The 143,829-nt window shown below is 47.8% G+C and overlaps 2 protein-coding genes across 3 annotated transcripts; one reads left to right on the forward strand and one right to left on the reverse strand.

Annotated features, from left to right (window-relative positions):
* Positions 1–15,113: 15,113 nt before the first annotated feature.
* ELF4 (E74 like ETS transcription factor 4) lies at positions 15,114–31,255 on the forward strand (the record flags this gene model as incomplete). The annotated part of the gene is made up of 8 exons (XM_080719321.1): positions 15,114–15,185; positions 24,587–24,758; positions 25,114–25,206; positions 26,556–26,747; positions 27,931–28,014; positions 28,113–28,305; positions 28,885–29,253; positions 30,451–31,255. 8 exons carry the CDS (start codon positions 15,114–15,116, stop codon positions 31,253–31,255), a joined length of 1,980 nt encoding a protein of 659 aa, XP_080575447.1.
* A 9,267-nt stretch (positions 31,256–40,522) lies between these two features.
* BCORL1 (BCL6 corepressor like 1) lies at positions 40,523–97,784 on the reverse strand (the record flags this gene model as incomplete). 2 transcript variants are annotated; one of them, XM_080718542.1, is made up of 13 exons in its annotated part: positions 40,523–40,805; positions 48,154–48,307; positions 49,350–49,427; positions 61,037–61,182; positions 62,661–62,827; positions 65,997–66,218; positions 71,754–71,977; positions 76,865–77,254; positions 79,941–80,021; positions 84,286–84,451; positions 87,867–91,139; positions 91,429–91,519; positions 97,699–97,784. In XM_080718542.1, 13 exons carry the CDS (start codon positions 97,782–97,784, stop codon positions 40,523–40,525), a joined length of 5,361 nt encoding a protein of 1,786 aa, XP_080574668.1. The 2 variants fall into 2 exon arrangements, with proteins under 2 accessions (XP_080574668.1, XP_080574669.1); XM_080718543.1 differs by lacking the exon at positions 65,997–66,218.
* Between the last annotated feature and the right edge of the window lie 46,045 nt (positions 97,785–143,829).

Consider the following 143,829-nt stretch of genomic DNA (forward strand, 5'->3'; position numbering starts at 1 on the left):
GAGGAGCGCCATGAAGCAAGCTCTGCACTATCAATCCCCACAGATGTTCTACAACATGAGCAGAGCGGAAAGCCAGAGACTTTGACGTCAAAGTCACACAAGCCTGAGTTTGAGTTCTGCCCTCCTTCTTGACTGGCAATATGACCTTCGCCATGTTGCCTAATCTCTTCTGAGCTTTTCTTTTGCTGTGTGTGTGTGTGTGTGGGGGGGTGGTACTGGGGATAGAACCCCAGGGCATTCTGCTTCTGAGCTACACTCTCGGCCCTTTTAAATTATTTATTTATTATTTATTTATTTATTTGGCGGTACTGGGGATGGAACCCAGGGGCTTCTAGGACTCCAAGCAACACTCCCAAACCTATTTTTTATTCTTTATTTTGAAACAGGGTCTCACTGAGTTGCAAAGGGCCTCACTGAGTAGTAGCTGAGGCTGCGCGAACCACGATTCTCCTGTCTCAACCTCCCGAATGCTGAAATTACAAGTGTGCGCTGCCACGCCCGGCTTTAATGTTTTATTTTGAAGCAGGGTCTTGCTAAATTGCTGAGCTGTCTTGATAAATTGTTGAGTCTGGCCTCAAACCTGTGATTCTTCTGTCTCCGCCTCCCAAGTGCTGAGATTATAGTGGTGAGCCACTATGCCTGGCCTCCTTCTGCTGTTCTTCTCTCCTCTCCTCTCCTCTCCTCTCCTCTCCTCTCCTCTCCTCTCCTCTCCTCTCCTCTCCTCTCCTCTTCTCTTCTTTCTCTTCTCTTTTCTGGTACTGGGGATTGAGCCCAAGACATTCTACCTACAAGTTATGCCCTAGCTCAATTTTATTTCTTTATTTGGAAACAAGATCTCACTAGGGTTCTGAGGGCCTCAGTAAGTTGCTGAAACTGGATTTGAACCTGCAATCCTCCTGTCTCAGCCTCCCAAGTCCTGGGATTACAAGCGTGCGCCACCACGCTCCTTCTGCTGTTTTTGTTTTTGTTTTTGTTTTTGTTTTTGTTTTGTTTTTTTTGGTGGTACTGGGGTTCCTGGAGGCCCTTCTACCTTTGGGCTACACTCCCAGACCTATTTCTGCATTTTTATTTGGAAACAGGGTCTCCTAAGCCAGCGCGCGGGGCTGGCTTCGAACCTGCGCGATCCTCCTGTCTCTGCCTCCCAAGCGCGGGGATTACAAGCGTGCGCCACCACGCCCGGCATTCCTTCTGCTGTTTTTAAAATGGAACGGTTTAAAACAAAATTATTTCCAAGCAAAACAAATTTTGCTGAAAACAAAGTTCAAAGAGTAGTCAGAAATAAATCTGGGTTCAAACCTCAGCTCTTCCACTTGCTAACTACTGTGTGAGAAGGAGAGGTGTGTCGGTACAGGGCCTAGCACAATACCAACCCTACAGCCCATACCCCCCAGAACCAGAAATCCCTGCTGCCTTTCCCACACGTCATTCTGTCACCCTATCCTTTTAACTCTTTGGGCCCCTTCCCCAAAAGCAGGGGGAGCAACTGGAAGTGCTATCAGAGGATGCAGGAGAAAATCCTGCCCACATTTAAACAAGCATCACTCCCCTCTACCCTCCATCCAGTAGGCCACGGCCACGGTGGCCACACCTACCACCTTGGGCCCACCATTTGCTCTGGTGCCAAGCCCACAAGTGGGTACCCTAAGCTGGCACTGACCTCAAGGGCTTCCACCCCTCCACCCAGGCTCGATGTGCTTTACAAACATGTGCCACCAGCTTTGAGTCAGCTCGTAACCAAACCCTGGGTTTGCACTGCAGATGTAGGGAGGGTCTGGCAAGAGCCCAGGTGCACATCCAGATGTTGTCTCTGAGGCTTCCTTGGTGTCCCTCAGGCCAGCTGCAAAACCATATTCATTCCACCTTGCGGGGGTGGAGAAGCAGGCCCTGCCCTCAGGGACAATGAGGCCCTATCTTGAGGGAACTGGTTCCTTTTGGTCCTGGGGTGGTGTGTGGAGAGGGAAAAGTAGGACCTTGATCTCTTGACTGGAGGCTGAATGGGGCTTTTGGCCAAAGGTGCTAGGAGCCAAGAGGGTAGCAAGATCTTCTCCTCATTATTGCTGGTCCATTCAGAACTATCACTTCTAGGGGAACCCTGAGCTTTTTCTCACTGCTACCATTTTTTTGTGGGGGGGGGGGTCTGGAGATTTAACTCAGAGACATTCTAACACAACACCCCCATCCTTTTTAGTTATTATTTTGAAACAAGGTCTCGCTAAGTTTTGGAGGGTCTCACCAAGTAGCTGAGGCTGGCCTCCAACCTGTGATCCTTCTGTCTCAGCCTCGCATGCGCCGCCACACCCACCTTCTCACTGCTACTTGCACCTCATGGAACATTATCACCATGGGGAACTAAGGCAGTGGTGTCTGTCCACTGCTAGACCCCCATCTCAGGACTCAAGGCTTTTCTAACCATCATCGTTGAGCTCTGGCTCAACGATCCCCAGGAGGACGAGGCTACTGGGCAGAGGTCCAGGACCTTGGGCTGCTACTGCTGTTCTGACCCATGGCCTTGGGAAGGTCTCTCTGAGTGTCACATGTCTGCAGGATCTCTCATTGACACCCAGCCCCTATTAGTAGTGGCCCCTCCTTGCTAGGGCACCTGGGAGATACTTAAGTGTAAGTCACCATGGCAAATTAGCAGCCGCTACAAACTCTAAGTGGCTACAAACTGCTTTTTCACCCAGAAAAGACAATGTCCCTTTATCCACATGTGAGATAATATTTTGCTCTCCCTAGTTGCCTGTGTACATCGGCACTAGGGACAAGTCCTCCTACAAAATTATGAAGTGACATTGATTTTAATGTCACCTGCCCTCCTAATCAACTGCTCATTCATTCTTTTTTTTTTGGGGGGGGGTTACTGGGGATTAAGCCCAGGGGCATTCTACCTCTGAGCCATACCCCAGTACCTATTTATTTATTTACTTGTTTTGAAACAGGATCTTCTTAAGTTGCTGGAAGTCTTGCTCTGCTGCTGAGGCTGTCCTCAAACCTGTGATCCTCTTGTCTTAGAAGGATCCCATGTAATACTGGAATTGCAGGCAGGCACCATCATGCCAGGCTCACTGGCTCTTTTTTTTTATATACTGGTGATTGAACCCAGCTACACCCCCAACCCCTTTTTTAATTATTATTTTTGTTTTGAAACGAGGTCTCACTGGGTAGCTGAGAGTCTCGCTACAATATTGAGGCTGGCCACAAACCTGTGATCCTACTGTCTCAACCTTCCAAGTACTGGAATTACAGGCACGTTCCACCATACCCAGGACAAGCGGTCATTCTTGCCCCGTGTTTCCCAGGCCCTCTCACTTCAACCTTTCCCTCCATCTGAAGCTACCTTGGGCTATTCCCTACTGGGCATTGGCCTCAGCACTTCCATTCTGGGTTTTTAGACAGTTCTTCAAGGCCAGGCCCACTCTGCTCATCCTTAAGACTATAGCTAGGTAAAGCGATGGATTCATTTCTGCCCATCCGGGGACAGGAGAGGGTTTGTGGAGCCAGCCCCCGCCCCCGCAGCGCTGCATCCTGCTTCCTTGCAGAAGCAGTGGTGGCGTTGCTTCTGGGGTGTCCTCTTGTGTAGGCAGCTGTCGCTCCACCCTTTCTGTGAGGGGTCCTCCCCTTGGCGCACTCTCTGACCTGTGCAGACAGGGCAGGCTGGGAGGGCCAGCAGGCCCTGAAGGGGAAACTGCTGAAACCCTTGGGGCAGGAAGTGGCAGAGAGGAGCTGCTTCCTCTGGCAAAGCAGGGGTGCGGTAAGAGCAGGCCCGTTCCCTGCCCCCTGCCCCCTGCCTGTCTGCCGAGGACAACAGAGGCTGGGGAGGGGTGACAGTCCCTTCCCTGTCTCCCTCCTCCACCAAAGTGGAGGCCTTCAGTCCTCCAGACTGGAGGGGAGTCTCTTTCAGAGGAGTCCAACTTTCTCTTACAAAGAGGAATTCAGACAGCAGGGCAAACAGGTCAGCGGAAGGGAAGGGCAGGGTGGAGCAGGTGAGTATGGCGCTGGGGAGGCCCACAGGGGCAGCAGCAGAAAATCACAGCTGGGCAAGACAGCCTTCTGTAGCTCTTGTTCTAAGAAGAAAGGCTCAGGGCCATGCCTGCTCAGGACCAGGCCGGTGGGAAACACGACAGATTTCTGACTTTCTAAATTGAAAGGCTGGAAAGGGCCTAAGACCATGGAGTCCTAAGACCATGGAGTCCAACCCCTCATTGTGCACAGAGCGGACAGAGCAGAAGTGACTTGATCCAGGTTACAGCCTGGGCAGAGCCAGGGCAGAGCTCAGGACTCCTAATCCTAAAATAGATTCCTTCCTTCCTTCCTTCCTTCCTTCCTTCCTTCCTTCCTTCCTTCCTTTCTCCTTCCCTTCCTATTTGAATCCAGAAATATTATACCTCCAAGATACACCCCCTTTCCTATTTTCTATTTTTTTTTTTTTGCAGTACTGGGGGTTGAACCGTTGAACCCAGAGGTGTTTTACCTCTGAGCTACATCTCCAGCCCTATTTTTTATTCTTTATTTTGAAACAGGGTCTCAGTAAGTTACAGAGGTCCTGGCCGCGAACCTGGATCCTCTTGTCTCAGCCTCCCGAGTGCTGGGATTACAAGTATGCACCACCATACCTGGCTTCTATTTTCTATTTTGAAACAGGTTCTTGTTAAGTTGCTGAGGGCCTCGCCAAGTTGCTGAGACTGGCCTCAAAACTGAGATCCTCTTGTGTCAGCCTCCCAAGTACTGGGATTATAGGGGTTCACCACTATACCCTGCTGACTGGGGCACCCTAGTGAAAATCAGAAATCTTTAGTGTGCCAGACATGTTGGTGCACACTTGTAATCCTAGTACCTGGGAGGCTGAGATAGGAGGAACGCAGGTTTGAAGCCAGCCTCAGCAACTTAACAAGACCTTGTTTCAAAACAAATAAAAAGGGCTGTATTCTAATTCAGAGTTAGAATGCCTCTGAGTTCCCTCCCTAGAATTAGAGAAAGAAAGGGAGGGAGAGGGAAAGAAAGAGAGGAAGATCTTTAGTACCCACACCTGCCCCAAGCACCTTCATCTCCCAGTTTCTCAGAAATGAACTTGATGAATTTATTCACAAGAGTGAAGCCTTTAGTCTAAAAGGATCAGTAAAGTTTTTGTAAAAGACCAGATGGCAAATGTTTTAGGTTTTGGGACCCATATGAACTGTTAGAACTATGTATGAGGGAAAAGCAGTCATATTACAATCATGAACAAATAAGCATAACTGTCAATATAACATTACTTTTTAATTCATACTGAGGATGAAACCCAAGGGCATTCTACCTCTGAGCTACACCCCCAGCCCTATGTATTTTATCTTTTTTATTTTGAAACAGGGTCCTACTAAGTTTTGAGGGCCTTACTAAGTAGCTGAGGCTGACTGAGAACCCTCAATCCTCCTGTCTCAGCCTCCCAAGTACTAGGATTACAGGTATGCACCACCACACCCAGCTTAATAAAACATTATATTTGGAAATGAGATTTTTTTTTTATTTTTGCCAAACTGGGGATTGAACCCAGGGGCATTCTACCTCCGAGCTACACCCCCAGCCCTATTTTATTTTTTTGTGGTACTAGGGGTGGAACCCAGAGGCTTTTTACCTCCGGGCTATACTCCCAGACCTTTTTTATATTTTATTTGGAAACAGGGTCTCGCTAAGTTGCTGAGAGCCTCACTAAGTAGCTGAGGCTGGCTTGGAACCCGTGCAATCCTCCTGTCTCAGCCTCCCAAGCGCGGGGATTACAAGCATGCGCTCTATTTTTTTTAATTCTTTATTTTTGCGTGTGTGTGTGTGTGTGTGTGTGTATGTATGTTTCTGAGGGTGGAACTCAGGGACTTTTCTACTTCCGGGCTATACTCCCAGACCTCTATTTTTTTTTTTTTGCAGGTCTGGGAATGGAACCCAGGGGCATTTGACTTTCGGGCTACACCCCCTGCCCTAGTTTTTATTCTTTATTTTGAAACTGAGTCTCACTGAGTTGAAGAGAGCCTCACTAAGTAGCTGAGGCTGTCCGTGAACCGCCATCCTTCTTGTCTCAGCCTCCCAAATACTGGGATTACAAGCATGTGCCATCATGCCCGGCCTCCCAGACCTATTTTATACTTTATTTGGAAACAGGGTCTAAGTTGCTGAGAGCCTCACTAAGTAGCTGAGGCTGGCTTCAAACCTGTGAGATCCTCTTGTCTCAGCCTCCCAAGTGCTGGGATTACAGCATGTGCCCCCACTCCTGGTTTATTCTTTATTTTTGAAACAGGGTCTCACTAAATTGCAGAGGGCCTCACTAAGTAGCTGAGGCTGGCTGCGAACCTGTGATCCTCCTGTCTTAGGCCTCTTTAGTATTGGAATTATAAGCATGTGCCACCACACCTGGCTGGGTATGAGAATTTGAGTTTTTTGGGGAGGGGGTACTAGAGATGGAACCCAGGGCCATTCTACTTCTGAGCTACACTCCCAGCCCAATTTTTATTCCTTTGTCTTTTTGCAGTACTGGGGATAGAACCCAGGGACATTCTACCTCTGAGCTACATCCCAGCCCCATTTTTTATTCTTTATTTTGAAACAGGGTCTCACTGAGTCACAAAGGGCCTCACCATGTAGCTGAGGCTGTTCGCAGACCCAGATCCTCCTGTTTCAGCCTCCCAAAAGCTCAGATTACAAGCATGTACCACCACACCCGGCTTTTATTCCTTATTTTTGAAACAGGGTCTCACTAAGTTGCAGAGGGTAGCTCGGAGGTAGAATGCCCCTGGGTTCCATTCCTAGTATGGCAGAATAATAAAAAATAAACATTCTTAGCCAATGGGTTTTTTTTTTAAACAGACAATATGCTAGATTTGGCAATTTTGCCTTTTGACTGCCCTTGCTTGGGGCTAAGAAGTCAAGCTAAATTGTCAGGAGGAGGAGAGAGGCTGGTACGAGGTGGGGAGGAAGAAGGTAAAGCTTTGAAAGGTCGCTTCAAATCTTGAATGATAGGTGGGAATTGGAACTATAGATATTGGGAAGATGTGTACTAGGCCGAGGGGACTGTGGGAACAAAGGCACACGCAGAGGTAGGAGTCACTGTGCAAGTCAAATGTGTTCTGCACATGTGTGGCCTCATTGTTATTTGCCAGCCCCTGATCTTTGGCTGCTCTCCCTTCTTGCCAGAGGAAAGGGTTGGCTTTGTTGAGGATTCCGGGAGACAATGAGGAGGAGGGGAAGAAGGGTCGCCTGGGAGTCCTGGCGACTAGCTATGTAACCTTGAACAAGTCACTTCCCTTCCCTAGGGAACTCAGGGCTCTGAAGTAGGATAAGAAGTGTGATGGAGCTGGATGCGGTGGCACAAGCCTGCAATCCTAGTACTTGGAAGGCTGAGACAGGAGTATCACAGGTTCGAGACCAGCCTCAGCAATTGAGCAAGACCCTGTTTCAAAATAAAGTAAAATGGACTGGGGGAGGGGCAGCGTAGCTCAGATATAGAACACCCCTGGGTTTAATCCCCAGTATCACACGGGGAACAAAAAGAAGAAGAGGGATGGATGCGTGATCTTTCAGTTCCTTTTTAACTTTGATGTCCTGGGACTCTGGCTCAAGGAGAGGTTTCCCTAGTGCTGCAGGAGAGAATGAAGAACCCCAGGCTGGGCTGGTGGGCTGGCTGCCTGTGACTTTCAGATCCGAAGCTGCCCTCTGAGTCTGGCTGGCCAGCCTCAGCAACTTAGAGATACCCTCAGCAATTTAGTGAGATACTATTTCAAAATAAAAGAATAAGCCAGTGTGGTAGCACACGCTTGTAATCCCAGTACTTAGGAGGCCAAGACCAGAGGATTCCAGGTTGGAGGACAGCCTCATGAACCTAGGGAGACCTTGTTTCAAAATAAAAATAAAATAGGGCTAGGGGTGTAACTCAGAGATAGAATGCCCCTGGGTTCAATCCTCAGTGCTCAGTGGCACACACACACACACACACACACACACACACACACACACACACTTGTAGAACTGCTTTTATACGCTCCTCTCTTGCTTAAGATTCAGCAGTGACTCCCATTTGCTCTCATATTAAGTTCAAATTCTACTCTCCGATGGATCTAGATCCTATCCACTTATCAGACTCACCAGTGCACCCAACTCTTCTCCATGGTCAATCTGGTTTCTCCTTTCCCCTTTCTTTCCCTCCAACTAGGTAAAGACATGCTGACTACTTAATGAGAAGAATGGCCAGGCCCCCCAAAGTCATAGATAAGACCAGAAAATTGAAACACACATCAGGGAAGGAATAGGGAGTGTTAGTTTACACTAACTCATTAGCCCTTTGCAAGGGCACCGTGAGCCAGGTAGGACATCCCTTTTTTGCAGAGGGTGAAAGCTGAGTGGTCCTGCTGGAAAGCCCTGGCTTTCAGGGTCTGCAGGGACTTCCAGGGACCCCCTCCAGGTCTGTAGCCAGCAACCCATCTGCATGGGATTTAGTAACTACCCGGACTTGACTTTGCCCATGGTGTGTGCTCACATTACTGACTGACTCAGCGACCCTCTGTCTCTCTCTAGTCCCCTGAAGTTCTCTAGTTGAGGATGTGACGGCCACAGGCACCTCCAGGGGGCTCTCCTTTGGCTCTCAGGGCTGCTGAGGAAGCAGGTTCCCTTTGTCAGTAACCCTCCCCCTCTCCTTCCTCTCCCCCCACCCCCATTGGGGCTTCTGTAGTGTTCTTGCTACATAACCGCAAGCCAAAAGTCTGGGTGGGGTGACATGGGGTGGGGGAGAGGACAAGGGATGCAGCACTCCACCCTGCAGGGCCCCCAACCCAGGCGAAGAGTCAGCCCCTTCTCAGCTGGCTGGAACCCCCCTCCCCATCTCTGTCCTGGAGCCAGTGGCCAGTGGGGGCATCCTGGGTGCAATGCTCCCACTCGTCGTCTCTGGACGGGCACCTGAAGCTCACCCACTGCTTAAGTGCTTTTTAACTTTCAAAGCTCTCCCCACCATCCTCTTCGTTTACCGGAGACTCCCTAGTGAGCACCCTCTGGGCTCAGCCCTCATCTACTCAGAAGATGACCTAAGCCACAGCCCAGAAAGATAGCCACTTTGCCAGGGTTGCACAGACTGTGGGGATGCCGCCTCCGCTCCCCCTTCTGGCGGCGCGCAGCAGCCTATGAGGCCCAGGGTCCCCTGGAGAAAGAGGAGAGAGGGAGCCTTTAGTATCTCCTGCAGCCTTAGTCGCCCCTTGCCCAGGGCCAGGTCCCCCTAAGGTAGGACCAAGAGGAGAGCAGAGGAAGCAGGAAGGGCGCAGGGGGACGAGCTCAGAGCCCACCTCCCCACTGGAGTTGTGACAAGCCCTACGTTGGAATCAGGCAGTGATGGGGCAAGGAAGGAAAATGGGTTTTCTTGTAAATAAGCACACAGAGAAGCCCCAACCAACAAAGCTTGCAACACCTTCATTTTTCCCTCCCTCTTCCTGATTTCATCTCAGATGCAGGGGCAATGAGCAGAAAGGAATAGAGGAGAGGGGCTGACAAAATAGCTGTGGCCAGCTGGGCCCCTTTGCTGGCCACTTGCTCAAGAAGGAGGCCTAGCTGGCTGATGAGCCCAGCCCTAACTGGGCCAGCAATGTGGCTCTGAGGCCTGTGGATGGCTTCTTTTGCCCGCACATCCAGGGCTGCAAACGGGACCTCTGATTCTGTCCGGCCCTCTGGCTCTTAAATCCACAGCACTGGTCACGAGCTGCAACCAGGGCATTCTCTGCTTAATAACTAGTAGCCAGAGGAGGGACTGTTTTTAAGGAGAGGGTACAGCTGTTGGGGGGGAGTTTCCATTTTGCCGTTGTGAGGGAGTGCTGTTGAGAGAGTGGGAAATAGCATGAAGGAAATTGTCACTTCCTTTCCAGACAATTCCAGAAAGGTTTCATGGAGGATGAAATATCTCAGGAGTAAGAGCTGGCTCCTGGGGCATGAGGAGCCGGGGAAGGAGAATTGGGATGTATGACCCAGCTGATCATCTGGCCCCCATGTTTCCTGGCATGTGAGAAAATGTCACGGGTGTTACCAGCAATTCTGTAAGTACCGCTGGCTCAGCCGATAGGTGTAGATTTGACCCAGTTCGCGGAGGCTGTGATCATGCCTTTCACAATGGGGCTGTTTCCTGTAGGGGAGGCCCAGAAGGGTGGGCGCTGGACACTGCTCGAAATGTTCCAGTGACAGCCCAGGGAAGGGTCTGTACCTCTGCAGGGGGCCCAGTTGTGGTGACACAGAAGTGGCTCAAAGCAGAAGCAGCTCAAACCATGTCTATTTTACTCAGAGCAGCTGCCAGGGGCCACATAGCTCCCCAAGAGGACAGACCTTGGGAGTGGACATTGACTAGAAACAGCTGTGTGCTGTGCAATGGCGAAGCAGGGTGGCAGGGACCCCCACCAGTTACGAAGTATTCCCTGATACCTCAATTCCCCGAGCCAGGTGTCTCTTTGTGCCCCCGAACCTCTACTTGGCCAGCAGGGCAGGGTCAGGGCTCTAGGCCACCAAGGCTGTGTCTCAGCCAAGTGGCTCTGGAAGGACCCTGGAGTGATGAGCCCCTGGTTGGGCCTCTCGGTGCCTCCAGCAGGGCGGGCCTTCGGTGGTTGTGACTTCTTTGGTTTCAGGTTCCTGGGAGAGGAAGGTTATTTTGAGGGACTGGGGGAGAGTGAGCGAACATGCAAATGAACCTCTCTCCTCCTCTTACTTTCAAATCCTCAAATATCTGAAGGGGGAGGGGGAAACTTTCTGGACTAGAAGATTTCATTCTTAGCCTTGGCCAAGACAGTGACAGCTACTCTCTCCCTCTATACCCCTTCACCTTGGCTTCAGGACTGAGACAGAACAAGATCACCAGGATTAACCCCACCACACGTCCTGAGATCTCACCAGCCTGGACCCATAGAACCTGCACCAATGAAGTCCCAAATTTAGATACTTAAACATGAGGGCACATTAAAGACCACTGTAATCATCTCTTTTACTTTTTTATTTTTTATTTTGGTGGTACTGGGGATTGAACCCAGGGGCATTCTACTTCTGAGCTACAACCCCAGCTTCCTCCCCTTTTATTTGAAAACAGGGTCTCACTAAGTTGCAGATAGTCTTACTAGGCCGCTGGTGAAGCTATCCTTGAACCTTTGATCCTCCTGTGTCAGCCTCCCAAGTACTGGGATTACAGGCTTGTACTACCACATCCATCTCTCTTTTACTTTATTTATTTATTTATTTATTTATTTATTTATTTATTTTTGGTGGTACTGGGGATGGAACCCAGGGGCCCTCTACCTCTGGGCTACACTCCCAGACCTATTTTATATTTTTTATTTGGAGACAGGGTCTCTTAAACCAGCTGAGGCTGGCTTCGAACCTGCACGATCCTCCTGTCTCAGCCTCCCAAGCGCAGGGATTACAAGCGTGCGCCACCACGCCCAGCTTATTTATTTATTTTTTAATATATTTTTGGTGGATTGTAGTCAAAGATCACAATGGATTACAAGACTTGTTAGGATATCCAAGTATACATCATCCAATCAACCTTTACCCAATCCCCATCCCGCTCCCTCCCCCTCCCTCAATCCCATGCTTGATTTGGTGTTTAACATTGATAAATTTATTTACGTACATCATGTGCTTTAAAGAGATTCCATCTTCCCCCATACCATCGCCTCTGATTGGTCACCTTAATTGCTCCTCCATAGGGCCCCTTCTTCCACTAGATTTCCTCCTATTACCCATTTCTTCCAAGTTTTGTGTATTAGGGAAGGCATCTGATTTTTTTATTCTCTGTGATATTTCTCTGTGTATGGCGCTGCAAGTTCCGACCCACTCTTGAGGGCCCTGGCACTGGCCTGGACACCCGGTAGACTCTGCTCCTGGCCTCGCTGGCTCCAGCACCGGCCTTGCCTCGTGGCAGGCTCCGATCCCATGTTGATGCTCAAGGTTTCCATTGGATCCAGTGTCCTGATTGCTCTCCCCTCCAGCAGAATGGACTGCATGGAAACCTTGGCCATCACTTCCTGGGAATCCCACATCGACAGCTGCCTTTTGGCCAGCAAGCAGAACCGCAGCCCTTCTCATGTCCCCACAGTCTCATTGAGTAGCTTTAGCTAGGCTTGTTATTGTCATAACTGCAGCTCAGGCTGAGCTCCTGTAGGAGGAAGAACCAACCAACCACTGAGCTTGTGGCTTTGCTGGCCAGACCAGGGCCCTTTGACACACAGAGGCTCTCATGCACAAGTCCCCACACTTGGGACACATGCACGCACCCTTGCATACGCATCTACCTGCAGTGTGTTTGCCTACCCACACCAAACACAATGCAGCTGTGTAACTAACAATGCAAAATATACCCATGGAACTTCAAATTTTGCACAGTTCTCCCATTTTCATGTAAGAAACAATACGTGACACATAGGGGTGCTCAGTGTATACTTGGTAACCCAGTTCAGATGCTGACTGACAGGTACTATTCATTCATTCATTCATTGATCAATCATTTTCTTTCTTTTGTTTCTTTGTGTATGTGTGTGTAGGGGGTATGATACTGGGGATTGAACCCAGGGAAATTTTACCTCTCAGCTACACTCCCACTCTATTTTATTTTTTATTTTGAAACAGGGTCTCCCTAAATTGCTGAGGCTGGCCTTAAACCTTTAATCCTGCTGTCTCAGCCTTCCAAGTACTGGGATTATAGTTGTGTACCACCACTCCCTGTTCCTATTTTATTTTTTATTTTGAAACAGGGTCTCCCTAATTATTGAGGACCTAGCTAAATTGCCAAGGCTGTCCTCAAACCTGTAATCCTCCTGTTTCAGTTTCCCAAGTACTGAGATTACAGGCATGCACCACCACATAACCCCCTTTTTGTGTGGTATTAGGGCTTGAATCTAGGGGCATTCTATCTCTGAGCTACAACCCCAGCCCTATTTTATTTTGAAACAGGGTCTAAGTTGTGGAGGGTTTTGCTATATAAATTGCTGAGGCTGGCTGCAAACCTGGGATCCCCCTGTCTCAGCCTCCCAAGTACTGGGATCACAGGCGTGTACTACCACACCGCTCCCTTTGATACTTCATTCGCGCGTTCTTCCACAAACATGAATTGAATGTCTGCTACTGGCCTGGTGCTGTGCAATATGCTAAGGTTTCACCCATGACTAACAAACAGCCATTTCTGCCCTCAAAGAAGCCACTGTCCAATAGGAGAGGGAAAGAAGGTGCTCTATAGAAGTTCCCTAGGCAGACAACACCGGCAATGAACTTGCAAAAATGAATTTCAATCTGTGAAGAGAAGAGAAGGGAGCAAACCTGGAAGGAAGGACCAACAGCAGAATGACCTGGGGGTGGGGGGAGTGGGTGCAAGGGTTTCATGTTTAGACAAAGTGGGATTAGGTGAAAGTGATCACCCTTCTTTTGATTAGTATGAGAATGTTTCCTGGGGGCAGACAGGCCTGTGGGAGGGCGGAGCTGAGGAATGCGGACCTTGGGGCGCCAAGGCTGGGGGAGACAGACCTTCCAAGCATAAATGGCCCTGAGAGGCCTTGCAGGCCACAGGAGCCAGGGGCACAGGAGGAGTTGTGGGGGCGGGGCTGGTGGGGGGGGCAGAAAGTGCCTAGGAGGGCCCTGCCTCATTGATCCAAAGGGTGGCCCCCACCTGGCAGTTGAAGCTAAGCTGAACCGGGCTCTAGGGCTTCTCTAGGCCTTCTGTTGGGGTGGATGGAAAGGTGAGGGGGTGAGGGTAAGGGTGGGGGTGGGACAGGGCGGGGCCAGCCCTGTGGGCTAACAGACAGGAAGTGGAAGAGGCCTGGGTGTCTCTTGTGGGGGGAGAGTGGTCATTGGGGAGGTCACCCATGGCCCCCTCCCCTTTACTCCTCTCTGGAGTTCCTCATTTCCATCTGGTCCAGGATAAGGTTTTGCTACCCTGGCACTAAGGAATGTCAAGGAGATGAGGTTGTGTCACTTGAGAATGGCGTGTGAACCCAATTCTTTGGGTGTTCCTGGGTGAATCAGACTATCCACAGACATTGTCACAATGAACACTGATCGCACACTGGAAAGGAACCCGAAGGGCGGAAGACTGGGACCTGGAAACCCAGGCGCTGGAATCTTGAAGGGAGGAGGAGTAGAGCTGGAGGGAGGTCGGGGAGGTGGAGGCAGGGGAGCAACTGTGAAGCCATGTGAGCATGGGGATCCTCAGGTGAGGAGAGCTGCATGTGGGCTGTGGCTGAAGAAGAGTTCCTGGAAAAGGGGCCTGAGCTGGCCATGAAGATGGGGAAGGATCCCAGTCCCTCCCCCCCACTCCTTGCAAGTTCCCGGGGTGCCCGCTCAGCCTGGAAACTAAAAGCAAAGCTGAACCAAGAACACTAACTCACACTCAGCACCCAGGCCACCCTCTGATGGGTGGAGACGGAGCGGGCAGGGGATGCTGGCCAGTGTGCTTGCCAGGCATGCCGCCCATCTGTCCTCTTGTCTCCTGGGAGTCCTGTCTCAAGCGCAGGGGCAGGCCCACACTGGCCGTAATGCTAGCATCACAGCCCCTCACAGTGAGATAGTTCTTCTGTAGACTCTGTCCCCAGAGCTAACTGGCCCCCACTTCCAAAGTAAATAACCTAAGACCACCTTGTGCACCCCCAAGTCCTCTCACACCTACCCCATGATGGTTCCCCAAGCCAAGGGAGTTATAGGGATTCCTGATATATTTATTTTCATGAAGTGGAGGTTCAGCCACTTCACGCTGGAAATAACTCAGTGGACTTCTTTTTTCCTTCTTTACCTGCCTTTTTCTCCATCCCCTTTTCCTCCCTTTTCAGCTGTCCCTATACTGGTGGCCTACCTTGGCATGGCAGGACCCCCCAGGTCTACCAGCTGCCCTGCCAACAGAGCTCAAGGAAAGTGACTTACTCATGGTCCTCCTTCTCTCCTTCTCCCTAGGTGGCTCCTGTAGTTGGCCCAGCCCAGCATGCAGCCTTGAGCTTGCCATAAGATTGAGCTGACTCCAGCTCTCTACATTACTGTGGCTCACAGGAGCCTCTAGACCCCAACTACCTGAACAGCATCTCTTCATCGAGACACCACTGCAGCTCCATAGAGCTCAGGGAGTCCCGCTGTCGACTCTCAAAGAAGACAGCATGGCTATTGCTTTGCAGCCCAGTGACCTGGTCTTTGAGTTTGCAAACAACGGAATGGATGATATTCACCAGGTATGGCCCTATAGAATAAAGCACAGTCAGCCAACGGGGACAGTCAGGTGGACACAGACAGGCAGGCAGTCAGCCAGCCAGCTAGAGGCTAGCCGGTCAGCAAATGCTGAGTAAGCACCTACTACATTCAGGACCCTGGGCCTGCTGGCCGACCAGTAGTCAGCGGCTGGTCATTTAGGAAGCCAGTTGCCTGCATGCCATTATGTGGCACATGCAATCATGAAGCCGGCTGGGCAGCTGCTAAGTAATTCAGCCCAACTGTCGATCAGTCAGCAACAGGGGCTGAATGCACAAGCTGGACACTGACCATCCTGTGGATTTTCAGCCACTTCCCTTTGCCTTGGGTGTCCCAGGAAGCTACTCGGACAACTGTGTAGTAAGACAGGCCACTGCCAGCTGGAACTGCAGGGTGGATTCCAAGCCACGGTGTCTTCAGACTCATGGCTCTAGCTCGGTTGGATGGGCTCATCTGTACCTGCCCTTGCAGCCTCAGCCTAAGGGTTCAGGATGAACCAGGAATGGGGTCTTTTGCTGGAAGGAAATTGGAAAATAGGATAGGAGCCTGACACTCGGGGTCCCAGTGCTCCAGACCTGTGCTACCCTGGTGTGAGGAGGGCATATTTCTTGTGCACTTAGATGGGGACATTGGCTGGTGTCTGGCACACTCATCACTACCTTCCTCTTTGCACAAAATGGAGAGTCAGCCAGGTATGAAAGGAAGAGCAGGAATCAGGAAACTAGGTTTAGATTCTCGTTTGGCCACAGTGTCACCTGGCCAAGACCTGTCCCCTACCCTAGTTGGCTGTCATCTCCCCATCTCTGTCCAGGGATGGATTATCTCTAGGGAATCCCAGCCTCACTCTGATGCTCTATCCTAAACCCTTGTGAGGATGGGAACTGTTCCATCCCTGGTGGCCTACCAGAGGCTGCCCTCTAGTGGGCTGTGAGCGCATATCATCCTCTGGTTCTTATCCCAAATTGCTCAATGTTACTGAACCCTCTAGTTTGCCTTGACTCCTTGGAAGGAGATAAGAAGGGAATAAAATCTCATCAGATGAGACGGGAAGATAAATCTACCTTTAGTCGGGCTTGGTGGTGTGCGTCTGTAATCCCAGTGCTTGAGAAACTGAGACAGGAGGATCGCAGGTTTGAGGCCAGCCTCAGCAACATAGCGAGACCCTGTTTCAAAAAAAAAAAAAAAAAAAAAATTAAGCCAGGCTTGGTGGCACATGCTTTTAATCCCAGTATTTGGGAGGAGGAGACAGGAGGATCACAGGTTCTAGGACAGCCTCAGCAAGTAGTGAGGCCCTCTGTGACTTAGACCCTGTTTCAAAACAAATAATAAAAAATAGGACTGGGGGTGTAGCTCAGAGGTAGAATGCCCCTCTGGGTTCAGACCCCAGTACACATAAATAAATTAATTAATTAATTAATAACTAAATAATAAGCTGGCCATGGTGGCACACACTTGCAATCCCAGTACTTGGAAGGCTGAGACAGAAGGTTCACAGGTTCGTGGCCAGCCTCAGCTACCTAGTGAGGCCCTCTGCAACTTAGTGAGAACCTATTTCAAAATAAAGAATAAAAAAGTGGGGCTGGAGATGTAGCTCTGTGGTAGAATGCCCCTGGGTTCAATCCTTAGTACCACAATAAATAAATTAAATAAATAAATAAATAAATAAATAAATAAATGTGAAAAAATTAAAATTGCTGGGAGTGTAGCCCAGAGGTAGGATGCTCCTGGGTGTAATCCCTAGTACCAAAAAAAAAAAAATCTAGCCTTACCTGGATTTCTTAGTACCACTAGACTGCTCAATGACATTTCTTTTCTTCATAGAGACTGTTCTTCCCTCCCTACCTACCCCTCCACCCTCAGCAAACAATCTCTCCTCCAATTCCCAGAGAAACTCAAAGCCAAGGATATCTTCAATTTCCCTCCCTTCTACAACATCCCCTATTCTCATTTCCTTCCCACTGTCCTGAGAAAAAGAAGCATCCTGCTTCCTTCTCAGGGTAACTCCTACCCTCATAATTAATGTTTTATCTCCTAACTTCTTCAAGACTGAAGTTTAAGAAACATTAATCATCTGGGCGTGGTGGCGCACGCTTGTAATCCCCGCGCTTGGGAGGCTGAGACAGGAGGATCGCACGGGTTCGAAGCCAGCCTCAGCTACTTAGTGAGGCTCTCGGCAACTTAGTGAGACCCTGTTTCCAAACAAAATATAAAATAGGTCTGGGAGTATAGCCCGGAGGTAGAAAAGCCCGTGGGTTCCACCTGCAGTACCACCAAAAAAAAAAAGAAACATTAATCACTTTCTCTCTCACTCATCTTTCAGACCTTTCAGATCCTTTTCTCTACTGCGAACATCTTCAAATCTTCTCAGCCTTTAAAGAAAACCTTCCTGAGCCAGATATGGTGGTGCACACCTGTAATCTCAGTACTTGGGAGGCTATGACAGGAGGATTACAGGTTTGAGGACATCCTCAGCAGCATAGTGACATTCTTAGCAACCTAGCAGGAGACCCTGTTTCATAACAAAAATAAAAAAGGCTGAAGGTATAGCAGTGCCCCTGGGTTCAATCCCTAGTACCAAGAAGAAATGAAAACCTCCCTCTTTTCTGTCCTCCTCTTTTAGAATACCACCTTCTTAGTTCCTTTCTCCCATACCGTCTTCTTCCTTCCTTCCTTCCTTCCTTCCTTCCTTCCTTCCTTCCTTCCTTCCTTCCTTTCTTTTTGGGTGGTTCTGGGGATGGAACCCTTCTCCCTCCGGGATACACTCCCAGACCTATTTTATTTGGAAACAGGGTCTCTTAAGTCATCTAGGCTGGCTTTGAACCTGTGCGATCCTTCTGTCTCCACCTCCCAAGCATGGGGATTACAAGCGTGCGCCACCCCGCCCGGCAGCTCAGGGGCATTCTACCTCCGAGGTACACCCCCAGCCTGATTTTTTATTCTTTATTTTGAAACAGGGCCTCACTGAGTTGCAAAGGGCCTGGCTAAGTAGCTGAGGCTGTCCGAGAACCACAATCCTCCTGTCTCAGCCTCCTAAATGCTGGGATTACAAGTGTGTGCCACCACGCCCGGCTTCAGCTCTGCTTATACTTTCTGGTTTTTTTGTTTGTTTGTTTTGTTTTGTTTTAGGTTGTACTGGGAATGGAACCCAGGGTCCTTGTACCTCTAAAAACCACCCCAGGGGTCATAAGTGCCCCAATTTTACAAATAAGGAAACTAATAAAGGTTAGGTAACCTTCCCAAGGCCACACTGCTAGTAAGTACCAGAGACATGTTTCAAATACAGTCAAGTTCTAGATCAGTACAATCCAATAGAATTTTGAGAATGCTGGAGATACTCTGAAATACTGTGTTATAAGGCTAGTAGTCACATGATGTGGCTACAGAGCACTTGCAATGTGGCTAGTGCAGTTGAAAAACTGAAGTTTTCATCTTTCTAAAATTTTATTTATTGCCGGGCGTGGTGGCGCACTCTTGTAATCCCCGCCCTTGGGAGGCGGAGACAGGAGGATCGCGCTGGTTCCAAGCCAGCCGAGCTGGCTTAAGAGACCCTGTTTCCAAATAAAAATATAAAAAATGGGTTAGGGAGTATAGCCCGGAGGTAGAAAGGTTTCCATGAACCCCAGTACCACCCAAAAAAAAATCATAAATAAAATTGTATGTATGTATGTATTTATTTATTTATTTATTGTGGCACTGGTGACTGAACTCAGGGGCATTCTGCCTCTGAGCTCTACCCCCTACCCTATTTTATTTTAATTTGAAACAGGGTCTCAATAGGTTGATGAGAGTCTCACTAGTTGCTGAGGCTTCCCTAGAACCTGAGGTCCTCCTGTTTCACCCTCTCGAGTACTGAAATTACAAGTGTACACCACCACACATGCTTTTCATTTCCATTTCGATTTAAGGTTGCCCGTGGGTACTTGAGAGGCTGAGACTAGAAGACCGTAGGTTGCAGACCCGCCTCAGCAACTTAGTGAGGCCATCCACAACCTAGTGAGCCTCTGCTTCCTAATACCAAATAAAGTGAGCCAGGCAGGGTGGCATACGCCTGTAGCCTAAGTACTTGAGAGTCTGAGACAAGAGGATCACAGGTCTACAGGCCAGCCTCGGCAACTTAGCAAGTCCCTGTTTCAAAAATAAAATAAAGTAGGGCAAGCCGGGCGTGGTGGCGCACGCTTGTAATCCCCGCGCTTGGGAGGCGGAAACAGGAGGATCGCGCAGGTTCGAAGCCAGCCACGCTGGCGTAAGAGAGACCCTGTTTCAAAAAAATATATAAAATAGGTCTGGGAGTGTAGCCTGGAGGTAGAAGGGCTTCCAGGAACCCCAGTACAACCAATAAGTAAATAAATAAATAAATAAATAAATAAATAAATAAATAAATAAAGTAGGGCTAGGGGTTTGGCTTGGAGGTAGAATGTTCCAGGGTTAAATCCCCAGCACCACAATAAGTAGATAAATTCAATTAAATAGGACTGGGGGTATAGTTTGGAGGTAAAACACCCCTGGCTTCAATCCCCAGTACCACAGGGGAAAAAAAGTTACCCATGGCCAGTGGCTGTCACCTTAGCACAGCTCTAGATACTGTGGCCTTAGCACTACACCAGATGCCTGCCTCGATCCATCCTCCCTGAGGTCCTTTGTGACTTGCCCTGGGACCCCAGCGCTGCCCTGAAACCTCTCCAGCTAGGGTAACTGCCCGGTGGCCAGACCCAAAGCCTCTGTAAAGTATTTCCTCTTCTGAATTCCTCAGAACATTAGACAGAGGGCTCTCTTCTCATTCCTTTTTTTTTTTTCATGAAGAAAGATGTAATATTCCCATGAAAGAAAAATTTTAAATGCAAAAATGTACAAAGATGGAAAAATTTTGCATGCCTATAATCCCAGTATTTGGGAGACCACAGCAAGTAGGAGGATGGCAGGTTTGAGTTCAGCCTCAGCAATGGATATGTTCCTGGGTTCAATCTCGAGGGAGGAAAGGAGAGAAAGAGAGAGAGAGAGAGAGAGAGAGAGAGAGAGAGAGAGAGAGAGAGAGAGAGAGAGAGAACTCATCCAAGTTTCTCTACATAGAATTTTAATTTTGGTACTGGGGATTGAACCCAAGGCCTTGTTGCATGCTAGACAAGCGCTCTTCCACTGAACTATACCCCCAGTTCTCTACATAGTTAAAAAAAAAAAAAAAAGCCAAACGTGGTAGGGCACAACTGTAATCCCAGTACCTTGGGAGGCTGAGACAAGAGGGTCACAGGCTCGAAGCCAGCCTCAGCAACTTAGTGAGGCTCTCAGCAACCTAGCAAGACCCTATTTCCAAATAAGAAATGTAATCGGAGCCGGGTGTAGTGGCGCACACTTGTAATCCCAGTGCTTGGGAGGCTGAGACAGGAGGATCGCACAGGTTCAAAGCCAGCCTCAGCTACTTAGTGAGATCCTGTTTCCAAATAAAATATAAAATAGAGACATCTGGGGGTGTAGCCTGGAGGTAGAAAAATCCCTGGGTTCCACCCCCAGTACTGGAGAGAAAGAAATAAAGAGAGAGAGAGAGAGAGAGAGAGAGAGAGAGAGAGAGAGAGAGAAGGAAAGAATATCGGGATGGGAGCATAGTTCAGAGGTAGAATGCCTCTGGGTTCATTCCTAGTAACACACACACACACACACACACACACACACACACACACACACAAAACAGGCCAGGTATGGTGGCTCACGCATTCAGGAGGCAGTGAGACCAAAAAATAAAAAGAGTTATTGGGCGTTGTGGCGCACGCTTATAATCCCAGCATTCAGGAGGCTGAGACCGGAGGATCGCCTTAGAGGACAGCCTCAGCTACTTAGTAAGGCCCTCTGCAACTAAGCGAGACCCTGTTTCCAAATAAAGAATAAAAAATAGGGCAGGAGGTGTAGCTCAGAGGTTGAATGCCCCTGGGTTCCATCCCCAGACATGCATACATAAATAAAAATAAAAAGACTAAAAAATAGGACCACGGTGTAGCTCGGAAGTAGAATGCCCTTGGGTTCCATCCCCAGTACCCAAAACAAAACAAAGCAAAACAAAAACAGTGCTAGATTCTAGTAATTCAGGAGTCTGAAGTAGGGGGGCCACAAGTTTAAGGCAACTTGTAAGATACTGTCTCAAAGGAAGAAAACAAAAAGGGCTGAAGATATAGTACAGTAGTAGAGTGACCCTGGGTTCAACCCCCAGTATTGAAATAAACAAATAGTCCAGGAGCAGGGGTGCACACCTGTAATCCTAATATTTGGGAGGCTGAGACAGGTAGAGTGCAGGTTCGAGGCCAGGAATAGCTCAGAGATAGAATACTCCTGGGTTGTTTATTTTTGGTGGTATTGGGGGTGGAACCCAGGGGCTTTCTACCTTCGGGCTATACTCCCAGACCTATTGTATATTTTATTTGGAAACAGGGTCTCACTAAGTTGCTGAGAGCCTCACTAAGTAGCTGAGGCTGGCTTCGAACCCGCGTGATCCTCCTGTCGAAGCCTCCCAAGCGCGGGGATTACAAGCATGCGCCACTACATCTGGCCTAAATGATTTATTTATTTTTTGGTGATACTGGGGTTCCTGGAAGCCCGTCTAACTCCGGGCTACACTCCCAGACCTATTTTATTTTTATTTGGAAACAGGGTCTCCTAAGCCAGCTCGGCTGGCTTCGAACCTGCGCGATCCTCCTGTCTCCGCCTCCCAAGCGCGGGGATTACAAGCGTGCGCCACCACACCTGGCTAAATGATACATTTAAAAATAGGCTAGGCACGATGGTGCACATCTGTGATCCTAGTATTCAGAGGCTGAGAAGGGTGGTTCACAAGTTCTAGACCAGCGTCAGAAGTCAAGCATGGTGGTACACACCTATAATCCCAGTACTTGGGAGGCTGAGACAGGAGGATCGCAGGTTCAAGGACAGCCTCAACAATTCATTGAGACCCTGTTTCAAAATAAAAAATAAAAAGAGTGAGGGGTGTAGCTCAGAGGTAGAATGCCCCTAGGTTTAATCTCCAGTACAAAATAATAACAATGATGATGATGATGATGATGATGATGATGAATTAAAAAATAGGCCAGGCATGGTGGCACATGCTTGTAATCCTAGTACTTGGGAGCCTGAGGCAGGAAGATTGTAGATTCATGGACAGCTTCAGCTGCTTAGTGAGGCTTTCAGCAACCTAGTAAGACCCTGTTTCAAAATAATAAAATAGCCAGGTGTGGTGGCGCATGCTTGTAATCCCAGCATTTGGGAGGCTGAGACAGGAGGATCGCGATTCTTGGACAGCCTCGGCTGCTACTTAGTGAGGCCCCAAAGTACCTCAAACTCACCATATCTAGATATAGTACCCCTTATCTTTTTCCGAAATCTGCTTTTCTAGCCAGGTGTGGTGGCGCACGCCTGCAATCGCAGCATTCGGGAGGCTGAGACAGGAGGACCGTGGTTTGAAGCCAGCCTTAACTACTTAGTGAGGATCACACAGGTTCAAAGACAGCCTTAGCTACTTAGTGAGGCCCTCGGTAACTTAGTGAGACCCTGTTTCCAAATAAAGAATAAAAAATAGGGCAGGAGGTGTAGCTAGGAGGTCGAATGCCCCTGAGTTCCATCCCCAGACCAATGGAAAAAAAAAACATAAATAAAATTTTTAAAAATCTGCTTTTCTTCCTCTTGGGTTCCTCCTGAACATAAGCAGTGTCCCCATGTACCCACTGAATCAAGCTAGAATTTGAAACCCTCTCTCCAGTCCAGGCAGTGACTGGACCCTGGCCTTTGTCCCTCCATGATGCTTCTGTCCTGTCTTGATTCCAAATGTCATTGGCACAGACTGATCCCTAAGATATCTGAGCCCCTAACTCTGGCTGTGATTTGAATTCCAACCTTGACTCTAGGCTGAGTCCCACATCTGACTACAGATTCCACCTCTCACACTTGCTATCAATGAATCCTTTCCCACTGGCCTAAGAAGGAGCCATAGTTTGAGTTCTAACCCTGGGCTATGGACTAACCCAATCAATTAAAACTGCTTGCCCAGGCTGGGGGTATAACATAGTGGTAGAGTGCATGCTTGGCATGCACAAGACCCTGGAATTGACCACAACACTACACACACTCGCGCGTGCGCATGCGTGCGCGCGCGCACACACACACACACACACACACACACACAACACTTGCTGCCAGGCACAGTATGCCTGTAATCCCAGTACTTGGGAAGCTGAGATAGGAGGATCCTAAATTTGAGGCAGCCTGGGAAACTTAGCAAGACCCTGTTTCAAAGTAAAAAAAATAAAGCCAGGCATGGTGGCGTGCACTTGTAATCCCAGTACTTGGGAGGCTGAGACAGGAGGATCGAAGGTTCATGGCCAGCCCCCAATTACTTGGTGAGGCCCTCCACAACTTAGTGAGACTCTGTTTCAAAACAAAGAATGAGGCCGGACATGGTGGCACACACTTGTAATCCTAGCACTTGGGAGGCTGAGACAGGAGGATCCCAGGTTCATGGCTAGCTTCAACTACTTAGTGAGGCCCTCTGCAACCTAGTGAGACCCTGTTTCAAAATAAAGAATAAAAAATACGACTGAGCCCGGCGTGGTGGCGCACGCTTGTAATCCCCGCGCTTGGGAGGCGGAGACAGGATGATCTCTCAGGTTCGTAGTCAGCCGCGCTGGCTTATGAGACCCTGTTTCCAAATAAATAAAAAGATAAAATAGGTCTGGGAATGTATCCTGGAGATAGAAGGGCTTCCAGGAACCCCAGTACCACCAAAAATAAAAATAAAAATACGGCTGAGCCGGGCATGGTGGCGCACGCTTGTAATCCCTGCACTTAGGAGGCAGAGACCAGAGAATCGCGCAGGTTCAAAGCCAGCCATGCTGGCTTAAGAGACCTGTTTCCAAATAAAAATATAAAAAATAGGTCTGGGAGTACATCCTGGAGGTAGAAGGGTTTCCAGGAACCCCAGTACCACACACACACACACACTCACACACACACACTCACACACACACACACACACAAATAGGGATGGGGGTGTAACTCGGAGGTAGAATGCCCCTGGATTCAATTCCCAGTACCACACACAAAAAAAGTAAAAAATAAAAGGGCTGGGGTGTAGCTCAGTGGTATGCCCCCCCTGGGTTCAATCCCCAGTAAAATTAAAAACTAAATAAAAGGTGTATCCTTGGCTGATTGAAGGTGGCACCGAGCTAAACCATATCTATTAATCAAAAACTCATCAAAAGCATCACCTACTGAGGCTGGACCCAAAGCAATGTCGTCCTGTGCCCCTGAGGGCTCCAAGAATTTGGAACTGCACAAAGGGCCACCATCCAGTAGGAAAGCCTTCCAGGAAGGGTTGAGTAGGCCTTGAACCAGATCTCTGTCTTCTCCATAGCTAGAAGACCCCTCGGTGTTCCCAGCTGTGATCGTGGAGCAAGTACCCTACCCCGAATTACTGCATCTGTACTCAGGACTGGAACTGGAAGACAGTCACAATGGCATCGTAACAGACGGGACTTTGTGCACGGCACAGGATCAGATCGTGGAGGGCAGTTTTTTGCTGACAGGTCTGTTTGCTTTCTGGGCAGGTTATAGGCATGGTGGAGAAAGGGGTTGTGTCTTTAGGAAACAACATCCCACAATGGCAGAAGGGGTGAGGCCTCCAACCAAAGGTGGTACCACTTCATACATAGAGCAGGAAGCACCCTGGCACATTCTGGAGCTCTGCAGATGAGGTGGGACAAACAGGGGTGGGAACAGGGCGGGGAGGTGCACCATTTCTTCCCAGCTATCCAGTAGGCTCGCCATGGCTCCTCTACTCACTAATCCATTGGCTTGGGCTGGGCCTGATTATTGCCGTGTGTCCTGAGGGAACTCTTCTCTCCCCCGCATGGAACCTGCCTGGAACCTGTCTGGAACCAGATGACAATGAGGCCACCTCACACAACTTGTCAACCACTGAGGTCTTACTCGATGCGGACTCTCCCAGCAACATCCTGGATGAGAAGCAGATCTGTAAGTTTGGACCCAACAAAACAATTCCCTTAGTCAGGCACTTGGAAGGCTGAGACAGGAGGATCACAGGTTCAGTTCAAGACCAGCCTCAGCAGCTTAGTGAGACCCTGTTTCAAAATGAACGATAAAAGACCTGGGGTATAGCTTGGAGGTAGAACACCCCTGAGTTTAATTCCCAGTGCCAAAGAACAAAACAACAACAACAAAAAACAGTTCCCTTTAAATTGTGGTAAAATACAGATCATCTAGCCGGGCGTGGTGGCGCACGCATGTAATCCCCGCGCTTGGGAGGCTGAGACAGGAGGATCGCATAGGTTCGAAGCCAGCCTCAGCTACTTAGTGAGGCTCTCAGCAACTTAGTGAGACCCTGTTTCCAAATAAAATATTTTAAAAAGGTCTGGGAGTATAGCCCGGAGGTAGAAAGCCCAGTACCACCACCAAAAAAAAAAAAAAAAAATACAGATCATCTAAAATATACCAACTTAATCATTTTAAATTATTTTTTGTGGCACTGGGAATGAAACCCAGGGGCATTCTACCTCTGAGCTACACTCCCAGTCCTAATTTTTTATTCTTTATTTTGAAACAGGGTCTCACCGAGTTGTAAAGGGCCTCACCGTGATCCTCAGGTCTCAGCCTCCCGAATGCTGGGATTACAAGCATGCGCCACCATGCCCCGCTCCAACTTAAATCATTTTAACTGTGCAGTTCAGCTGTATTAAGAACCTTCATGCTAGCCAGGCATGGTGGCACATGCTTTTAATACCAGTACTTGAGAAGCTGAGACAGGAGGTTTATCGCCAGCCTCAGCTACTTAGTGAAGCCCTCTACAACTTAGTGAGACCCTGTTTCAAAGTAAAGAATAAAAAAATAGGGCTGGGGGCATATCTCAGAGGTAGAATGCCTCTGGGTTCAATCCCTAGTACCACAAAAAAAATTTTTACTGAAAGCCTACACGTATCAGGCAGCACCTCAATGTATGACCTTTGGGCACGAGACTTGCCTTCTCTGGGTCTGTCTCAATTTCCTTGTCTGGAAAACAGAGAGATTGAGCTCAGTGATTTGAAAGCCCCTCCAAGTTGTCAAATGAGTATGTGACTCAGTCAAGGTGGCCCATTACCCTGGATGCTGCCTGAAACTTTCCCCCTACCAGTAGTACTATATATGTAGTGCTGTGATTTGAGCCAGCTCATGCTCACACCTCTGCAGATGTTTCTTCCTCTCGTGATATGACACCACTAAGATGTCTTCTCAGATGTATCCTGTGTCTGGGGTTATGGGGCCAGCACACCTGTCCTTCCCAGCTGCCTACACCGGGCCCCACCTAACTCAGACCTTTCTTCTTGCAGTCAACACCTCCGGAATGCTTTCAGACTTGGACTCATCTGCAGTTGTCACTCTGCCCAACTACATGGCTCCTGCCTCTGAACCCAGTGCCCTGAGTAGGGCTGGTGACACTGGTGACCAGGAGGAACATTCTCTGGAAGAGGGAGTTCTCAGGGAGGAAAGTGCTAAAAAGACTGGGAAATCAAAGAAGAGAAGTAAGGAGGGATGGGGCAGGGAGACCCTAAGAGCTGAATGGGCTGCGGCTCACAGACACTCTCTGGTCTGGCTGGGATGGACCCAGAGGCCTCCCTTGTTTAGAATCCGATCTCATTGGCTGGCCTTTCTGAAGCCTGACATTTCCCATGCTGCTCCTGTCTGCCAAGCCTATGGGAACTCCTGCAGAAATGCCAACCAGCCCAATGGGTCGAATCCCAGGCCAGGAGATTGGAAACCAGGCCTGGATTTCTGGCCAGTCCCTGGACCTTTGGGACCTCTGTCCATAAAAAAAATGAGTCATACCAGGCACAGTGGGTGGTACACACCTGTAATCCCAGTACTTGGGAGGCTGAGACAGGAGGATCACAAGTTTGAGACCAACCTGGGCAACTTAGCAAAATTCTGTCTTAAAATAGAATAAAAGAAAAGAAAAAGGGCTGAGCCAGGCATGGTGGCATATGCTTATAATCCCAGTACTTGGGAGGCTAAGACAAGAGAATCACAGTTTCAAAGCCAGTCTCAGCAACTTAGTGAGACCCTGTTTCCAAATAAAAAATAAAATCAGTCCAGGGGTGTAGCTCTGAGGTAGAATTCCCCTGGGTTCAATACACACACACACACACACACACACACACACACACACACACACACGGCTGGGAGTGTAGCGCAGAGGTAGAACGCACCTAGGTTCAATCTCTAGTACCACACATAAAAAAATGAGTCATGCGGTGCTCTTATCTCCTTTCTGCGGACCTTATGAATCCCAGGCCATATACAAGAGAGGACTTTGGGCCTTCCCAAGCTCCAGTGTTATTAATTTACTCAGGCGATGGCAGGTTGATACTGCCTTATCAGAGTGGCAACCAAAACCTCAGCACCACACTGACCTGTACAACAGTGGTACATTTGGGCTGTCTCTCCATTTGAAAACTCAGGTCAGGCCGATTCTGTTCTTACAGGAGAGCCTCATTTGCAAGCATTACATTCCCCACACCATCGCCTTGTTGCAGAGTTACGTTGGAGGCCTGAGTCAGGGTGCAGATAACATCCTCAGGTTGCAGCTGCAGCGAGTACTCAGCCTGCAGCCTGGGTGATCAGCTCCCCTAGTCAGCCCTGTCATACCCAACTTGGCCAGCTCTCCCACAGCCTCAGCCTCACCTTCCTCTCCCACTTTTCCTTCAGTCCGGAAGACAAAGGGCAACCGAAGTACCTCACCTGTCACTGCCCCTAGCATCCCCATCCGGAGGAAATCAAAGGATGGCAAAGGTATGGCTGGGAGTCAGGTGAGATGGGAGGGCATGCCCCTTAACCTGCTGCTAAGGGCACTCCTCACCACCCACCACCATTCCCCCCGACCACTGCAGGCAGCAACATCTATCTGTGGGAATTCCTCCTGGCACTTCTGCAAGACCGTAACACTTGCCCCAAGTATATCAAGTGGACCCAGCGGGAGAAAGGCATCTTCAAGCTGGTGGACTCCAAGGCCGTGTCCAAGCTGTGGGGGAAGCAGAAAAACAAGCCTGACATGAACTATGAGACCATGGGACGGGCGCTCAGGTAGGAGGTGCAGGGACCTGCACCCTGCCTTGCAGGGAGTGGCCAAGCCCTTCTGGCGTTGTCTCAGGATTGGCTCAGGTGTCTCTCCAGCTTCGATGGAGGCCTAATCACTCTATTAAAAGGAACTATGTCTCCTAATGTTCATTTGCTTGCCCCAGGAGGAGAAACCATCTTCCTCTTTCACCTCTGTCCTGGGAGAGCATTTTAGTCCAAAATGCATTTCCCCTCCAAAAAGAGCTTTCTTCCCATTCTGCAAGCCAGAGACTCATGGAGATGGCTGTGGGCGTTGCCCCAGAGTGTTGAACCCCCTGCCACCCGTGCCTGAAATCCATGAATCTTTCATTCACCATGCACCCTCAGCCCTGAAGCAGAATGGGCTGGACACTGGAACATCCTTTTTATACAGCCTAGGGGTGGGGAGGCGGTTATCTCAGAAATGTCATAAAAGCCTTCAGCATGTAAGGGTTGGCTCTATCCTTTCCCTTTCCCTTCAGGCCCCACCTCACCCCGCCAGCTCCAACCTCACAGAGAGGAAAGGCCTCCAGGCTAACTCCCTGCTCCCTGTCCCTTGTCCCTCAGGTATTACTACCAAAGAGGCATCCTAGCCAAAGTGGAGGGACAGAGGCTGGTGTACCAATTTAAGGAGATGCCCAAAGACCTGGTGGTGATCGAAGATGAGGATGAGAGCAGTGAGGCCCCAGCAGCACCCCCACAGGCCTCCTCGTCCTCCACCAGCAACCCCCGGAGAGCCAGCTCCAGGGTCTCTGCCAGAGCTGCCCCCTACAGCAAGGGCGGCCCTTCCTGGGAGAAGCCAAAGGTCCAGCATGTAGGCCTACAGCCATCTGCAAGTCTGGAATTGGGACTATGTTTGGATGAGGAGATCCCTACTACCTCCACCATGCTTGTCTCCCCACCTGAGAGGCAGGCCAAGCTCTCCAAAAGAGTGAGGTAAGGGCTCTCAAGCAATAAGTCTTCCCATAAATTCCTTGTGTTGGGGTCAGTTTTCAAGCTTTGGCGAAGCTCTGCCGTGTCTCCAGACTTGTGAAACCCTAGTCGTGCCAGTGGGGCAGTTGTCAGTCAAGAGAGGAGGGTCAACTTCCTTGAAATCACACACCAAAGTAACCCATCTAAAACTAGCACTCGAGCCGGGTATGGTGGCGCACACTTGTAATCCCCGCGCTTGGGAGGGTGAGAAAGGAGGATTGCACAGGTTCGAAGCCAGCCTCAGCTACTTAGTGAGACCCTATTTCCTAATAAATAAAATAGGCCGGGCATGGTGGCGCACGCTTGTAATCCCCCCACTTTGGAGGCTGAGACAGGAGGCTCGTACAGGTTTGAAGCTAGCCTCAGCTACTTAGTGAGGCTCTCAGCAACTTAGTGAGACCCTGTTTCCAAATAAAATATAAAAATAGGTCTGGGAGAATAGCCTGGAGGTAGAAAGCCTCTGGGTTTCACTCCCAGTACCACCAAAAAAGAATTAATTAATTAAAAAAATAAAACTAGCTTCTACTGCCAGCACAGGCTATTCTTGTTACGCTGGAGTGTGCCCCGAGTTGAACCGGGGCCTCTGCATCTAGGCCCATCCTGCTAAGCCTCCTGCATGCCCCGACAGAGAATGTGGCAGATATAACCTGTCTACTTTGAAGCCACCACCTCTTCCCGAAGTCCCTCACGAGTTTTCTTCCACGCTGAGGAGCCCCCAGTCTTTTCTGAAAACGCTGGACTTGGTTTGCCCTTCCAGCTCTTCTGGTCTGGGTCCTGGGGATGCTCTTTCGAGGTCGGGAGGTAGTGAAGTAGAATGGGGTGGGACACAAGCTTTGGGATCACAGGTTCTAGATCCAATTTCTGTTCTACTGCTTGCCGGCTATGTTGTCAAAGTTCCATAACCTCTCCGTGCCTCAGTTTCCTCAAGCTGTCAAATCAGAACATTGCAATTCCTCTCACAGACTGTTTTCAGGCTTGAGGGAAATGCCACACGTCAGTCACTTAGAATGATCTCTGACCTATATTCGGGGCTCAATAAATGTGCATTATTGGAGCAACGAATACTGAAAATGCCTGCAGCTCTGTTCCTCTTGTGTTCTCCTTCCTGGCCAGTTGGGGGCGCCTCTTACTTTAAAGGAACTCTTTTCTGTTTCTTCTCAGTACTCCAGTGCCCCGCAACATGCACCTAGGAGTGGCCTCCGTCGGGTCGGGTTCCGCTGTGACCCTGCAGACCATCCCGTTGACCACGATGCTGAGCAACGGGCCCCCCGCCAGTACTACTGCTTCCACTCAGCTGCTTCTCCAGAGCGTCCCGCCTGCATCGACGACCTTCAAGGATACCTTCACTCTGCAGACCTCCTTCCCCCTGAACGCCGGCTTCCCAGAGAACCAGGTGGCAGCACCCGGGTCCCCGCTGATTCTTAGTGGCCTCCCCCAATTTCTGGCTGGGGCCAGCTGTCCAGCCAACCCAGCACCACCCTCAGTTACAGGTGCTGGAGCAGCAGGGCCCAGCCCTCAGTCCCCTGGAACTGTCCTTGCAGCTTTCATCAGGACTTCTAACACCGCAGCAGCCCCTAGGGTCCAGGAGAGTCCACTGAGGTCCTCCTCGTATGTGCAGGGCATGGTGACTGGGGCCCCCATGGAGGGGCTGCTGGTTCCTGAAGGGACCCTGAGGGGCCTCCTGAGAGATCAGGCTCACCTTCAGCCACTCCCAACCCCGGTGGATTCCAGGGGTTCCCATAATTCGAGCCTTTCGGAGAACCAGACTTTCTCTCCCCCCAGCTGCCCCACTGTTGGGCTGACCCCGGTGGCTGAACTTGAGCTCTCCTCAGCCTCAGGGTCCCTGTTCATGGCAGAGCCTAGTATGACCACATCTGAGAACCTGCTGAGCAGATCCCCATCCCCAACTCCCTTCGCCCCATTCAACCCCGCCTCCCTCATTAAGATGGAGCCTCATGACATATAAACCAGAAGTGGGACCCACTGGGCAAAGCTGAGCAGCGTTGTCACACAGGCTGACTTAAGCAGCGCACTTGCCCTTACATTTCAGTGAGATTCAGTACACTCGACCCCTAGTCCACCAGCCCTGCCTGGCATCGCTCTAGCCAAACTATGTCCAGATTGAGCATCCCTGGCATCAGACCATGGCCTTCAGGAGCACTAGGGGATATGCTCTTGACAGGATAATGGGCTGACTTGGTGATTGAGGGAAACCCTCCTGAGCCAGGGAGAAGCTTATGGTCAGGGCTGGAGCAGGAGCTTTGTGAGGAATGTCCGGGCTGACTGCATCTCACCATCTTTATTCCCTCCACAGGGAATTTACTATCCCATATGTGAATATCTCTGTATTTGTGTGTACTTGTGGGTCTGTATCTTTGATTCTCTGGGGAGAATGGGGGTGTAGCCGTGAGGTCTTGTCTTTGGTTCACGAGTTGGGGTGTTCTTTAAGAGAAAGCATCTTTTATACAAGCCAAGATTCGGTTGCTCTGAGATTGTGGAATATAGGTTGGAGCCCTCCAAATCTGGAGAGATGTCATCAGAGCTGGAACAGGTCCGGTGGAAAAATTTCAGTGGGTGCATGTGTTTGAAGACACACTGCTAAGGAAAGGAAAGAGTTCAACCTAGATACAACCCCACAGCCGAGACCAAGGTCCTCTTCTTGGAGTTTGCCTCGTTGTCTGTCATGCTCACCACCATGGAAACTTGGCTGTCCTACAGTACTTTGCTAAAGGCTTGAGAGGCGAAGCACTCCTGTAGAGTCAGGCCCAGCCAGAGCCTTGGGTTAGGGCTGAGTGGGCTGTGTGTATGATGCCACCCCTACACTGGCACAGTACCCTGTGGGCCTGTCCTTGGTTCCTTCTGCCATACTTTTTTGCCCCTGAGATTGTCCAGCTGTCGGGCATTACTGGGACTGGTTGGGCAGGTGGCAACCTAGCTGGGGTCTGCCTCCATGCACGCCCATCCTGCCCGTTCCCCCAGGGAGGTGTGCTAGCCCATTCCCAAGATGGCTGCTGCAGACCTTCCTTGGGGGGGCGCTACTCCTCATCTCCAACCTCTGCACCTAACCCCAGTTCCTTCTTCACCAAGAAGACGGGCCCCAGCAGGCATGAGTTCCAAGTGTGCCTTTCCTGTCACTACATGGCTCCTTGCTCTCTCTTTCTCCTTCTGAGGGAAGGTCAACCTGTTCTCTTTTTTGTGATACTGGAGATTGAACCCCAGGATAAGGGATGTTCTACCTCTGAGCTCCACCCCCAGCCCTTTAAAAGTTTTTTCATTTTGAAACAGGGTCTCGCCAAGTTACCACATGCTGGCCTTGAACCCGTGGTCCTCCTATCTCAGCCTTCTATCTCACTACTGGGATTACAGGTGTGCGCCACCACCCGGCAACCTGCTCTCTCTTAAGCCCTCAGCTGAGGGCCCAGGTGCCCTCCCTTCTTTCCTCTTTGAATTTGCTTCGTGCTTCTCTCCTGCCAACTCCGAGGGCAAAGCTAAGTCATGTCGGGCTCAGAAGCAACTCTATTCTCTGGTGAATTTGGTTAATGTGAATCAGTGCCTAAGGTCCTTTGCTACATCCTTGGCTCAAAACCACCCACTTGACCTAACTACCTCCCCTGACTGCTGCTTCTCTCTTTTCTTTTTCTTTTTTTTTTTTTTTTTTGGTGGGACTGGGGGTGGAACCCAGGAGCTTTCTACCTCCGGGCTATACTCCCAGACCTATTTTATATTTTATTTGGAAACAGGGTCTCACTAGGTTGCTGAGAGCCTCTCTAAGTAGCTGAGGCTGGCTTCGAACCCGCGCGATCCTCCTGTCTCCGCCTCCCAAGCGCGGGGATGACAAGCGCGCACGCCCGGCCTTGCTTCTCTTTTTCTGATCATGATTCTCTCCCACTCACTACTTCTCTACTCCTTCCCTGAGCAAGAACCAAATATGGTATTGAGGTACCTTTTTCTAATAAAATCGGCTTATTATGACAATTTCCTGGTGGTTGGCAGTAAGCATCTTGAAAAAGGGCCACCATTGTTTTTTGAAATTTACACAAGGGCATACACTAAACAAACAAAGGGCTATCAGGACTCACCTATTGCTGTTATTGATGCCGCCATTTTCCTGGTCTCCTAACCTTAAACTTTCGGAGCTCTCTGACGGCTGTCTTTACGTTCCTCTGTCTCCTCCCCAATGTGGTTACGATGCCTCGAATTTGGCCTGCCTTCCACATTTCCGGAGCTTCCGCCTGGCTCCTTGGACCCAGAGCTTGCCCCACCCCGCGTCACTGCCCAGGTGACCTGTGTCACCACCTCTGGTCCATCTGGATACCAGGCCTATCTTTCCTCTGTTCAAAAACCTCCAGTGACTCCTCCAGGGCCACAGGTAGGGGAGATACTCAAATTACTTCCTGGATCCTTTCTAGAGGTCTGGCATTAACCTTTTAGTTGCTGGATCATGAGACAACCTGAGGGTCCTGCAGGGAGGCTGGAGGGGCACTTGGAGAGCTCAGAGCCTTAACTGCAGGAGTCTTTTAGCCTTTCACCGCCGGTCCTGTCTAACTTTCCCAGCCGACCGGTGTTGCTCTCCCCCCCCCCCCCGCCCCAGCGCACTGCTCCACACTGGTGGATTCGTTGGTCTTTCAACTGGACCCCATTCAGAACTTCTCACCTCTGCGCTCTTCCTTCACTTAGGTTCTGCTCAACCCGAACGTTCTTGTCTCCCCCCTAGTATCAACAAAATTGTGTTCTGTCTTCAAGACTCAGTTCGTAGAAGTTGCCTTTCCCAGACCAGCCTGTCTGTGAGTTCTTTAAAGTCATTTGCAATTGCTACCTGTTGGGCAGTTAAAACAGCCTGTGACCTCTATAATCACAAACTGTTACTTAAGCCTTCAATAACCTGTACCTTTTTAGGCTCCTCAGTCAGTGAATTTCCTGAGGGACCGAGGTAGTCGGGGGGGACTGTATCACCCATAGAACAGGGTACACTGCGAAGCAGATAAGCATCAATGAATGGTTACCGGTTGAGCTGGTGGGAAATGGGGACCTAGCTTTGAGGTAGGTGGCCTCTGACCTCCCGCTCTGCACGGGCACTCACCTCAGGCGCTCCACTGCCCAGGGCCTGCTCTCCCTGGCTCAGTACCCTCATGAACCCCCCCACCTCTACCCCATGTTAGCACCCAAGATTTGTTACTACTTTGAAACCCTCTGCCCCCTAAAGAAACTTCCCTGTCCAGTTTCTTTCCTACTCAAAGTGTTAAACTAGCTAATCTGATAAACTAACCTGTGCTGATCTAGTTATGGGAGCGTGGGAGCAGGCTAGAGAAGAGCTCCAGCCCCAGGATACAGTCCCAGGGGCAACAGCATCTCTGCCTTTGCTGATGCTTTAATGGAGGCAGGAGTCCAGCAGTGACTCTGGCCTCTCAGCGGCCCATGTGTCATAGAGGCTCCCACAGCACTCTGTGTATACCTCTTAGTAGCACATAGCACATTGTAGTTCCTGAATTATTTGTTTATGTATGTTCTCCTCCAATAGACTGTGAGCTCCTCAAGGACAGGAACTGTGTGTTAGTCACTGCTGTATCCCCAGCGCCTAGCACAGTGCCTGGCACACAGTAGGTGCTCAATAAATGTTTATTCAAAGGATGAATGAGTCCTGGTTCCAATTATGGTGACCTCAGCCCTATACTATGGCAGGTAAGAGGAGAGAGGAGAATCCATACAGCCATCATGGTTGGCTGAGCCCTCATATAACACCGCAGGCAGGTACTGCCTTTGCCCACATCTACACCTATCCTTAGACAACAGGGTCTACGGGAGCCCAGGGCTGTTTTCAGCTAGGCCTTTCCGTCACCAGGTGCTACTGGTGACTTCTGAACTTCTTCCTACACTTTGCCACTGTATCGCCACTATTTCCTAGTCCCTGGGTGGGGCTAAGTGGTGGAAATGTCAGCCCCAGTGGGTAAGGCGGGACAAGAACTTCTTGAGTTCTGACCCCATCACATATTTATTTATTTATTTATTTATATTTTTGCGGGTCTGGGGATGGAACCCAGGGCATTCAACCTCCGAGCTACACCCCTGCCCTATTTTTTATTCTTTTAAATTTGAAACAGGGTCTCACTAAGTTGCGGAGGGCCTAGGTAGCTGAGGCTGTCCGCGAACTGCGATCCCGAAAGCTGGGATTACAAGCAGGCGCCACCACACCCGGCTCCCATCACGTGCTTAAAAGGCAGTCGCCTCTGGGTCTGTGGTAGGTGAACTCTCCAGGACTGCACAGCCTCGCTGAGCCAGGGCCCAAGCGCCCGGACGTGGAGGCCAGTGTCCAGAAGGTGGCGCTGTGGAGCCGGCGAGGGCGGGCGGGCCGCCCAGCTGGAGCAGCAGCCAGGGCGGGGCCTGCGGCTCCTAGAGAGGCTCCAGCTAGCGTCTTCCCGTCGCTGGGCCGTGCCCCCTCACCCTGAACTGTCCCTGGGCAGCTCCAGCCTCGCCTCCCCGACGACCTCCATGGCTCGGGAACTGCTAATTTTCTCCTCGGCGTCCCCACCTCCACTTTCCAGGGGAAATTTAGCATTCTATTGAATGTCTCCTCCCCATTGGCCAGTCCTGTTCTAGCCCCGCCCCTTCCTCCTCCCCCAACCCCGCCGCCTGGCAGGTGAGCGCACAGCTCTGCGGCGTCCTGCGCCGGCCGCCCCGGGGCGCTGGAGTGAGTGGTCCGCGTTTAGCTACACTGACGCTTTCTACCTTGAAATCGGAGAAGGATCCGGGCGCCTGTGACATCGTTTGCCAGTGGAGTGCCCCGGCGGCCCGCGGCTCGAGCCCGCGCTCCTGGAGCGCTGGCGCAGAGTCGGGCCGACGCTGCACCAGCGACCCTCGAACACGACCCCTGGCCGCCCTTTGGCGCCAGTAGACTCAAGCGCTTCTCTTCACACCTCCCCCGGGTAGCGTTTCTGGACCCTTGCGGGCCGATCCCACATTCTCAAACAGGTCCAGAAGGGACACAACAAAATACTCCATAGACGTCAGCCGTGGTGGCCCACGCTTATTAATCCCGGTACTTGGGGGACTAAGACGGGAGGATCACGGGTTCCCGGCCAGCCTCAGCTACGTAGTGAGACCATCTGCGACTTAGACCGTTTCAAATAAAAATAAAGAATTAAAAAAAAGGACTAGGGGCATAGCTCTGACGAAGAATGCCACTGCGTTTAATCCCCACCACTGAGGTGGGGGGGGGTCCCCAAAGCCTTGTGGTTTACAACTCTCCCCTCCTCCACCCTACATCGTTTAGGGATCCGGAAATAGCCCTCTCTCCGGGAATATGGGGACTTCGGGGCCTTTTTCAACCCCAAAGAGGAACATTCTGGTAAGACAGTTGTAAACTGTAGGCTTGGCGACCTGAGCTAAGAGGAGGAACTAAGTCCAGCAAAACCGCCCTATTTGGGTCTCGGTGTGATTCTCTGGTTGGTAAATTGAGATAGAGCAAACAAGGGTCGGGTAGATTAGGTTCACCAAGGTGGGCCTAGGTAGGTAGTGCTGGAGACTGTTTAGGAAGAGGCCATCTGCCGGAATGCAGACTTAAGTTATCACAGGCCTGTCTTGATATTTACAACCTGGTGGAAGGACAGTGGGATGCCAGTAAGTAGTAGGTAAAAAAAAAAACAAAACCAAAAGGCATGGTGGTGTGTGCTTGTAATCCCAGTACTTGGGAGGTTGAGGCAAGGAGGATTGGGGGTTCAAGGTCAGCCTCAGCAATTTAGCCAGACCTTTAGCGCCCTGCTTAAAATAAAAAATAATAGGAAGAGCTGGGGGTGCCGCCCCGAGGTAGGATCCCCCAAAGGTTCAGTTTCCTGTATAAAAAAGAAGAAAAAAGACAAAAATCCAAAAGCAGCTAAGGGTGATGATACACACCTGTAATCCTGGTATTTGGGAGGCTGAAACAGGAGGACCACAGGTTGGAGTCCAGCCTCTGCAACTCAGACCTGTATCAAAATAAAGAGAAAGGGCCGGAGGTATAGCTCAGGGGTAGAATATCCTTAGGATTAATCCCAAATACCAAGAAAAAAAGAAAGAAAAGAAAAAATATGAAAGCACGAAAAGAACCCTGGTTTGCTTCTGCTTTTAACTCCAAGTTTGCCTCCCCTTCTAACTTTCTTCCCTACCTCCTCTAATGCCTGTTTCTACTAAAGCACCCACTAGGCATCACCTCTTCCAGGAAGTCTTCCCCAGCTCTCCCCCCATCCTGCCCGTCTCTTTGAGCTTCTATAGCATTCTGAGTCCAGTTGAATCCTTCCATTTGCCGCAGTGGCTTTCATGACCTACTGATATGACTGATTTCTTCAGTAAAAGTTCCAAACAGAGGATGGACCTGAAGTCAGAGCTACCATCGGGTTGTTTGGGGAAACCTTGGAATCCGAATGGAGAGGAAGGTCATGAGGAAGATTAATCCTGTGGTTCAAAATATGCCATGCCCCAAGTTTCTGGGCAGAAAGGCCCCTGTGAAACAAATTTCTCAGGCTGGAAGGCGAGCAGCTGTTTGCTCCTGGGGATGGCTGAGCTTCGGGCAGGCCAGAGATCCCTCACCTTACACTCAAGCCAGTGAGAGGCTGAAAAGCCTAGGACTCTCCGACCTTCCTCCCCCTCACGTTCTGGAGAATTCAGTGAGAAGAATCATGTTTTCTACTGCTGTTTTTTTCTTTTTCTTCTTTTTTTTTCTTTTTATTTTTTTGCAGGTCTGGGGATGGAACCCAGGTGCATTCGACCTCCCAGGTACACCCACCCCTTGCCCTATTTTTTATTCTTTATTTTGAAACAGGGTCTCACTAAGTTGCAGAGGGCCTCAGCCTCCCTAATGCTGGGATCACAAGCCTGCGCCACCTCGCCTGGCATACTGTTGTTTTTCAAAAGCGGGAAGAGAAACTGAAATGTAGCACGAGTGTCTTGCTATACAGTAGCTGGGTCTTTAAAAACCAGAACTGTGGGAGGCCAACACTGCGGGAGGGGTAGAGGAGCCACTGACCCCCCCCCCCAGCAGCTTAGCTAGGTGGGTGGTCCAGGGCAGGAAGGGCCACCAGCGGGCAGGTGATGTGCTGAGGGCGGAGCATTCCCGCGCCACAAAGAGCACTCTTCTCTCCCGCTCCTGTGCGGACTAGGAATGCTTGTGAACAGCCCCCAAAGGAAAGCAAGATAGGCCTCATAGTCAGCTTCCCCAAAGGAAAGCAAGATAGGCCTCATAGTCAGCTTCCCTGCCCGCCCGGCCCTGCAATCTGTTCCGGCCTTCCTTTTCAGGATGCCCATCTTAGCCCCCCAAAAGTCACAGAGGAGAGAAGAGTGAGGAGAGACAAGAGACAGAAGCCCTGACATGGGTTTTTCAGTATGTTTTTGACTTCACAGCCAGTTGCTTAAAATGAAACAGAGGGCAGCCAGAATACACACCCAAATGCAAAAAAAGTGAAGGCAAACACAGAATAAACCACAGAATACCATGAACCCCACCAAAACCAAAAAATGAAAATCCAAACCCCCTCAGCTTTATATATATACATACATACATACATACATACATATATGTATGTATGTATATATATATATATTTATATATTTTTTTTGTGTTTTTTTTTTAAAAAGGGCGAACAACTTCAAAACCAACTGGGCAGGATGCTGGGGCTGGGGAGCAGTCCTACAGAAGGGGGTCCAGAAATGCCCCCGGGAACAAAGAACAAACGCAATACAAAGAAAATAAACCACCAGTGCTCCCGAGTGGGTCAGGAGCCTCCAGAGAACAGATTGTCCCATCCTCAAACCGGCTTTTTTTTTTCTTTTTTTCTTTTTTTTTATTTTCTTCTTTTGTTGTTGTAGTTTAGCACCTGTACAATTAAACTATACCATCTCCAACCAGAGCCTGCCATGACAAGGCCCTCCTGCCTCTGGATGGTACATACTCTACAAGGATTGTTCGGAAAAATAGCAATCGATAGAAAAGTAAGAACAAGAGTAGGAAAGAGGGTGCCACAGAGGGGCAGGGACAGGGAAGCAGCCCCGCTCCTCTCTCCCTCTCCCCAACAGATAGATCCATCTAGGGGAGGCCTGGGCCCCCCGCCTCTCATCTCCAAGTCCAGTGGAGCGCAGGCTGGAAACCGGTCTCCTGCCCTCCTCTAGGAAGCAGCTGGATTTCGCGTCTGGCAGTCAGTCCCAGAGCCCTCCACGATTCCAAAGGAGAATAGGGAGGAAGAAGAGAAGAGAGAGAAAGGGAGTGCTGGGAGTCTGGGAAAGGCTAGAGATGGAAGGGGTGAGGGCTGGGAGGTCAGAGGCTCAATATCTTGAGAGGGGGAGGCCAGGATGGGGTGGGACGGGTGGAAGAGCCAAAACTCCATATTGTGCACTTGAGGGGAACAGTGAAAGAATGCGAGGGCACCCTCACCCCTCAGGCTCCTTCTCAACTCTCCTTTATTAGGGTATTTATGAACCACTCACCCCACAATTGTCCTCTCCCTAGTAAACACTAATCTCAGGATGGCGGGGCTGCTGCCAAGGGCAAGGAGGAGAAAAACCGGCAAGGGACAGGGGAGCACCAAAGCCTCAGGATTGACCCCCAGCCCTCCGGCTCTGGGCCAGTACAAGTTGATGTCTTCCACCCTGCCCCTCCCCAGGGGGGAGAAAACAACCCAAGGATAACTTCATCAGAGGAAGGGAGCAGCCCCAAAGCTTACCCAGAAAGAAAGAGAAAGGAGGTAAAGAAAGTCCCTCAATACAACAAGTTGTCTCAAATTATCACAGTGATACAGACTTCTCAGAAACCAATGAAACAATACAAATTAAATACTAATAAAATAAATACTATGGAAGACAGAAGAACACAGGGGGATGGAAGGGGACACTCAGATTTGGGCTTTTCTCATTTCTCCTCGGGACAGGCTGCAGCCACGCAGGCCCGCATTCTGCATTCCGTCTTGGTAACGCACAAGGGGCCATGACACCACTTCCCACCACCCCAGGACCTTCTGTCTTCAATGGCAGAGTCCAGCTTACCACCCCCCTCACCAACCACAAGAACGATGACGATGACAGGGAGAAGAGAACTAACGTAACCAAAAAATGCAACACAAATCCAGTCACTAATGCTGGCATTGATAAGGCGGCTTCTTGTTGGTCCGGATTATTGCCTCATTCTGCAGTCCGGTGCTCCATGGGGGAAGACATGGGAGGTGGGGGAGGGTGAGCTTGGAAGGAGAAAGAACCGGGAGGGGCTGTTTTTCCGTCAACTCTTCCAAGACTGGAATTCCACCTCAGACCCTAGGAGCCGGAGCAGCTCAGGCTCATACCGCACCAGCTCCACAGTCTCAGAGGAGCCTGGGGGAGATCTGTCGTCCAGGCCACCAGGCCTCTCGGCAGGGGTCAGCAGCTGACTCAGAGCCACCTGCCTGTAGAACTCGGCCTTGGGCAGGGTGGTGATTTCAAAGTGCGGAAACCGAGCCTGAAAGATCCTGGAGGAAAGCTTCAGCCGCTTCAGGACATCAGTAAAGAGGAACCAGTTGCAGGGCCTGAGAAGAAAAGGCTGGGGATTAGGCAAGGCTCCGTCCACCAAACACTGGAAGGCCCGGTGATCCCAGGGCCGAGCCTAACTCCTCCATCTCCTGGAGTTACCAGCTGCCTACTACTACCTGCTACTTCACGGGCACCTTGGGGAGGCCGAGACAAATGTTTTCTCCGGTCCCTGACGCCGCCTGGCCCAGCTTCAGCTGAGCATCAGTGAGCACTCAACCCATGAGCTAGCACCTTCCAAAAAGAGCAAGCAGGACGGAAGGGAAGGGGGCTCTCAGAACCAAAGCCGCTTAACCAGCACCCCTGTGGTCTGGGCTCTATCATGTGGCGGGCCGATCCTTCCTGCAGACCCCTGGCCTTGTTCTCTAGTATCTTCTCCAGCACAGGGAGAGCAGTGGAGAAAGGCCTAAACTGCGGGTAATCTAAAAGGCATTTCTCTTTGGCTCTGGAATGCATTAGACAAGTTTTTTCTCCAGGGGCAGCACCATCGGTTCTGCAGGCCCGGGGCTCCAGCTCACATTACAGCCAGTCTGCCTTTGCTGAGCACGCCCGACTGGGCAGCAGCTGGGAGGGGTGCTGGGGAGGCGGGACAAGGCCAAACTAGGAAGGCAGGCTGCATCCTCACGTTAGCGATCTGGATTTATAGGCCTTTCCCTTCTAGCCATCCTACTGTCCCCGTTCAACCCTCTGCTACCTCTGGCCCGGGCTATTACTCTTTGCCAAAGGTCACTTCTGCACATCCACCAGTTCTCACTGGATCTTGTTACAACTAAGTTTTGATCTTGTTTTTTGTTTTGTTTTTGCAATGCGGAGGATTGAACTCAGGAACATTGTATATCTAAGCTACAACCCTAGCCCTCTTTTTTAAGATGTTTAAGACAGGGTATCACTAAGTGTCTAGGCTGGATTTCAATTTGTGATCTTCCTGCCTCGGCCTCGGAGTCGCTGGGATTACAGGCAAGTGAAAAAACTGCAATATACAGAGATGATCTTCTACTCTTCTGTCTCAACAGCTTTCAAAGACTCCCCAGTGCCTTTACAAAAATACTTCCAATTCTTGGCGTAATATTACATAAGACCTTCCAAAGATGATACCATTGGATCTCTTCAGCCCAATCTCCACCCACATCCCCCCCCACCAAGCGGCAGCCACATGACACAGGCCTACCCTTGCTTTTGAACTTGTGGGCCTCAGTGCCATGCCCCATGTCCTACCCTTGTTCCTGGCCCACTCGGGATGCCAAAGCACCAGTAAAATCTTCCCAGGTATAGCGGGGTGCTCAGCCCACCTCTCATGGGGTGCTTGGTTCACACCCCTACTGTAAGACTTCCGACAGAGTCCACTTCAGATAGACCGGGAAAGCGCCGTTAACTATGGTCCTCTCTAGAGCCTAGGGCAGACTGGAACTTTTAATTCTCATTTGACACACTTTGGGAACTATTTAAGCTTTTTATAATAATAAATCTGCTTAGAACATTTGGTCTTTTATTAGTGTTAATTATACTTGTCTATCTACTGCACTAGACTGAGTTCTTTGAAGGCCAGAGCTGTGTTCTGGTCCTCAGGGTTTGACCTGGTGCAGCTGCTTAAGATATGTATTATGAAATTGAATGTTATGGACACTGCTTAAAATGTCTACTCAGACACATAATCCTTATCCCTAGAGTGCAAGTTTCTTCCAAATGATGGTGAACTCTGTCACCTCACAAGATTAAGGAATAATATCCTGGGTGAAGAGAAAGAGTAGCCAGGTGCAGTGATGCACGTCTGTAATGCCAGAATTTGGGAGTCCGAGACAGTAAGGTTGGAGGTTCAAAGATAGCCTCAGCAACTTAGTAAGGACCTCTGCACTTTAAATTTAGTGAGACCCAATTTCAGAATTAAAAATAAAGCCAGGCGTGGTGGTGCACACTTGTAAACACAGCATTTGGGAGGTGGAGACCGGAGGACCGCAGTTCACTGACAACCTCAGCTACTTAGTGAGGCCCTCCGCAACTTAGTGAGACCCTGTTTCAAAATAAAGAATAAAATATTAGGGCAGAGGGTATAGATGGGAGGTCGAATGCTCCTGGGTTCCGTCCCCAGACCTGGAAAAAAAAATAGGGCTGAGGATGTACCCATGAGGCAGAATGCCCCTGGGTTCAAACTCTAGTATGAGAGAGAGAGAGAGAGAGAGAGAGAGAGAGAGAGAGAGAGAGAGAGAGAAATCAACCATATACTTTGACCATCTCTATCCAAGAATAGGAGAAAAGATTCTTCAGAATATTCCTGCTGTGCTGGTCATCAGAATCTAGTTGTGTGTGTGTGTGTGTGTGTGTGTGTGTGTGTGTGTGTGTGTTATTGCTGATTGAATCCAGGAGTATTCTACCTCTGAGCTACATCTCCAGTTCTTTTTCTTTTTCTTTTTTTAGGTATTTACTGGGTATTAAGCCCAGGGCATTCAACCTCCTAGTTACATTCCCAGCTCTTTTGATGGTTTTGTTTGTGTGTGTGTGTGTGTGTATGGTACTGGGGGTGGAACCCAGGGGCTTTTTCTACCTACGGGCTATACTCCCAGTCCTATTTTATACTTTATTTGGAAACAGGGTCTCACTAAATTGCTGCGAGCCTCACTAAATAGTTGAGGCTGGCTTCGAACCTGTGCGATCCTTCTGTCTCAGCTTCCCAAGCGCTGGGATTACAAGCGTGCGCCACCATGCCTGGCTTTTATGTTTGGTTTTGAAACAGGGTCTTGGTAGATTCCTGAGCATCTCAATACATTGCTGAGGCTGGCTTCAAACCTGCAACCTCCCCGCCTCAGTCCCCCAAGTATAGGGATTATAGGTATATATCACCATGCTTTGCTCTTATTTTTTATCTTGAAATAGGGTCTTACTAGGTTGCTGAGGGTCTCGCTATATTGCTAAGGCTGGCTTCAAACCTGTGACCCTCCTGTTTCGGCCTCCAAGTACTAAGATTAAAGGTGTGCGCCAACATGCCCGGCTTCTACTTCTTAAAGACCCAAACTGTCCATGTTGTGCTATAGCTGTGGGGAAAGGAAGTTCCAGAAGAAGCACTAGAGGATACCATGTCAGGAAGGCAGCCTCACTGGTACCCAGCTCTGGGCTAACCGATGGAGTGGTGCATGGCCCTTGGTCACCCTTTTTCTGCCTGCACCTAAAGCAGACTACTTTGGTCCTTTTACTGCCTGCAGCCCAAGATCTTATTTCAGAGAAGGAGTGCTAAACACTTTGGAATTAATTCACGGTGCAATACTATATCCTAGAGACCCCACCCTGCCCTCAGGGATCAGCTTCTGCCAAGAAGAATAAGGACCCAAAGCACCTGAAACTTGATCCCTACTACTATCATCATATAGGCTATTTTTATTCTTATCAGGCCATGGGGGAAGGGATGCAAAGGTTCTAGTGAGCTTTGTAGATGGAAATGGAGGGGCCCACTTGATACATTCCTAATTCATCATCAACCCAGCTTCCTAGCCTATGCTTGTCACACTAGTTTGCTTTTTTTTTTTTTCTCTCGTGGTACTGGGGGTGGAACCCAAGGGCTTTTCTACCTCTGAGTTATACTCCCAGACCTATTTTTTATACTTTATTTGGAAACAGGGTCTTACTAATTTGCTCTATTTTTGAAACAGGGTCTCACTAAGTTGAAAAGGGCCTAAGTAGCTGAGGCTGGCTTTGAACCTGTGTGAGCCTCCTGTCTCAGCCTCCCAAGCGCTGGGATTACAAGCGTGCGTCGCCAAGCCCAGCTTACTTTGCTGTTTTTTAAAATATAGGGTCTGGCTGGGCAAGGCCAAGCACACCTATAATCCCAGTACAGGGGAGGCTAAGACAGGAAGATTGCAGGTTTGATGCCAGCTATGGCAATTTAACTAGGCTCTCAGCAATTTAGTGAGAATTTGTTTCAAAAATAAAAAATAAACTGGGTGTAATGGCACCCACTTGTAATCCCAGTACTTGGGAGGCTGAGACAGGAGGATCACAGGTTCGTGGCCAGCCTCAGCTACTTAGTGAGGCCCTTTTCAACTTAGTGAGACCCTGTTTCAAAATACAGAATAAAAAATAGGGCTGGTGGTATAGCTCAAAGGTAGAATGCTCCTGGGTTCCATTCCCAGTACCACCAAAAAAAAAAAATAATAATAAATGAAAAATAGGACTGGGGGTGTAGCTTGGAAGTAGAATGTCCCTGGGCTCAATCCCCAGTACCACAAAAATATTAAAAATAAGAAGCCAGGTGTGATGGTACACTAATGAGACTTTCAGCAGTCTAATGAGATCCTATTCCAAGACAAAATTACTTTATTTTTGTGGTACTGGGGATTGAACCCAGAGGCATTCTAACTCAGAACAACACTCCCCAGCTCCCTTCCTCCATTCCTTCCTCCCTTCCTTCCTTCCTTCCTTCCTTCCCTCCCTTCCTTCCTCCCTCCCTGGGGACTGAACCAAGGGGCATTCATTCTACCTCTGAATCACACCCCAGCTGCCCTATTTTTATTCTTTATTTTGAAACAAGTCTAAGTTGTGGAGGGCCTCACTAGCTCTTGCCACAAACCTGTGATTCTCCTGTCTCACCCTCTGTGCCTGGCTTTTACGTATTTTTTATTTATTTATTTATTTATTTATTTATTTATTTATTTATTTATTTATTTATTTTGCAGTACTGGGGATGGAACCCAGGGGCATTCTACCTCTGAGCTACACTCCCAGACCTATTTTTTATTCTTTCTTTTGAAACATGGTTGCACGATGTTGTGAGAACCTGCGATCCTCCTGTCTCAAATTCCCAAATACTGGGATTACAAGCATGCACCACCACACCTGGCTTACAAAATTTATTTTTAAAAAGTCTTGGGTAGCCAGGCATGGTAGTGCATACTTGTAATCTCAGTACTTGGGAGGCTGAGACAGAAATATTTCCGGTTCCAGGCCTGCTTCAGCAACTTAGCAGGGCCCTATTTCAAAATAAAAATTAAAAAGTGCTAGAGGAGCCAGGCGTGGTGGTGCACGCTTGTAATCCCAGCATTCGGGAGGCTAAGACTGGAGGATCACGGTTTGTGGACAGCCTCAGCTACTTAGTGAGGCCCTGGGTAACTTAGTGAGACCCTGTTTCAAAATAAGGAATAAAGCCAGGTTTAGTGGTGTGCGCTTGTAATCCCAGTGCTTGGGAGACTGAGACAAGAGGATCGCACAGGTTCAAAGCCAGCCTCAGCTACTTCATGAGGCTCTCAGCAACTTAGTGAGACCCTGTTTCCAAATAAATATAAAAATAGGTTTGGGAGTATAGCCCAGAGGTAGAAAAGTCCTTGGGTTCCACCCCCAGTACCACACACACACACACACACACACACACACACACACACACACGGAAGAAAGAAAGAAAGAAAGAAAGAAAGAAAGAAAGAAAGAAAGAAAGAAAGAAAGGAAGGAAAAGAAAAGAAAGTAGGGCAGGGGGTATCTTGGAGGTCAAATGCCCCTGGGTTCCATCCCCAGACCCTCAATAAAAAGTGCTAGAGGTAAAACACCCTTGAGTTCTATTCCTAGTACCAATAAAATACATAATATTTTTTTTTTTGAGGTACTGAGGGTGGAACCCAGGGGCATTTTACCTCTGAGCTATATCCTTAGCTCTATCTTATTGTTTATTTTATTTTATTTAATTTTTAAATTTTTATTTTTGGTGGTACTGGGCGTGGAACCCAGAGGCTTTCTACCTCCAGGCTATACTCCCAGACCTTTTTTATATTTTATTTGGAAACAGGATCTCACTAAGTTGCTGACAGCCTCACTAAGTAGCTGAGGCTGGCTTCGAACCTGTGCGATCCTCCTGTCTCAGCCTCCCAAGCGCGGGAATTACAAGCATGCACCACCATGCCCGGCTTATTGTTTATTTTAAAACAGGGTCTCACTAAATTGCAGAAGGCTTCACAAGTTGCTGAGGCTGACTGAGAACCTGGGATCCTCCTATCTGAACCTCCCAAGTACTGGGATTACTAAGCATGACCAGCCCAAGTTACACCATGTCCAGCTAGTCTAGTATTTTAAAAACAGATATCAAGCCAGGCGTGGTGGCACACGTTTGTAATCCCTGTGCTTGGGAGGCTGAGACAGGAGGATTGCATGGGTTCGAAGCCAGCCTCAGCTACTTAGTGAGGCTCTCAGCAACTTAGTGAGACCCTGTTTCCAAATAAAATATAAAAAAGGTCTGGGAGTATAGCCCGGAGGTAGAAAGGTGTGTGTGTGTGTGTGTGTGTGTGTGTGTGTGTGTGTTACTAGGGATCGCACCCAGGGGTGTTCTATCAGTGAGCTATATCCCCATCCCTTTTTATATTTTTTATTTTGGAACAGGGTCTGAAGCTGGCCTCAAACTCACAATCCTCCTGTCTTAGCCTCCAAAGTCCTGGAGTGGCAGGTGAACATCACTGTACCTCATTTCAGTTCTCTTTTGAATTATGAAATAAAGAGTCAATTTGGTTGAATGTAAAATTAAGTGTCAGATATTCTCTTGTCTCCATAAATGGGAGCTCCCCATATCAAATGCATAGTCATCTGAGCTGGTAGCGTGAACGCAATCACTTTGCCAATATCAAGGCTATGAGAAACTGGACGTGAATTGCCTAAGGACCCTAGTGGCTCCCCAGCTATGGCAACCATATGTCCCAGCTTTTCTTTCCTTTCTTTCTCTTCTTTTCCTTTCTTCTTTCTTTTCTTTTTTTTTTTTCTTTCGGTGGTACGTACCAGGGATGGAACCCAGAGGCATTGTACCTTTGAGCTACAACCCCAGCCCTAGGTTTTAGTTTTCTTAGTTTTGAAACAGGGCCTCACTGAGTTGTGAAGGGCCTGCTAAGTGGCTGAGGGTGTCCACAAACCCCGATCCTCTGGTCTCCACCCGCCAAATGCTGGGATTACAAGCGTGCGCCACCACGCCCAGCTATTATGTCCCAGCTTTTCTAAGAATCCTGATTGCAACTTTTCTGTCTGGCTGTCCCCAAAACTACAAAAATGTTCTAGAGATTCTAATAGTTCATCAGCCCAATATCTCCCACATTATCTCTCACACACAGAACAGTGCGCAAAGCCTTTGAAGAGTAAATCCAGATCTGGGGTTCAGGAGATATATACAGTCAATGAACATGGTATAGACCAGAGAGGTCCATGTATCTCTTGTTTGAACCTAAGTTATGCTCCATCTGGGATGCAGGGTCAGGCTGGCCCCTTTCACGCATTATCTTTCCTATGCTCCTTTGCCAGGCCTTCATTTCCTGGAGAGCTCCATCTTCCCTGGGAGGCAGGCCAAGGATTGCCAGGATCTGGTACTTAGTCCCTGAAGATCTCTCAGACACTTACCCATGGGACACTGACACTTGAAGGTTGTAGCAAGGGAGAAGAGGCTTGTCTGAGAGTTCGAACATGAAATCATCCTCTTCCACATCATCTCCTTCTTGATCAGCACTCCCAGGAGGATTATGCAGGAGGTCACAGGCAAACCCATCTTTTTCCTCTGTAAAGAGAATACACAGGGAATTAGGACTTCACTATAAACACAAAACCAAAGAAATGCTCCAACCAGAAAAAAGGGCCTAGGGGGGTTGCTTAGGAGATAAACGACAAGGACATAGGTCTCTGGCTGGGACTGAGGTTTGCTGAGCCTCAGGATACACCATGGCTCACAGCATGTGAACATTCTAGCCTGGAAGGAAGTATTCATTACATTCCTCTACCCTCTGATTGAAAAAAGCAAGGTGATGTGAAGGATGAGATGCCCAGATGGTGGAGATGGAAGCCTGAAGATACAATCAACAAAGACAAAGTAAAAACACCTGCCATTCTCTGGGCACAGCTTTCTCAAGTTGCCTTACTGCATGATTCTAAAGCTTCTGGACTCTGATGGTTCCACACTTTGGGTGTGACCTCCTGCATTTTATCCCAACCTTCTCCAGCCCCAGCTTCCCCCGAGCTTAGGAGGAATGGGTGCTTCCTTTGATCTTTAGCTCCTGGCCCCATGGGCAAGTGCTAGATGCCCACCACAAGTGGAGCTGGATCTTCCGAGAGGAAAAGCTTGAGCCAGAAGATGTTCAGGAAACAGTGGCTATAGCAAAACCCTGCCTTACCCAGTGCATGGTGGGGTAGGGTAAGGAGAGAATGACGGCTACCAGATGTGGGGTTGGCTCTCTCTCGGGTGTGGGAGATATCAGAAGAGGTGGTGGTGCTCATGGGGTCTTCGGGCAAGGTTAAGACAAAGCAAGGGAGGAGAAAAGGATCTGGAAAGAGAAAATTTTAAATGTATCTAGGGGTGGGGAGTGGCAGAGGGCTAAGGACAGAGGGCTTTGTCCAAATCAGCGCTGTATCTCTTGATTGAGGCAAATGACTTCAGGAAGTCAGGATTCAGGCTTGGGCTGAAAGGTCTGCAAGGTAACAGGTGAGAAAAGGATACCTGCACAGAGTGACTCCTATCTTTGGATTCTTCAAAGGGAAACCCACATTGACTCCCCTGCTTCCCTGAGCCACAGATAAGGGTGGGATTCTTCCCATGTAAAGCTTACCCAAGACGGAACTGCTGTAAAAGTCCCAGGATACACCAGGATCACCTTCTGCTCGACCCTGAAGATCCGAGAGGTGATCTGATGAAAGAAGAGAAGGTGGTGAGACAAGGATGGTAGGCTGGACAGGGAATTTCCAGGAATGTCCATTTGTATGGGGCAGGTAAAGCAGGAGGAGGGAAAAAGGGGCCACAGAAGGGCAGGAGTGACCAGGGAACCATCACCCAGGGAGCCCCTGACTGAGAACCAGCAGCCAGGAGCCTAATCCATTAATCCAGCCCACTGACTACCTGGGATTTGGCTCAGTGTCTAATAAAGGAAAAAAAAATTGCCTCTCATATCTTAAAACTAGGAGATTTCACATAAAAATTCAGATTTCCAGCTTCTTGTGAAAAAAAAAAAGAGAGAGAAGGAAGATCTGGCAACACTGCATCTGCATTCCTGCATGTCGACAGCTGGCCGGAGGGAGCTGTGACATGTTTAGGGCCCCAGTCCCCACCCAGCCCTTCCTCCTTTACACACACATCAGCCTGAAGGTATGTAGTTGTTTTTTTTTTTTTTTTTTTCAGTACTGAAGAAACAACCTAGGGGCATCCAAATTATACCTCCAGCCCTATTTTTTATCTTTATTTGGAAACAGAGTCTAACTAAGTTGTGGAGGGCCTGCCTTAGTTGCCGAGGCTGGCCAAGAACCTGTGATCCTCCTGTCTCAGCCTCCCAAGCACTGGGATTACAAGCCTGTGCCACCACACTCAGCTTAGGTATGTAGTTTTGGGACCCCTGATTCAAACAGCATAGAGAATTCTTCTGCAAGCAGAATCCTAGACCAAACTCAGGTAGTCCCAATGTTGATATATCTATCCAATCATGATGTCTCATGTTTTTTATTTTACTTTGTTTTGTATTGGGAATTGAATCCAGGGGCATTATACCTCTGAGCTATACCCCCATCCCTTTTTATTCTCATGTTGAAACTAATCTGCTGAGGCTGGTCTTGAATCTGTACTCTTCCAGTCTCAGCCCCCAAGTACTGGCCCCCCCAAGTACACAGGACTGATGTCTTTACTTTAAATAATGAAGACAAGCCGGGCGTGGTGGCGCACGCTTGCAATCCCCGCGCTTGGGAGGCCGAGACAGGAGGATCGCGCAGGTTCGAAGCCAGCCTCAGCTACTTAGTGAGGCTTTCAGCAAATTAGTGAGACCCTGTTTCCAAATAAAATATAAAAAAGGTCTGGGAGTATAGCCCGGAGGTAGAAAGTCCCTGGGTTCCACCCCCAGTACCACCAAAAAAAAAAATAATAATAATAAATAAATAAATAAATAAATAATGAAGCCAAGCTGGGCATGGTGGCGCACGCTTGTAATCCCAGCACTTGGGAGGCTGAGACAGGAGGATTACGCAGCCTCAGCTACTTAGTGAGGTCCTTTGCAACTCAGGGAGACTCTGTTTCAAAATAAAGAATAAAAAATAGGGCTGGAGGTGTTGCTCGAAGGTAGAATGCCCCTGGTTGCATCCCTAGTTCCGCCAAAAAAAAAAAAAAAAATAATAATAATAATAATAAATAAGTAAATAATGAAGCCAGCCTCAGCAATTTAGTAAGGCCCTCCACAACTTAGTGAGATCTTGTTTCAAAATACAAATTAAATAGGACTGGGGGTATACTTGGAGGTAAAATGCCTCTGGTTTCAAACTCCAACACAAGAAAAAATAAGATAAAGTAAAGCCAGGCATGGTGGCACACCCCTGTAATCCCAGTACTTGAGAGGCTAATAGGAAGACTGCAGGTTTGAGGACAGCCTCAACAATATAGTGAGACTCTCAACAATCTAGGAAACCCTGCTTCCAAACAAAAAATAAAACAGGGCTGAGGGTGTAGATCAGAGGTGTAACGCCCTGGGTTCGATCCTCAGTACCACAGAAAAAAAGTAAGAAAGTGGCCAGAAGCAGAGTTCGGTGGTTGAATGCATGCTAAGTGTGTTCAAGGTCCTAGGTTCCATCCCCAGCTCCAAAAACTAGTCATAAAAAATGCAGCAAGATGTCGGGCGTGGTGGCGCACACTTGTAATCCCCGCACTTGGGAGACTGAGACAGGAGGATCAAAGCCAGCCTTAGCTACTTAGTGAGGCTCTCAGCAACTTTGTGCAGGTTCGAAGTCAGCCCCAGCTGGCTTAAGAGACCCTGTTTCCAAATAAAATATAAAATAGGTCTGGGAGTGTAGCCCGGAGGTAGAAGGCCCCTGGTACCACCAATAAATAAATAAATAAATAAATAAGCAAACCCAGAGCTAAAAACTGGTGTTTAAACAAAAGCACATGCGTGAATGTTCACTGTAGCTGCTGCTATTCATAGTACAATAAGGTGGAACAGCCCAAATGGCCATCACTAGAAAAATGAATAAACAAAATTGGATACACATCCCTATAGTGGAATATTATTTAGCCACAAAAAGGAACGGTGTATGGACACATACTATGATAAGCAGAAGGTTTTATGATGTTAAGATAGAAGCCAGAAACCAAAAGCCACATGAAAGAACAAAGAACTCATACATGTCACAACATGAATGAACCTTAAAACATGATGCTAAGTGAAAAAGCCAGTCACAAAGGCTACATGTTATATGATTCCATTCATATGGCATTTCCAGAATAGATAAGTTCACAGAGACAGAAAGCAGACTGGTGGTTGCTGAGGTTAGGGGGAGGGGATTGGACACTTGACTGCTAATAGGGATGGGGTTTCTCTCTGGGATGATGAAAAAGTTCTGAAACCAGAGAGTGGTAACAATTGTACAATACTGTTTACTAACATGTATGTTGGAGGGGGTGGGATGTGGAGGGAAATACTTCATATATATATAGATATATATGTATATATATATATGTATATATGTGCATATATGTATTCATATACATATATACACATATAAAGTATATGAATATATCACTTACTCTCACTATGAGTATAATTACAATGAGTAAGAATTTAAATTTCTTCCCTCTGCAACTCAGTGAGACCCTGTTTTAAAATAAATAATAAAAAATAGGGCAGGGGGTGTAGCTCAGAGTTCAAATGCCCCTGGGTTCCATTCCCAGACTTGCAAAAATAAATAAATAAATAAAAATTTCCTTTATATAATCCAAAAAATAATAAAATGGCTAGAGTAAATTTCATGTTATGTGTATTTTCTCACATTAAAATAACTTCCTTTATTTACTTATTTACTTTGGGAAATGGGGATTGAACCCAGAAGCATTCTACTATACTCCCAGTCCTATTTATTTATTTATTTATTTATTTATTTATTTATTATTTTTAGCAGTACTGGGAATGGAACCCAGGGGCATCCTACCTGTGAGCTACACTCCCTGTCCTAGTTTTTAGTCTCTATTTTTTTTTTTTGGTGGTACTGGGGGTGGAACCCAGGGACTTTCTACCTCCGGGCTATACTCCCAGACCTATTTTATATTTTATTTGGAAACAGGGTCTCACTGAGTTGCCGAGAGCCTCAGTAAGTAGCTGAGGCTGGCTTCAAACCCATGTGATCCTCCTGTCTCAGCCTCCCAAGCACTGGGATTACAAGCGTGCGCCACCACGCCCGGCTATTAGTCTCTATTTTATAACAGGGGTTCACTGAGTTGCAAAGGGCCTCATTAAGTAGTTGAGGCTGTCCACGAACCACGATCCTCCTATCTTAGCCTCAAATGCTGGAATTATACTGGGATTACAGGCATATGCCACCATGCCTGGGCTCTAAAACAACCTTTTTTTTTTTTTTGCAATACTGGGGGTTGAGTCCAGGGGCACTCTACATCCAAGCTACCCCCAGCCCTATTTTTTATTTTCATTTTTAAACAGTGTCTCATTAGGTTGATGAGTCTCACTACTTTCTGAGGCTGGCTTTGAACCTGCGATCCTCCTGTCTCGGCCTCCCAAGTACTGGGATTACAAGCCTGCACCACCACACCCGGCTTACAGCTACTTTAAAAACCACCTTTTTGTTTCCTAGCTCCCAAGACAGACCCCAGGTCACCCTTCACCTCCTTGTTTCCTAACTAGGCATCATCTGGCGAAACTGTTCTCTTAGTCCTACCTAGACAAAAAAGCAGGCCCAGTGGCTTTCATGAGAAATTCGACTGTGCCATATATGGGCACATGGCCCAGAAGTTGCCAATGTGTCCCTTAGTACAACTGGCAGGCTGACTCTGCTGTGTGTGGTTCCACCAGCCCTCAAGTGACAGCTGGGCAACAGAATGCGACAGAGTCCAAAGGGCACAGGTAAGCTGAGGGTGTCACCTGCAAAGCAAATCCCAGGAGGAAGTTGGCAGCCATTCTTAAAGGAGTGGAGCTTGTTTCTCCCGATGCAAGCGCCATCACACCCAGTATGCCTTCCCTCTGGGGCATCCCAGCATCTGCTATGAGCTACTGAAACCATTCGTTTTAGCCATATTCTAGGAGATGAAGGGTTTCTCCCAGTAGGGAAAGGGAGCCAGAGAGAAGCTTTCAGAGCAATGGCTGGGCAACCAGAGAGGGAACTCTAGTCATGTACATGAAGTCTTTTGTGAGTTCCAGGATACTCTGAGGTCACACTGCCAACTTCTAGACTCTTTGTTACCCTGTGCCGCCTGAGAGCTGGAAGTAGCTTCTTCCGGCAGCATCTGGCAGGTAGGTAGGAGTCTACTCTGAGCCTAGCCCTATGCTTAGTGTCAAGGCAGATAAAGGCATGCAAGTGGAAGTTCCAAAGAACTTTCGCTCACTATTATCTCCCCTGCATCTAAGCCCAGTGGCCGGCACATAAGAGCCTAATAGAGAAGGTGAGGCAGGAGGGAAGAGGCAAATAAGGAGAGGATTACTACAAGGTGAAACTCTAAAGTGCTGGCTCGACCAGCAGGCAAAACAGACGCTCAAACAGGGTCTCTTCCCCCATGGGAGGTCACATAAAGGTTCCATCTGAGCAGCCCCAGCATTCCACACTCCCGGAGCTCTGCTCCTCTCTAGGGACTGCCGGCCTTCAGAGCTCCTGGTGCATTCTTGCAATTTCCCACATTGCCTGTAAGTCTTTGTCCTGTACAGATAAATCTGCCTTCCTGAGGCAGCCGAAAAAGTTAGCTAGCACAACCAAAGATGCCCCAACTGGAACAGGCCTGTGAGTGGCACATGGGAGGAGCCTCACTGGAGGCTGCTCATAGATAGATGTTCATTAAAATCAGGGTGAAGGACGCCCATCCTTTCCCCTCGTTCTCCCAATCCCCACTGCCGGCTGCAACTTTCAGTCCTTCACTCTTATTCTTGCCTTTAAAAAGTGCCCTTGATTGTGTGCATGTATTTTCTGACATTCTGTTCCCCAATATGACATAAAATTACAATGCACAAAATAAAAAAATTAAAGTGCCCTGGGCCTAGGAACCCTCCCCTAAAAGAACTGAAACCATATACACATACATGCATGATCACAGCAGCATTATTGACAATGGCCAAAAAGGCAGAAGCCCAAATGTCTATCTGTGGATGGGGGGGAACGCAATAGGGTATATACAAAATGAAACATTATGCAGTCATAAAAAGGAAGGAAGTACTGAATAATTTGAACACATGGATGAACGTTGAAATCGGTACACTATATGAAAGAAGTCAGACACAAAGCACCACATTGTAATGGTTCCATTTATATGAAATGTCTTGAAGAGATAAATCCATAGAGCTACACTGCAAATTGAAGTTTGCTAGAGGCAGCAAGGAAGGGGGAATAGGGAATAGCTGTACAATGGGAGTAATGAAACTATTTTAGAACTAGAGATGGTAATGCCACTGAACTGTTCTCTTTTTACTTTTTTTATCTTGTCGTACTGAGGATGGAACCCAGGGACACTCTACCTGAGTTACACCCCCCAGCCATATTTTATTTTATTTATTTATTTATTTATTTATTTATTTATTTATTTATTTTGCAGGTCTGGGGATGGAACCCAGGGGCATTTAACCTCTGAGCTATACCCCCTGCCCTATTTTTTATTCTTTTTTTTGTGTGTGTGGTACTGGGGGTGGAACCCAGAGGCTTTCTACCTCCGGGCTACACTCCCAGACCTATGTTTTTTATATTTCATTTGGAAACAGGGCCTCACTAAGTTGCTAAGAGCTTCACTAAGTAGCTGAGGCTGGCTTGGAACCTGCGCGATCCTCCTGCCTCAGCCTCCCAAGCGCGGGGATTACAAGCGTGTGCCACCACACCCTGCTTATTCTTTATTTTGAAACCGGGTCTCACTGAGTTGCAGAGGGCCTCACTAAGTAGCTGAGGCTGTCTGTGAACCGCGATCCTCCAGTCTCAGCCTCCCAAATGCTGGGATTACAAACGTGCGCCTCCACACCCAGTTTATTTTTTATTTTGAAACATGGTCTCACTAAGTTGTGGAGGGCCTTGCTAAGTTGCTGAGGCTGGCCACAAACCTGTGATTCTGCTGGTAGCTAGCCAGTGTTCTTTTTATTTATTTATTCATTTATTTTTTGTAGTGATGGGGATTGAACCCAGGGGCATTTTAACTCTGAGCTACACCCCCAGCTCATTTTATTTTTATTTTGAAATAGGGTCTCTCTAGGTTGCTGAGAGTCTTTATGTTGTTGAGGCTCGCCACAAACCTGCAATCCCCCTGTCTCAGCCTCCCAAATACAGGGATTATAGGCATGCACCACCAGGCTCAGTTTAACTGTTCACTTTTAAATTGTTAATTTTAAACCAGGCGTGGTGGCGCACACTTGTAATCCCAGCATTCGGGAAGCTGACACCGGAGGATCGTGGTTCACAGGCAGACTCAGCTACTTAGTGAAGCCCTCTGCAACTCAGTGAGACCTGGTTTCAAAATAAAGAATAAAAAATAGGGCAGGGGGTTTAGCTCGGAGGTCGAATGTCCCTGGGTTCCATCCCCAGACCCGCAAAAACAAAACAACAAAAAAAATAGTTAATTTTAGAGCTGGGTATGGTAGCGCACACTTGTAATCCCAGCATTTGGGAGGCTGAGCCAGGAGGATTGCAGTTTGTGGGCAGCCTCAGCTACTTAGTGAGGCCCTTTGCAACTCAGTGGGACCCTGTTTCTTTCTTTCTTTCTTTCTTTTTTTTTTTTTTTTTTTTTTTGGTGGTACTGGGGGTGGAACCCAGAGGCTTTCTACTTCCAGGCTATACTTCCAGACCGATTTTATATTTTTTTATTTGGAAACAGGGTCTCACTCAGTTGCTGAGAGCCTCACTAAGTAGCTGAGGCTGGCTTCGAACCTGCGCGATCCTCCTGTCTGAGCCTCCTAAGCGCAGGGATTACAAGTGTGCGCCACCATGCCTGGCTGAGACCCTGTTTCTAAATAAAGAATAAAAAAAAATAGGGCTGGGGTGTACCTCGGAGGTAGAATGCCCCTGGGTTCCATCACCAGTACCACACACACACAAAAAAAAAATAGTTCATTTTATGTTATACGAACCTCTTGTCACAATACAATTTTTTATTTTTTTCACAATACAACTTTTAAAAAGTACCCTGAGTGCCGGGCGTGGTGGCGCACCCTTGTAATCCCCGCCCTTGGGTGGCGGAGACAGGAGGATGGCGCAGGTTCGAAGCCAGCGTGCTGGCTTAAGAGACCCTGTTTCCAAAAAAAAGCATAAAATAGGTGTATTCATTTCGAGTCATCCCCCGTGCTATTTTGGCATGGAGCTATATTTCTATTTTCTGTATTTCTGTGTTTTTAATAAACTTCTTTAAATCTTAAAGAAAAGTATAAAATAGTTCTGGGAGTGTAGCCCAGAGGTAGAAGGGCTTCCAGGAACCCCAGTACCACCAAAAAAAAAAAAAGGGTACCCTCAGGCCTCATTCTAAAAACAGAGCCTTTCACCTTTATTCCTAGGATCCCATCAAACCCCTCCCCATCTCCTCCCGCTAAGTCACCAGCTGAGGGACATGAAAGGAAAGATAAAACAAAAAGCAAGCAGTCACCAACATGGGATCATTCAGAAGAGGTCTCTGACAGTAAAAACAAAACCCTGTGATTCAGTGACCTGGTGAGGCAACGCTTTTGTGAGCGGAAGGAAAAGCAGTCCTGGTACTGGTACTGCGTTGGATGCCCAACCAAACGGAGGCAACTCTCCCAATCCCCACACTCCTTCCCAAGGAGGAGAGAAAAAACCAGTCTAGTTTCCTTTTCTCACTCTTTTCTTCAAAGATTCAAAGGTAAATCCATCACAGTCCTGCCTGTAACTTGGGGGAATGCTTCCCAGTGGCCTCTAGGAGGTTTGGACGGATTGGCCAAGAACAAGGTAGAAATGGTTTACTGTCTGGCCTCCATAACCCAGCACAACACCCAAAATCAAATAGATACTCAATATATGGATGGACAGATGAACTCCCTGGGTTCCACCCCCTAGTACCACCCAAAAAAATCAGGTGAAGCTTAGTACAGTGGCATACTCTTATATTCCTAGTACTTGAGTGGCTGGGACAGGAGGATCACAGGTTCACGGCCAGCTTCAACAACTTAGTGAGGCTCTTAGTAACACTCCCAGCCCTATTTTTTTTTTAGTATAATTTATTTGGAAAATAAGGCTCACTGAGTTGCTGAGAACCTCACTAAGTAGCTTCAAACCTGTGTGATCCTCCTGTCTCGGCCTCCCAAGCGCTGGGATTACAAGTGTGTACCAACACACCTGGCTTTCACTTGGATTTTTTAAAAGGCCCCAGTGTGGTGGTACAGAACTGTAATCCCAGTACTTGAGAGGCTGAGACAGGTAGATACAGGTTCAAGGATAGCCTCAGCAATTTAGTGAGATTTTTGTTTCAAATTTTAAAAATAATAAAAAGGCCGGGGGCATAGCTCTGAGGTAGAACACACCTGGGTTCAATCCCCAGTACCACAAATATAAGGCTGACTAGGAATTGGGATGGGTTAAAAGAACAAAGAAGGGAAAAAGGAGGGCTGGGGGTGTAGCTCAGTGGTAGAGCATGATAGGCATACCATGCATGAAGCCTTGGGACTGAGCCCCAGTACTGCCACAACAGAAACAAATAACTAGAGAAGGTGCTCATTTTAAACTTTTAACCTACTTCAAAGAATGGTTTCAACATTTAAACTCCTTTAGGGTTTTAGAGAAGGAGCTGGGGAAGAAGAGAGTCCTGCTGCTTACTAAGGTAGTCAGCGACAGTGTTATTTCGACCCAGAGAGCTTCGAAGACACTCAGGAGGGCAGTTTCTAGCCCAAAGGGACCCCCTAGACTAGACTAGTTTATGAGAGACAGAGTATCGTGCAAGGCCTTTACCATACCAGGAGGTTCTGGATGTTTATCCCTGCCACATTTCCCTGGGAATCCAGTGGAGTGTAGACAACACGTGTGTGTCTAAGAGAGAGCACACATGTACACAGTACGTGGGAGGAGGCCACAAGGCGTGTCCTCCTGGCAATGACTCGGCTGATGGAACCACTAGGATAACTGGCACAGGACAAATGGCTGAATGAACATCCCGAAGCTGCTCTGTCCCTCAAGGACAGGCGCCTTGCAAATCAGAGCTGGGGGGCGGTGGTGGAAAAGGCAACCCTCCCGCCTCCCTGGCTGAAGATCAACAGGGTCGACTGCGACCTGAGTGGAGGCTAGCTGAGCAGAAATCCTCAAGCAGCCTTCCATCACCCTCTCCGCGCACCCCTCCCTGGCTTCAGTAGTATAAAGGTAGCACTCCCCACCTGTCTCCTTCCATCAGAACCTTCAGGTCAAGCTCCTCTTTCTCAATCATCTGCTGCTTTAGTTAATCTTTACACAATAAACAAGTAAACCCCTGATTGCAAGCCTGGAGTTGCATATTTGGTGGGCAGGGTTTCAGTACTAAGGAGGGCCAATGCCTCGATCAGAGAAGAGACGTCTTGGGCTAGTCGGCTCCTAGTCCAAGAGGGGTTCTGCTATGAACACTGAGGACTCTGAAGAGGCTCAGAGATCCAATTCCCAGCTGCTCTGTCACTCAGGCAATCTGAAGAAGTAACCACAAGGGCTAAGTTGACTCCACGATGAGGTAGCGGGGCTTTTATAGTCAGAGGTAGAGTCTGAGAAGATGCCTACTGAACATGCCCAAGCTGAACTTCTCTCTCCTTTTCTCCTCCCCTCCCCAACTCAGTAGAGCTATCTACCTGCAGACAAAATAAATACACATCGGCTGGATGTGGGGCACTTATAATCCCAAGACTTGGGAGGCTGAGATAGGAGGATCCTAGTTCGAGGCCAGCCTCAGCAACTTAGCAAAACTCTTATTTCAAAATGTGAAAAAAAAAAAAAAAAAAAAACCGGGCATGGTGGCGCATGCTTGTAATCCCAGCATTCGGGAGGCTGAGACCTGGAGGATCACGGTTCGCGGACAGTCTCAGCCACTTAGTGAGGCCCTCTGCAACTCAGTGAGACCCGGTTTCAAAATAAAGAATAAAAAGTAGGGCAGGGGGTGTGGCTCATAGGTCGAATGCCCCTGGGTTCCATTCCCAGACCAGCAAAAAAAAAAAAAAAAAAAAAAAAAAAAGTAAAAAAAAGCCAGGCGTGGTGGCGCACACTTGTAATCCCAGCACTTGGGAGGCTGAGACAGGAGGATCGCACAGGTTCAAAGCCAGCCTCGGCTACTTAGTGAGGGTCTCAGCAACTTAATGAGACTCTGTTTCCAAATAAAGTATAAAATAGGTCTGGGAGTATAGCCCAGAGGTAGAAAAACCTCTGGGTTCCACCCTAGTACCACAAAAAAAAAAAAAAAATCAAAATATAAAAAAAAAACATTTAAAAGAGCCAGGCATGGTAGTTCACATTTGTAATCCTAGTATTTGGGAGGCGGAGACAGGAAGATTCTAAGTTTTCAGCCAGCCTCAGCTACTTAGTGAGGACCTCCACAACTTAGTGAGATCCTATTTCAAAGTACAGAACAGAGCTAGAAATGTAACTCGGAGATAGACTGCCCCTGGGTTCAATCCCCAGTAACACACACACACACACACACACACACACACACACACACACACACATTTAAAAAGGACTAGCTCCAAGTTAGAATGCCCCTGGGTTCAATCCCCAGTACCACACACACACACACACACACACACACACACACACAAAGGACCATTGGTTTGTGGTCCCTGCCATGGGCCTGAAAACCAGACACTTTTCCAGAAGGGGCAGGTGAGGAAGAGACAAAAACAGAGAGAAGAAGGGCAAATGCAGAGGGAATTACAGTTACCATCAGCAAGAGCTTCGAGGAATCAAGCTTCAGGGAGGGTCCCAGGGGTTCTACTTTGATCACAAAGAGAAATTGCAAAAACAACAGCAAAATGCTAAGCATCACTTCTTTGCTATGGCATCTCATTCATAGCACAGATCAACACATTTTGCCCCCAACTCAATCGACTAGAGGGGGTTGCTGTCCCACAGGGAGCCCTACCCCAGACACCTAGCAGTGAAATGGGTCCCCATGGGCTATGATACCAGGGCCCTGAGGAGGATACAGTGTGGAGGCTCAGCAAGAGTCTTTTGATTTGAAAGTAGCTAGGAATTTCTGAGAGGCTGAAGGAGACACGTGAAAAGGGCAGATATTCCTCAGGGGAGATGTCTGGGATGGAGGGGAATGAAGAGGATCCCATGACAGGTTTAGGTGTCAGACACCAGCCTCGGGACGCCAGTTGCAAGTCCAAGCCATTCTTACCGCTGAGAAAGCGCTTCATGGTGTCGCTGCTGGCCAGCTTCATGGCCGTCTGACCCGAGTAGGTAGCCAATGTAGGATCAGCTCCATAGGATAGCAAGAGCCAGATGGTCTCCAGGTTGTCATTGACCACTGCATCATGAACTGGCCTGTAGAGGTGATACAGGATGAGGACAAGAAGGCCTAAGTGGGAACAACTCCAATGTAATGTGGGCTCCTCGCTAGGGGAAGGGAACCATTTCTGGCCTATAACTCCCCATACCACCTGCCCACCTGCTCCCCTCTGTACCTCTTTCCCTTCCTTTCCATTACACTCTCTCTCTAATGTTGTCTTCCCACTCCACGTCTTGGGACAGTCCTTGGGGCACAATGCAAATCCACAGGTAGCTTGGAGTTCACAAGAGAATGGGTCCCTGATGGAGCCTCTGTTATAGTGGATGCAGGGTAGGTAATAAGTGAAGGACCCAGGTGACAGCCCAGGAGCAGTGATGAGCAGAGCAGCTCCATGCACCAGGCAGTGGCCAAACAAAGCACACACCTATTTGGTCTGAGTCCCCTTGCTCAGGTGCAATTGTGCTAAGACACAGCAGGTATATTTTAAAAAGCATAGAAGAGCCGGGCGTGGTGGTGTACGCTTGTAATCCCCGTGCTTGGGAGGCTAAGACAGGAGGATCACAGAGGTTCGAAGCCAGCCTCAGCTACTGAGTGAGGGTCTCAGCAACTTAGTGAGACCTTGTTTCCAAATAAAATATAAAATACATCTGGGAGTATAGCCTGGAGGTAGAAAGCCCCTGGGTTCCACCCCTAGTACCACACAAAAATAAAATAAAATAAAAAGCATATAGAAGAGCCAGGCATGGATGGCACATGCTTGTAATCCCAGTACTTGGGAGGATGAGACAGGAGGATGCAGGTTCATGGTCAGCCTCCACTACTTAGTGAGGCCCTCCACGACTTAGACCCTTTTTCAAAATGAAAGCTTAGAGGTAGAATGCCCGTGGGTTCCATCCCCAGTACCACAAAAAAAAAAGCATACAGAAGCCGGGCATGGTAGAATTGAATACTGTAATCCCAGTACTTGGGAGGCCGAGACAGGAGGATTGTAGGTTCAAGGACAGCCTCAGCAATGTAGTGACTAATAACAACCTAGAAAGACCCTGTTTCAAAATAAAAAATAAAATAACGCTGGGGGTGTAGCTTAGAGGTAGAATGCCCCTGGGTTCAATCCCCAGTACAAAAATAAAAAACTGTATAGAGATCTAATTGGAAAAATCAAATCTAAAATGTTACCCTAAGATCAGCCTCCCCATTAGTTCCTAAGGCCCCAGACTCTGCCTGACATAGGTGCCCAACCAAGATGAGGCGAGGGAAGACTGAATGGTCTTCGTGGTGACAGCTGTGTGGGATGGGACGACACCTGGCCACCCTCAGGTTCCTTTTAGTAACCAACATAAACTGGTTACCCAGGAACACCTTGCCTCCTGCCTTGAACTCTTCCCTCCTTGGGTTACAGAAGGATTTCTGGGAAGGCCTCTCTGCAGCTCGCACTTGGCGTGCAGCAAAGGTCCAGGCTGGGGGAGTTCTGAGTGAGAGGCTGAGCTGAGGGGACAGGGAGCAGCTTTCTTGCCTCGTGCCATCCTGTGCGCTGCAGTTCACATTGGCACCATGCTCCAGCAGGATGTTCAGAATGTCCGTCCAGCCCCGGGAACAGGCCTCGTGCAGGGCCGTGTAACCAGCGTTATCACGGTGATTGACGTCCTCGCTGTCTTTTTGGAGGCAGTAGAGAACCACATCCTGTAGGGACAGAGACAGCTCCAGGAGCAAAGAAGTCTAATTCATGGAATCATCCCAGTTAGACTCAAAGCTCTCTAAATGTCTGAGGAATCACAGAGCCTGTTCCTTATACCAGACAGGCAAATGGCAAAATCTGTCAGTGACGTTAGCCCTGAATTACCGTCGCCAAGGCCCCAGCTCTGGATCATTTCCTTTGTAGTTGGGACACATTTTTTTAGCTACACCCCATCCCTATTTTATTTTATTTATTTATGTTTTTGCGGTACTGGAGATGAAACCCAGGGGCATTCTACCTCTGAATCACACCCCCAGCTCCATTTTTTATTCTTTATTTTGAGACTGGGTCTCACTAAGTTGCAAAGGACCTAAGTAGCGGAGGCTGTCTGCAAACCATGATCCTCCAGTCTCAGCCTCTCGAATGCTGGAGTTACTTTTGTTTTGAAATAGGTTCTCACTAGGTTGATGAGAGTCTCCTACTTGCTGAGACTCCTAGAACCTGAGATCCTCCTATCTCAGCCTCCCAAGTACTGGGATTACAGGTGTGTGCCACCACGCCCAGGTAGGGGCACAGTTCTTACGGCCCAAAACACATAGGTGGTGATCACTAGAGTAAGGTCCTCAGGCTCCCCTGGCTACCCAGGGCTCAAACACACACACCTGGATTCCCTTAGCTTTGCAAGCCAGTCCCAGGCCAGGGAAAAAAGGTGTGTGGTGGTGAGTACTACTTCTGGTGGTAATTCAAGAAAAAAGGAAGACTTGTTTTATTATTTTTTTTTAATTTTTTTTTTTTTTTTGGTGGTACTGGGGTTCCTGGAAGCCCTTCTATCTCCGGGCTACACTCCCAGACCTATTTTTACATTTTTATTTGGAAACAGGGTCTCCTAAGCCAGCGCGCGCGGCTGGCTTCGAACCTGCGCGATCCTCCTGTCTCTGCCTCCCAAGCGCGGGGATTACAAGCGTGCGCCACCACGCCCGGCAGGAAGACTTGTTTTAAGTGCTAGCCCTGGATGCTGGGTTAAGCAGAAACCATGTACATGCCAGGGTAGTCAGTTCCAGCCCTTCCCTCAAGTCAGGACTGTTCTAAGCATAATCCAGTTCAGTCATTCATCTACAGTTTAATGCTTAACTTCCCTGGGCTGAGCAAAAAGAACTAGAGGAGCAAGCCTGGTGGTTTGAAGCACCCTAGGTAGTTGGGATGAATGAGGCTGTGAATAAACTAGAAGGGCACTCTTGCAATCCCAGTACTTGGGAGGCTGAGACAGGAGAACCACAGGTTCGTGGCCAGCCTCGGCAATTTAGTGAGACTTTCAGCAACATAGTGAGATCCGGTTTCAAAACTTATAAAAGGAGGACCTGGGGGTTGCTGGGCATGGTGACACATACCTGTAACCTCAGTACTTGGGAGGCAAAGACAGGAAGATTCCAGGTTTGAATATAGCCTCAGCAACATAATGAGACTCTCAGTAAACTAGTGAGACCCAGTTTTCAAACAAAACGGGCTGGAAGTGTAGCTTGGGGGTAGAATGCCCCTAGGCCCAATACCCAGTAGTACAAGAGAGGGGGGCTGAGGGTGTAACTCAGAGGGAGAATGCCCCTGGGTTTAATACCCAAGACCCAAAACAAAACAGAGTAAGCTGCTGTGTGGGTGGGTGCTGATAGTATTACTATCGTCAGCCCTCTGTGGACCCCGGGACTCGGCCCTTCTACCTGACAACTCACAGTCTAGCTGGCGAGAGCAACTGCATGTGCGTTTGTGTTGCAGGAGCTGCTTACTATATTCAGAAACTGGCCTCCTACCCTCCTCACAAATGCAGATGTCCACCTTTTCCCCAAGCTCTAGACCACTCCTCCCTCCTCCCTGACAGGTGTCCTCTGCTCCAGCCCTGTCTCTCATAGGTGCCTTTTTGTTGGTTTTGCCCATGCTACAAGAAAATTAACCTGAGGGCAGGGATTAATCATTGGTCAACCTTGTCCTTCCAGGTATCCCTTGGCGGCCCTGCAAGCTCCCACACTAGGTGCTCAAGAAAAGGTGAACTGCTTGATGGAGTGACACTATCAAGTCAGTTCTGCACTGACCAACCTGGCTGGGAGCCACTTGTCTTCAAACGAGTCACTCCCCGGTATCGAAAGCTTTTAAAAGAAGTCACACTCTGTGACTCAGCAACTCCACCACTAGGAACAAGTCCTGAGAAAATCACCAGGGCAAAGATACATGGTCAAGGGAGCGTATATCACCACAAAATGGGAAATGACAGAGATGCGTGAACATAATTCAATCACGGCAAATCAGGAAGTCTTCTACCCCTACCCTGGTGTTTGGGAATCAAAGAACTAGGTTTAAAAGTTTCGGGGGGAACCGGGCGCGGTGGCGCACGCTTGTCATCCCCGCGCTTGGGAGGCGGAGACAGGAGGATTGTGCAGGTTTGAAGCCAGCCGCGCTGGCTTAAGAGACCCTGTTTCCAAATAAAAATATAAAATAGGCCTGGGAGTGTAGCCCGGAGGTAGAAGGGCTTCCAGGAACCCCAGTACCAGCAAAAAAAAGTTTTGGGGGGAGGAGTTTGGGTTTAGATGCATGTATCTTTACATCACTTAACATTGCTAAGCCTGATTTTTCTCATCTGTGAAGTGCAGATGAGAAATCTTATCTTCATAGGTGTACTGTATCCAAAGCTTTTAACATGACAAAAGTGATGCTCAATAAATGCCAGCTGCCTTTCCTGCCTTCCTTCTCAATGTATAAAGTAGTACACAGTAGGGCTAGCTCAGCTTTGGCCTCTCAAGCATGCTCCTGACCCCTCTACTGGAAGCCAAAATGAGGGGAAGCTGCAGAAGAAGGGTGAGCAGTGATCACTCCTTGGTCCTGAGTCGGGGGAGCCGCCACACAGAGAAATTCAAAGCAAAGCGAAAAGCCCCAAATCCCCATCCTTCCTAGGAATGTAGCGATATCGTGTTACCATTTCCATTGCATTTACCTCAAGTGGACATTCAAAGGAACGGGCATTCCCCCGCACTGAGATCAGACAAGGGACAAGGCAGCCCCTGGAAAGAACGCACACAGTAGAGGGAGGCCCACCTGAACTCAAGCCCCAGCCAGGCCAGCAGCCAGAAAGAAGCTCCTTCACCGAAACCCAGTACAACGTCACCCCGCAGCCCCCAGGAACTCGCTTACCTTATATCCCAGACGTGCTGCCCGCTGCAGGAGTGTCTCACCAGCATTTTTGTTCACTATGAGCCTCCGTGCCTCTGGGGGGATCTGCCGGGCTGTAGGTGACTCTGAGGCCTCCTCTGGGCCGGCACTTCGGGACTTAGAAGGTGTACATGGTTCTGTAGGCTTCACTGGGGGGGGAGATTTGGGAGAGCGTGTCTTCTGCTGGCTCCAACGACCTTTGCTCTGGAAAGCAGAGAAGCAGTTCTGGGTCAGGCCAGGCAACATAACTCATTCATCACACCATGCCACTCGGCTGCCAAGGCCATCTCACCTCCTCTGTGTTTGTGTGCTACTTTGCTAAGAGTACCCCAAGACTGCTGTCAGCTGTGAAGCTAGAGGCTGAGCAGGTCCCTAGCATTGTGAACTGTTCCTAGGATCAGCAGGGTTTTCCTGTACTTGTGACCTGGAAGGGAGGGAGAAGGATTGCAAAGTATCTCAGATCTTTAGTCCCCAAAAGAGCAGAACAATGAAGAGACTAGAAATCAACCAGGGAAGGGACACTGAAGCTTCTCTCAAGCTCCTCTATATGTCTTCTCTACTGTCTCAATCTCTAATCATTGTGGTTTGGATAAACCGTATCTTTAAGTAATGAGGACAAAGACAGAGAAAGTTGTCCTTAACTAGAGTCACAGTCTCTAATGCCTTTACTCCTTTTGTTGTTGTTGTTGTTGTGGTGGTGGTGGTGGTGGTGGTGGTTCTGGGAATTGAACCTCTGAGCTACATCTCCAGCCTGATTTTATTTCTTATTTGGAAACAGGGTCTCACTAAGTTGTGGAGGGCCTAGCTAAGTTGTCGAGGCTGACTTCGAACCTGCAATCCTCTGTCTCAGCCTCCCAAATACTACAAGTGCGCCACCACGACCGGCAGGCCTCACCAAGTTTCTGAAGCTGGTCAAGAACTATGTGTTCCTCCTATCTCAGCCTCCCAAATACTGGGATTTCAAGTGTACAACACTACATCCAGCTCTTAATGCCTTTACTCTTATTGCATAAACCTCCCCACAACATCCCATCTCACAGGCTTTTCCCTTCTTTCACGACATGGTGTCCCCAAATCATACTCAGGCCCACCTAGTTTGAGAGCTAATGCTCAAGAACCAAATAAGCCTCAGCTGAATTCTGCCATCTTAAACCTACAAGACCTGGGATCTGGCCCACCCCTCTAAGACATTCTCCCTTGCAAGGTCTTTGAGATACTGAGCTACCACCTTCAGAACAATAATAGGGCAGGTGCTCACAAAATGTTGACAATCTTGCCCTCATAAGTAACCCCTAAAAAATTCTCCATTTCCCCCATCCCATTTTGGACTGGAACATCTATGACTGAGTTCACATGCACACTCTACTGTGGCATACTGGGTTCATGGGGGCAGGTAACTTGTCTCTGTAATCCAGGGCCCTTCAGATCAAGAGGAACTATGCTCAAGTAGCTATACTCAAGGAATAAGATGGAAGGAGCCTCATCGACACTGGGACCTAAGTTAGATGATGAGATTCTAAACTTGGAGTCAGCTGGGCATGGTGGCACACACCTCTAATCCCAGTACTTGGGGGGTTGAGACAGGAGGATCACAGGTTCAAAGCCAGCTTTGGCAATTTAGCGAGTCTCTCAGCAACCTAATGAGACCTTGTTTCCAAATAAAATTGCTTAAAAAAATTGGCTGTGGGTATAGCTTGGAGGTATAATGCCTCTGGGTTCAATTCATAGCACCACATAAAAAGCAAAAGAAGAAAGCCTTGGAGCCAACGCCATAATCGGTGAGACTCTGGTGGGTAATGGGAAGGAAATGAATCATTGGAAACCAGTGAGTAGACAGAGCATTCAAGATAATTCCTGAGGGTCCTACCCCAATATTCATGGTCTTGTGTAGTCCCCTGTTAAAATGGACAGGGCTGACCTGTACAACAAATACAAGATTGTAGAAAATTACCATGTGTGTCTTCCAGGGCCTCATCCTAAAGGATATTGTGATTTCTGCCTTGTTCTCTTTGAGATCACTTCTTGTGTGATCTGTTCCATGTCATGAGGGAACTCAAGCAGCCCTTTGGGGAGACCCTTCAGGCAAGAAAGGGAGGCCTCTTACCAACAGCCAGCATCAGCTTGCCATCCATATAAGCAAGCTACCCCCAGAAATAGACCTTCAGTTCCGGTCAAGGCTTCAAATGGTTGTAACCCAGATTCATACCTGACTGCAACCTCACAAGAGACCTGAGCCAGGCCCAGACAGCTAGCTGCTCCTGAATTCCTAGGTCCCAGAAATCATGTGACACAATATATACTTATTGTCATGTTAAGTCACTACATTTTAGAGCAATTTGTTAACCTGCAATGGAACTAATATATTTACATATTGAAATCCCTCAGAAGATCAAGATCTCTCTTAAATCCTATGTTGTCTATGCTACTTTCCAACAATATGGTCCCCACTCTCTTTTTTCTCTGCATACCTGGAGCACCTACTCTGAATCACATAATCTGACGCCTGATGCCTCCTTTTCTTATTTCTTTCCAGTGTTTTACAGGTGAGTGTTGTTTGTTTTTGTTTTTGTTTTGTGGTATTGGGGATTGAACCCACGGCATTCTACCTCTGAGCTACACCCCCAGCCCTGTTTTTTTATTCTTTATTTTAAAATAGGGTCTCACCAAGTTGCAGAGGGCCTCACTAAGTAGCTGAGGTTGTCCACAAACCGCGATCCTCCTGTCTCGGCCTCCCAAATGCTGGGATTACAAGTGTGTGCCACCACGCCCAGCTCTAAGTCTTGTTTTTTGAGACAGGGTTTTACTCCATTGCCTAGGCTGGTCTCCAAGTCAGGTCCTAACCTCTTTAGTATGATTAGGGTTTATAATGTCACCTCGTTTGTTTCTTACAGCACTGGTCTTAGGTACATTATTACAAAAAAATAGGTATTGTGGCAACCTGAAAAGACACAGAATCAGGAAAGGAGCACTAGCAGGGAAGAGATGAGGGGCCAGAGAATTTGTTTTGCATTCTTTTTTGGTTTCTTTTTCCAGTACTGGGGATTGAACCTGGGAACATTCTACCTCTGGGCTATACTCCCAGCCCTATTTTATATTTTAGTTTGAAACAGGGTCTCCCTAAACTGCCATGGCTGTCCTCAAACTTGCCATCCTCCTGTCTCAACCTCCCAAAGTACGTGCCACCATGCCTGGCTGGCTAGGGTATTTGGTTCCTCTGATAGATCCCAAGATCATGAGACACCTCTATCAGTCTCTTTCCTAAAATAGCAGAGGTACGATCTCTAGCATGAAGGCACTAAGAGGGTAGAGCATTGCTCTATTGCTAGGAGGATGGGGCCTAGAATGGCAGAACTAGAGGATGCTGGGTAAAGTATCCAGATTTTCACTGAGTCAAGCCAAGAGCCAAAGGATGGCTCCTTATGGAGGCTAGAGCTGTCAGAGAGCTTGAGGGAGGCTGTATGAGAGGGAGAGAAATGAGAACAAGTAGGGGGACCCCTGACCCTCTCCCTTTCCTCCCTGGCTCTGAGCTCTGATGGGAAGAAGCCCTTGGCCAGTGCCCACTCTTAGAGTAGCAGGAGCATCCCCCACCACCTCCCCCGCTGCCTTGCTTCCCACTAGAGAGCCCGTGCCATGGGGCCAACTGGAGCAGGTGGTGGTGACTGGGAGAGAAAGAAAGGGGGCCCTGGAAGGGGCAAAACCCTCTCCAGGAGAGCATTTCAGCAGACACACTGCCAGGCAGAACCACCAGACAGAAGAACCAGAGTGAACTGCTGAGTGCCCAGTGGTTATCTTTGTGTGGGACGGGGCCATCTGAGGATCTGGAGTGGAATAGCAGGAAGGGGAGGGGGAGTCAGGAGACTGGGATGCCCACTTTTTGCCTGAGCTGCTCGGGGCTACAGTGTTCCACCCTCTCCCCCAGTGTCTCTGGGATACAGAGGGAAGTCTGAGGGGTACTGGGAACCACTGGAGTTCCGGATTTGTGTAGGCCATCTCTGATACTCTAGACCAATGAGCAACCTTGCACAAGTCTCCTGTCCTCCCTGAGCTTCAGTTTCCTCGCTGTAAAATGAAGATAATAAAGCGCCGACATCCAAGAGCCACTGGAGGCAGGAAAGCGACGATGCGAGCGGAGCACGCAGCACAGGCCGGGGGTTTCTTGCTCTGCGACTCTGGTGGGCAGACCTCATTCCTGCCTCAGCTTGGAGTAGAAGGACGAGCACCCACCCTCAGAGAGTACTTAAGGTTATCAAAGCCTGTCTCCAACACTGCCTCCTTTGCTTCCCCAAGCACCCTTGTGAGACACAAAGGGCATGAAGTATCAACTCCATTTTTAAAGATGAGCAAACAGACTCTAGTACCTTGTCTGAGTAGGAACAGAGTTCTAGTAGGGGGGAGTAGAGTAGGGGGGAGATAAGTACCCACACTTAGCTGGCACTATTCAGGTATACCCACTCAAGACTGGAGCAGGTATTAAGAATCATAACCGAGGCGGGTGTGGTGGCGCACGCTTGTAATCCCAGCATTTGGGAGGCTGAGACTGGAGGATGACGGTTCGCGGACAGCCTCAGCTACTTAGTGAGGCCCTCCGCAACTTAGTGAGACCCTGTTTCAAAATAAAGAATAAAAAATAGGGCAAGGGGTGTAGCTCGGAGATCGAATGCCCCTGAGTTCCATCTCCAGACCCAGAAAAAAAAAAAAAAGAATCACAACCACCAAAAGAAACCAAATATGGTCCTTTTCTTTTTGGTTGTCAATGACAAATACATATTATGGGTACACATTTTGCCTTGGACCGTCACTTCTTTCAAATGTAAACCTCACCCAGGAGAAGGATTACCTGATTTTTTTTTCTAATGGTACAATGTAGAATCCAATACCAATGCTGTAAACATTAGACCCAATAGAGATGTGGATTTGAAATGGGTGTCCGAGGAATGCTGGCCTGAAAGAACTGGTAAGGGTCCACTCATGCCAAGAAATGAGGAGTAGAGGTGGGGAAGGGCAGCTATAACCTGGCCCAAATGGAATTCCTTCAGCTCAACTCTCAAGCAACTTTTGTCTGGACATCAAAACCCTTGCTTCTACAAATTGTTTTCTACTCTGATTGACTTAGAAAGCTCCATGACTGGTTTCCAGTGAGTTAAGCACAGACAAAAGCTTCTTGATTGGATGCTGACAAGCTATTCAGGCTAACATCCTGCCATATTCTTTAACTCTTCCTTAACTTAAAGGTGATCCAAGGATTATAGAGGAAAAGTCATGATGGGTCAAACCCTAGAGTTAGCGACAACTTTAGTTCCCATTCTTCAAATGCACCCCAACCCTTCTAGAACTAGCTTAGAAACCTTTAACAAACATAGGCTAGCCAGGCGCAGTGGTGCGTGCCTGTAATCCCAGGACTTGGGAAGCTGAGACAGGAAGATCGCAGGTTTGAAGCCAGCCTCAACAACTTTAGCAAAGCTCTCAGCAACCTAGCAAAACCTTGTTTCCAAATAAGAAATAAAATTGGGCTGGGAGTGCAGCTTGGAGGTAGAATGCCCCTGGGTTCAATCCCTGGTACCACAGACAAAAATAAAATAGGATAAAATAAAATAAAATAAACATGGGTTAATAATTTGATCATCCCCATCTTCTCCTCCCTGTCCCCCCAAGAATTTTCCTGCAGCAGGAACTTGGTAGAATCCTGCCATCTCTCGCCCACTCCTGTCCTCTGCCTAGCTCCATTTAGTGGTCACCTACCTTTGTGTCTTCAGAGACGTTTGCCATGTGCTTGGTCTTGCACTTTCGTTTTCCTGATGGCTTTTCTGAATTGTCAAGGCAGGTTGGCTCCTCCAGGTTATTTGGGAGGAAACCATTTGGTGAATCTGAGATCCCCTGGGTTTTGCTGGGCAAGACAAGGTTCCTGTTCCTAAGGCGGTGCTCCAAACTTTGGGAGGAAGTCTTCTGCTTACGGGCCTTCAAATCTGAGCAAGAAACAGGAAAGAAAATACATCAGAAAAATGGAACACTCAAAAGCAACGCCAGCCTCTAAGATGAAACCGAGGACTTTGGGGATTCGAATCTCATTGTAAAGTTGTATAACTATCAGTTCTTGGTAGGCACTACAGTGATGGCTATTCTGCTAAATGCTTCTTTTTTTGTGGTGCTGGGTATGGAACCTAGGGGCATTCTACCTCTGAGTTACACCCCCGCCCTATTTTTTAAATTTTATATATATTTTTTTCTTTTTTGCAGGTCTAGGGATGGAACCCAGGGGCATTTGACCTCTGAGGTACACCCCCTGCCCTATTTTTTATTCTTTATTTTGAAACAGGGTCTCATTAAGTTTCAAAGGGCCTCACTATGTAGCTGAGGCTGGCTATGAACCTGGGATCCTTCTGTCTCAGCCTCCCAAGTACTGGGAGCACTGCCACCACAACTGGCTGATGAGAATAATGTTAAAGAATTTCCTCCTAGCTCAGAGCAAATCAGAATTTCTTCTCAGACCTTTCTCCATCCCTTTGTCTCCTCCAATCTGAAAGACAAATTTAGCTGCTCTGCTAAAGTTAAGTATCAAGTACACTGGGGTGGGGAGTACACAGTGGAAGCCTGCCTTTATGGCTGAAGCTCTCCCCAGCTGAATGCCCTGTTTGTCTCTGGCTGAAGACACAAAGATCAAAATATCAGAACCTCCCAAGACCAGAAGGTGCCATGGGCTTACTTAGCTGGTGGGCAATGGCAAAAATCTGCCACCTTCCCTAGTTGGACATCAAGTCCCTGTGTCACTGACATACACCAGGCACCATCTCTTAATTCTTACCACAACCCACTGAACAAAATACATTCTAAATTTCAAAAAGGCCCTGTGGGAACGCCATTAGTAAGAGCTTCATCCTCTTAAGGTGTACCCTAAACCCCATGTGTTGGAGTGATAGGCTCTGTTTACCCTTATTTCTCTCTCTTATTTTTTTTTCAGCACTGGGAAGGGAATCCAGGGGCATTCTACCTCCGAGCTACACCCCCAGCCCTATTATTTTATTCTTTTTTATTTTTTGCAGTACTGGGGATTGAACCCAGAGGCATTTTACCTCCAAGCTATACCCCAACCCTATTTTTTATTCTTTATTTTGAAACAGGATTTCACTGAGTTGCAAAGGGCCTCGCTAAATAGCTGAGGCTGTCAGTGAACTGTGATCCTCCTGTCTCAGCCTCCCAAATGCTGGGATTACAAGTGTGCACCACCACACCCAGATTACCTTTATCTCTTAACAGAAGTGTTGCATGGCTTGGCCACTGTGGAATTAGACAGAAGCAAGCCATAATCTCTCTGAGCCTGTTTCCATATGTGTAAATGGATAGAATATAATCCACATCCCAGGCATGGTGGAAGAATTAAATAATACATGCAAAATTATTTATAAAGCATTATATCAAGCTCTTTAGGTAGGGCTATACCAGTATGCTCTCTATCTTTCCTGTAGTATTGAACACTAAGTCAAACATATGACAAAAGATCAGTATGCCTGTAAAATAAATTAAGTGGCCAAAGTTTCTCTCTCTCTCTTTTTTTTCTTTTTGTGGTGCTATGGATTAAGCTCAGAGGCACTCTACCACTGAGCTACACACTAAATTATGGTACACTGGCCTAAATCCTCCTGTCTCAGCCTCCCAAATACTGGGGTTACAAATGTGCACCACCACACCTGGCTTGTCTTCTTTTTTTTTTTTTTTTTTTTTTTGGTACTGGGTGGAACCCAGAGGCTTTCTACCTCCAGGCTATACTCCATGACCTTTTTTCTATTTTATTTGGAAACAGGATCTCACTAAGTTGCTGAGAGCCTCACTCAGTAGCTGAGGCTGGCTTTGAACCCGTGCGATCCTCCTGTCTCCGCCTCCCAAGCGCGGGGATGACAAGCGTGCGCCACCACGCCCGGCTCACCTGGCTTCTAATTTATGAAGAGATTGAGATCCACAAGTTCTCACCTCCCCTTCTCCCCATAAGGACTCTTGTGTGTGATGTTGCCGAGGGCAGATCCAGACGTAGAAGTCATCATTTCATTATGAGGCACTAGCTGTAGCTCATGCACAGCTGTTAAGAGGCCAGGCATCACATCATCCCTTTCTCCCAACTAACTCCAACCCATTAGTGAGGTCCCCATGACCTGTCCAACAACTGTTGTGCTAGATGGTTTGTAGTGGCACTTCAAGCCTTGATATTCTAAAGTAGGGCCCTTTTTTTTGGGGGGGGGGGTACTAGGAATTGAACACAGGAGCATTCCACCTCTGAGCTACACGTACTACAGCCCTTTTTAAATTTTTTTGGGGGGTCTGGGGATAGAACTCAGAGGTATTTGACCTCTGAGCTACACCCCCTGCCTTACTTTTTTATTCTGTATTTTGAAACAGGGTCTCACTGAGTTGCAGAGGGCCTAAGTAGCTGAGGCTGTCCACGAACCACGATCCTCTGGTCTCAGCCTCCCAAATGCTGGGAATACAAGCGTACGCCACCATGCCTGGCTTTTTTTCAAATTTTTTTTTTTTATTTTGAAACAAGGTCCCACTAACTTGCTAAGGCTGTCCTCAAAACTGCAATCCTAGCCGGGCGCGGTGGCGCACGCTTGTCATCCCCGTGCTTGGGAGGCGGAGACAGGAGGATCGCGCAGGTTCGAAGCCAGCCGCGCTGGCGTAAGAGACCCTGTTTCAAAAATATAAAATAGGTCTGGGAGTGTAGCCCGGAGTAAGGAGGGCTTCCAGGAACCCCAGTACCACCAAAAAAAAAAAAAAACAAACAAACAAACAAAAAAACTGCAATCCTCTTGTCTCAGCCTCCCAAGCACTGGGATGACAAATATGTGCCACTATTCCCTGCTTAAAGCAGGTCTTTAAAAGCAAGTTTGGGCTCAGATAAAAGAGAAAGAAACAAAGCCAAACTATGTAAAGACCTCTGGAAGCATGGGAAGCCATATTCCAGCTTTCAATGCCACGAAAAAAGCAACAGCCCCCTCCCCACTTACCCAGGGCAGGGAAGGCTTTGGCATTTGTTCAGCTGCAGAGGAGCAAGGGCTTTATAGTAGCACACAAAAGAGTGGAGGTAACAGGTGTGGGAGTGGGAGTGGCCCTTCCCACCAAGCCCTCCGCAGGTCAAGAAGGGAGAGAGCCACACCCAGGATGAAAGGAAAAGTCACAATACTCAGGGGGGATTAGGGTGACCTGCCTAGTTTGGGCCACTGCCTGACTCTCTGATGTTGATCTGAAAAACAGGTGGTAGCAAGAAGGATTGGAGTTTTCTGATGAGAGGCGTGTGTGTCAGACAATTCCTGCCCATAGATGCCATCACCCAACTTGGAAAAAGGTGACCAAACCATATGCCAAAGCCAGCTGCCTCAACACAAAACCTTTTAACACATCCACAGAGGGAGGTGACCTACTTTGCAACAACTGGAGCTGTCCCCAAATCAAATAGGGAGCCTTCATCACTTGGGGTTCTCTCCATTACTGGAGGGACTCAAGCGAAGGCTAGCTAACTCCCTAGCACAAATGCAGCAGAGATCCCTATCTCTGCCCTGAGAGGCAAAGTGGACTCAAAGGTCCTTCTGGTTCTAAGAGCCAACAGCTCCGCAAAAAGCTTTCAAGCTAGAAAACCAGCCCTCATTAGAAATCAGGTGACACAAAGCTCCTCTTCATCTTAACACAAGTGCCGATGCCAATGGTTTGACAACTCATTCATGACCAATCCACTACAGTTCTGGTGAAAGAAAGGGAAAATTGCCCCCACTCACTCACACAGTTGGTGAAAATTATCTCAATTATTCTCTTGAGCATAGGGATAGGCATCATATATATTGCCACTTAAACAGAGCCGGAAATGAGGTTAGGTCTTCTTCGCATTATAGCGAACCCAGAATCAACCACCCACTCATTGTGAGGTTATTCCATTTTTAGATAATAACCTAACTGCAGATGTTTACCAGCAGCTCAGAATGAATACATTACAGGAGGGAGACAACCAATTGTTGCTTCAAGGGCAGAGATCAGAGACTGTAAGGAAGAGACAGAAGTGTTCTTGTGGAACCCAGAGGTGTGCTCTGAACCCAGAGATGTGCTTTTTACACAATTAAAAATCCACTATAGGAATGGGCCTATGTAGTACTTAGTAGAGCATACTGATAAATAAAAGCCTCTTGTGACAGTCTGTGCCTCTATGGTCAAATTTTACAGCATCTGACAAGGCCAAAGAATGCTTGAGTTTTTCCTTTGGACTGCCGGCCTTCCCAACTTAGGTCCAACAAAAAGGATGCCACCTTGGGTCACCTCAAAGCTCCACTCTGCCTCTGAATAATCCTTGTTGCTTTAATGGAGAAAGCTGTGCCTGCTTCTACTTGAAGTTCTTCAGTTGGTTTGAGGGAGCCATTGTATTTCTTTTTACTTTGGGGGTTGAAGGCATCCCAGGAAAGGCAGCTGATACCTTTTTCTTGAACCCAAGATTTTAGGAGAGAACCTGTCCTCCTCAAAGACTTAATTCCCTCAAGCCAACCAGAGAACTCACTATTATGGTATCGGCCAATGCTATGGATGCCACTGTGGCCTAGCCCACAGGTTCAGACATTTATGAGAAACTGGAGGGCTCAAGCCTTCACGTTCTCAGCTCACCTGTAGGTCAGTTCAAACTCATTCCATCTCAACCCAAAGCTAGAAGTTCTAGGCTGGAGTTGAGTGATCTCCTCTGGCAGCTGGAGATGACAGCACTGGGCTTCTATGGGTCCTGAGGCCTTTAGATGGTGCAGAGCAGGCTGAGGTACCAACACCACGATGCCCAAGGGATCCCAGAAGCCAACCTCACTGCAGGGACAGTGGCCCCTGGCCAGCCTTACCTGCTCTCCCTTTCCGCCGCTGCTCTTCTTCTTGCTCAGTCAGATACTCCCCGGTCTGGTATTTTCGGCTCTTCTGCCGTCTCCGTTTCTTCCTCTTGACCAGGCCCTCCTCCTCATCTTCCTCTTCCTCTTCATTGGTATCCCACATTTGCCGGGCAGCCTCTGTTCTCCAAGGCATCTCTCGGGCTCGCCACAGGTGCCTGCGGCCCTGGCTCAGCAGGGTCTTGTCCTGGGCATGATGGCTGCGATACTGGGTATCCCGCTGGCTCTTCCTCACCTTTCGACGCTTAGCTGGGGCAGGGGTCACCTCCTCTTCTTCTTCTGTGGGAAAGACTTCCTGGCTTCCCATGTCACTGTCTGCCATACCAGCAAAGGAGCTACAGATGCTTCCTGTGGACGGGACGTACATAGGACGGTCAAGCACCTCTTCAAAGGACTAAGTATGGTGTTGACACGAGGGCCCTGGATAAGTTTGAAGGTCTGGGCTCAAGTTCAGGCTCTGCCAGTTATTATCCATAGGCTTTGGGGAAAGTTCCCTCACTTCTGTTTCCTTGTCAATAAAACGGGGATACCATTCTCTCCTTGCTGACCCAATGGGCTGTTCTGGTGATACCTTTCACCCATGTTTTACAGAGTCCAAAGTATCATACAACTATCAAGTATTAAAAACACACACCTTTTCTCACCCACGGGGACATGTCACTTGACTGAATTTCACAAACTTGATTTGTATTTCTAAGGCACCAAGCACTGTGTGAAGGGCAGGAGACAGCCGCCAGTCCCCATTGTTTGGGAAATGAGGGCTGAATAGAAAAGTGAAGGAGCACAGACTGGAATCGCTCCCTAGTCCCTGCTCATTCTGTGGCCCCACCACTGTCACTGATAGAGCTAACGTGGGCAAGCACAATAATCACAAAAGAAGAGTCTCAGAAAAAGCAAAGCAAGGAGTCTTTTTCCTGTGGCAGGGCTGGCTCAGTCACACTTAAATGTGACACGGTGGCCGGGCGTGGTGGCGCACGCTTGTCATCCCAGCATTCAGGAGGCTGAGACCTGAGGATCGCGATTCGCAGACAGCCTCAGCTACCTAGGCCTTCTGCAACTCAGTGAGACCCGGTTTCAAAATAAAGAATAAAAAATAGGGCAGGGGCTGTAGCTCAGAGGTCGAATGCCCCTGGGTTCCACCCCCAGACCCACAAAAAAAAAAAAATGTGACACAGTGGGCCCTCTTCCCTTAAACTGACCCCACCTCCTACTGAGTGGCCAAGAGTTCATGGGTGGAGCTTTTTCCCTGGGCCCTCCCCACCCAGCTGCAGCTGTTTCTCACCACTGGGCCACCAGGGCCCCTCTCTGCTCCCAGCTACCCCAGAACAGATGGCACCTTCCGGGTCCTCCTGGGCTACCTTTCCAAGAGGCCATTTCCTCTCTCTGTTCCTTCCTTCAACCCTGCTAACAACAAAAGTACAACCATAAATTGGCCCGATTTCAAGCTAAAGGAGACTTGACACTTTCCTCAGAAGCAGCTGTGAGACACAACCATCTTTCTCCCAAGCTGGACTCAACAATCCCTGGACACCAGAGAGGTCGACAGAAGAAAGAAATAGTTAGAGGCAAACAGAGCTGCCCCTGACCAGAGATTCAAGTCAGGCCACTTCAAGACAGCAGCTGTCCAGTGAGCTTGCCATTATTTGGACCAGGAAGGAACAAAGTGTTCTGGTTAATCTAATATTCTAGTTAATACAGAATCACCTTCAAGTTCACACAGGAATCTCCAGTTTCTGAAGAATCAAATGCATACAATGTATTTAACACAAAAATGGGACCGGGAATAATATAATCATTCTATGATGATTCAGAGAACACTTCAGGACTTTGTGAGACCTCCAGGCCATCATTATGAACCTCAATTACTACCATGCTCGCCATGGGCTAAGGTGCCACTTAAGAAAATGGCACATCATTGAGTGTGCATTGTGCCCCGCTTCCCTACTCCCTCCAATTTGCAAGGAAGTCTGGGTGAAGCAGGGCAACCATCTCCAGTCCTATGTACCACCATGCAGCCAGCAAAAGAGAGCAGAGGCTAGAAAGAACTGTTTTAGGCCCTGAGAATTGACCAATACCAATCCAGGGAGTTGAAGGGAATTCTGAAGGCCCTGACAACACAATGGCATTTCCAATTTGATAATGCCCATCGCATAGAGCAAGAAGACTGAGGCCCAAACGTTGAATGTCTGTGCCTTAGACAGGCCCTAATCATCACAGGATGCCAAAGTTTAGAGGAGAAACAGCTTTCCTGAGTGGTACAGTCCTTTCCTTATTCTACATTTGGCTCCCAACAAGTGATATCAAATCCTGGCTGTAAAAAGCTAGAGCAATCTCACTTAACATAAATGCTAAGTGAGATTAGTCAGTCACAAAAAGTAAAAAATCGGATGCTCTCCCTAATATGTGGAAGCTAGGAAGAAAAAGGGTCTTCAGAGGAGCTCCAGACCAAATGAAGGAGAAACCAGAGATGAGCAAATTAAGGCGACCTAACCGAGGGGAATGATGGGGGAAGAGGGAAATTCCCTAATGTACATAATGTACATTCACAAATATATCAAAGTCAATCACTAAGCCGAAGATGAGGAGGAAAGGAGGAGGGGATGGAGTGGGAATTAAAAATGGCTAAATAAATAAGTGGTGTGTGCATGTATGCCTCTACCATCTTGTACTCCATTAAGATATATAACTACAATGCATAAAAAAAAGCACTGGACAGGGGGAGTGGTGAGTTGGCCCAGGCCACCCTACCCCCTCATGCCATTTTGGCATGGGGCTGTAACTATTTTCTGTATTTCTATTTTCTGTATTTCTATTTTCTGTATTTCTATCTTTTTAATAAACTTCTTTAAATCTTCAAAAAAAAAAAAAAGCACTGGACAAATAGTCCTAAAACCATGGGCAATCTCCCCACTCACCCGTTGCTCTCACCCAGGGCTCCTCACAGACACGAGACTGTTATCTTGGCCCAGCGAAGCAAATTCCCAACTCTGCACCTGGGCCAGCCCAGACAGCTCATGGTCTTAGTCTTACTCACCAGACTGACTGCGCGTCCGGGTGCTCAGAACCACTGGGATGAAGTCACGGAAACTGCTCTTTGCTTTCTTTTCCAAGGAACCTAGAGTAATGCGTGGTTGGGGGGAAGAAGGCAGAAATATCACAGTCAGAATGTAAAAACTAGAAACCCACCCGAGAGGCTCAGGTGGGAAAATAAAGGATGGTTTTGTTTTGCTTTGTGGTACCAGGGATAGAACTCAGGGGCATTATACCTCCGAGCTATCCCTCAGCCCTATCTAATTTTTAAATTTTGAAACAGAATTTCACCAAGTTGTGGAAGGCCTCACTAAATTGCTGAGGCTGGCTTCGAACTTTTAATCCTCCTGTCTCAACCTTCCAAGTACTAGTATTACAAGCATGTGCTATCATACCCGACCAAAGGTGGTTTTGAATACTGGGAGTTGGGGAGTTGGGTCATTTTTGCTGGTGTCGAAAAAGGCAGTACACAGAATCAATTTAACAGCATGCCAGACACGGCCCAGCTGCCTACGTGGAGGCTGCCATGCATCCACTAAATTCTGAGCTGGAGCATACCCCAGAGAAGGGCAACCTCAATGAATCTTATTTATTTATTTGTTTGTTTATTTATTTATTGCAGGTCTGGGGATGGAACCCAGGGGCATTCAATCTCCAAGCTACACTCCCTGTCCTATTTTTTATTCTTTATTTTAAAACAGGGTCTCACTGACTTGCAGAGGGCCTCACTAAGTAGCTGAGGCTGTCCACAAATTGCGATCCTCCAGTCTCAGCCACACCCGGCTTCAATGAATCTTAAAGGAATAAGTGAGGTAGGAAGATGAGAGCAGGGAATAGTGAACATAAGAAAAATGCTATATAAGAGCAGAAGAGGCAGGTCATGTCAGATAGACAAGACTGTGAACTGAGACTGCTACAGTCAGGAATGCCTGAGATTCTCTTCCTGATGAGGGCGCCCAGGGACCATCCACAGCAGAGCACACAATTCACATACACACACCCCCACCTCAAAATTTCTGCGTGTCCCTAAGTGATAACAGAGATTACATAGATTCCCAAAGTTTACAATACTGCCCTGGAGAGGATGCTGGACTGATCCAGGGGGTGGCAGGAGCTTTGGGTACAAGTGAAGGGTGGGCACATAAAATCAAAATAAAGGAGCAGTAGAAGTACTCAGGAGGATGCTGAGTAACTTTTTTTATTCAAAAAAGGGGCCACTATGCTAAGTATGGTGGTGTACGCCTATAATCTCTCCATGGGAGGCTAGGACAGGAGGATCGCATCTCTGAGGATAGCCTCAGCAATATAACAAGACTCAGAGCAACTTAGTGAGACCCAGTCTCAAAATAAAAAAAATAAAAGATGGGCGGCCAGCCTCAACTACTTAGTGAGATCTTTTGCAACTCAGTGAGACCCTGTTTCAAAATAAAGAATAAAGCCAGGCGTGGTGGCGCACGCTTGTAATCCCCGCGCTTGGGAGGCGGAGACAGGAGGATCGCGCAGGTTTAAAGCCAGCCACACTGGCTTAAGAGACCCTGTTTCCAAATAAAATATAAAAAAATAGGTCTGGGAGTGTAGCCTGGAGGTAGAAGGGCTTCCAGGAACCCCAGTACCACCAATAAATAAATAAAAATAAAAAGAATAAAGAATAAAAAACAGGGCCGGGGGTGTAGCATGGAGGTAGAATGCCCCTGGGTTCCATTCCTAGTACCACACACAAAAAAAATAAATAAATAATAAATAGCCGGTCGTGGTGGCGCACGCTTGTAATCCCTGCGCTTGGGAGGTGGAGATAGGAGGATCACGCAGGTTCAAAGCCAGCCTCACTGGCTTAAGAGACCCTGTTTCTAAATAAAATATATAAAATAGGTCTGGGAGTGTAGCCCGGAGGTAGAAGGGCTTCCAGGAACCCCAGTACCACCAAATAAATAAATAAATAAATAAATAAATAAATAGCGCCAGGCGTGGTGGCGCACGCTTGTAATCCCTGCACTTGGGAGGCGGAGACAGGAGGATCGCGCTGGTTCAGAGCCAGCCACGCTGGCTTAAGAGACCCTGTTTCCAAATAAAAAAGTAAAAAATAGGTCTGGGAGTGTAGCCCGTGGGAGTGTATCCCGGAGGTAGAAGGGCTTCCAGGAACCCCAGTGACAGGTTGGGTCCCATGGGACGGGACCTTAGAAAAGGAGGAGACTCTGCTAGGCGATATCCCGAGACAGGCGATATCGCGAGAGGGGCGATGTTTCCATGTGACATAAACTTTAAAAAGAAGGGCATTTCCCTTCCAGCGTCGGAGGAGCTGGAGGTCTTCAGGAGCGGTCTAGCTCCTATCCCTGGGGAGACCGCATTAAAATTCTTTTTCTTCTTGGCGCACTGGTCTTTCTCGCCTTTTTTATTGCGCCTAAAAACCTAACACCCAGTACCACCAAAAATAAATAAATAAATAAATAAATAAATAAATAAATAAATAAATAAATAAAAGATGGGCATAGTGGTGTATGCCTGTAATCCTAGTACTTGAAGGCTGAGACAGGAGGGTGGTAGGTTCAAGGACATTCTCAGCAAGTAGTGAGACTCTCATCAGAATAGTAAGACCTTGTTTCAAAATAAAAATAAAGTAGGATTGGGGTGTAGCTCAGAGGTAGAATGACCCTGTGTTCAACCCCCATCACAAAAAATAATTTAAAAGGGGCTAGAGGTATAGCTTGAAGGTAGAATGCACCTGAGTTCAATACCCACCACAAAAAATAAAAATAAAAAATAAAATAAGCCAGGTTTGGTAGCAAATACCTATAATCCAAGTACTTGAGAGGCTGATTCAGGAGGATCTCACAGTTTGAGGACAGCCCCAGCAACTTAGTAAGTGAGATTCTCAGCAACCTAGCAAGACCCTGTTTTAAGCAAAGAAAAAAATTGTGGTACTGGGGAGTGAACCCAGGGGCATTCTACCTCCAAGCTATACTCTCAGCTCTATTCTATTATTATTTTGAAACAGGTCACACTAGGTTCATAAAAACCTTGTTCCATCCTCCCAACTACTGGGATTACAAGCATGAGCCACCACACCTATCTTTAAAACAACAACAACAAAAAAATTTTTTTTTGCAGTACTGGGGATAGAACCCAGGGGCATTATACCTTCAAGCTACACCCCCAGCCCTATTTTTTAGTCTTATTTATTTATTTTGTTGTACTGGGGGTGGAACCCAGCGGCTTTTCTACCTCTGGGCTGCACTCCCAGACCTATTTTATACTTTATTCGGAAACAGGGTCTGTCTCAGCCTCCCAAGCACTGGGATTGCAAGTGTGCACCACCACGCCTGGCTATAGTCTTTTTATTTTTTGAAACAGGCTTTCACAGAGTTGCGAAGTAGCTGAGGCCCTTCACAAACCAAAAATTAAACAAAAAATTAAAAGATGAAACAAAATAAAAATTAAGTAAATAAATAAAATAAAATAGAGGGGGCACTAAGCTTATTAGGAAGCTATGCTTTAAGATGTCTCTAAACCCTTCTAACTAGCTAGGCAGTGATTTGTTTCTTTTTCTTTATTTATTTTTGCAGTACTGGGGATGGAACCCAGGGGGATCCTACCTCCAAGCTACATCCCCAGCCCTATTTTTTATTCTTAATTTTTCTGAAACAGGGTCTCACTAAGTTGTTGGGAGCCTCACTAAGTAGCTAAGGCTGTCCTCAAACCATGATCCTCCTGTCTCAGCCTCCCAAATGCTGGGATTACAAGTGTATGGCACCATGCCTGGCTGTTTCTATCTTTTTAGAATGAAAGTTTTTCAATATGCCCAAAGGTAGAAAAAACAGTATCATGAACCCCAAACTTTGTTTTTGCCTAAATCCTCCTATGCCTATTTCTCCTTTAAGCCCAGAACCACTAAAGGTTATAGGACTGCCAGCTGCAAATTACCCCTTCAGCCTGCAGAGTATGCTGTATTCTAGTGTGAGGGGCAGAATCTGTGGCCCTGTTCCCTCTTCTCTCATTTGGTTTTTGTTTGAGCTGGGGATTGAACCCACGGACGGGCCTTAGACCTCCGAGCTACACCCCCAGACCTTTTTATTTTTTATTTGGAAATAGTATCTGTGAGCCTCACTGAGTTGCTGAGACTGGCTTCAAACTTATGACCCTCTTGTCTCATCCTCTCAAGTACTGGGATTATGGATGTGCACCACCACATCCAGCTCCTCATATTTGACTTCAGCAGAGGTATTACTTATATCTCCCTTCCCTAATGAAGAAGGCTCTCTTTTCTAGTCAGTCTTTGATTCCCTCTTTCCCATCAAGTACCACAGGGATCACGCTGCAGCCCAGCCTGGAAGGCGGGCACCTCTGGGGCCTACCTTCCTCCTGGCCATCGGCTCGTTTTCCTGGAGACTGGGACTCCGGCTTTGTTGGTTTCCGGTGCTTGTGCTTTCCCCTGACTCCATTGTGCTCCTTTCCTGAATCTGAAACTCCCCTGGGGCTTTTCTTGGTGGGTTCCTGGGGGTCACTGGGTGGCTTCCAGCACTGTGGAGAAGTAGAGTTAAGTCTGAGGTCAGTTTTGCTTCTTAAGAAAGCCAAGTACCTGTTTCTAGCAAATGAACATGAGCTGCCCAGAAGGAAGCATGAGGAACAGGGCCCCCAGTGGGCTACAAAGGCTTTCCTGGGCTGAATCCAGTACCCTCACAGGGCCCCATAGGCATCCACACCCTATCAATTTAAAGAGGTCTATAGAATCTGCATTGACAAGTCACCGGACACCAAAAGTCTTTTTTTTTTTTTTTTTGGTGGTACTGGGGTTCCTGGAAGCCCTTCTACCTCCGGGCTATACTCCCAGACCTATTTTTACATTTTTATTTGGAAACAGGGTCTCCTAAGCCAGCGTGCGCGGCTGGCTTCAAACCTGCGCGATCCTCCTGTCTCCGCCTCCCAAGCACGGGGATTACAAGCGTGCGCCACCACGCCCGACCCAAAGTCATTTTTAAAGGGTGCAAAGTCAGGTCCCATACTCTCTGTACCCACAGACCGATAGAGAGACAGACACTAACAAAACTACTGCCTTTTCTGAGCAGGGCATGGTGGCACACGCCTTTAATCCCAGCACTTGGGGGGCTGAGATAAGATTGTAGGCGTAAACCAGCCCCTGGAACATCGTGAGTCCCTGAGCAACCTAAAGAGACCCAGTGCCAAAATAAAACATGAGCTGGGTGTGGTGGCGCATCGCCTATAATCCCATACTTGGGAAGCTGAGAAAGGAGATAGGCTTGATGACAGTCTCAACAAGTAGTGAGACTCTCATCAACCTGGTGAGACCCTGTTTCAAAATATTTTTGAATATCATTTGTAGCTGGCTCTTTCAAATATAGATCATTAACTTTTACTTCCTCAGATAGACAAAAACAAGTAAAACAGAACATCTAGAAAATATTTATGTGTATCTTCTGTGAGGTCAGCAGTGAAAGCAAAAATATATTGTGCACTCCCAAATTATGGGAAGAGTTGGGAGGGCAGTGAGGTCATGTAAGATGAATGTCCTGGTTAACAGAGTTTTGAAGTATTTTCCAAAGAACTGTCCAAAGAACGAGAAGATAGTGGAATACACTCAGCAGCAAATGAAGCACAACTCTCTTTACTGGGGATCCAGAAGGGCCCTCAGGATAGCAGGACACAAGCAACAGGAAAACTATTGTGATCCTAGGCCCTGCCCTGCAAGGGGATGTTTGGAATTACTCCCTAATCTTAGTTTGCTTATCAGTGGTTCATTTCTCAGAAAAATGAAACAAAAGTAACAAAAGAAAGATTGAAGTTATTTACTCTCCTGAAAATGGATCTTTGTTGTTTGGGGCTGCTTCCTGGCTGGCCCCCAATCATGTAACTTTATTCTCTGTCCTTCCTATGTGTCAGTGGGCCCAGCGAACTATTTGTTAATTGCATGCAGGATGGAGCAGTGTATGCCTGTCATTCATTGAGTCATGGGCAAGACATAAGCTTCATGAGGGCAGGAACCACATCTATTTTGTTTGTAATACTGAGCACTAACTATGTGCCAGGTGGATTTTTTTTTCAGTAGTATAATTAGAACCTAGAGTCTCATGCATGCTAGGCAGGTGCTCCCTCACTGAGCTATATCCCCAGCCCCTCAGTGTTTTAAGCCTTTGTATATCACCTCATCTAATCTTTTGTGTGTGTGTGTGTGTGGTACTGGGCGTGGAACCCAGGGGCTTTTCTACCTCCAGGGTATACTCCCAGACCTATTTGGAAACAGGGTCTCACTAAGTTGCTGAGAGCCTAAGTAGCTGAGGCTGGCTTCGAACCTGTGCAATCCTCCTGTCTCAGCCTCCCAAGCACTGAGATTACAAGCATGTGCCACCACGCCTGGCCTTCATCTAATCTTTTCTTTTCTTTTCTTTTCTTTTGCAGGTTTGGGGATGGAACCCAGGGGCATTGACCTCTGAGCTAAACCCTCTACCCTATTTTTTATTCTTTATTTTGAAACAGGGTCTCACTAAGTTGCGGAGGGCCTCACTAAGTAGCTCAGGCTAGCCACAAACCGCGATCCTCAGGTCTCAGTCTCCCGAATGCTGGGATTACAAGCGTGCGCCACCACGCCCAGCCATCTAATCTTTTCTTAAAGACCTTTTTATTGAGATATGCCATTCAATTCACATATTTAAGTATACAACTGAATTGTTTTCAGTATAGTCATAAGTTGTACATCTATCACCCCTTGCCTAGTTCTAAAACTTCCTCATCACCCTGAATGGAAACCCTGTACACATTGGTTACTCCCCAAATCCCCATCCTCGCCAGCCATAGACAACTGCAAATCCACTTTGTCATTATGGATTTGCCTATTCTGGACATTTAATCATTACAACAAACCAATAAATATTATTCTTGTCTCACTGCACAGATGAGGAAAACTGAGGGTCAGAGAGAGCATGTAGCTTAATCGATGTCATGTAGCTCAGAAGAGGTAGGGCCAACTTTCAAACCTGAGCTCTGTGCTTCACCGATCAACTATAGCAGCCTCATGAAGATGAATTCCTACTGGCTGAGGGGGACTGGCACGATATCTGTTCAACAAACACTTAAACATTCAGTGAAATGGTTGCAGATAAAGAGAAAGGAAAGACAGCAGGCTAGAACTAAAGAATGTCGACCTCGGAGCCAAAGAGACCAGTACTTGGAAGGATAAGGCAGGAGAATTGCAAGTTTGATGCCAGCCTGGGCAAATGGCATAGAACCTGTCTCAAAAGTAAAAACATAAAAATAAAAAGAACTAGGGGTATAGCTCACTGATAGAATGTCCCTTGATATAATCCCCAGTACCACAAAAAAAGGCCCTTTCTCTCCCCAGGCTGTAAGTTCTCAAGGCCAGTGGTCAGTCATCTTGTTACAGACAAGAGCCTTGTCATCAATGGATTTTCTTTACCAGTAGCTTCTCTTACTGTCCAACGTCATCTGGAACAATGGCTTCCCTAGGCCCTGGGATGGAATCATTTCATACATCCTACCAAATACAAGCTAGCCCCTCCCCAAGCAAAACACTTCTGCAGAGAATGTAACTTAGGAGATGGCAGGTCGTAATTCACAGTATTCCCATCACCACAGTTCACGGGAACACTTCGCCACAAGGCAGGAGTCAAAGGCAATTGAGACAGCAGAGTGCAGCCAACCAGCAGGGCCTCACCTGACTTTGTATGCGGTGTGGTGTGGTATGTGTGTGTAATTGGGGAACCCAGAGGCATTTCACCTGCAAGCTATACCCTCAGCCCTATTTTCTTATTCCTTATTTTGAAACAGGGTCGAAGTAGCTGAGGTTAGCCTCAAATCTGCGACCCTCCTGTCTCAGCCTCCCAAGTACGGGGATTACAAGCGTGTGCCACCACGCCCGGCTTCTTCGTCAGATTCTGACCTCAGCCCAAGAGCTGAAACTCACCTTGGATCCCTGGGAACTCCGGGCAATGGGCTTGGCTTGTGGCTGCTGCTGCTGCTCCTCACCTTCCGTCTCTTTGCCACACTTCATCTTCTTGGGTGGTAGAGATTCCGACATTTCATCTGGCTGCCATTTATTCTTGCAAGTGAAGACCCCAACACTTTCCCATTTCACTCGGGGCTGCCCAGTCTTAGCTCGGGCTTCTGCTTGGCCCCTCTGGGGAGTTGCTGGGAGGCTATCAGCCCGGAAGCAGGTGGCTAAATTAAAGACGACATCACCATCCACCTTCTCCATTTTCACCCGCCCCAGATCCACCTGGCTTCCAAGCTGCGAAAGCTCTGTGCTGGAGCCCCTCTTGCTGCTCGGAACCATGTCCAAGGTGAGTTCCTGGGGGTGGCTGTCATGAGGTAGCAAAGGCAGCTCGGGCATGTTGTGCAGGTTCTGTGGGGTGGCCAGAACCAGCTCGTGAGACATGTACGTAGCCAGCACTTGGTTCTTAGGCTTCGAGTCTCCTGCCAGTTTCAGGCCACAGGCTGCCTGAGGGCCTTCTATCTTAGGAGTGCTATCAGAGCAGAGATGGGTCTCTGATTCCTCGGGCCCCTGATTCACTCTAATGTCCCCGCTACTGGGCTGAACAGACAGTGCCAGGGTCCCTGTCTGAGGGCTGAGAGTCAGGAGGACGGGGCTGACTTGTTCTTCGTAAGGCTTGGCAGCAATCCGGCAAGTTTTGTTCTTTGTGACAGTGTCCTGTTCTGGCGCAAAGGGGCCGCCAGACCGTGGCTGCCCCTCGGGCAGTCCATGCACGGCTTCACTGGAGCTAAGAGCTGGCACACCAGAAAACTCAGAAACAACGCTGGTGGGCCTGATGGGCACCCCCTGACTGGGGGTGAGCTGCCCGGCACTGGAAATGCCAATGGAAAGCAGAGATGCCTGATGGTATGGTGACCAGCCAACAGGCAGGACCTGAGAACTGGCGGGTTTCCCATTGACTGAACACCGTGGATAAATATTTGCTGGCCCTGGAGATTTCCAGAGAGCGAGCTCCTTGGTTTGGCACCCCGGCATCCCTGGGGCAATGCGAGCTGGGGTATAACGTGTTTTGACTGTGCTTGGCTGTCCGTCAGCACCAGACTGGCTGCCTTTCTTGCCACACGTGGCACCAGTGCCCTTAGGCTCTCCCTGATCAATGATAGAGATGGGCTCCTGCTTGGGAAGATGGCGAGGATCGCGATTATGGCCCAGGTTTGTGTCTTTGTTGAGCAGCAAGGACGCAGGCACTGGGTTGGCCACTCCCACATAGGTGCCCGGAATGGTGCTGATCAGTGCGGTGGAGTTTTTCACCCAAGTACTCGGGTCCCCGTTCCTCACAATCTCGGGAAAGATGACAAAAGGTGAGGAAGTGGAGCCCAGGCAGGAAGTAACGTTGCTACCAGCAGCCTGGGTTGTGCGCTGAGACCTAGACAGGACCGTGGAGAGAAGGGCCTTGCTGCTGGTATGCACAGGGGTCAACACGGGCATGGGAGGTGTCTTGCGCTGGTTCGGCAATGGAAGCTTCTGGCGGTTGGACTTAGAGGAGAGATCAAGGGGCATCTCACTACACTCAGATGGAGAGGCCATCTCTCGCTCCAGCTGCGGAGGTGACTTGAGGGGAGAGAAGGTAACAGAAATCCCTTCTGTCTGCTGCTCCGTGCCACCTGGCATCTTGGCAGGGTGCGGTGGGGCTGAGCTCCCGCCGGGGGCTGGCAGCAAAGGCTGTGGAGTTGGAAGCACCTTGGCAGAGACAGTGGTGAGTGAGGTATCTGCCAAAGGCCTGGGGGCCCCATTAGGCGCAGGCTGGATGGTGGTACTACTGGATGGGGAAGTACAGGGTAGCCTGTTCACCTCCAGAGAGACCAGCTTGGAATCTGAAGTCAGAGGCCGAGCCACAGAAAATGCATATGGGTAAGACCGGAGCTCAGGGGAGGCCAGCATGCCTGGAAGACACCTGTCCTGCAGGTAGGATGGCAGAACAGGGAGTGTAAGAGTGGAGGAGACCCCCAGGGTGGTTGGCAGTGTGGCCACACTGAGTGGCTGCCCACAGCTCGGAGGTGGAATATATACCAGCGGCTGGCTCGGGGTTAGAACTGTCCCTGGCTGAAAGGACAGGGGTACTTTTTGCATAGCTGGTGCCTGAGCTGCAGGAAAACACACTCGACTCAGACTGAAGGAGGCTGGGATGGGTGCTGAGGTGGGAATGGCAGTTGGTGTGGCAGCCGGCATGGGCGTGGGGGCTGGAGTAAAGATTGGGGCTGGGGTGGGTGCAGGCACCGGTGTGGGAGCGAAGGCAGGAATAAGGGTGGGGGTAGAAGACGGGCCTGAGGATGGGGTTGGGGTAGGCATGGGCACAGATGGAGGGGCGGGAGCTGCTGGAGGTGTGGATGCTGGCATGGGTGCCAGAACTGGGGTGGGGACAGGAGCGAGGACCAAGGTAGGAGCTGAAGGAGGCACAGGCGCCTGGATCAGAGCCAAGGAAGGTGCGGAAGCTGAGACTGAGAGAGGAGTGGGAGCAGAAGCTGACAAAGGAACCGGACCTGAGGGAGTAGCAGACACTGGCACGGGCACCAAGACTGAGGCTGAGACTGAAACGGGAATGGCATTTGAATCAGAGATGAGAGTGGGCACTGAGGGTGGGGCTGGAGCCAGAGTTGGGACTGGTGCTAGGGGAGGGGAAGGAGCTGGAACCGAAGTGGCAACTTGAACTGGAACTAGCCCAGAATGGGGCACGGGGGCCGGGATAGAGAGGGGAACCTGGAAAGGATCTGGAACAGATGGGGGAACAGAGGCCGAACCAGGAGCAGGAGGACAGATGGGGGCCGGCATCGAACTAAAGTTAGTGGTAACCAGAGGCAGGGTCCCCTCCACCGGGACTCCAGTTCCCAGAGTTGCCAAAATGAAAGTGTTCTTGTCTGTAATTCCGTGCCGAGAGTCCAAAGCCTTTACCCCGGCCGGCGAACAGTCAACCTGTTTGCTCATTTGGGTGCTGAGGGGAGTCCAGGAGCAGTCAGCCCTGCTGTTGCCCACCTCAGTGCTGTCAGGTGTGGGCAGCTTGAGCCCGTCTTCCGGGCTGCTCAGTGGCACCAGAAGGCCCTCAGCCTCTGCTGCATTCCCAGCATAGTCCATTTTTGGCTGAAGCTCATCAGGCTGGTCTTCTGACTTGTGCCCAAGTTTTTCTGTTGCACTGCCATCTGGGTCTGCCCCCCGGGCATTGCCGCCACTTCCAACTGCTGTGAGCTCCACCTGCAAAGACAGAACAACATGTCCCATCTTAAAACAGCATGCTCCCTTGCGGCTGGTGCAAGTGTCCTGAGGCCCCTGAGAGGCAACTGCTGGTCCTCTCTGCAACCTGACCAACAGGGTCTTTGCAGAAGCAAAAGGCAGTGGGTCAATTTCCTCCCCACCCCTAGCAACTCCTGGGAGCGTCTTCTCCCTTCCTGTCTACTTCTTGGGATGGTGGGCTGGACATGTTGCCCAGGCAGCTCAGCTCCGTCCTTTAGCAGGCAGCATATGGCACCACATAGCCCCTTACCTTGGAAAAGCTACTGCTGACACAAAACTCCTGAGATCCAAAGTGCTGGCAGTCACCTGTCGTAGTCTCCTCATCAGAAAGAGGTGCTCTTCTGGCATGGGAGACAAAACCAGAGAAGAAACATGAGGCTCAGTCTTGAAGCCATTACCGCTTTCCCCCAGAAGTCCCATTGCCTGCCTGAGTTCCTGTGAAACGTTCCTATCTGGCTTCCTATAGTGGCTTGGAAAGATCACAAGGTACTAGGGATGAGGGAAATCCAGAATGCAAAGTATAATCTCCAACTCCAACTGCTGTGAGCAGTTGCTTGAGAAGCAGGAGCTTCCCAAATTCCTGCACAGGAGCCTGGTCTAACTAAATCCTTTCGTGTTCTCTAGGATTCTCGCCAATAGTGTGGAGTGTCCCTGGCACGTTCATCTTTTCCCTGGAGTTGACCAGACAAGGTGACCATCCAGGAGCTACAGGGCAGCACCCAAAGGGGAGAGAGATGCATGCCGTGGCAGGCCTCAAAAGGCATGCAAACTGTTTGTCTTTTAAGTGTGATCGTATTTCAGGACTATAAGGGAAGCTTGGTGGAAGGATCCATATGGATAATCCTTTCCCTTTTTTGTGTGTGTGTGGTGCTGGGGATAGAACCCAGGGACATTCTATCTCCGAGCTACACCCCCAGCACTATTTTTTTTGTCTTCTCATTTTTTTGAAACAGGGTCTCACTGAGTTGTGAAGGGCCTCACTAAGTAGCTTGCTAAGTAGCTGAGGCTGTCCACAAACTGTGATCCTCCTGTTTCAGCTTCCCAAGTATCGGGATCACAAGCGTGGCCACCATGCCCAGCTCTGGGTAATCCTCCTTCTAAAACAAATCACCACCCTCATTGTGTTTTCAGGTCTAGTCTGAATCTGAATCATCACCTATTCACCTGATGGGCCTGCCTAGAGCAGAAACATGTTTATCAGCATGTGAAAAGATACTGATTCAAGGCCACCATGTCACTGGGAGCTAAGAGGCACTTTAAACACACTACTTTTTGTTGTTGTTATGGTGCATTGTAGTCATACATCTTAATGGAGTATAAGATGGTACTTCTTTCCCTCCAAGGGACATTTCCTCCTTTTCTAGAGTTCTACCTGGCTCCAGCCAACACCCTCCCTTCTACCCTTGCCTACCCCCCAACCCCTGCCAGCCCTCCACTCTCCCTTCAGCCTCAGCACCACCACCTTCTCTCCCATCCCAAAGGGAGGCCCTAGAGGCCACAGACCCCAAATTCAGGTTGATATACCCCAGAGAGAAGGGCTCAAGGCCAGAGAGCTGGGTCCCAAAGGAGGAAAACTCAACTATACCCCCACCTGCTCAAAAAGTCTTCTCCAAATTTCAGGTAAGAATCTTAGAAAATGGTACATCCTGACGGGGAAAAAAAAAAGGATCAGACCGGGAAGTTGAAGTCAAAGAGAGGACAAACAACCACTCAAAGTTTGGTATTTTAAGAACAGCAAGAACATACTACCCCTACCCTAGGGAGGACACCATGGGGCAGAATCCTTGGTGGGGTTGGCCAAGGAGGAGGTTTGGGTCAAAGAATAAAGCCCAATAGCAATGTGGTGTCAGGTTTCTCGGTATGTAAAGCACAAAACTGCTCTGCACACCCCTGGGGAAATGCCCCGGTTTTCTGGAGATTCATCTGGGTTCCAAAACGGCCCTTAGGGGAGCCATCCCCTGCCTCACCAGCCACCTTAGCCAAAGGGTGGTCTGGGTGTTCTGCCTAAGCCAACCCCAAAGAGAAGTGGGAGTCCCCTGCTACTAAATCCCTTCCACCCACTGCAACAGGGACTCCCAATTGTACCTGGGGCAAGAAAGGCAACAAAGGCAAGGCCTCTCCCCATCTTTTCAGGGCTCCGGAAGGGCCTAATCAAGGGGGAAAGGCTTGTCCCCTTTAAAAGGCAGCTAGGCTGGCAGAAGTGGGAGGGTTCCACTGCTGGAAATGACTGTTGGTGACAAACAGAAATGAATGTAAGTCAAGGGCTTTAGAGGCAGTCAGAGGGGTCTTGAAGAAGGGGAGTCAGGAAGGGCCCCAGGGAAAGGGAAAACATACCTTCACATCAACCCGAGAGACCAGAAAAGCGGGACCCATACCCAGCCTTGGGCCAGGGGGAAGCATTTTCCAACTAGACTCACCAAGGATGATTTGGGGACAGGATGGGGGGGGGGCAGGCAGTCTCCCCTTCACCAACCCCACATGAAGTCACTATTTATATTCCTTCCCCTCCTGACCATACAAAGGGGAGCAAGCTATATGCCCACTCCCCCTTACCCTGCCTAAACTCACAGTGGAAAGCAAAAACCCTGCTCTCTCCAGAAGCCACCAGACAACCAGAGCCATGGCCAAGGAACTAGCATGGCAACAGGAGCAGCAGTCCTGGCTATTACAGCCATGTCCATGCCCGAGTGCCAGCCCCCAAGGCTCTATAGCCAGGGTTTTAATTCTTGGAGGAGGGGGATACAGAGCTGAGCAAACATTTAAATTGCTCCAGTGAAAGAAAAACCCTGGTCAGGAGTGGCTTGCAGGGGACTGGGACCTGGGAAGAGCTAGGTCAACTGAGCCAGTTTATGGGGGGTGAGTAACAAAGCAACCTTCAATCAGGACTGAGAATCAAGCCCGCTATTTCTTCTGACCAGAGGATGCTGGACTGGTACAGTCAGGACTCTGTTGAACTTAAGCCAGAAATGGCCATGAACTCTAAGGGTCACTTTCCTAATTATTAGGGGCTAGCACCCCTATCAGACCGGACCGTTATCCAGACCGGACCTTTATCCAGAAGTTCCTGATGAGCTTGGACTACTCAAAAGAGAAATACACCTCCCAGGAAGCATAAGACTGGTTATCTCCCAGCCCATGCACATTCCCTCCCTCCCTCCCTCCCTCCCTCTTCATTCCAATCAGAGCCTTCCCCAAACACTTTTTTTTTTTGGTACTGGAGATGGAACCCAGGGGCTTTCTACCTCCGGGTTACACTCCTAGACCTATTTTATATTTTTATTTGGAAACACGGTCTCGCTAAGTTGCTGAGAGCCTCACTAAGTAAGTAGCTGAGGTTGGCTTTGAACCTGCACGATCCTCCTGTCTCAGCCTCCCGAATGCTGGGATTACAAGCGTGCGCCACCACGCCCGGCACATCATCTTCTCTTACTGGCCCAGGGAAGCACCAACCCTCACCTCCAACTCCCACTCATCCCTCCAGCTGGGGCTCAGATGGCACTGCCTTCCCTTATTCCCAGGGAAGTTTGCCATTCCTGCATCTGAACCTGTCCATGCTAATATACAGCATTCACCATCAATGTACCATGGCTACCGGTTTGCTCTAATTGTATATAATAAATGTTTGTTGGATAAAGAAATAAGTTAATGGTAGAAAGTAAGCAAGCAAGCCAGGCATGGTGGTGCATGCTTGTAATCCCAGCATTTGGAAGGCTGAGACAGGAGGATCGTGGTTTGTGGACAGCCTCAACTACTACTGTAGTGAGGCCCTTTACAACTCAGTGAGACCCTGTTTCAAAATAAAGAACAAAAAATAGGACTGGGGGTGTAGCTTGGGAGTAGAATGGCCCTGGGTTCTATCCCCAGTAATACACACCAAAAAAAAGGAAAATAAGCAAGCAATCATGCAGAGTTAACAGATCTGACTACAGCTGACCACTCAAGGCCAGCAGAAAGCCCATGCCCCCTGTTCTGCAGCCTCCAACCAGAGCTGGTGATACCAGGCTACAGTATAACTTGAGGAGTTAACCCCCAAGTTCAGCTATATACCCCAAATTTCTAAGTTCTACAAGTTAAAAAGGGCGGAAGAAGATGGTTTTTAAATAAGGTGAGATCACATTTTAGAAATCAGCTGTAACACAGCCTAGAATGTGGCAAGAAGGTGACAATAAAGGGTAGATGAGATCAGAAGTGACAATGCTTAAAAGGCCATCTTAACCACAAGGCATATTTGGTAATTTAGTATCCCAAAAAAGGTCTGCAAAGAGAGAAAATCAAATTTTGAGCATACTTCCTTTTCCTTTCTTGGCAGGAATGTAGAGTACCAAGTGAACCAAGGTAACTTATCTACTGGGTTTTTGTTATTGTTGTTGTTTTTTGTTTGTTTGTTTGTTTTTTGGTGGTACTGGGGATGGAACCCTTCTACCTCCGGGTTACACTCCCAGACCTATTTTATATTTTATTTAGGAATGGGGTCTCTTCGAGGCTGGCTTCCAACCTGTGCGATCCTCCTGTCTCCACCTCCCAAGCGCGGGGATTACAAGCGTGCGCCACCACGCCTGGCATCTACTGGTTTTTTTTGAAGGCTCTGGTCTACATCTCTGCCTCAAAGTCTCAACTACTTAGAACTAGATCAACTAACATAACCAGTCAATGAATAATCACACAGATTAACACCACCACCCTTCCTTGCTATATAGATCATCTCTTACAGATTAAGAATGTGCCACATATGCAAATGGAAATACCTTTCTTCCACTGCCTCCCAGAATTCTGTCTTATTTTCCTTGATCTTGACTTTGGGGTTCTAAATTAAATTTCTTCTAAATCCTCCTCTAACTTGTTCCATAGTACAGAGAACATTAAGCTATAAAGCACTAATGGCTTAAAATAATCTATTCTGCTAATCTTAACATCAGACACATACACAACACTTCTTCAGTTAGGAACAGAAGGAAAAAAGTAAATAAAAACACAGGGCTGAGGGTGTAGCTCAAAGGCAGAACACCTATTTAACATTTGCAAAGCCTAGGTTCAATGCCTAGCACCATACATGCACACAGAAAGTAGATTAAAGACATTCATACCTTTCCCCTTCAAAATTACCAATTTTCCTTCCACTCTGAAACACAGGTACTTCTTAGTTTACCCAAGAAACGCCAAATCTTGAATTCCGGGAAAAGTCCTATCATTCTGTGTCCTACATGAATTATTTGATATATTTTTCTTTTTCTTTGTCTTTTTTTTTTGTATGTGGTACTGGGATTGAACCAGGGGCATACTACCTCTGAACTACACCCCCAGACCTATTTTTTAATCTTTATTTTGAAACAAGGTCTCACTAAATTGCAGAAGGCCTCTGCAATCCTCCTGCCTCAGCCTCCCAAATGCTGGAATTACAAGCATGCGCCACCATGCCTGGCTATTTTTTTTTTTTATCTTGAAACGGGGTCTCACTGACTTGCTGAGGCTTGGCTGGGAACCTGTGACCCTCCTGCCTCAGCCTCCAGAGCACTGGGATTACAAGGGTGTGCCCCCACTTCGGGGCTTATCTGATGTATTCCAATTTCAATAGTCAGTGATTTGAAATTCCAACAAGAATGGGGGATCTGTGCCTTCTTGTAAAATGGGAGAGGCATTGCAGCCATCACACACAGCTCTTTGGCCAAAGGTCAGGAAAGTCAAATGTAAAATCTGAAGGTCAGCTGGGTGTGGTGGCTCAGGTGTTGTAATCCCAGTACTTAGGAGGCTGAAAAAGCACGATAGCAATTCAAGGACAGCCTCAGGTACAACTTGGTGAGACCTTATTTCAAATTAAAGAATAAAAATAGGGATGGGGGTATAGCACGAAGGTAGAATGCCCCTGGGTTATATCTCCAGTATCACACATACACACACACAAAAAAAATCCGAAGGTCATTTTAGGTGCCCTTGGTATGGGATATGATCAGGAAATACCTATCTTGGTCAACCAAATATTCTGATGAATAAAAACTGAAAATACACACACAGATTCAGCAGGCATCGCCAACTCTCAATTTCTTCCTTTGATTCTTCATATCAGTCTCACTGCAAACCGTTGTTAGCCTCGTGAGGCAAGAAAGCAATGGCCACAGGAACACCTGCTACCAGTTCCCACTGTAAAACCACAGGATAAAACCACCTTTCGTCCAGGCCTAGGTCAAGGACTGAAAATATCTTACATATATCCTTGAGCACCGTATTCTGATGCAGAAAATAAAAATTGCAATCACCCAAGCTTCCCCTTACTGCCACAATCTGACAGTTCTTAAAGAGTAGATAAATAGTATCTGGCAAAGGTCATCCGCTGGCCTCCTCACCTTCATCTGAACAGGGACAGCATGGCAGAGCAGGTAACTCCACAGCCCTGGCCCCATCCCATCTCAGGAACATTAGAAACAACCAAGAGCTCCTCCCCAGGCTCTATTACATGTGGCTACTCTACTGTGAGCAGGTACCCCTCACTACAGGCTAGCAGCAGCCACATTCAAAACCTTCTCACCTGTCCTCGTTGATGCCACACATGCGAATCCGGTCAGAACTGGTCCAGTTGTGCACACTGCTGTAGAGTGGTGCTGTAGAGATCATGACAGCCACTCACCACCAGATAGGACCTGCTGTGGCCGCTCCCCCTGGGGAAAAAGAAGCCCAGAAAGTCTAAACTCTCAACAGATACAGCTGCTTTAACAACCTTTCACACAGAAATGTTTAAATGAAGGTAATTGTAGCATCGAAATGTGAAGGCAGTCGGGCCTGGCGTGGTGGTGCACACTTGTAATCCCAGCATTTGGTACAGAGACAGGAGGATTGCATTCAATGCCAGCCTCAGCTACTTAGTGAGGTCCTTTGCTGCAACTCAGTGAGACCCTGTTTCAAAATAAAGAATACAAAAATAGGGCTGGGGGTGTCGCTTGGAGGTTGAATGCCTCTGGGTTCCATCCCCAGTACTGCAAAAATAAATAAATAAATAAATAAATAAACAAACAAATAAATAAATAAACAAAAATGTGAACGCATGCCAGGCATGGTGGCACACGCTTGTAATCCCCACACTTGGGAGGCGGAGACAGAAGGATAGCGCAGGTTCGAAGCCAGCCATGCTGGCTTAAGAGACCCTGTTTCCAAATAAAGTATAAAAAATAGGTCTGGGAGTGTATCCCGGAGGTAGAAAGGTTTCCAGGAACCCCAGTACCACCAAAAAAAAAAAAAAAAATGTGAACGTGGTCTCTCTTGCAAGCCAGCCGACTATGGAAAATGAGGTCCAAATAGGGAAACAAGCGCACCAGCTTTCCAGGAATCTATACATTTCAAGTTGAAGATGAGGACACTGTTAATCACCTAGAGTGATTTTTAAATTATCTTCAAGCCAGGCGTGGTGGCACATGCTTGTAATCCCGTACTTGGGAGGCGGAGAGTGCTTGGGAGGCGGAGACAGAGCCATGCTGGCTTAAAGGACCCTGTTTCCAAATAAAAATATAAAATAGGTCTGGGAGTGTAGCCCGGAGGTAAAAGGGTTTCCAGGAACCCCAGTACCAAAACAAATAAATACATTATCTTCAAAAACATACATGCTTTAATATTCGAGGAAATTCAATCTATTGCAGACAAATGAGATGACAGTATATTTCTCTATACACATATAACCTAAGCAACTTCACTTAGAGGGTCAGACCCATGTACATGAGTAGCCTGGGGTCTTATTTTTTTTTGGTGGTGGTGGTACTGGGAGTATAACCCAGAGGCTTTTTAACTTTGGGCTATACTCCCAGACCTATTTTTATATTTTATTTGGAAACAGGATCTCACTAAGTTTCTGAGAGCCTCACTAAGTAACTGAGGCTGGCTTTGAACCTGAGTGATCCTCCTGTCTCAGCCTCCCAAGCGCGGGGATCACAAGCGTGCGCCACCACGCCTGGTAAGTCTTTTTCTTTTTAAACAATCATGTGTTTATTTTTTATTTATTTATTTATTTATTTTTAGTGGTACTGGGAATGGAACCCAGGAGCCTTCTACCTCTGGGCTACATTCCCAGACCTATTTTAGATTTTTATTTGGAAACAGGGTCTCTTAAGCCAGCTGAGGCTGGCTTCGAACCTGTGCGATCCTCCTGTCTCAGCCTCCCAAGCAGGGGATTACAAGCGCGTGCCACCACGCCCAGATGGCAAATCTTTTTCTTATCTGCTCTCTAATCCATGGGCACTGAAGGAATGATGTAGCCAAATTACGCTTTCCAGAAGACGCTCATGCTTTCTTTAGAAGTCCTTTAAAAGTACTCTTTCTTGCCTCCAAGTTAGGCATAATGCATCTATCTAACGCAGCAAAAAGCTCCCTCCGAAGCAGGTGTAATACCCCCGGTACTCTGACCACAAACAAGCAAACAAACAAGGTTCCATCAGGAACCATACATTTCTGTCCTTGTCTCTTCCTATTAGTCTGTCATCCCCATGACCTCTCACCCCCTTCACCAGCCAATGGCCAACTCTGGCTGTTAAAAATCACTGCACAGTCAATTCATATTCTAGAGACAAAGAGGAAGTCAGGCCTGGTGGCACAGGCTTGTAATCCCAGTACCTGGAAGGCTGAGACAGGAGAATCACAGGTTCAAAGACAGCCTCTCAGGTGCTTAGTAAGGACCTCCGCAACTTAGTGAGACCCTGTTTCCAAATAAAGAATAAAAAATAGGACTGGGGGATGTAGCTTGGTGGTAGAATGCCCCTGGGTTCAATCCCCATTATGGCAAAAAAAAAATAAAAAATAAAAATAAAAATAAATCCTTATTCACCAAAGTCCAACTAGCCCTACAGAATCTTCTGCTGTGTTCCACATTCCAAAGAAGTAAATCACAGTAAAGGACAGTCACATCGGGGATTTGTTTCATTTATCCTTTCTTGAATTTTCAGAGATTGTTCAGAATTAACATAATTTACTTATGTTTAGCAAATATCGACTAAATTCCATGTGCCAGCACTGTTCTAAGTACTGAGGACTCAACGATTAACAAACCAAAATCCTTGCCTGTAAGATGCTTACATTCTAGAGGAATTAGTCATAGAATCTAAAACCTAATAGTTTAAAAATGCTCAGTGCCCCCCCAGGGTACTTCTACTGCCTCTGTACATTTATTTACTCAATGCCCCTCATTGTACCCGAAGCTACTCCTGTCCCCCAAAACCATTTCATTTATTTATTTATTTATTTATTTATTTATTTATTTATTTATTTGTTATTTTTGTGGTACTGGGGGTTGAACACAAGTGCATTCTATCTCTGAGGTACGCCCTTAGCCCTATTTTATTTTTCAGTTTGAAACAGGGTCTCATTAAGTTGTGAAGGGTCTCACTAAATTGCTGAGACTGGTCTTAAACCTGCGATCCTCCTGTCTCAGCCTCTCAAGTACTGGTATTACAGGTATATGCCACCATGCCCAGCTCCCCTGGACTATTTCAGCACTCCCCAGGGGGCAGCATCAAAGAGAAGCCTGGGTATCCACTTAGGTCTGCCTCTGTCTCTCCTCACCTCTGCCACCTTCTCTCTTTTCTTTCCATCCCTCTTTTTTTAAAAAAAAAAAAAAACTGGGGGTTGAACTGAGAGGCGTTCTACCTCTGAGCTACACACACCCCTAACCCTTCCTTATTTATTATTATTATTTTTTATTCTTTGCGGTACTAGAGATGGAACCCAGGGGCATTCTACCGTCGAGCTATACCCCTAACCTTATTTTTTATTTTTATTCTTTATTTTTTATTTTCTTGGGGGGCAGTTGTGGGGATGGAACCCAGAGGGGTGTGACCTCTGAGCTACACCCCCTGCCCTATTTTTTATACTTTATTTTGAAACAGGGTCTCACTAAGTTCCAGAGAGCCTAAGTAGCTGAGGCTGACCGCGAACTGCGATCCTCCAGTCTCAGCCTCTCGAATGCTGGGATTATAAGCGTGTGCCACCACGCCCGGCTTTTTTATTCTTTATTTTGAAACAAGGTCTCACTACGTTGCAGAGGGCCTAAGGAGCTAAGGCTGGCCGTGAACCCAGATCCTCCTGTTTCAGCCTTCCAAGTACTGGAATTACAAGCTTGCTCCACCACAATTGGCTTTAAAAAAAATTTTTTTTTAAATTAAAAAACAGGGTCTCACTAAGTTGCTGAGGTCTTACTACATTGCTGAGGCTGTCCTCAAAGCTTCGGTCCTCCTGTATCAACCTCCCAAGTACGGGGATTACAGATGTTTGCCATTATGCCTGGCTTCATGTCCCTCTTTTCTAAGGCTCCTTCACTTCCTATCTCCTCCTCCCTTTCTCTTTCTCTCTCTTCCTTCTCCCTTCCCTCCCAATCTCTCTCCTGTTTCTATTCCTCCTATCATCTCCTCCTATTCCTCTAGCAACTCTTTCTCTTCACCTCTCTCCCGTTATTTTCTGAGCTGCTCTCCACTCCACTTTTCATGTCTCTCTCTGAGCAGTCCCCTCTCCTCCAACTTTTTCCCCCTTCCTATTTGTCTCTTGTGGACCTCTTCCTGGCTTTTGCTCTCCCCTCCCCCATTCCACTCAGTCTTTCCTTGCCTTCTCCCTCCCTTGATGCCTCCCCTCCACTCCACTGTATCCCCCTGCCTCTGTCTTCAGTCGTCTTCTCTGGTCTTTCTATGACTGTCTGTTTCTACCCCCTCACCCCTCTCTTGGACTTTCTTTGGTTTTCCCCCACCTTGTCTCTATCTGTCTGAGTCTGTTTCTTTCTCTCTCTCTCTCTCTCTCTCTCTCTCTCTCTCTCTCTCTCTGCCAGCCCCGCTCCTCCTCTCTCAGCTACCAGCTTCCACAGTTTCAAGTCACCCCTGGGTGTACTGATGACTCCCACACCTATCTCTAGTCCTGACCTCTCTCCATAGGCCCAGACCAGAATTCCCAGATGCCAGCAACTTACTGTTAATTGGATGCCCACTGAGCCCCTCAAACATAACAGGTCTCAAACCAGACTCATTATCTGCTCCCATAAATCTGCTCCCTGCCCAGTGTGCATCACATTTCCTATCTTAGTTAACAGCACTACTGTCCCCTTGCCTGGAGAGTTCTTCAACTCCTTCTCTCCCTCACCACCCAGATCCAATCAGGAGTTAAGGCTTGATAATACCATCCCTCGCCTTTCCCTCTACCCCTCTTGCCACTACCTCGGTGCAGGCCCTCATCATCTCTCCCCAGGAATATTACACTAGCCTCTCAACTGCTCCCTCGGCCTCCCATTTCCTGATTCTACAATCAATTCATCTTCTAACGTGCTCCCCTCCCTCATCAAAAGCCATCAGAATCAAGCCTGTATTCTTAGCACAACCTTGGGGGTCCTCAGGATCTGGCCTCAAACCTCTTCTCCACTCTCCTCCTTTGCTATATCCTGCCACTTCCCTACCCGTGCCACCCCAACTCCTGACCCTTCCCTACAAAGACCATCCAGTTTCAAGACTCTGCAGATTCCTCGCTCTCAAATAGACTCTCCCTGTGTCCCTTCTTCATCTGTCATTTTACCAGGCCAGGCATGGTGGCACATGCTTGTAATCCCAGTACCTGGTAAACTGGGATAGGAGGATTACAGGTTCAAGGCCAGCCACAGAAATTTAGTGAAACCCTCAGCAATACAGCAAGACCCCATTTCAAAATTTTAAAAAGGCTGAGGTATAGAGGTAGACCTTACCTTCAGTTCAATTCCCAGTACCACAGTATCACCCCACAAAAAATGAAAGATTTTTAACAAAGACCTCAATCCCTGAACATCCTGGTTAATTAAGTTTTAACTGTTTCCTAAAACTATCTTGGAATATCCCCAGATTAAGGAACAATAGTTCAACCTGTTGACAGATACACCAGGTGCCTTTTCATCTTATTTTTCTACAAAGCATAAGAGGAGACAGGCAATGGAAGGTCCATTCTTGCCATAAAATAAATTTTAATGGGAAGTACAAGTTTTAGTTAGTACCTAAATATCTGTAGGCAGTACATATGTCAGTGACCATTGATTTTTCACACAGGTTTATTTTTGTTCTATTTCGAAGAGATTAGATCTTGAACAGAAATCAGAGGGGGAATACCAGCATTTAGAAAGAGAACATCCATAACAACCCCTAGAAAGAGCTTTTAGGAGCCAGGTGTGGCGACACTCGCTAGTAATCCCAGCGTTTGGGATGCTGAGAAAGGAGAATCGAGGTTCGTGGACAGCCTCAGCTACTTAGTGAGGCCTTTTGCAAATCAGTGAGAACCTGTTTCAAAATAAAAAATAGGGCTGGGGGTATAGCTCAGAGGTAGAATGCCCCTGGATTCCATCCCCAGTACCGCGTAAAAAAAAAAAAAAAAAAAAAAAAGTTTTTTTTTTTTTGCAAAAGAGCTTTTAGACCAGATAAAAAATGGAAAACCAGATTAAAACCAAAGATACACATGATGCACATTTTATGACTACCCACAGAGCAAAATAAGATACTAGATACCCCCATTTCCACAAGATTCTCAAAATGGAGCATCCTCTTAAATCTCTGCCTCCCAAACTCATATGACTTTGTCAGAATAGCGCCTCTGCCCATCTGAAGCCCACTATTGCTAATTTAACAGTAGCCTCGGTTTGAAGATGAAGTTCAGTGGTAGAGTGCTTGCCTAGCATGTACTAGGCCCTGGGTTTCAAGGCCCAGCACCACAAAAAATAAAAATTAGCAGTAGCTTTTGCAGATGAGGGAAGGGGTGGAAACACAGGCAGGAGAATACTGACCTAAGTGGTCTACACAAGAAGGCAAGATCAGTCTGGCCAAAGAAAGTCAAGGGAACATCTAACAAGGCTATAGAGAACAGGTCGCCATTGGCAAAGACTCAGAGTCAGGATCATTAACTCACACATGGGTAGTCAATGTAAACCAGTGATCCCCAAGCCAGAACCACGAGGAGCTTGATCCAAATGGCACACGCTTGTAATCCCAGCATTCGGGAGGCTGAGACCTGGAGGATCGCGGTTCGCGGACAGCCTCAGCTTCTTAGTGAGGCCCTCTGCAACTCAGTGAGACCCGGTTTCAAAATAAAGAATAAAAAATAGGGCAGAGGGTGTAGCTCGGAGGTCAAATGCCCCTGGGTTCTATCCCCAGACCTGAAAAAAAAACAAAAACAAATGCAGATTCCTACATTCTTATTCAATAGGCCAAGGGGTTTTGTTTTGTTAAACGCGTCCAAGAAAGTTAGCAGTAACTCAACCGTCCACTACGTGGAGGTGAGAAGGAAGGAAAGCCTTACAGACATGCTACATGCTGCACTTGGTAGTTCTGCTAGGGCACACTTTCATATGTGCTTGCTTTAACGCGAAGCACTCACACTCATGTGCAGGTGTGTGCACAAGCTCAGGTGCTTGCTCGCTTTCTCTAATGGGAACCATCACAACAGAGGATGTTCTGTTTTGGGGGTTTTGAAGGTTTTTTTTGCAGGTCTGGGGATAGAACCCAGGGGCATTCTACCTCTGAGCTACACCCCCTGCCCTATTTTTTATTCTTTATTTTGAAACCAGGTCTCACTGAGTTGCAGAGGGCCTCACTAAACAGCTGAGGCTGTCCGCGAACTGCGATCCTCTGGTCTCAGCCTCCCAAATGCTGGGATAACAAGTGTGCACTCAGAGGATCTTCTGAAAAGGAACTTGGAAGAAACCTGGTCATCTCAAATGGCCCAGGAAGCACAGACACAAGGATATGAAATACCTCAAAGGATTTTCCCACATGTCACAACTATGTAATTGTTAAGAAATGAACAGCTGCGTGGCCCAAGACTCAAATGTTGGGCACTCCCTACAAAGCAGTGAGACTACTGAGAGCTACCCTCACTCTGGGGGGAAAAACTCAAAAGTCATCTCAATCATGGTGAGGACAAAGGACACCACCAAAGAAATAAGCTTGCCTGGAAAATAAATATAAATAAAACTTTCAATTTAGGAGGCATATGCATATAGAAGCAAAAGGACTGAGATCCAAGGAAATGAATCCAACAAGCAGGCAGCACAGAGCAGGTAGTCAGACATAATCACAAGGGAACAAGGGAAACCAAGAAGAGAATGGACTAATGGGCGAGCAATCACTGTAAAATGGTGAAAATAGCAGCTAAGCTGAGGGCGAGCAGGTAGTAAAAAAGAGAAGCCATAATGATGCAGAGATCTTAAAAAATATCCAAAAAGAAAAAAGAAACTGCCAGAAGACAAGATCAGGTAGAAAAAGCATAAAAGAGAAGCCCATGGCATACAACCACCAAAAAGGAAAAAAATGAAATAGGGGAACCTGAAATATTTCACCATCATGGGCCAAACTGAAACACTGTGGGGAAGCAGTGAAGACAGATATTTCAGAAAAGTTTAGATAGAATATGTTATCAAAAGTAAAAGCCCAACATCAAATTAGAGCCCAAGTCAGAGTTGAGGGCGTTATTGACAGGGGAAGGGCAGCATTCAAATCCAAAGATTTTATAGACGGGGTAGAATTTTTTGCTTTGTTTTGAAATGAAGATGCCAAAAGCAGCAGATTTCATAACAATTACAGGCAAAAGCATGGTCGTCATTGTGCATATGAGGAAGAGAAAGACATTAAAGGAGGTAACGGGGCATCTATCTGACAAGTATTTTATACTAAGGTAGACATTGTTTTGTTGTGTTTTATTTTGTTTGAAGTACTGGAGATTCAACCCGGGGCATTCCACCTCTGAGCTATACCCCTGGCTCTATTTTTTATTCTTTATTTATGAAACAGGGTCTCACTAAGTTGTGGAGTGTCTCATTAAGTAGCTGAGGCTGGCTGCAAGGCTATGATTCTCCTATCTTAGCTTCCCAAGTACTCCTAGTACTTACAAGATTACACCACCACACTCTGGCAATAGACATTATTTAAAAGTCTGTGTGGCCGGGCGTGGTGGCGCACGCTTGTAATCCCCGCGCTTGGGAGGCAGAGACAGGAGGATCGCGCAGGTTCGAAGCCAGCTGCGCGCGCTGGCTTAGGAGACCCTGCTTCCAAATAAATATGTAAAAATAGGTCTGGGAGTGTAGCCCGGAGGTAGAAGGGCTTCCAGGAACCCCAGTACCACCAAATAAATAAATAAATAAATAAATAAATAAATAAATAAATAAATAAATATCTCTTTGAAGCCAGCTGTGGTGCCACATGCTTGTAATCCTAGCGCTTAGGCGGCTGAGACAGAAGTATCACGCAGGTTCAAAGCCAGCTTCAGCTACTTAGTGAGGCTCTCAGCAACTTAGTGAGACCCTGTTTCCAAATAAAGCATAAAATAGGTCTGGGAGTATAGCCTGAATGAAGAAAAGCCCCTCAGTTCCACCCCCACTACCATAAAAAAGTGTGTGTGTGTGTGTGTGTGTGTGTGTGTGTGTGTGTGTGTGGTATTGGGGATGAAAACCAGGGGCATTCTGCCTCTGAATTACACCTCCAGCCCTATTTTATTCTTTTATTTTGAAATAGGGTTTCACTAAGTTGCTAAGGTTGGCCATGAACCTGTGATCCTTCTGTCTCAGCCTCCCAAGTACTGGGATTACAAGCATCCATCACACTTGGCTACTTTAAAAGTTTTTAACCCTGAAAAACAGCAGATCTGGTATTTATCCAGTTAACTGGTGTTCTGGAGTCATGTAGTACCTTCATGGCCAAAGAACCCTTAAGTACTGAACAAAACTGCCAATATATGGGATACGACCAGGGCCCTCCTCACATAAAATGAGTCCTGCCTGTTCCTTCATGGTTGGACTCTACTATAAAGACAGTAAATTAGAAATCCAAAACTAAGAAGGGCTTTTTTGTAACTAAATCTGCTAGCACTCTCCCAGGCTTCTTTTGGTTCATACTGCCTGGTGACCTGGAAGCAATTAGGACTTTAAAAAATGAAATAGCTGGAAAATATTCATCTTGAAGCCTGGCCCTGAATTTGTCCTCAAGAGGATAGGCGTGGCCAGTAGACAGTTTAAGAAGGAGGGTTGTGTCGGTGATGACTAATGAGCAAAGAAAACCAACTTTGGGACCTACTGCTCCAGTAGAAACCCAGAGCTCTTTGGAAAGCTGCCATAAGATTTCACAGAAGCAAAGAAGAGGACATCCCATCATCCTACTTTGGGAAGAGTAGCATCTAATATACCCTCCAGACCACCAGAGACCCAAGATAAAAAGGCCATGTCTAGAAGGGTGGTGCAGTGGCACTCAACTGGCATCCCCATACTCAGGAGGCTGACAGGAGGATTACAGGCTCAAGATCAGCCTCGGCAACTTAGTGAGACCCTGCTTCAAATTTTAAAAATATGGCGCACGCGTGTAATCCCAGCACTTGGGAGGCTGAGACAGGAGGATTACACAGGTCCAAAGCCAGCCTCAGCTACTTAGTGAGGCTCTCAGCAACTTAGTGAGACCCTGTTTCCAAACTAAATATAAAATAGGTCTGGGAGTGTAGTCCAGGGATAGAAAGCCCCTGGGTTCCATCCCTGGTACCACAAAAAGAAAAAAGAAAAACACTCAAAATTAAAAAATAAAAAGGAGCCAGGCATGGTGGCGCATGCTTGTAATCCCAGCATTTGGGAGGCTGAAACTGGAGGTTCACGGTTCGCAGACAGCCTCAGCTATTTAGTGAGACCCCCCACCCCGAAACTCAGTGAGACCCTATTTCAAAATAAAGAATAAAAAATAGGGCAGGGGGTGTAGCTCGGAGGTCAACGCCCCTGGGTTCCATCCCAGACCCGCAAAAAATAAAAAATAAATAAAAAATAAAAAGTGTGTAGGTCAGAAGAATGCTACTGGGTTCAAGAAAAGAAAAGGCCATGACTTCCTCCTAGTCACTGGAGGACCTTTAAGAGAAGTCAGAACTTGCCAGGCGTGGTGGTGCACGCTTGTAATCCCCGCACTTGGGAGGCTGAGATGGGAGGATCACAAGGCTCGCAGCCAGCCTCAGCTACTTAGTGAGGCTCTCAGCAACTTAATGAGGCTCTCAGCAACTTAATGAGACCCTGTTTCCAAATAAAATATAAAAAAGGTCTGGGAGTATAGCCCGGAGGTAGAAAGCCTCTGGGTTCCACCCCCAGTACCACCAAAAAAAAAAAAAAAAAAAAAAAAAAAAAAAAAAAAAAAAACTTAAAATCATTGTTTTCTTTCTTTTTTTTTTTTTTTTTTTTTTTTAGTATAGGGGATTGAACCCAGGGGCTTTCTACCTCCGAGCTATACCCTCAGCCCTACTTTTTATTCTTTATTTTGAAACAGGGTCTAAGTTGCAGAGGGCCTCACTAAGTAGCTGAAGCTAGCCACAAACCTGCGATCCTCCTGTCTCAGCCTCCCAAGTACGGGATTACAACTGTGCACCACCATTCCCAGCTCAAAATTATTGTTTTGTAAGGAAACGTGTACAGAAACCAAATCAAGGAGATTTTTACCTACATTTAGATACAGAACTCTTACTGTAGATCTTACCCTCCCCGTTGCTCTTCTCCCTTCCCTATGTATTCAGGAGAAGACTAATATTCCTTTATTCCTTACTTCATTACATAACACAACCCCTGCCCTCAAGGAGAAAGTTCTCCCAATTTAAACTGTTCTGTTTTAAAAGGGCGTTGCAGCACCCGCTTGTAATCCCAACATTTGGGAGGCTGAGACAGGAGGACTTCGGTTCGAGGACAGCCTCAGCTACTACTTAGTAAGGCCCTTTGCAACTCGGTGAGACCCTGTTTCAAAATAAAGAACAAAAATATAGGGCTGGGAGTGAGCTTGGTGGTAGAATGCCTCTGGGTTCCATTCTCAGTATCGCAAAAAAAATAAAATAAAATAAAATAAATTGTTCTGTTTTAGCTGGGCGTACAGGCTTGTAATCCCAGTACTTGGGAGGCTGAGACAGGAGGATCGCAGGATTGAGGACAGCCTCAGCAAGTAGTGAGACTCTCATCAACCTAGTGAGATCTTGTTTCAAACTAAACACAAAATAGAGGTAACAGTGTATCTCAGGGATAGAATGCCCCTGGGCTCAATCTCCAGTACCACACAATCACTCAGTCAATAAGGTTGGGGTGTGGCTCAGAAGTAGAATGTCCCTGAGTTCCATCCCCAGTACAATAAATAGTTGTTTTAATGCCTTCCCATAGAGGATTATTTTTATATTCTCTGATCCCTACCACCATAACTATATCCCCTCATTTTTCTCTACCATTAACCAGCTATCATTCCCTGAAATTCAGGAATCCCACATACATGCCCTGATCACTTTACTTTGAAAGCAGGTCCTTCTACCACTACACACAACTGCACAAAATTTGAAGTAATCTGCTAGTTAATTTACAGGAGTAAGAGTTCACCGTGCTGTTCATCCCAACATTTTTTTTTCCAGTACTGGGGATGGAACCCAGGGGCATTCTACCTCTGACTGACACCCCCAGCCCTATTTTTTATTCTTTATTTTGAAACAGAGTCGCACTGAGTTGCTGAGAGCCTCACTAAATAGCTGAGGCTGGATTTGAACCTGCGCGATCCTCCTGTCTCAGCCTCCCAAGTGCTGGGATTACAAGCGTGCGCCACCGCAGCCAGCTTCATCTCAATCTTCTGTCTGACTAAATCCATTCTAGCACTTTCTAGTTCTCCTGGGGTTTTTTTCCCCCTATTCAAATATTTCCATCAAAGCCGGGCGTGGTGGCGCACGCTTGTAATCCCCGTGCTTGGGAGGCTGAGACAGGAGGATCGCACGGGTTCGAAGCCAGCCTCAGCTACTGAGTGAGGCTCTCAGCAACTTAGTGAGACCCTGTTTCCAAATAAAATATAAAAAAAGGTCTGGGAGTATAGCCTGGAGGTAGAAAGCCTCTGGGTTCCACCCCCAGTACCACACACACACACACAAAAAAAATATTTGCATCAGTGTCTACCCCAAGGGATCAGACTTCTAAGGGACATTGTGTGTTGTTCCCAGATACATTCATTCATGTATTTTTCAAGAAGGCTACGTAGTTGCGTGCACATAGTTCAAGCATAAACACCTTCATAGATTCCTTGGGTGCCTCCATGTTTAAAAACCTTGCCAATAAGCCAAGCGTGGTGGCACATGCTGTAATCTTAGTACTTGGGAGGCTGAGACAGGAGGATGGTGCAGATTCAAAGCCAGCCTCAACTACTTACTTAGTGAGGCTCTCAGCAACTTAGTGAGACCCTGTTTCCAAATAAAATATAAAATAGGTCTGGGAGTGTAGCCCAGAAATAGAAAGCCCCTGGGTTCCATCCCCAGTACTACAATAAAAAAAAATGCCAAAAATGCCGGGCGTGGCGGCGCACGCTTGTAATCCCCGTGCTTGGGAGGTGGAGACAGGAGGATCGAGGTTCGGAGCCAGCCTTGCTGGCTTACGAGACCCTGTTCCCAAATAAAAATATAAAATAGGTCTGGGAGTGTAGCCCGGAGGTAGAAGGGCTTCCAGGAACCCCAGTACCACCAAAAAAAAAAAAAAAAAAAACATGGTGGTGCACATTTGTAATCTCAGTAACTTGGGAGGTTGAGACAGGAGAATCCAGGTCCGCAGCCAGCCTCAGCTACTTAATGAGGCCCTTTGCAACTCAGTGAGACCCTGTTTCCAAATAATAAAAAATCGGGCTGGGGGGTGTAGCTCGGAAGTAGAATGCCCCTGGGTTCCATCCCCAGCCAAAAACTTGCCAATAGACATTTATGGGAATGAATACAAAGGAATGTTAACCGTCTGTTAAACACATGAGAACTTACTCATTCAAATTAATGTAGTTACCTCCAACTTAGTCACCTTGGGAGGCTGGCCATTCATCCCAGTAATCGTGTGGTCAAGGCTTATAAGGCTGGGAGCATTACCAGTCAAAGCCATTCACAACCTTTCAACCTCCCCAGTACTGGTTCTGAGGCCCATCCTTTTCGGGGTGATTTACCATTTAGGAACATCCAATATCTACTCAGAGTCATCTAGTCAAACACCTTGAAGAGTGATACACACCGGAACCTGTGGCCTAAACTATTGCAGAACTTTGGAGAGTGCTTCCAGCCCCCACTTCTGAGCCACCTTAGACCACCTGTGTCTTCTCACAAGGACATCCACCAGATAAGCTAGTCCTTACGTAAAACTGAGCATAACATAAAGGCACTTAATAAAAGGATCAGAAGAAGCTGGGCACACGTCTGTAATTCCAGTACTTAGGAGGCTGAGCTAGGAGGACCCCGGGTTCAAGGAGAGCTTCGACAACACTATGAAACTCTCAGCAACCTAGTGAAACCCTATTTCAGCCGGGCGTGGTGGCGCACGCTTGTCATCCCCGCGCTTGGGAGGTGGAGACAGGAGGATCGCGCAGGTTCGAAGCCAGCCGCGCTGGCTTAAGAGACCCTGTTTCAAAAATATAAAATAGGTCTGGGAGTGTAGCCCGGAAGTAGAAGGGCTTCCAGGAACCCCAGTAACACCAAAAAAAAAAAAAAAAAACCCTATTTCAAAACAAAAAATAAAAAGGGCTGAAGTTTGAAGCCGAGCGTGGTGACACACGCTTGTAATCCCAGCATTTGGGAGGCTGAGATAGGAGGATTGCGGTTCGAGGACAGCCTCAGCTACTTAGGCCCTTTGCAACTCAGTGAGACCAAGTTTCAAAATAAACAATAAAAAAATAGGGCTGTAGATATAGCTCAGAGGTAGAACACCCCTGGGTTCCATCCCCAATACGTTGAAGAAAAAAAAAAAAAGGCTGAAGTATAGTTCAGAGGTGGAATGCCACTGTGTTCAATCCTTAGTACCACAAAAAGAAAAAAGAATCAGAGGTAATCTCTTCCAATGATGAAGCAGGCCAAAGTAAAAATTTATCATTTACTTATGTTTTCATGCCCTCAGAGTGTTCCAGCTTGACTACCCACTGCCATGATAGTTTTCCTATTATCAAAATGGTACTTATTCCATTTCCTGCTATAAGGAAGTTGTTCTTCTCCATTTAAGGAAAGTATCTCATCATAGTTTTATTTATTGGTACTAGAGAATGAACCCAGGGGCATTCTACCTCTGAGCTACATCCCCAGCCCTTTTAATTTTTAATTTTTAATTTATTTGCAGTGCTGGGTTTGGAACTTAGGGACATTCTACCTCTCAGCAATAACCCCAGCCCTATTTTTTATTCTATATTTTGAAACAGGGTCTCACTGAGTTGCAAAGGGCCTCGCTAAGTAGCTGAGGCTGTCTGTAAATCCGGGTCCTCCTGTCTCAGCCTCCTGAGTGCTGGGATTACAGGCATGTGCCAGCATGTCCACCTTTAATTTTTTAGTTTAAAAAAATGACTCACTAAATTGATTCTCCTGTCTCAGCCTCCCAAGTACTGAGATTACAGGAATGTACCACCACACCTGGCTCTCATCATTAACTATATCCTACACCTTGGTTCTAGCTACAAAACTTTGTACAACTTTTGGTTGTACAAAGACATCTAGGAAACCTAAGCAATCATTATGAAATTAATCAGGCCTTTTTTTTTTTGTGGTACTGGGGATGAAACCCAGGGGCATTCGACCTACGAGCTACACACTAAGTAGCTGAGGCTGTCCGTGAACCTCGATCCTCTGGTCTCAGCCTCCCAAATGCTGGGATTACAAGCGTGTGCAACCACAATGGCTTTTTATTCTTTTGTTTTTTTTTTTTTTTTTTGCGGGTCTGGGGATGGAAGCCAGGGACATTTGACTTCTGAGCTACACCCCCTTCCCTATTTATTCTTTATTTTGAAACAAGGTCTCACTGAGTTGCAAAGAACCTCACTAAGTAGCTGAGACTGTCCGCAAACCACAATCCTCCTGTCTCAGCCTCCCAAACGCTGAAATTATAAACATGCGTCACCACGCCCAGCCTAATCAGCCCTTTTCAAAATGTAAAGCCACCTAAACCATGTGTGGTGGCGCATGCTTGTAACCCCAGCATTTGGGAGGCTGAGACAGGAGGATCATCGCTCGCTGACAGCCTCAGCTACTTAGTGAGGCCATTTGCAACCCAGTGAAACCCTGTTTCAAAATAAAGAATAAAAAATAGGGCTGAGGGTATAGCTTGGAGATAGAATGCCCCTGGATTCCATCCCCAGTACAACAAAAAAACGTCATCCTAAATAACTAGAGTAAGCCGGGTGTGGTGACGCACGCTTGTAATCCCAGCATTTGGGAGGCTGAGACCTGGAGGATCGCGGTTCACGGACAGCCTCAGCTATTTAGTGAGGCCCTCTGCAACTCAGTGAGACCCTGTTTCAAAATAAAGAATAAAAAATTGGGCAGGGGGAGTAGCTCGGAGGTCAAATGCCTCTCTGGGTTCCATCCCCAAACCCACACACACACACACACACACACAAAAAAAAAAAAAAAAAAAAAAAAAAAAAAACCCAAAAAACTAAATAACTAGAGTAATTTTTTGAGCACTTCTAATTCCCACTGAACTAAAAATAAGAGTTGGCTTTCTTTAGTCTTAATCTTCAGAAGGACCATGTAAATATTTAGTATAAATCTTTTATACTCTAGAATTGAATCATTATGAGACTTGTATTCTTTTAGTGATGCTTCTGTATCCTCCTTACCATGGTCAGTGACAATGGCCCTCTAGTGTCTCCATTTCAGTATACCACATTCATGATATAGAATTTTTCATCTAAAGAGGATTTCTTCTCACCTAACTTTTTTTAAAAGTTTTTTTCATTTATTTATTTATTTATTTATTTATTTACTTATTTATTTTGGTGGTACTGGAGGTGGAACCCAGAGTCTTTCTAACTCCGGGCTATACTCCCAGACCTATTTTATATTCTATTTGGAAACCAGGCCTCACTAAGTAGCTGAGGCTGGCTGTGATCCTCCTGTCTCAGTCTCCCAAGCGCGGGGATTATAAGTGTGCACCCCCACGCCCGGCTCTCACCTAACTTTTGCTTTTATTTTATCTTATTTGTAGTGTAGGGACTGAACCAATGGTCTAGAGTACACTACCAGCCTACCACTTTCAACTGACCTGTGATCTGTGTCTCCTTGTATTGGCATAGCTAACAGAGAACTGGCTACTGGCCAGGTATGGTGGCACATGCCTGTAATCCCAGTACTTGGGAGGCTGAGACAGGAGGATTGCAGATTCGAGGACAACTTCAGCCACACAGCAAGACTCTCAACAACTTAGACCCTGTTTCAAAAACAAAAAAATAAAAGAGGTTGGGGGTATTGCTCAGTGACAGGATTCCCCTAAATTCAATCCCTACTACCACAAATAAAGGCAATCCACAGGCCACCAGTTTGCAGAAGCCAGGAGTGGTGGAGCACACTTATAATCCCAGTACTTGGGAGGCTGAAACAGGAGGATTGCAGGTTCTTGGCCAGTCTCAGTTCAGTGAATCCCTCTGCAACTTAATGAGACCCTGTTTCAAAAGAATAAAATAAGCTGGGTGTGCTGGCACAAGTTTTTGTAATCCCAGCATTTGGGAGGCTTAGACAGGAGAATTGTGGTTCGCAGACAGCCTCAGCTACTTAGTGAGGCCCTTTGTAACTCAGTGAGACCCTGTTTCAAAATAAAGAATAAGCCGGGCGTGGTGGCGCACGCTTGTAATCCCCACGCTTGGGAGGCTGAGACAGGAGGATCGCACGGGTTCGAAGCCAGCCTCAGCTACTTAGTGAGGCTCTCAGCAACTTAGTGAGACCCTGTTTCCAAATAAAATATAAAATACATCTGGGAGTATAGCCCAGAGGTAGAAAGCCTCTGGGTTCCACCCCCAGTACCACCCAAAAAAAAAAAAAAAATGTCAGTCACACATGTCCCAGAATGTCCCCGAAAGTTCTATCTGGATATATACTCTTCAGTTCCTGCCCTAAAATATTGAGCAGTGTCACAATAAAGCTGCTACTTCTACCTCAGAAGTAGATGCGTCGAGTGATGAGTGATGAGTCAAGCTATTTCTTCCTACCACACAGTAAATGCTGAATGTGTACTAATCTAACAGGAATATGAAGAAAGAGAACAGAATCAAGCTACTGGGGAGGTACTCAGGAGCACTCAAGAGCTAATGATAGTATTCACTGTCGCCACATTTACTATAGTGTAATGTAATATAAAAGGTAACATTCTTTTTTTTTTTTTTTGAGGTACTGGGGATGGAACCCAGGGGCATTTTACCTCTGAGCTACATCCCCAGCCCGATTTTTTATTTTTTTATTTTGAAACAGGGTCTCACTGAGTTGCAAAGGACCTCACTAAGTAGCTGAGGCTGTCTGCGAACTGTGTTCCTCCTGTCTCAGCCTCCCAAATGCTGGGATTACAAGCGTGCGCCACCACACCCGGCAAATGGTAACATCATAGGACATAACTGAGTAAGAAAAATGAGATTATAATATAACGACAGATCTTATTTAGTGGGCACCTACTATGGGCTTAGAACTATATACACTCAGCTTGTATATCCTCACCACCTTGCCAGATTGGTACTATCTCCATTGTATAGATGAGAATACTGAGGCTAAAAAAAGTTGAGTGACTTGCTTCTCGTCACACAGTCAGGCAGTTGATAATTACAGGCTCTGGCAGCTATATGTCTCCAGAGCCACAGGGATGCAGGCTAAAGTTTGAGAACCATCACATTATATTAATCTGGGTATAGGAAAACCAAGTTAAACTGAGTAAAACTCTGTCCACCATAAGAAGATACCTTCAAGCAGGCGTGATGGCACACACTTGTAAACCCTGCACTTGGGAGGCTGATACAGGAGGATACACAGGTTCAAAGCCAGCCTCAGCTACTTAGTGAGGCCCTCTACAACTTAGTGAGACCCTGTTTCAAAAAAATAATAAAGCTGGGCGTGGTGGTGCACGCTTGTAATCCCAGCATTTGGGAGGCTGAGACAGGAGGATCACTGTTCAAGGACAGCCTCAGCTACTTAGTGAGGCCCTTTGCAACTCAGTGAGACCCTGTTTCAAAATAAAGAATTTAGAAAAAACAGGGCTGGGGGTGTCGCTCAGAGGCAGAATGCCCCTGGGTTCCATCTCCAGCATCACAAATAATAATAATAATAATAATAATAATAATAATAATAAAATAATGATAATAATAATAGTAATAATAATAAAACAAATAGGGCTAGGAGTATAGTTTGGAGGTAGAATGTCCCTGTGTTCAACTCCTAGCACTGCAAAAATAAAAAGATAAGAAGATATCCTCATCATTTTGATCTTGAAATGTCCCCAAATCAGTCAGGTGTATTGCATACTTCACAGAACTTAGAAAACAAAAATATACTGTTCTCCTTGTCCCCAGATACCAGCATTACAACAAAACTCAACGTACCCTTAAATGGCACTAACACTAACATACCTTAGTAATGAGATAACCAAATTTTGTTTCTTTACTGACTGTCCATGAAGAAGCCTATAACATGAAACTCTGCTCCTTAGTGCCCTCATCTCTTCATGGACCCTTTGCATAGGGGCTGCTTAAACTCCAAATGAGGACACGTCCTGCCTCACATACTCTGATGGGTAAAGCAGAAAATTATCACATTTTACGAAGAAGTCATTTATCTTCAAATCCATCACAATTCATTGACCAGGGAAAATATGACCTTGAAATGCAGCCTACAGTTACTTTAAAAAAAAAAAATTATCCATTTCAGCTGGGCATGGCAGTGCTTGCTTGTAATCCCAGTATTTGAGAGGCTGAGACGGGAGCATCATAGGTTCAAAGCCAGCCTCAGCTACTTAATGAGGCCCTCCGCAATTTAGATTTATCTGGATATATACGCTTAGTGAGGCCCTCTATTTCAAAATAAAGACTAAAAATAGACTGAGGGTATAGCTCAGAGGTAGACCGCCCCTGGGTTCAATCTCTAGTCTCACACACACACACACACACACACACACACACACACACACACACACACGATCCATTTCTAAATGTTTTATGAGGAAAGAGTAGCTTCTGCTCTCCCCCAAAAAAACGTGGGAACTAGAACAAATTATTTGAATTATGGAAACAGCAATAGCTAAATTTTCCTCAACTACAATGCAACTTTAGTTCACCCAAGAAAGTTTTCTTCATCATAAAAGACTTAAGCTATGAATAGTAGGAAAGAGTATGATTAAGAAACAGAACAGAGCCAGGCACAGTGGCGCACGCTTGTAATCCCCGCGCTTGGGAGGCTGAGACAGAAGGATCGCACAGGTTCGAAGCCAGCCTCAGCTACTTAGTGAGGCTCTCAGCAACTTAGTGAGACCCTGTTTCCAAATAAAATAGAAAATAGGTCTGGGAGAGTAGCCCAGAGATAGAAAAGCCCCTGGGTTCCATCCCCAGTACCACACACACACACACACACACACACACACACACACACACACAGAAACAGAACAGTCTCTATGTCATTTTAAGGATGATCATTCAAAAACAACATTAATAAAGCCCAGTTCATGTAAATACATAAAATGCTTATCCTAGTGGCAGAAAAGATTACTTATTTCCTCCCTCTTTGGCTGTCCTGACACTAAACATTCTGGCAAGCATGGACTCACCCATTTTGAACTTGAAGATTAAGAAATCTCCCTTTTAGCCACGAATGGTGGCGCACACTTATAATCCCAGCATTTGGGAGGCTGAGACTGAAGGATGGCGGTTCGCGGACAGCCTCAGCTTCTTAGTGAGGCCCTCTGCAACTTAGTGAGACCCTGTTTCAGAATAAAGAATTTTTAAAAATGGGGCAGGGGGTGTAGCTCGGTGGTCGAATGCCCCTGGGTTTCATTCCCGGACCCACACACACAAAAAAAATCTCCCTTTTTTTTTTTTAAGTTTGGGGTTCCTGGAAGCCCTTCTACCTCCGGGCTATACTCCCAGACCTATTTTTACATTTTTATTTGGAAACAGGGTCTCTTAAGCCAGTGCACGCGGCTAGCTTCGAACCTGCGCGATCCTCCTGTCTCTGCCTCCCAAGCGTGGAGATTACAAGCGTGCGCCACCACGCTGGTCAAAAATCTCCCTTTTAAGCCAGGCGTGGTGGCACATGCCTGTAATCCCTATACTTGGGAGACTGACACAGGAAGATCACAGGTTCAAGGGCAGCCTCAGCAAATAGTGAGACTCTCATTAACCTAGAGACCCTGTTTCCAAATAAGAAATAAAATTGGGCTGAAGGTGTATCTTAAAGGTGGAATGACTCTGGCTTCAATCTCCAGTACCACCCATACACAGAAAAAAATAAATTTTCTTTTTTCTAAAAACTTGGTCTAAGCCAGGCATGGTGGTGCACGCTTGTAATCCTAGCATTTGGGAGGCTGAGACCAGAGGATCATGGTTCGCGGACAGCCTCAGCTACTTAGTGAGGCCCTTTGCAACTCAGTGAGACCCGGTTTCGAAATAAAGAATAAAAAAAAATAGGGCAGGGGGTGTAGCTCAGAGGTCGACTGCCCCTGGGTTCCATTCCCAGACCCGCAAAAAAAAAAAAAAAATTAAAAAATAAAAACTTGGTCTAGGGTCTTCTCTACCTGTCATCTGTGTCTTCTCTCTCCTTTGCTATTTTATTCTAACAATTTTCATTTTCCCTCTCCATTTCCCCTAGTGTTTATTTTCCCACCTAAACTCAACTGTGAATTCCTTCCTTGGAATCTCAGAGGCTGATTGGCCCTGGAAAAAGAGCTTTCTCTACTCCCTATGGTTATTCTTTTTTTTTTTTTTTTTTTTTTGCGGCACTGGGATTGTACCCAGGGACAGTCTACCTCTGAACTACACCCTCAGCCTTATTCTTTTTTATTCTTTATTTTGAAACAGGGTCTCACTAAGTAGCTGAGGCTGTCCAACGATCCTCCTGTAGTCCAGGCCTCCAAATGCTGGGATTACAAGTGTGCGCTACCACGCCTTGCCCCTATGGCCATTCTACTCCATCCCAAACTTAGCTCAGCCTAGAATCAATGAACCACTCACAAATATCATCTATTACAACCCCAGATTAGTACCTTTCCTCCGAGCCCCTATTCCATACTCTAATTTTGGCCATGGGCTCTCATGCCCCTCTTCTTTATCCTATTTTATTCTGGAATGTCTGTTGATCACCTCCTTATATCTAAGTTCCCTCCCACTTACAGATGGGAGAAACTGGTGTATTCCCACCTTTCCTCCTTTCAAGGCCACTCTATTTAAAACAGTAAATCCTTTCCCCCAATCAGTATCTTTACTAATTTTCTAGGTTTCCTAATGAAAGCTTATTAGATTTATAAGCCCTGGTCCTCTCTTTCCTGGGCCCTCCCAAAGCAATGGCCATCAAAGGCATGTTTTTTTAAGTTCCCCAAGATCAGCTCCAAATGACATCTGGATAAATGTCTTCCTTCTTTGGCTCTTTTTTTTTTCTTTTAAATTTTTTTATTGGTACATTCTATTCATACAACATATTGGGGTAAAAACCTTGTGTGTACAAACATGTACGCATCGCTGATTTAACCCCTACCCAATTCCCACCCCATTCCCTCCCCGTCCCTCCCTCCCTTGCTTGGCTTAGTGATTGACTTCGATATGTTTAAGTACATTGTGTCCTTCTTTGGCTCTTTATTTCTCTCTTTTTCTCTTATATTGTATATTTTTTAACCTGTATACTAAGTTCTCTATCCTCACTGTTGAACATATTTGTATTTATCTACATATTGCCAGTTTCTCCTCAAGCCTACTTTTACCCAAGATCTTGCACCAACCTTAGCACTAAAGTGTAAAACGCCCTAAGGGTTCTTCAAACCTTTCTTTGGAAACATCATTCTGGGGATTTCAGGGTGCTACTTTTCCCTTAGTTGGCCGTTACACGGGAACAGTGATGGTTACCTTTCCTTTTCCCTTCACTGCCCAACTAATCTTCCTGAGTTCTTCTTGCCTTCTTTTTTTGGTGGTATTCTGAATTTAACCCAGAGGCATTCTACCTCTGAGCTTGTATTTTATTTTTTTATTTTGAATTCGTGTCTCACTAAGTTGCTGAGGGCCTCACAAGGTTGCTAAGGCTGACTTTGACCCTGTAATCTTCCTGTCTCAGCCTCCCAAGTACTAGGATTACAGGTATGTGCCACTGCACCTGGCTTGCCTCCTTTTTTCTGGTGGCTGTTTTCTCCCATCATTCTATTTCTCTCAAAGAAGCCCCTCCCTAAACCCTAAAATCCAAACTATTTGTGCCAGAAGATTCTTCACCACCATTGCTTAGCATTTTTTCATTTTAATGAACTGTATCATGAATAAGGTACAAACCCCTCCCCCAGAAACCCTCTTTGCATTTGGAGAACATCTAGGCAATTGAGATACAAAAGGATCCTCCCTCTCCCCCTGCTCTTCCCTGGCAAGTCAAAATAGTCTATACATTATATATATATATATATATATATATATATATATATATATATATATATATATTCTTGAGCAGTAGCACACACACACTTGTAATAAAGTTTAAAGACAGCCTCAACAACCTAGGCAAGGCTTTCAGCAACCTAACAAGACTGTTTCCAAACAAACAACAAAAGGGCAGGGGGTGTAGATCAGAGGCAGAACGCCCCTGGGTGGTTCAATCACTCACACATACATACACACACACACACACACACACACACACACACACACACACACACACACACACTGAGCCACTTGAGTGCCCTCAACACAGACACCGTATCTTCCAGAACTTCTCCACCCTTCCCAGGACCTTAGCTTTCCTCTGTCCTATCCTAATGATTAGTCCTCCCTTCCTGTTCCAAACCACTAGTCCTCCTTAACCCAGACATTGGTGTACCTTCCCTTTCCTCCATCAGTGACACATCCAGTCCTCATGTTTCCAGAGCCAGAACAAATACTCTTACCCAGTCGGGTGTGGTGGTGCACGCTTGTAATCCCCACGCTTGGGAGGCTGAGACAGGAGGATCACACAGGTTCGAAGCCAACCTCAGCTACTTAGTGAGGCTCTCAGCAACTTAGTGAGATCCTGTTTCCAAGTAAAATATAAAATGGGTCTGGGAGTATAGCCCGGAGGTAGAAAGCCTCTGGGTTCCAACCCCAGTACCACCAAAAAAAAAAAAAAAAAACAAAAAAACAAATACTCTTACCCCAAAACTGCTAACAGACAGGGTCAGCTCTATTCAAGTCTATAGGATGACTATCTGTGCACCAAGGCGTGTCACTCTTATCTCCCACATCCATCCTTCGCAGTTGCCTCAGCTGCTCTATCAAAAAATGTCTGCCATGGCTGGACGTGGTGGTGCAGGTTTGTAATCCCAGCATTTGGCAGGCTGAGACAGAAGGATGGTGGTTCAGGGACAGCCTCAGCTACTTAGTGAGGCCCTTTGCAACTCATTGAGACCCTGTTTCAAAATAAAGAATAAAAAAAAGGGATAGGGTGTAGGTAGGAGGTAGAATGCCCCTGGGTTCCATCCCCAGTACCATAAAAAAAAGTCTGACAACTAGGTGTGGTAGCGCATGCTTATAATCCCAGCATTTGGGAGGCTGAGATGGTGATCATGGTTCGTGGGTAGCCTCGGCTACTACTTAGTAAGGCCCTCTGCAACTCAGTGAGACTGTTTCAAAATAAAGAATAAAGCTGGGCGTGGTGACACACATTTGTAATCCCAGTGCTTGGGAGGCTGAGACAGGAGAATTGCACAGGTTCCAAGCCAGCCTCAGCTACTTAGTGAGGCTCTCAGTAACTTAGTGAGACACTGTTTCCAAATAAAATTTAAAATAGGTCTGGAAGTGTAGCCCAGATATAGAAGGCCTTGGGTTCCATTCCCAGTACCACATACAAAAAAAAATGATTAAAAAATAGGGCTGGGGGTGGAGCTCAAAGGTAGAATGCCCCTGGCTTCCATCCTCAGTACTGCAAAAGTTTAAAAAAAAAATGTCTGCCAGAGCTGGGGCATGGTGGCGGACACTTGTAATCCTTGAACTTGGGAGACTGAGAAAGGAGGATCGTATGTTCATGGACAGCCTCAGCTACTTAGTGAGGCCCTCCATAACTTAGTTAAGTCTCTGTTTCAAAGTAAAGAATAAAAAATAGGGCTAGGGCTATAGCTCAGAGGTAGAAAGCCTCTGATTTCAATCCCCAGTACCACCCAGCTGGGTGTGGTGGAGCACACTTGTAATCCCAGTATTCCGGAGGTATAGACCAGAGGATCATGGTTCGCGGACAGCCTCAGCTACTTAGTGAGGCCCTTTGCAACTCAGTGAGACTCTGTTTCAAAAATAAAAGACTAAAAAATAGGGCTGAGGGTGTAGCTGGGAGATAGAATGCTCCTGGGTTCCATCCCCAGTACCATACACACACAAAAAAAGCCTGCCTAGCAATATCCCCATGCCTTACTCAAAAAGGCTATATCAGCCGGGCATGGTAGCACACCCTTAGAATCCCAGCATTTGGGAGGCTGAGAATACAGAATCGAGGTTCACAGTCTCAGCGACTTAGTGAGGCCCTCTGTAGCTTAGTGAGACCCTGTTTCAAAATAAAGAATAAAAAATAGAGCAGGAGGTGTAGCTTGGGGGTAGAATGCCCCTGGGTTCCATCCCTATACCCCCCCTATAAAAAAGGCTATATCCCTCCTAAATTCTGTCACCAACCTTAGGATTCTCAACTCACCAAGTTTTCTAGCTCTGTCAGTCTTTCCTACTAACCTTGCTTCTCCATCAAAATGGTACAGGTTCCTCCTCAATCTTTCACTTCTATTTGGAGCCCCTGAGTGATTGTAGATTATCCCATTTTAGCCTAAGGCGAACCACCCCACAAAATTTTTTTGTGTGTGTGGTACTGGGGATGGAACCCAGGAGCATTCTACTGTCGAGATACACCCTCAGCCCTATTTCTTATTCTTTATTGTTGAAACAGGGTGTCACTGAGTTGCACAAGGGCTTCACTAAGTAGCTGAAGCTGTCGTCTTCAAACAGAGATCCTCCTGTCTCAGCCTCCCAAATGCTGGGATTACAAGTGTGGGGCCACTAGGCCCAGCTCCAAATTTTCCTACAAAACTTCTTCAGTACTACATAATGACATCATCATGCAATCTGAGTACCCCTAAACTCTGCTAACATCCTCCATTGTGCCACCTACCATCACCCCCACAGAAAAAGCCCCTCAATCCCAACATTCAAGGACGAGGCAAACAGAGAACTAGATGACCTTTAAAAGTTCTCTTCCACCCTTGGAATTTTATTATCAGCCTAATCCACTCCTAACTCCAAATGTACCCCCATTTATTTCCCCATAAGACACATTTCATTAGAGTGATTTTGAGAACTAGCCTTCTAAGTTTAAAGAACCATGGCGCTAACCGGCATAACCTACAAGTGCACCCCCAAAGTCTCTCACCAAAGCTTTTTGCAACCGGGCTCCACCTCTATGGCTCCAGGGAGGACCTCAAATCGTCTCCAGAGTATTCAGCTATAGCATGAAGTTACAGTCCCCTTTCTCACACTCTTGCAAAGAGCCCCTAAACCCTGAGCTAGATGTGCACTTGCCAAGAGATGCCTGTCTTTACCAAGACAAGAATGAAATAGATATCACCAGGTCGACAGTTTTAATCAGCCAACACTGGAAATTACAAAACAATAAAACAAAAATATAGTGCTTCTACTGGGGGAGGGACACGGTGCAAGCAAAATAGAAGGGCATCCCCACTGGCCTGTGCTACTGGCCTTCTGGGTTTGCAGTCTGCTTCCCTCCCGCCTTTCCCCTCGATCACATCTTTCCCTACAACCATCTCCCGCACCTCCATAACGCGAAATTTCGAGCCAAACCAGCAGCGGTGCGGCCGGCTCCTTCCTGCCTCACCCCGGGACGCCTCTCTGGCCCAGCCTTCCTCTCGGCGGGACACCGACGAGGAGGGCCCCCTCCACCGTCCAGTCCATCTCCCTATCCTTTATCGGGCCTCCAGGCGTCCCTGCAAGACTCTGTCCCGAAGCTGAACCTCGAGGAGCCGAGCCCACGAGGCCCGTCGCGGGACCCACCTCCCCTTCCTTCTCCCGGCACCTCGTCCTCCAAGCACCCGGCCCCCGGGGCGTCTCGTCGTCGTCGTCCCGGCTCGTACCGCCCCCCGTCGGGGGCTCCACCCCCGCCTGCCCCCGCCCCCAGGACGGTCCCCTCCCCACCTCTGGTCTCCAGCGCCCTCAGCCCCGGCACGGGACTCTCTTTGGCCTCCGTTCCCCGCCCAAAAGCGGCGGCCGCGGCGGCGGCAACGGCTGCGGCGGCCCCAGCAGGAGCAGCGGCGGCGGTGGCGGCAGCGGCGGTGGCGGCAGCAGCGCCGCTCCGGCCCCGCCCCGCCGCCCGCCGGAGCCCCACGCCCCGCCCGCTCGCCCCGCCGCCGGACTGCTCCCCCCCAAGCCCACCACTAAGCCCCCCTACTCCCCGGCCGCGATCTGCTCGAATCCAGCTCCGCTGGGCCTGCTGTCCGTTCCTCACGCCCCTCAGAACCCGGAGTGGAGGAGCCCTGGGGTTCGCGGCCATCCCTCTCCTTCCTTTTCCTAGGGCTGGGGGATAGCCCCTGATCCCGAAATCCGGCCCCGTAACTCGAGCCTCCTTCCTTCCAGCCCTCGGCTACGCTCTCAGACCCCTTGCCTCCAGGCCTGGCGCGAAGCGGGTGAAGGGTTTGCACGCCGGATCTCCCCATACCCCGGCTTGCCGGGGCTAGTGTGAATTGCCCCCATCTCATCCTCTTTCAATTTAAGCCCCCTCCCCGCTGCGCCTGGCCCGGCGGCCCCCGCCCCTGGAGCGAGGGCAACGAAGCCAGGGCGCTCCGAAGTCATCCCCCGCCTTTTTTCCAGGGACTCGGATAATTGCCCCTGCCCCCATCACAGCACTCCCACTCCGGAACCCAGGCCCCGCCGCCACCTAGGGGTACCCCTTACCCTACGGTCCCCGCACCCCTGCACTGAGGAGAAAACGGCCCTGAAAGAGCACCCGTCGCACCTCTCCTCAGAGATTGGAGGGTATTTTCTCCTGGTCTCTTCAAGACTTCATCACGGACCCCCCCCTCAAAAAAAAACCAGCCTTTTCTCGCCTTGCCCTACTGGCCGGCCTCCCTTTTGATCGTCGGATCCCTGGATCAGGGGTTTGGGGCCAGGTAGTTACCAAGACCATAGCTTCCACCTCCCTTTCGGAGGAGTGGGGTAATTCCTATGGTTTCTCCCCCAGAATCAACCGACCCCCGTTTCCATGGAGACCCCCGCCCAGCCAAGAGGAAGACTCAGATCGTGGCGAACAAGTCTCACCTGGCTAAGAGAGAAGGGAGCCGAAGAGGGGGTAGGGCAGGGCAGGGACGGGGTACGAAGGTGGGAAGTGAAGGGGAGCTGTCCCGAAGGGAGGGGCGAGGACCGAGAGAGCTCAAGGGAGCGCTACGTCCGGGGACACGAAGAGGACGGCGCCCCCGGGGGGCAAGTAGAGCGGCCGCGGGGCGAAGAAGGGACAGGGCTGGGGGAAGGCTTAAGATAGAAAGAAGCGGGTGGGAGAATACGAAAAAGCCGGGGAGTCAAAAGGGGTGGAGGGATTGGGGGGAGAGAAAAAAAGACGCACCTGTTCCCGGGTCGGCTCCGCGGGAGGCTCAGGCCGCCACCCGGGCTCCCTCTTACCCCCTCAGAACCGCCACCCGCCTAATACTGCCCCGATCTGACGCCCCCCTCCGCCCCTGATCGCCACCGACCTCCTTCTCCTCTCTCCCGGCGGCGGCGGCGGTCGGACTCTAGGAACTGAGAGGAAGAAGGGAGGGCTCAGTAAAGCGGAGGAGAGACAGAGCCACACACTGGCAGCAGCCGCGGCGAGCGAAAGAGTGAGGGGGAGAGCGGTGTGTGTGTGTGTCTGTGTGTGCGAGCGAAGCCGGAGGAGTGGGTGCCGGTCGCAGGGCTCGACGGGAAGTGGAGTCCGGCCGGATCTGCGGGCGGCGCCAGCCCGCGCTACAAAACTACAACTCCCAGAATGCCGCCTACGTGGGGGGGGTGAACGGGGAGGAGGCAGCGAAGGGAGGGAGGGCGCAAAAGAGGGAGGGATGAAAGCAGGGAGCAAGCGGCGGCGAAGGGGGCAGAGCCAAGCAGCCCCGGTGACACTGGGAGGGGAGGGGAGGAGGAGGGGATCGCTGCGAGAACCGAGCAGATTCCGTAGAGGGAGGCTGCAGTGGCTTGCAACAAGCCGGGCAAAAAGCTAGACTCCTGGGAGAGGCAGAGGCACTCGAATCCGCTGGGCTGCTAGAGCCCCCACGCTCTCCCCACTCCGACGCCCCTCAAGGGGCGGTTGAGGAAGGGAGATCATCAGTGCGCTGTGGCCAGGGGTTTCTCTCCCTTTCTTCCAAAGCTCTCTGCCCAATGCCCCGACCTGACTTTCTCGGGCCACTGGTGCCAGACCCAGTGTGCAAATTCCGAGACCCCCCAGATCTCCCCTACCAGTAGCAGATGAATTCAGTCTCCTTCTCCCAAGGGCCTGAGAGAGGCTCCCCTTGTAAGCAGGGCGTGACTCTCCCATTCTTCCCGCCCCCCTCATCGTCGCCACCCCCATCTCTCTCCCCGGAACCCCTCCCCCGAAGCCCGGGCTCGCCTCTCTCTCCCAGCCAAGGAAGAGTAACTCTAGGGTCTACTATTCACCCCCTCCCTCATACTGGGTTCCTATCCACCCGTAACCCCTAAGCGTTGCCCCCCTCACCGAAGTAATAGTGGGGCGACCCGAGATGGGCTGGTGGCTACTTGCCCTCTGAAACTGGCTGTCCTTTGCCACGCCGACCCTGCGTAGAGAGATAAGAGAAGCACATTAATACTCTCGCCCCCCCCCTTCCAGGTTCAGATCCCCATGGAAGCGGATCACAGACGAGAGGTTGGTAGTGGAAGTGAGCTGAGGGTGAATTTCAACCCTTGAACCCCATCTCAGGGATGAAAATCCAGGGATTTTCCCAAAAGCCATCAAATAGCTTAGGGGGTTAAATTATCTAAACCCCAATGTCCACACGACTCTGAGAGACTCTACCTTGTAGGAATATGATACGAAGTAGGCTGCCCTCACGGAAGGGAAAGTATAACCCCCCCATCGCCGTCCACTCCCCAAACACATACCCTTAGGAGAGTCAGATGGCCGAGGAAGCGGAGCAGGCGGTGGAAGTGCTGGAGAGTGAAAGGATCGTGGCGCGGAGGGTCCGTGGCCCCCAGAGAGCAGAATCCAGATACTACGGGGTGGGTGGGGGGTGCAGCATAATTGCAGTCGGTGTCTTTCCTCGCTTTTCCTGGAATCGCCACCGAATACCGTCTAACACTAGGAGTTGCTTCCCCGTCGATCCCCTAGCCCCATTTTTGCGCGTGAGGCGGCCGGAGCCCGGCCGGGAAGCCCGGGCACAAACTCCGCGGAAGCTGGCCTTCGCGGCCGCCGCGCTACCGCGAGCCTCCCTCCCTCGGCTCGCCGCCCCGCCGATCCACCTTCGCCCCCGGCTGAGGCCAGACCCCGCTTGCAACTCCACGCCCCTACTCCACCCCCGGCTCCCCCTCCCCTCGCCCTCTCCCCGCGGGTCCGGCCCGGCCCCTAGCGCCGCCCCGCCCTACCGCTCGGTCCAGAGCCCAGCAAGTGCCCCGAACTCGCCCCCCGCCCCCACGCCCAGGCCAGTCCGGCGGGGCCTGGTTTCCCCCTCCCGCCGCGCCCCGCCCCCGAATCCACGTCCTACTTCGCCACCCAACTCGGCCCGCTTGGGGTTCGGCCCGCGCCCACGCCACCCAAGACCCCGGTTCGGTCCGGTGTACGGCCACCCACCCCGCCCTTGCCTGGGCGCCGGCCTGGCCCGCTGCCTTGCGCCCGCCGGGCCGGCCCAAGAGCGCGATCGCGGTCCAGGTCCAGGTCCCGGTGCCGGCCTCGGTCCAGGCGGCGCTGCCGCGTCCCTCCACGAGGGCTCGGTTCACGCAAGATCCGAACCCGCGCGAGGTGGGGGCCGCGGAAAGCAAGTTTCTTTATCCTCCCCCCTCCCCCGCCGCAGGGCCACGCCGTCCCCACCCCCGTCACAGCGCCCCCTTCACCTGGGCAGAGCCCCCTGGCTGCTGTCGCAACTTTGCTCTTCTTCAAGCCGCCGGGGAAACGGGCGAAGCTGGAGGAGGAGGGAGGTGGCGGGGGGTGCTGGGATCAGGCCGCTGGGCTCCGGGAGGACACGTGGGGGAGGAGGGGAAGGAGGAGGAGGAAGGGGGGCGGGCCTGCAGTTCTCGGGGCTCCCCCTGTCAGTCCTGGGGAAGTCGGAACCTCGCCCGGCAGCCGCAGACCCCGCACTGGCCACGGGGAAAGAACGGAGCCACCTTCACCGGCCAGCCCCCGGCTCCGGAAGGGGGGGTGCGAGCGTTTTCGCTCGTGCTTTCTGTGTGACTCTCCCAGTTTTGCCTCAGTCTCTGAAGGAGGGCGGGGGTCTTGTCTGACGGGTGCACGCCCCCACCGACGCCCCGCCCCTCCTCTGGCCCACTGCTTCCCCACCCTGGCGTCCTCGGTGCGTGGTTCTGGAGCTCCAGTACTAAGGCCGCCTGTGGGCGCAGCCCCAGCACCGGCGCCGAAGTGGGACAGGTGCTGGGGACGGAAAAGGCAGGGGCTCGCCGCCTCGCCTCGGGAGTCCGGGGCGGCCCACCCTTCATGGCAACCTCCCGGGCTGCAAATCGCTTGCTTGGGCCACCCTCGGTGTGCAGCCCTCGTCTAGGCGTGGAGGCATGGAAGGGGGGAGCGAGAAACACGAGGGAGGAAGGAGGAGGAGTGGGACCAAAGGTCTGTAGAGGGGAAAACTTGTGCGACTTGCAGAATAAAACCCTACTCGAAAAGGTCTGGGCTTCTGCCCGCTTTCCCGAACTTCAGCCACCAATATGAGCCCCTTGACCCCTTACCCTTTACACTAAGGACACCCCGCTTAGCCAAAGGAATAAATCGTCGTGTGTGTTTACATCCCAGGCCATCCCTAGGACTGAAGGGCTGAGATCTTGCGGTCCACATTCGAACTCTAATGACTTCACTTTAACTCCGGGGAGAGCAGCTTGCGAAGGAGCCGAAGATGCTGGCACACTTGCTTTCAGACTTGGTGTTTCTTAGCAGCTCCAACTCTGAGCCCGTGGTAAGGACTTCAAAGCCATCGACTCAGCCTAGATGGTATTAGGGGAGATGCCCAGCAGTTTCTGGAGGATTCATTGCTTTATAAATGGAATGTGAAATTAATAGAAGGAATTTTAAAAACTTTATGTGCAGATATATTGATATTGTTATATATTAGCATATATATGCTAAGGAAGCCAGAGGATCATGTGGAAGAGAAGGGAGCTCTACAGAATTACTGTCTTCCTCCTCCTACTCCCTACCCCACCCCACACCTCCTAGGCCCAGAGGCTCCAATTCTATGCTGGGGGGGGGGCTTTTCTACATTGGAAGAACTTACAGATGACAGTTGAGACTTTAAGGCTCACCTGGTTTATCTCCCTCACCTGGTGTGAGGGATGTGTATAAGCATCAAAGCAAGCTAACTAAAGCTGTGCTGTCGCCTCAGGCCTGATGTTCTATGACTCCTCTTACTTGTCCTCACCAACCTTAAAATCTGTTGCCAGCCTGGACATAGCCCTGGCTATGGGAACTTTTTGCTTTGGGAACTGCTTCCCTAGCTGACCACTCATACCCTCCCACCCCAGCCCCCATACACACAGACACACAGGGTTTATTTTATTTCATTCGATCTTATTTTATTTTTTGCAGCTCTGGGGATGGAACCCAAGGGGCATTTGACCTCTGAGCTACACCCCCAGCCCTGTATTTTGTTCTTTATTTTGAAACCGGGTCTCACTGAGTTGCAAAGGGCCTCATTAAGTAGCTGAGGCTGTCCACGAACCATGATCCTCAGGTCTCAGCCTCCCAAACGCTGCGGTTACAAGCGTGCGCCACCACGCCTGGCTGACACACAGGGTTTAGAGTGTGTTTGGCCTACGTTGTGCCAAAGGAAAGTGAAAATTTGGAAATGATATGTTTAAGCTAATTAACATGAACTCAAAATACATTACTAAGGGGAGAATCACCTCTCCGGGGCCTGATAATTCAGACCCTACCAACTCTGCTTTAAGTTATCTTATCTTTACGGATTTCAATTAATCTAGTAGTTATTAATTCTCCACTTCTTTTAAGGTCCTTCCTTGGTTTGGGGCTACAGTGGATTCTGGACACCCGAGTTTATGGTATTCTCTGTCTCACCATCCGGCTGCATCATTTTTCTGGTGAAATAAAGGTTGGGGTAAGATGATTGTTTCCTGGCTGAGAGTCTAGCTTCTCTGAGCCCTTTCCTGTTGGGAGCCAGGCTTCCTGCCCTACAGGCGACAGTGGGAAACCAAGGACCGAAGTAAAAAGAGCTGTAGGAAAACTTATAAAGACAGTAGATACTAATGATTATTATATTTGAGCTTAGAACCACAACATAGCCATAAATAAGAATATCTGAGATCTGAGTGTGATGGTGCTTGACTGTAATCCTAATACTTGGAAGGCTGACACAGGAGGATCACGGGTTAATAACCAGTTCCAGCAATGTAGTGAGGCCCTCAGCGACTTTATTTATTTATTTATTTATTTGTTTATTTGTTTATTTATTTATTTGCGGGTCTGGGGATGGAACCCAGGGGCATTCAATCTCCAAGCTACACCCCCTGCCCTATTTTTTATTCTTAATTTGAAACCGGGTCTCGCTAAATTACAGAGGGCCTCACTAAGTAGCTGAGGCTGTCCGCGAACCACGATCCTCTGGGTCTCAGCCTCCCAAATGCTGGGATTACAAGCATATACCACCATGTCTGGCCCTCAGCAATTTTAAAAGACTTTATTTTAAAATAAAAAATAAAGCTGGGCATGGTGGCACACGCTTGTAATCCCAGCATTTGGGAAGCTGAGACCCAGAGGATCAGGTTCGTGGACAGCCTCAGCTACTTAGTGAGGCCCTCTGCAACTCAGTGAGACCAGGTTTCAAAATAAAGAATAAAAATAGGACAAGGGGTGTAGCTCAGAGGCCGAATGCCCCTGGGTTCCAACCCCAGTCATGCAAAAATAAATAAATAAATAAATAAATAATAAACCAGAGCCGGGCGTGGTGGCGCATGCTTGTAATCCCAGCACTTGGAAGGCTGAGACAGGAAGATAGCACAGGTTCAAAGCCAGCCTCAGCTACTTAGTGAGGCTTTCAGCAACTTAGTGAGACCCTGTTTCCAAATAAAATAGAAAATTGGTCTGGGAGTATAGCCCGGAGGTAGAAAGCCTCTGGGTTCCACCTCCAGGACCACAAAAAAAAAAAATAATAATAATAATAATAAGCCAGGCATGATGGCACACGCTTGTAACCCCAGCATTTGGGAGGCTGAGACAGGAAGATCGCTGTTTCAAAATAAAGAATTAAAAAATTAGGGCTGAGGATGTAGCTCGGAAGTAGAATGCCCCTGGGTTCCATCCCCAGTAACAATAAATAAATAAATAAATAAATAAATAAATAAATAATAGGGCTGGGTATTTAGCTCAGAGATAGAATGCACCTGGGTTGAGTCCCCCAGTACCACACACACATACACACACACATGCGCGTGTAATATTTAACCTTTATTCAACATCCAAGTATTTACAAAGCCCTTTCACTGGTGTTATTGCATTTGTTTCTCACTACAACTCTTGATTTTGTAATTTAGGAAAGTAAAACTCAGCATCTCTGAGTGGCTTGCTCAAGGTCATATGGGTAGTGAGTTCCTAAACCAGGACCAGTCGTCCTTTTTCTGTATCCAGAGTTCTTCAATATGCCACAGCACCTCCATCATTTGCCCAAATAGTCTTTTTCAGACAGATCATTGTTATTGTTGTTGTTGTTGTTGTTGTTATTTTGCAGTTCTGTGGATGTTCGAACCCAGGGATATTCTACCTCTGAATTATACCCTCAGCCCTATTTTTTATTCTTTATTTTGAAACAGGGTCTCACTGAGTTGCGAAGTAGCTGGAGGCTGGCTGCGAACCTGCAATCCTCCTGTCTCAGCCTCCTGATTGCTGGGATTACAAGCGTGCACCACCATGCCCATCTAGTTTGTTTGTTTGTTTGATTATTTATTTATTTATTTATTTGAATTACTGGGGATGGAACCCAGGGCCATTCGACCTCCAAGCTACACTCCCTGTCCTATTTTTTTTATTCTTTATTTTGCAACAGGGTCTCACTAAGTTGCAGAGGGCCTCACTAAGTAGCTGAGGCTGTCCACGAACCGCGATCCTCCTGTCTCAGCCTCCCAAATGCTGGGATTACAAAGGTGCACCACCAAGCCCAGCTCAGGTCTTTTATTTTTGAAACAGGTCATACTGAGTTGTGAAGGGCCTCGCTAAGTAGCTAAGGCTGTCCTCGAACCACAATCCTCTGGTCTCAGCCTCCAGAATGCTGGGATTACAAACGTGCGTCACCACACCCAGCTGACAGATTGTTTTTCATAATTATTTCTCCTATTTCCAGGCATGGTGACTCACGCTTGAAATCCAAATTAAAAGGGAGGCTGAAACAGGAGGATAATAGCCCTCTGCAACTTAGTGAGACCCTGTTTCAAAATAAAAAATAAAAATAGGGCTGAAGTTGTAACTCAGAGGTAGAATGCCCCTGGGTTCAATTCCCAGTACTGCCAAAAAAAAAATTATTTCTCCATCAGATCCTATTTCCAAATAAATATAAAATGGGTCTGGGAGTGTAGCCGGGAGATAGAGGGCCCCTGGGTTCCATCCCCAGTAACACACACACACATACACACACACACACACACACACACACACAAAATAATAATAATAATAATAATAATAATAATAATAATAATAAATAATAAAAAATAAGCCGGGCTTGGTGATGCATGCTTGTAATCCCTGTGATTGGGAGGCAGAGACAGGAGGATCGCACAGGTTCAAAGCTAGCCTCTCTGGCTTAAGAGATCCTGTTTTCAAATAAAAAAAATATAAAATAGGTCTGGGAGTGTAGCCTGGAGGCAGAAAGGTTCCATCCCCAGTACCGCCAAATAAATAAATTAATTAATTAAATAAAGGATAAACTGGGCATGGTGGCGCATGCTTGTAATCCCAGCATTTGGGAGGCTGAGACCAGAGGATTGTGGTTTGAGGACAGCCTCAGCTACTTAGCAAGGCCCTTCATAACTCAGTAAGACCTGTTTCAAAAATAAAAAGATTAAAAAAATAGGACTGGGAGTTTAGCTCAGAGGTAGAAGGCCCCTGGGTTACATCCCCAGTACCACACACACACACACAAAAATCTACTGATCCAAGCTGGGACACTCAGAAAAACAACTTGAGCAATTGAAAGATTATTTGGGGGAGTTCTGAGAACCAGATCTCATCTGGGTGTGGTAGTACGTGCTTGTAATTCCAATACTTGGGAGACTGAGACAGGAGGATTGCAGGTTGAAGGCTAGCCTCAGCAACTAAGAATCAGATCCTGGCCAGGTGTGATGGCACATGCCTGTAATCCCAGCTACTCAGGAAACTATGGTAGAAGGATCAAAAGTTTTAGGATAGTCTGGATAACTTGGTAAGATCTTGTCTCAAAATTAAAAATAAATAAATAAAACAAGCCTGGCGTGGTGGCGTATGCTTATAATCCCAGCATTTGTGTGGCTGAGACAAGAGGATCGAGGTTTGAGGACAGCCTTAGCTACTTAGTGAAGCCCTTTGCAACTAAGTGAGACCCTGTTTCCAGATAAAGAATAAAAAATAGGGTTGGGGGGTGTGGCTCGGAGGTAGAATGCCCCTGGGTTCCATCCCCACTACCCCCCCACAATAATCATCATCATCATCATCATCATCATAGCCAGCCTCAGCAGCTTAGTGAGGCCCTCAGCAACTTAGTGAGACCCTGTTTTCAAATAAAATAGAAAATAGGTCTGGGGGTGTAGCCCGGAGATAAAGGGCCCCTGGATTCCATCCCCAGTAACACAAAAATAAGAAAAATTAAATTAAATTAAATTAAAAATTAGCCGGGCATGGTGGCACACACTTGTAATCTCAGCATTTAAGAGGCTGAGACCGGAGGACTGTGCAGGTTCGAAGCCAGCCTCAGCTGGTTTAAGAGACCCTGTTTCCAAATAAAATATAAAATAGGTCTGGGAGTGTAGCCTGGAGGTAGAAGCCCCCTGGGTTCCATCCCCAGTACCACCAAAAAATAAAAACTAAAAACTAAAAAATAAATAAATATAAAAAAACTAAAAAATATGTTTGGGAGTGTAGCTCTGAGGTAGAAGGCCCCTGGGTTCCATCCCCAGTACTGTAAAATAAAAATAATAAATAAAATAAAATAAATAAAAAGGGCTGGGATGCTACCTTTGGGGTAGCATGCCCTGGATTTGATCCCCAGTACCACAAAAAATGTAGATTTTTCTTTTTTGGGTACAGGGACTGAACCTAGGGGCATTCTACCTCTGAGCTACACCCCCAGTTCTATTTTAAGTTTTCATGGGTTTTGTTTTGTTTTGTTTTTGCAGTACTAGGGATGGAACCCAGGGGCATTCTACCTCAGAGCTATACCCCCAGCCCTGTTTTTTATTCTTTCCTTTGAAACAAGGTCTCACTAAGTCACAGAAGGCCTCACGAAGTAGCTAAGGCTGGCCGCGAACCTGCGATCCTCCTATCTCAGCCTCCCAAGTACTGGAATTAAGAGCATACATCACCACGCCCGGCTCGATTATAATTACTTTGAAACAGGGTCTTGATAAGTTCCTGTGGGTCTTGCTAAATTCCTGAAGCTGGCCTTGAGCCTGTGATCTTCCTATCTCAGCCTCCCGCGTGCTGGGATCACAGGCATGGGCCACCATGCCCCTGTTTTGTTGTTGTTGTTTGTTTGTTTGTTTGTTTATTCATTTGTGGGATTTTTTTTGCAGTACTAGAGATGGACCCCTGGGACATTCTACACTCGAGCCACATTCCCAGCCATATTTTTTTTCTTTATTTTGAAACAGGGTCTCACTGAGTTGCAAAGGGCCACACCAAGTAGCTGCGGCTATCCAAGAACCGAGATCCTCCTGTCTCAGCCTCCCAAAGTCCTGGGATTACAAGCGTGCGCCACCACATCCAGCTTGCCCTGTTTTTTAATAAAAAGAAAGGAAATGAACCAACTCTTGATCCTGTCTTGTCCATTGCTAGCAGTGGGCCCTTGAGCAAGCCCTAACATTTGACTGAATATTAGTGCCAGCCTGATGTCAGGTACTGGGCTTTGAGTCTTCCCCCTCCATTCCTCAAAATGTGGAAATCAGTGTACCTCCCCTACTTTTCCTCACAGGGGCACCCCATGAGCATCAAATGAGGTATAGAATAGAAGGAGTTTGGCACACTGGGCGCATGAAATAGTTATTATTATCAGTGTCTGTATCAAAGCCTTCCTAAGTGTAGCATAGAGACCTAAGGTAACACTGGCCCAAGCCCTGCTCTCTTGAAACTTATCAGAGAAAGCAGGGAGTTTGGGGGTCCTAGAAGTAATTTAGGCTCCAAACCAACCTCTGACTTATAATCCACAGGAAAATTACTTTAATTCTCTGCTTTGTTCTGCGATCAGAAACCTCACTAGTAAAACAGCATAGTCCTATCACAACACACACACACACACACACACACACACACACACACACCCCAAAAACTTTGTAACCAACCAAGAGTCTTTCAGGATTTAATAGCCAAACCTGGAGAAAGGAGGAAGGGGACTAGGGGACTAAAATGATCCAGAGGCCTCATCGGTCAAGCTCCTCACCTTCCCGGCAGTTCCCCTCTTCCCTAAGACTCATGGCAGAGGTTTTAGTCAAACATAGAGTGTTAGAGGTGGAAGGGACACTAAGAAAGGATCTGCTCTCCAGAAAAATGGTTAGTGGCTGCTCACTGCTGTTAACTCAGGTCCCTGAGCCTTCACCTCACTTCCAGGGCCCTCTCTACTCTGTTTCCAGCCTCCTTTCCTTTGCAGTCTCTTATAAGCCCTCTGTTCTGACCAACCCAGCCCTCTCACCATTCCTGGGATAAGACATGCAGTGTGTGTGTGTGTGTGTGTGTGTGTGTGTGTGTGTGTGTGTGTGTGTGTGTGTTTTCTATCTCTAAGCTACACCTCTAGCCCTTTTCATTTTTTTTTTTTTTTTTTTTTTGGTGGTACTGGGGGTGGAACCCAGAGGTTTTCTACCTCCGGGCTATACTCCCAGACCCATTTTTTAAAATATTTTATTTGGAAACAGGGTCTCACTAAGTTGCTGAGAGCCTCACTAAGTAGCTGAGGCTGGCTTCGAACCCGTGCGATCCTCCTGTCTCAGCCTCCCAAGCGCGGGGTTTACAAGCGTGCGCCACCACGCCTGGCAGCCCTTTTCATTTTTATTTTGAAATAGAGTCTCCCTAAATTGCTGAGGGTAGCCTTGAACCTAGTATCCTTCTGTCTCGGCCTCCCAAGTAATAGGATTACAGGCCTGGCTAATGTGCACTTTTTTGGATTATTGAAATCTCACTCAATACCCAAGGAAATCTTCTTTCAAGCTGATTTGCACTTCCACTCCGTTCATCTGTTTGTCCAAGTTGATCTTAAATTCTTTTTTTGTGTGTGTGTGTGTGGTACTAGAGGTGGAACCCAGAGGCTTTCTACCTCTGGGCTATACTCCCAGACCTTTTTTATATTTTATTTGGAAACAGGGTCTCACTAAGTTGCTGAGAGCCTCACTAAGTAGCTGAGGCTGGCTTCGAACCTGCGCGATCCTCCTGTCTCAGCCTCCCAAGCGCGGGGATTACAAGCGTGCGCCACCATGCCCGGCAATATTAAATTCTTTCAATTAAAGGACTCAGTATTTCTCATCCGTGTATCAGTCAGTCTCCTTTCTGTCCCTCCATATAGCCACCACCTTGACAGAGAGTAGGGACCTCTACAAACGCTGGTTAAGTGAATGTCGATCCAATCTATTCCTCTTATATTATAGTGGGAAGCCTGAGGTTCAGATCTGGCTTCCCTTTTTGCTAAAGACTCATTCTAAGTCTTCGTCCTTTGTGGGGCGTAGTGGCGCACGCTTGTAATCCCAGCGCTTGGGAGGCTGAGACAGGAGGGTCGCACAGGTTCGAAGCCAGCCTCAGCTACTTAGTGAAACCCTGTTTCCAAATAAAATATAAAATAGGCCTGGGAGTGTAGCCCGGAGGTAGAAAGCCTCTGGGTTCCACCCTCAGTACCACCAAAAAAAAAAAAAAAGTCTTGGTCTCTTAGTCTTTCTCTTTCCATTTAGTGATTATGCACACGTGCACACGATCTCTGAAGTAAACAGACATGATTTGAATGCTAGCTCTGCCACTTCCTGGCAATAACACTTTGGACAGCTAACTTTGCTTTGAGCCTCAGTTTCCTCATTTGTAAAATGGGAGCTAAAAGCCGGATGTGGTGGCGCACGCTTATAATCCCCGCGCTTGGGAGGCTGAGACAGGAGGACCACACAGGTTCTAAGCCAGCCTCAGCTACTTAGTGAGGCTCTCAGCAATTTAGTGAGACCCTGTTTCCAAATAAAATATAAAATAGGTCTGGGAGGACAGCCAGAGGTAGAAAGCCCCTGGGTTCCACGCCCAGAAACACCACTAAATAAATAAAGAAAGAAAACGGGAGCTAAAAAGTTCCTCCTGAAAATGCTACAAGGATCAAATGATTTATTTTTTATTTTTTATTTTTTTGGCTGGTGTGGAGATGGAACCCAGGCGCATTCGACCTCCGAGCTACAGCCCCTGCCCTATTTTTTTTTTATTATTCTTTAATTTGAAACCGGGTCTCACTGAATTGCAGAGGGCCTCAATAAATAGCTGAGGCTGTCCGCGAACCACGATCCTCGGGTCTCAGCCTCCGGAATGCTGGGATTACAAGCTTGCGCCACCATGCCCAGGTTGATTATTGTATGTTAAGCACTTTCAACATTGCCTGGCACCTAGTAGACAATACACAGTACTTTTTTGTTTATTTTTGTATGTGTGTGGTACTGGGGATTGAACCCAGGAGCATTCTATATTTATTTTATTTTTTGCAGGTCTGGGGATGGAACCCAGGGGTATTCGACCTCCGAACTACACCCCTTGGCCTATTTTTTATTTTTTCTTTTGAAACCAGGTCTCACTGAGTTGCAGAGGGCCTCACTAAGTAGCTGAGGCTGTCAGCAAACCACAATCCTGTTAAAGAATATTGAAAATAGCACCCAGGTCAGGAGCCCACGTTAGTGGATGCTTAAAGAATTCCACTAAAATGGTGACCATTTAAAAGTCACATTCCTCTTATCATGGCTATGGTTCTGTATACACATAGGGTTCTTCTTTATAGGCTTAGAACTGAGGTGTCCTAGTGAACCCACATATACTATCCTTTGTATAAGAGGGGTACTAGAGATTGAACCCACAGGTGTGGTACCACTTAGCTACTCCCCTGGCCCTTTATTATTATTTACTATTTATTTATTTTGATGCTGAAGATTGAACCGAGGGGCATCCTACCTCTGAGCTATACCCCCAGCCCTATTTTATTTATTTATTTGTATTTGGAAACAGGGTCTCCCTAATTTGCTGACAGCTTCATTAAGTTTCTGAGGCTCACTTTGAACCTACCATCCTCCCCTTTCAGCCTCCCAAGTACTGAGATTACTGTCATGAGCCACCACACTCAGCTTATTTTTTCTTTTGAAACAGTGTCTTCATTACCACACTGACTTCAAACTTGTGATCCTCCTGTCTCAGCCTCTCAATTACTGGGAAATTACTGGGATTAGAGCTGTGTGCCACTATGCCCAGTTAACCTCTGTGTGTGTGTGTGTGTGTGTGTGTGTGTGTGTGTGTGTGTGTGTGTGTTACTGGGAATTGAATTGAGAGGCATTCTACCTCCAAGCTATCCCCCAGTTCTTTTCTTATTTTTTCTTTTGAAATAGGACCTTGCTAGGTAGCTGACAGTCTCACCAAGTAGCTGAAGCTGGCCACATACCTGTGATCCTCCTCTCTCAGCCTCCCAAGCACTGGAATCACAGGCATGTGCCACTAGGCCCAGCTCCATACTTTTTTTTTAAACTTTTTTTGGGGGGAGGTACTGGGGATTGAACCTAGAGGCGTTCTACCTCCAAGTCATAACCCCAGCCTTATTTTCTTTTTCTTTTCTTCTTCTTTTTTTTTTTTTTTTTTTTTGGTGGTAATGAGGGTGGAACCCAGGGGCTTTTCTACCTCCGGGCTACACTCCCAGAACTATTTTATATTTTATTTGGAAAGAGTCTCACTAAGTTGCTGAGAGCCTAAGTAGCTGAGGCTGGCTTCAAACCTGTGCGATCCTCCTGTCTCAGCCTCCCAAGTGAGGGGATTACAAGCCTGCGCCACCATGCCCGGCCTATTTTATTTTTTATTAGGAAATAGGGTCTCACTAAGTTTCTGAGGCTGGCTTCAAAAGGCCATTCTTATTTTCCTATTTTTTCATTATATTTTCTTTTCTTTCTTATATTTCTATTCTTATTTTTTAAGCTTATAACATCTAGTATTCCCACATACACCATTCTTGTTTTTTCTTTTGTTTTCTTTTGCGATACTAGGAAATAAAACTAGGGTGTTCTGTCACTGAGCTACACCCCTGGGTCCTTTTATTTATTTTGTTTTTTGGCACTGCTGGGGATTAAACCCAGGGCCTCAAGCATACTAGGTAAATGCGCTGCACTGATCTACATCGCCAGCCCCCAGCTCTGGCTCTTTTAATTTTTATTTTATTTATTTATATATTTATTTATTTATTTTTGCGGATCTGGGGATGGGACCCAGGGGCATTCTACCTCCGAGCTACACCCCCTGCCCTATTTTTTATTATTTATCTTGAAACCGGGTCTCACTGAGCTGCAGAGGGCCTCACTAAGTAGCTGAGGCTGTCCGCGAACCGCGATCCTCCAGGTCTCAGCCTCCCGAATGCTGGGATTACAAGCGTGCGCCACCACGCCCGGCTCTTTTAATTTTTAGGGACAGGGTCTCACTATATTGTCCAGCTGACCTTGAACTTTCTACCTTTCTGCCTCAGTGTCCCGAGTAGTTAGAATGACAGGAGTTGGCCACCATGCCTGGCTGGCTCTTAAATTTCCAAGTATTAGCCGGGCGTGGCGCTTGTAATCCAAGTACTTGGGAGGCTGAAACAGGAGGATTTCAGGTTCAAGGACAGCCTCAGCAACTTAGTGAGACTCTCAGCAACCTAGCAAGACCCCGTTTAAAAATAAAAATAAAATAGAGCTGGGGAAGTAGCTCAGAGGTCCCCAGTGCCACAGGGGGGAAAAAAAGAAAAAAAATTTCCAAGTATCTGGATTACAAAGACCATGTTTTACTGTTCTCCACATGGCCCAGCCTAGAGCTTCCAACATTAAAAGCATTGGGTAAGCAGATAGTTTTGTTACTATAGATAACTCAGCAAAGATATAATTCTTATGTTTGTGTGTGCTTATATGTATTCTCATGTGTCTGCTCTTGCTCATTAAATTACAAGGGATTCTAGGGGACAAATTGTCCCATTTTGTGAAGGAAACCAGATGATTAAAACAAGTTAAGCTGAAGCCGGGCGTGGTGGCGCACGCTTGTAATCCCAGCATTCGGGAGGCTGAGACCTGGAGGATCGCGGTTCGCGGACAGCCTCAGCTACTTAGTGAGGCCCTCTGCAACTCAGTGAGACCCGGTTTCAAAATAAAGAATAAAAAACAGGGCAGGGGGTGTAGCTCGGAGGTCAAATGCCCCTGGGTTCCATCCCCAGACCCGCAAAAAAAAAAAAATAAAAAATAAAAATAAATAAATAAATAAAACAAGTTAAGCTGAATGCGGTAGCCTACACCTATAATCCCAACTACTCAGGACAGTGAAGCAGAAGGATTACCAGAAGGGGCATTTCACTGAGACCTGGTCCCAGAACAAAATATATAAAGGCTTGGGGGTAGAGTTCAATGGTACAGTGATTGCCTAGTATGTATAAGGCCCTGGGTTAAACCACCACTTCTGCACAAGAAAGCAAAACGAAATGAAACAAAGCACACAAATGTTATAACATGGGATTTGGATTTTTTCTAATCCCAGAGAATGAATATTCTACCTACAGTACACGTTCAGTCTATATTCTTGCATGACATTTTCTCAAACCTCTATATACATCAGAATCATCAGGGGTAGGGGATTCCTGTTGGAATTCAGACCCAAGGCTGGGAGATATGTTCATTAGTAGAGAGCATGCTTAACATGTGCAAGACCAAGGGTTTGATCCCCAGCATTGATAGACAAATAAATTAATCACATTCCTTCCCTCAGTATTTCATTGAATAGTTATGCGGTGGGGTATCCTGTTTTGCATCTCTAACAAGTGGTACTGGGGATGGACCCCAGGAGCATTCTACCTGCAAGCAACACCCCCAGCCATTTATTTATTTATTTATTTATTTATTTATTTATTTATTTTTGTGGTACTGGGGGTGGAACCCAGGGGCTTTTCTATCTCTGGGCTATATTCCCAGACTTATTTTTTTTTATTGTAAACAGGGTCTCACTAAGTTGCTGAGAGCCTCACTAAGTAGCCGAGGCTGGCTTCGAACCTGTGCGATCCTCCTGTCTCAGCCTCCCAAGTGCTGGGCATATTTTTTATTCTTAATTTTGAAACAGGGTCTCACTGAGTTGCAAAGGGCCTCACTAAGTAGTAGCTAAGGAGACCCTTAATCCTCCTGTCTTAGCCTCCCAAAGGCTGGAATTACAAGCATGCGCCACTACGGCCAGTTTTGTTTGTTTGTATGTTTTTGTCTTTGTTTTTGCAGTACTTGGGATGGTACCTCTGAGCTACATTCCCCAGCCCTACCTATTTTTTATTCTTTATTTTGAAATAGGTTCTCAATGAGTTACAAAGGGTCTCACTAAGTAGTATCTGAGGCCGTTGGCAAACTATCATCCTCCTGTCTCAGCCTCCCAAATGCTGGAATTATGACCGTGCGCCACCACGCCTGGCTTCATTTTCATTTTCATTTTATTTTTGCAGGTCTGGGGATGGAACCCAGGGGCATTCAACCTCCGAGCTACACCCCCTGCCCTATTTTTTTATTCTTTATTTTGAAACCAGGTCTCACTGAGTTGCAAAGGGCCTCACTAAGTAGCTGAGGCTGTCCGCGAACTGCGATCCTCTGGGTCTCAGCCTCCCAAATGCTGGGATTACAAGCGTGCGCCACCATGCCCGGCTTTTTTTTTTTTTTTCCCCTTTGTATAGAAAAAGATATTGAGGTACAGAGAGGTTCAGTGATTTGTCTGAGGTAAACCAGATAACAAGTTATTTTTAATTAGAGCCAAATCCATATAATACAAAATTAGCCATGTGTTTTTGTGGTTCTGGTGGTGGAACCCAGGAGCATTCTATCTCTGAACCAAACCCCAGCCCACCACGCCTGCTTCGTATTTTTTAAATTTTTTATTTTTTATTTATTTTGCGGGTCTGAGGATGGAACCCAGGGGCATTCGACCTCCGAGCTACACCCTTTGCCCTATTTTTTATTCTTTATTTTGAAACCGGGTCTCACTGAGTTGCAGAGGGCCTAAGTAGCTGAGGCTGTCCGCGAACCACAGACCTCCTGTCTTAGCCTCCTAAATGCTGGGATTACAAGCGTGCATTTACAAAATAAAGCGTGCGTTTTGAAAAATAAAACACCAGGCTTTATTTTTTATTTTGAAACAGGGTCTTAATAAATTTCCGAGAGCTGGCCTCAAACCTGCAATCCTCCTGTTTTTTAGCCTCCCAAGTACTGGGATTACATGTATGTGTCCCAAACCCAGCTAAAAGTAGCCTTTTATTATTTATTTATTTATTTATTTATTTATTTATTTATTTATTTATTTTTGTATGGCACCGGGGATTGACCCAGGGGCATTGTACATTGTATCTCTGATCTATATCCCCAGGCTTTTTTTTTCTTTTCTTTTCTTTTTTGCAGGTCTGGGGATGGAACCCAGGAGCATTCGACCTCCAAGCTACACCCCTGCCCTAATTTTTATTCTTTATTTTGAAACCGGGTCTCACTGAGTTGCAGAGGGCCTCACTAAGTAGTTGAGACTGTCCATGAACCACGATTCTCTGGTCTTAGCTTCAGGAATGCTGGGATTACAAGCATGCACCACCAGGCCCAGCTCAGCCCATTTTTTTCCCCCCAGGTCTGCCTTTTTAATTTTATTTTTTGAAACAGGATCTTCCTCCAGCCCCTGGGTGTAGTGTCACACGCTTGTGATCCCAGTACTTGGGAGGCTGAGACTTGAGGATCCAGGTTTGCAGCCAGCCTCAGCTACTTAGTGAGGCCCTTTGTAACTCAGTAAGACCCTGTTTCAAAATAAAGAATAAAAAATGGGCTGGAGTTGTAGCTCAGAGGTAGAGTGCACCTGGGTTCTATCCCCAGTACTGCAATCAATCAATCAATCAATGAAGCAGGATCTTCCGCCCTCACTAGATTTCTGAGAGTCTAAATTGCTGAAGCTGTTCTTTTTTTCTTTTTTTTTTTTTTTCCGGGTCTGGGGATGGAACCCAGGGGCATTCGACCTCTCAGCTATACCCCTTGCCCTATTTTTTATTCTTTATTTTGAAACTAGGTCTCACTGAGTTGCAGAGGGCCTCACTAAGTAGCTGAGACTGTCCGAGAACCATGATCCTCCGGTCTCAGCCTCCCAAATGTTGGGTTACAAG

Source organism: Muscardinus avellanarius (assembly GCF_963383645.1).
Source record: "Muscardinus avellanarius genome assembly, chromosome: X".
NCBI lineage: Eukaryota > Metazoa > Chordata > Mammalia > Rodentia > Gliridae > Muscardinus > Muscardinus avellanarius.